The 141,731-nt window shown below is 39.4% G+C and overlaps 13 protein-coding genes and 1 long non-coding RNA gene across 19 annotated transcripts in view; 6 read left to right on the forward strand and 8 right to left on the reverse strand.

The window, feature by feature from the left end:
• The window catches only part of inhbab (inhibin subunit beta Ab), a 7,824-nt gene extending 7,076 nt beyond the window's left edge, over window positions 1-748 (reverse strand). Inside the window, exon 1 of the mRNA XM_062987603.1 lies at window positions 310-748. Coding sequence (XP_062843673.1) covers window positions 310-748 — 439 coding nt within the window. The remainder of the gene's footprint in view (window positions 1-309) is intronic.
• Window positions 749-5,071: 4,323 nt separating this feature from the next.
• Window positions 5,072-12,600, reverse strand: afg3l2 (AFG3-like AAA ATPase 2). Its single transcript, XM_062987208.1, has 17 exons — window positions 12,423-12,600; window positions 11,241-11,331; window positions 10,797-10,871; window positions 10,530-10,660; window positions 10,285-10,437; window positions 10,123-10,197; window positions 9,484-9,608; window positions 9,123-9,396; window positions 8,578-8,715; window positions 8,328-8,481; window positions 8,117-8,224; window positions 7,911-8,036; window positions 7,715-7,825; window positions 7,498-7,613; window positions 6,543-6,743; window positions 6,225-6,419; window positions 5,072-5,836 (listed from the first exon to the last, which is right to left on the reverse strand). The coding sequence occupies exons 1-17, from the start codon at window positions 12,516-12,518 to the stop codon at window positions 5,594-5,596; spliced, it is 2,412 nt and encodes an 803-aa protein (XP_062843278.1). The 5' UTR covers window positions 12,519-12,600; the 3' UTR covers window positions 5,072-5,593.
• Window positions 12,601-21,618: 9,018 nt separating this feature from the next.
• plcd1b (phospholipase C, delta 1b) lies at window positions 21,619-33,929 on the forward strand. Of its 2 annotated transcripts, none has more exons than XM_062987209.1 (14): window positions 21,619-21,775; window positions 22,986-23,214; window positions 23,698-23,827; window positions 24,003-24,231; window positions 24,886-25,087; window positions 26,032-26,176; window positions 28,557-28,709; window positions 29,659-29,811; window positions 30,330-30,489; window positions 30,575-30,694; window positions 31,202-31,380; window positions 31,513-31,645; window positions 32,224-32,373; window positions 33,238-33,929. In XM_062987209.1, the coding sequence occupies exons 1-14, from the start codon at window positions 21,619-21,621 to the stop codon at window positions 33,327-33,329; spliced, it is 2,232 nt and encodes a 743-aa protein (XP_062843279.1). In that variant the 3' UTR covers window positions 33,330-33,929. The 2 variants fall into 2 exon arrangements, with proteins under 2 accessions (XP_062843279.1, XP_062843280.1); XM_062987210.1 differs by having other exon boundaries at window positions 30,333-30,489.
• A 2,544-nt stretch (window positions 33,930-36,473) lies between these two features.
• ctdsplb (CTD (carboxy-terminal domain, RNA polymerase II, polypeptide A) small phosphatase-like b) lies at window positions 36,474-50,435 on the reverse strand. 2 transcript variants are annotated; one of them, XM_062987585.1, is made up of 8 exons: window positions 50,323-50,435; window positions 46,596-46,759; window positions 46,144-46,176; window positions 42,963-43,064; window positions 41,663-41,719; window positions 41,178-41,270; window positions 38,977-39,162; window positions 36,474-38,858 (listed from the first exon to the last, which is right to left on the reverse strand). In XM_062987585.1, exons 1-8 carry the CDS (start codon window positions 50,396-50,398, stop codon window positions 38,733-38,735), a joined length of 837 nt encoding a protein of 278 aa, XP_062843655.1. In that variant the 5' UTR covers window positions 50,399-50,435; the 3' UTR covers window positions 36,474-38,732. The 2 variants fall into 2 exon arrangements, with proteins under 2 accessions (XP_062843655.1, XP_062843656.1); XM_062987586.1 differs by lacking the exon at window positions 46,144-46,176.
• Window positions 50,436-50,547: 112 nt separating this feature from the next.
• LOC134302474 (uncharacterized) lies at window positions 50,548-52,857 on the forward strand. Its single transcript, XR_010007536.1, has 2 exons — window positions 50,548-50,645; window positions 52,721-52,857. It is a non-coding gene; the product is annotated as an uncharacterized LOC134302474 (long non-coding RNA).
• A 560-nt stretch (window positions 52,858-53,417) lies between these two features.
• hhatla (hedgehog acyltransferase like, a) lies at window positions 53,418-59,858 on the forward strand. Its single transcript, XM_062987571.1, has 12 exons — window positions 53,418-53,530; window positions 54,942-55,075; window positions 56,332-56,399; window positions 56,873-56,986; window positions 57,283-57,477; window positions 57,567-57,776; window positions 57,872-58,043; window positions 58,266-58,410; window positions 58,503-58,538; window positions 58,813-59,014; window positions 59,173-59,314; window positions 59,433-59,858. The coding sequence occupies exons 2-12, from the start codon at window positions 54,970-54,972 to the stop codon at window positions 59,555-59,557; spliced, it is 1,515 nt and encodes a 504-aa protein (XP_062843641.1). The 5' UTR covers window positions 53,418-53,530; window positions 54,942-54,969; the 3' UTR covers window positions 59,558-59,858.
• Window positions 59,859-60,633: 775 nt separating this feature from the next.
• On the forward strand, window positions 60,634-65,400 carry klhl40a (kelch-like family member 40a). Its single transcript, XM_062987570.1, has 6 exons — window positions 60,634-61,824; window positions 62,720-62,880; window positions 63,065-63,172; window positions 63,274-63,459; window positions 63,870-64,019; window positions 64,631-65,400. The coding sequence occupies exons 1-6, from the start codon at window positions 60,709-60,711 to the stop codon at window positions 64,740-64,742; spliced, it is 1,833 nt and encodes a 610-aa protein (XP_062843640.1). The 5' UTR covers window positions 60,634-60,708; the 3' UTR covers window positions 64,743-65,400.
• Window positions 65,401-65,470: 70 nt separating this feature from the next.
• Window positions 65,471-70,720, reverse strand: zbtb47a (zinc finger and BTB domain containing 47a). The gene is made up of 6 exons (XM_062987607.1): window positions 70,613-70,720; window positions 68,514-69,692; window positions 67,644-67,791; window positions 67,345-67,460; window positions 66,843-66,987; window positions 65,471-66,664 (listed from the first exon to the last, which is right to left on the reverse strand). Exons 1-6 carry the CDS (start codon window positions 70,619-70,621, stop codon window positions 66,372-66,374), a joined length of 1,890 nt encoding a protein of 629 aa, XP_062843677.1. The 5' UTR covers window positions 70,622-70,720; the 3' UTR covers window positions 65,471-66,371.
• Window positions 70,721-73,694: 2,974 nt separating this feature from the next.
• Window positions 73,695-98,966, reverse strand: vipr1a (vasoactive intestinal peptide receptor 1a). The gene is made up of 13 exons (XM_062987738.1): window positions 98,899-98,966; window positions 95,721-95,808; window positions 93,631-93,735; window positions 87,579-87,685; window positions 87,248-87,345; window positions 86,730-86,862; window positions 82,143-82,296; window positions 81,393-81,453; window positions 80,543-80,609; window positions 79,892-79,983; window positions 79,592-79,721; window positions 78,950-78,991; window positions 73,695-77,790 (listed from the first exon to the last, which is right to left on the reverse strand). The coding sequence occupies exons 1-13, from the start codon at window positions 98,950-98,952 to the stop codon at window positions 77,581-77,583; spliced, it is 1,341 nt and encodes a 446-aa protein (XP_062843808.1). The 5' UTR covers window positions 98,953-98,966; the 3' UTR covers window positions 73,695-77,580.
• Window positions 98,967-102,754: 3,788 nt separating this feature from the next.
• On the reverse strand, window positions 102,755-106,533 carry si:dkey-29d8.3 (uncharacterized protein LOC556220 homolog). The gene is made up of 7 exons (XM_062987860.1): window positions 106,347-106,533; window positions 105,462-105,606; window positions 105,161-105,274; window positions 104,912-105,056; window positions 104,678-104,823; window positions 104,386-104,525; window positions 102,755-104,068 (listed from the first exon to the last, which is right to left on the reverse strand). Exons 1-7 carry the CDS (start codon window positions 106,444-106,446, stop codon window positions 103,932-103,934), a joined length of 927 nt encoding a protein of 308 aa, XP_062843930.1. The 5' UTR covers window positions 106,447-106,533; the 3' UTR covers window positions 102,755-103,931.
• A 2,649-nt stretch (window positions 106,534-109,182) lies between these two features.
• Window positions 109,183-113,627, forward strand: riok1 (RIO kinase 1 (yeast)). The gene is made up of 16 exons (XM_062987634.1): window positions 109,183-109,279; window positions 109,386-109,473; window positions 109,632-109,701; window positions 109,784-109,826; window positions 110,390-110,482; window positions 110,577-110,689; window positions 110,766-110,846; window positions 110,943-111,029; window positions 111,126-111,263; window positions 111,366-111,469; window positions 111,835-111,941; window positions 112,336-112,401; window positions 112,583-112,696; window positions 112,796-112,849; window positions 112,975-113,118; window positions 113,418-113,627. The coding sequence occupies exons 2-16, from the start codon at window positions 109,419-109,421 to the stop codon at window positions 113,526-113,528; spliced, it is 1,380 nt and encodes a 459-aa protein (XP_062843704.1). The 5' UTR covers window positions 109,183-109,279; window positions 109,386-109,418; the 3' UTR covers window positions 113,529-113,627.
• A 1,273-nt stretch (window positions 113,628-114,900) lies between these two features.
• nebl (nebulette) lies at window positions 114,901-118,438 on the reverse strand. The gene is made up of 7 exons (XM_062987635.1): window positions 118,366-118,438; window positions 118,158-118,252; window positions 117,614-117,698; window positions 116,409-116,516; window positions 115,950-116,127; window positions 115,390-115,508; window positions 114,901-115,309 (listed from the first exon to the last, which is right to left on the reverse strand). The coding sequence occupies exons 1-7, from the start codon at window positions 118,432-118,434 to the stop codon at window positions 115,133-115,135; spliced, it is 831 nt and encodes a 276-aa protein (XP_062843705.1). The 5' UTR covers window positions 118,435-118,438; the 3' UTR covers window positions 114,901-115,132.
• A 3,028-nt stretch (window positions 118,439-121,466) lies between these two features.
• pip4k2ab (phosphatidylinositol-5-phosphate 4-kinase, type II, alpha b) lies at window positions 121,467-132,120 on the forward strand. 3 transcript variants are annotated; one of them, XM_062987443.1, is made up of 11 exons: window positions 121,467-121,641; window positions 125,029-125,126; window positions 125,332-125,428; window positions 125,680-125,832; window positions 126,104-126,250; window positions 126,375-126,413; window positions 128,651-128,749; window positions 129,734-129,847; window positions 129,965-130,220; window positions 130,371-130,474; window positions 131,392-132,120. In XM_062987443.1, exons 1-11 carry the CDS (start codon window positions 121,498-121,500, stop codon window positions 131,470-131,472), a joined length of 1,332 nt encoding a protein of 443 aa, XP_062843513.1. In that variant the 5' UTR covers window positions 121,467-121,497; the 3' UTR covers window positions 131,473-132,120. The 3 variants fall into 3 exon arrangements, with proteins under 3 accessions (XP_062843513.1, XP_062843512.1, XP_062843514.1); XM_062987442.1 differs by having other exon boundaries at window positions 121,468-121,641; window positions 128,648-128,749; XM_062987444.1 differs by lacking the exon at window positions 128,651-128,749 and having other exon boundaries at window positions 121,468-121,641.
• Window positions 132,121-137,365: 5,245 nt separating this feature from the next.
• The window catches only part of bmi1b (bmi1 polycomb ring finger oncogene 1b), an 11,779-nt gene continuing 7,413 nt past the window's right edge, over window positions 137,366-141,731 (reverse strand). The window contains exons 4-10 of one of the 2 annotated variants that reach the window (XM_062987537.1): window positions 141,541-141,596; window positions 141,232-141,279; window positions 141,008-141,113; window positions 140,810-140,852; window positions 140,331-140,429; window positions 139,844-139,924; window positions 137,366-139,658 (exon numbers count right to left, since the gene is read on the reverse strand). In XM_062987537.1, the coding sequence (XP_062843607.1) occupies window positions 139,332-139,658; window positions 139,844-139,924; window positions 140,331-140,429; window positions 140,810-140,852; window positions 141,008-141,113; window positions 141,232-141,279; window positions 141,541-141,596 (760 nt within the window). In that variant the 3' untranslated portion in view covers window positions 137,366-139,331. Of the gene's footprint in view, window positions 139,659-139,843; window positions 139,925-140,330; window positions 140,430-140,809; window positions 140,853-141,007; window positions 141,117-141,231; window positions 141,280-141,540; window positions 141,597-141,731 lie in introns of both variants that reach the window. The other variant, XM_062987536.1, reaches the window with a different exon arrangement.

The raw sequence follows: 141,731 nt of genomic DNA on the forward strand, positions 1-141,731 counted from the left end.
TTTAGACATTTTCAAAAAGCCAATTTACAGTAAATAAGGAAGGAAACTTTGCCTTATTAATAAAGGATTTACAGTCATTGGTGGTTGTTCTATTGTCTTGCTGTTTTCAAAGAAATCAAAATGCTGAAAAAACAGCAAATCAAACCTCAGTGCTGCTACACTATGAGCAAGTTTCATTATTTGATTAAGCTGTGCATTGTTTTGGGCGCCTGGCTTTAATCTTTATAATCAAAACTCTCTGGGCGCACACTTCTTCTGTTTAACCCCCCCAAAACAGACTAAGACCTCCGAACTGGTTCTGGCACTCACCTGGCTCTGCGAAGGTGATGATTTCCGACGGCTGCTCATCACCTGGCGCTGCGATCTCCTCTCCCTCCGCTTCGATCTCCACCGTGCCGTCCTGTGCTACTTGACCCATGTGCAGCTTGCGCAGGGCGTTAAGCAGGGCGGCGCGTGGAACCGGCTGGCTAATGTTGGGTGGCGCGCTCAAGTGCAGCATGTTCAGGATGTGCCTCTTTACCGCCTCCACCATGCCAGGCTGGGAGGACTCAGAGTCTTCGTTTAACTGTGCAAGAGCGCACGATGGGCACACTGCAGCGCCCTCCTCCTGCTGGTCAGCACCCTGAGACCTGGACTGGCTCTCTCCTTTAACAAAACCTTCGCTGCCTGCCGGCGTGGGCGAACACTGGCCGGTCAGGCAGCCGGAGAGGAGCAACACCACGGTTGTGAGAAGAGTTACAGAGGGCATCTTGTGGACAGATAAGATGCCAGATAGGTGGGGGGGATGCAAGTGCCTGGCCAGCCAGAAAAAAAGTGCTGAAAGAAAGGTGAGAAGGCTACAGTAATCCTTCAGGTGCAGGCATTCTGGGGAACATCAGAGTTGGCATCAGGTTCAGGAGCAGCTGATGTTGTCAGATCCTCCAGGTCAGGTCTGCTGCTTCTGGTCTTTCATTGTGGTCTCTATCCTGATGCCAGTCCCAGTCCGATCCAAACGATCCTGATTGTTGTCCAGAGACGGACTGCAGAGCAAAGGAGGAACCTGACAGAATGACTGGATACACCGGAGCTGAATGGTTTTGCGAAAAGTGGGCAGGGTTAGACAGTTCTGACTCTTTCTCTCTCTCTCTCACTCCAAGTCTTTCCCAGTGTTGCCACGGTGTGTACCCTCTCGCTTTCTCTCTCTGTAATTATACCTTCCTCCCCCTTCTTTCCTCCCTCTCAGTTTATTACTATCTTTCTCACTACTTCTGAGTCACTAACTTCTTCATTCCTTTTTTGCTCACAACTCCCCCAGTAATATGTGTAACAGTTTTTTTTTGTTGTTTGTTTTTTTTTTCCGCTGGCGATGAGATCCACGCACTCACGCGTACGTCCTCTCAGTCTCACTTTCCTCACTTTCCTCTCAGATCTCTTTTCTTTCGGCATGGGTCCATCTGCTGCTGTTCTGCTCGTATTTTTATGTCTCAATCAGGAACGGATCTGCACCGGCTGTACGTGTCTATCTCGATCCGTACCGCACCTACTGTAGACTCGGTCCATTTGTGCACTCTTATTTGCGTGTATGCACAGCTTGGACATTTCCTATGTTCGGGGGGGTGTTCTCTGTACCGAATTAACTACTCAGCATGACATGATCATAGGCCACATGGCTCGAACTGCCGGCTTGCTTCATATTTAACATTTAATCATTAATCCGACGACTGACCGCTCGCAGCAGTGATGCAAGCATATGTTATGTCACCTGTTGGACCCGGTTAAAAATAGTGCGTAGTGCAAATGTACCAACCCTAAAAGAATCTCTTAATCTGTGAACTAATATAAATATATAACAATACGATAGATAAACAAGCTTTGCAGTGCTTTTATCATGAAGCTTTCTGAGAGATGCTTGAAAAGGAACTTGACCCCTGTGACTCGTTCCACCTGTGCCAACTACAGCTCCTCTCTCAACGGGAGGTTGACAACTGGAAGTGAGGCATTACTCCCTCTTGTGGTACACATTTAACCACACATTATTTCACTTACGTCCTTACAGAGTGAGAAAATTTAACATAGAAATAATAAATACGCTATACATAATGAATAGAAGTATATACTGTATAAGGAAACCATTTTATTAGAACAGCGCCCACATCTAATGGGCAAAAGGTGGCACTAAATATTTAATGAGTATGAAAACAACATTGCCCTGTGATGGAGTGGTGAACTGTCCAGTTAGTTGCAACCACCGCAACCCTGACCAGGATAAACCGGTGGTAAAACAGACATAAATAAATAAATGAATGGATGAAACGCCATTGGGTCTGCACCATTACCAGTTCGTTTTTGCAGTATATTTTACAAGAATGGTAGAATTGATGCCAAGGTGTGTTGAAGCTGGCTTGCAGTGACCCCATTTCCCATTCTCATGTATCTGCATCAGCACTTGATTTCAGATTCTGCACATATTCATTAGCGTGCATCACTGTATGACGTGAGCAGAACTGCCTTTACCTCCAGCATCGTCATCTACTCAGGGCACTGGGCATCACATTTCTACCAGATCATACTTTCACAAGATTCATCCAAAAAAAGTATTCTTAGCATAGCCACATGCTAGCCTGGGCAGTGTGTATAAAACAAGTGCGTATGTGTGTGTGCGGTGGATAATCTATTTCTGCAAGCTGCCCAAAAGGTGCCATCACACATCCCACTGACTGCAGTAGCTCCTCTTTAAAGCTGACACACTCTGTGATGTGTGTGTGTGTGTGTGTGTGTGTGTGTGTGTGTAACAGAGTCCTTGTCATTTCCAATTCTCACGTTTCATTAATGTCAAACTGATGGGAAACTTTCTGTGCATCACGACACACAGTGAGTGGCACATCGGGTCTCACTGACATGGGCCCTGGATACCTTGGAGCCACCTGAGCACCCCAATACACTGATTTCTAAATCACACAGTTCTAAGTTACACGCAGCTTCCACCCGTAAATTGCAGCTTGCAGTTTTATTTAGCCCTCAACGCACAGAGAAGTGTGGCGTGGGTGGACACCCACTGTAAAGTGAGACACTATTAGTGAGAGCTTTCGTTTCAGTTCAGGCTCAATTTGGGATGCGTTAATGACGTCAAAAGCAGTCACATGGAAGCTGTGTTGGCAGCTCCTGCGTATTTACATACACAAAGCACAGATCTGGTGGACGGGTGGGGTACTCGTGTGAGGTGTAACGTCGGTAATGATGATGGTGATGATGTAAGAAGAAGTAACGAGGTGGCGTGTGAGTTTTGGCAGGATAGTCCTCACCCACTGCTGCTTTTCTGAGTCAGAGCCCGGGAGAAAGTTGGGTAGGCGGGATCCCTACATCTCCATCCATCTCCATCTCTCGCTCACTTTATCTCTACCTGTTTCTTTACTCAGAAGCTTCTTGGCGTCTCTGACTCACCCTAACTCACGTTCATGTCCTTCCTCCTCGGCCTGCCTCTGCATTTCTCGTGGGAACGCCGTCCTCGTGTTCTGTCGTCAACTGCACAGTGAGTAACAGCTTCAGCAAACTTAATCCATCCCCAACAACTTCAGCATCACAAAGTTTTTAATGAATCCGATCAGATCCTTCTAATCTAATGACTAACCTAATCCCACCTTGACTTCGCTTCCATAAATAAATGATTCAGACGATGAGTAATCACCCACTCAAAGTCCCGTCCGAACACATCGCTCGTTCCGCTCCTGGGGCGTCCGGTTCTACGTCTGGGACAAAATCTGCACATGATTTCACCGTCTGTTGGGAAAACACTTCCTCTCAGTATTGAATCAAACCAGTTAGTGAGGAAACCCTTTCCGTGCCTGGCATGACTAAACGTGGGCATCCTCCTCAGCCGCTGAATCAGATCGCACATGGATGGTAGCTATTTCTGATCACTGCGTGTTTTCATGACTCGGCTCTTATAAAAACGTGCTCTTAGCAACACGCACATGCTGCAGGCGCTCCGAGTTTGGAGAAGGATTCAGTCTTTTTATCTAGGGGAAAGTTCAGTATGGGTTTCCGAAGGAACTGCTGCTAAAAGGACACTTTTAAAAGCTGCTTGAAAAACCATCACTTTAATTTGATTACATGTGTTTATAGTGAATGTATTTTAGGTCTATAAAGAATAAGATGTGCATTAGATGGTCTGTTATAGTCTGCACTTACAACAAAATATCATGACAGATTCTTTACTGATATATTATTTACACTTCCACCTCCTTGTTTCTACATTCACTGTCCATTTTATCAGCTCCACTTATCATATAGAAGCACTTTTTAGTTCTACAATTACTGACTGTAATTCATCTGTTTCTCTGCATGCTTTTTAGACTGCTTTCACCCTGTCCTTCAATGGTCAGGACCACCACAGAGCAGGTATAATTTATTATCATTCTCAGCACTGCAGTGACACTGACATGGTGGTGGTGTGTTAGTGTGTGTTGTGCTGGTATGAGTGGATCAGACACAGCAGCGCTGCTGGAGTTTTTAAACACCGTGTCCACTCACTGTCCACTCTATTAGACACTCCTACCTAGTCGGTCCACCTTGTAGATGTAAAGTCAGAGACGATCGCTCATCTATTGCTGCTGTTTGAGTCGGTCATCTTCTAGACCTTCATCAGTGGTCACAGGACGCTGCCTACGGGGCGCTGTTGGCTGGATGTTTTTGGTTGGTGGACTATTTTCAGTCCAGCAGTGACAGAGAGGTGTTTAAAAACTCCAGCAGCGCTGCTGTGTCTGATCCACTCATACCAGCACAACACACACTAACACACCACCACCATGTCAGTGTCACTGCAGTGCTGAGAATCATCCACCACCTAAATACGTAATACCTGCTCTGTGGTGGTCCTGTGGGGGTCCTGACCATTGAAGAACAGGGTGAAAGGGGCTAACAAAGCATGCAGAGAAACAGATGGACTACAGTCAGTAATTGTAGAACTTCAAAGTGCTTCTATATGGTAAGTGGAGCTGATAAAATGGACAGTGAGTGTAGAAACAAGGAGGTGGTTTTAATGTTATGGTGGATCGGTGTAAGTGTAATAATACAATACACAACAGGACCAAAGTTCAAAAAAGAGTCACTAAGTGCTTTAATTAGCAGTGTGTAAATGAGAATGGTGTCATGCTCTTTTTACATTACACTGAAAATGCTTTACACATGTAATCATACCTAATAAACAGCACCGCAATATATTTTTCCCTTCCAGTGCATTTCAAAACCATAAAAATCTCGGCAGTGACCATCCCTACAGCTTCCATTTGATTTACAGAGCTAAGAAAAGCTGAATGAAACCTTCACAGAAGCAACATTTACTGCAGATGATCAAGATCACACACATAATTTTAATTTACAGATGTTTACAGTTCATACTTATCATACGAACGAACATTTGTCATTGTTCAGTCACAGAAACTAAACATTAGCAGATTCCTGGCAGGAAATTTCAGTCCGAGTCTTCACATAACGATGCTGACGGATCATCAAGCTCACACGCCCCACCCGCGTCCGCCGAATTCACCCAGCGCGGGGCCTAGTCGTCGTTCGCATCGCTGTTTTACCTAAACGTCGCCCTCTGCTGAAATTCAGTTCAGAACGGCATGCCACCTGAGATCTGGCGCGCCACCTGCTCCTCTGTGCTCTCCTCTTTGTCCGAGCCTCGTTCCTTGTTCCAGTCCTTCAGCCCCTCCGGGAGCGTGGTGTCCTCATCCAGCCCCCCTGTTCCCTCCACAAACTCTTCGTACGTCGACTTCTCGGCAAACGGCCGCCGGCCGAGCAGCTCCACCATGTCGTTCTTATCCAGCACTTCTTTCTCAAGCAGCCTCAGCGCCACCTAGTGGTTAACATAACTTGTGTGAGTATTCAGTTTGGCTCAGGAGTGTACATTAGATTCATGTCATGCATACAGCATTTACATTACATCCTAAACTACTTTCATTACTGTAACAGTGTACAGACTAAGCAATTGAGGGTTAAGGGCCTTGCTCAAGGGCCCAGCAGCAACCTGGCAATGGTGGGGCTTGAACCAGTGACCTTCTGATTACTGAGGTGCTCTACAGACACAATTGGTCATGTCTGATAGGAAATCCGACTGGGAATCACCTTCCTGACGCTGCAATAACCAATCCTACTGTTTGGTTAAGGTGCCAACAAGAATAATAAAAGGTATACAAGGGGATTGCATCTTCCTCCGTACCAAAAGAAAAAGAGTTTTCTGGTACCTTCTCGACCTCTTCCTTCTTGACCGTCAACAGCTGCTGTGTGCGCTGATACGCGGTGTTGATGAGGTTCCGCACCTCTGTGTCGATCAATCGTGCAGTGGCCTCACTGTAGGGTTTCTCCAGAACCAGATCTCCCTGCCGAGGGAGGTCGAACGAGACCTGACCCACCTTCTCGTTCATCCCGAACTGCACTATCTGTGAAGGAGAGCAAAGATGCGAGACCTGTGAGCAGTCTTGTGATTGCTGATAAACATGTCAAATCAAATCAAATCACTTTTATTGACACGTCACATTAAGACGGGTATCGGCTCGTCCTACCTGCGCGTACGCACTCTGTGTGACCTTCCTCAGGTCGTCCTGAGCTCCCGTGGTAATGCGGCTGAAAAAGATCTCCTCTGCGACTCGACCGCCCAGCGTCATGCACATCCGATCCAACAGCTGCTCTTTAGTGTAGAGGTACTGCTCTTTGGGGAGGTACTGTGCGTAACCCAGACCTTTACCACGTGGGATGATGGACACCTGAGGAACGACAAGTCACAGGAGTTACAACACATGTTAGAATTATATAACCGAGTCAAGTAACAGTGTTTTTTTCAGGATCATTTCTGCATGTAATGTCAGAACACCATCGTGGATTTGTGATGGTTGGCTGCACAGATGGGTCGGCTTTCTCCAATGCCCTCTGTCTCAGGTTGCTTGTAGCAAAACAGTCCCTAATAATGCAAACCACGTCAGATTTAAAGGACGCCTTTAACCAAAGCAACTCACAATTATGACTGATGCAGTTTGAGCAATAAAGGGGTTAAGGGTCTTGCTCAGGGGCCCAACAGTGGCAGCTTGGCAGTGATGGGGCTTGATCCGGCAACGTTCTGATTACTAGTCCAGTACCTTAACCACTGAGCTACTGCTGCCCCTTAATGTGGTTCAATAGCTCCTGTTCTGTTCTGGCCATCTCATAAACTTGCTCAGTGGTGATCATCCTCCTAAGCAAAGATTTTCAGCGTTTTTGATGCCCTTGTTCTTAAAAGCCTGCATGCTCTTCAGTGTCCAGGCTCCACATTCCTATGTGGCTACTGGCCAGAACAAGACTTTAATCAATCATAGCTTGGTGATGGTGTTAACTGTGCATCACTGTGACCATCACTGCCATGCCCATTTCCATTCTTGACTGGACTTCACTAGCACCTCTGCAGCATCGTCTACCTTCCACTTAAAGATATAAATAAATAAGAAAGGAAGGAATAATTATGGAGTAGAGAATGGAGGTTGGTACCTTAAGCAGAGGGTCTGCATGCTCCAGGAACCATCCAGCTACTGCATGTCCTGCTTCATGATACGCTACAGTCTTCTTCTCCTCAGGCTGCAGCACCTGTGTCTTCTTCTCCAGTCCTTCACACACCCGGACACACAAACACACACAGCGCTGTTCCAGTGTGTCTGTCTGTCACACTCAGTAAAGAGGTGAGAGTGGAATGTCTTTATTCACTCACCTCCGATCACTCGTTCGATGGCTTGCTCAAAATGTTTCTGGATGATGTTGTCGGACAGGTGTCGAGCTGCTATCAGTGCTGCCTCGTTACACACGTTAGCGATATCAGCACCTAGCGGCGGACAAAAGAGTGTTACGTTTAATCGTCTCTGAGCTGCTCTGTATAATGAGTCCGTCTATTTTGCTCATTTTCTCACCTGAAAATCCAGGAGTAAGTGCAGCCATTTTCCTGGCTAGAGTCTCTTTGTCCAGTTCTGGATCCAGCTTCAGGGGTCTCAGGTGCACTTTAAATATCGAGGCTCTACCTTTGATATCTGGAGGACCTGCAGCGTGGTTGAGAAATGCTCAGTGTGCTTATTCAGTGTGACTTCAGTGTTAAACTAAAAAAGCTAAAGCTGCATACCGATGTAGATCTGTCTGTCGAAGCGTCCTGGTCTCATCAGAGCTGGGTCCAGTATGTCCGGTCTGTTCGTACCAGCGAGAACCACCACGTTGGTGGCAGTGTTAAACCCTGAGGTAAACGACGAGCTCAATCGTTAACTATTTAAGAAATAAAATCAGTCTGTACATAATCGGTGGGTAAATTATCTAAATTATATGTGTTAGACACTCACCGTCCATCTCGACGAGCAGCTGATTGAGTGTGTTCTCCTGCTCACTCTGCCCTCCGAAACTACCCCTGCCCCTTTTCCTGCCCACAGCGTCGATTTCATCTATGAAGAGGATGCATGGCGCATTCTTCCGAGCCAAAACAAAAAGGTCTCGAACCTACAAACAAGCAGAGGTGAGCACTGATCAGCCTAATGGAAGTCACCACATAGCAAAAGGTACCAGATGAGGTTAATTGCCATAATGTAAACATACCCTTGCTGGGCCGACGCCCACAAACATCTCCAGGAACTCAGAGCCATTAACTGTGATGAAGGGGACGTTAGCTTCGCCTGCAGTAGCCTTCGCTAAGAGGGTCTTGCCCGTTCCAGGGGGTCCAGTCAGAATAGCCCCCTAAACAAGAAAAATACACAAAAACGTTAGCTACACGGCGGTATATAGGGGTCGTCACCGGAGGTTCACACACCAGACCTACACCGGATGCCCTTCCTAATTCCAGACCCTCATATTACTATCCGGGCTAGGGACTGGCACTGAGCACCCACTGACAAGTGCGCCTCCTAATGGCCAGGCTGTTTCGGCCAGCCAGCAGATTTGCAGCAGCAATGAGGGACCGTGTCAATCTACCACGGCCAGGTTGATAGCACAGCATAGATGCAAATTTAAACCTTAAGATCTCAAGATCAAGCTGGATTTATTTATTTCAATGATAGGCTATTTTAACAGTTTGTATGAGGGAATTTAAACCCTAATAGTGGAGGTACTAATTAATTTAATCCATTAATCCACCGCTGTGTTACCTTAGGAATTTTGGCCCCCAGGTCCTGGTACTGTTTTGGGTTCTTTAAGAAGTTGACAAACTCCATGATCTCCAGCTTAGCCTCCTCACAGCCGGCCACGTCCTTAAACTTGATGTCGATCTCATCACGCAGCACTTTGGCCGTGGTTTCGCTGACGCTAAACAGGCCGCCCATGCCCCTCCCGGGTCGCCCCGCGCCCGCTGGCCCCCGCCGCAGCATGAAGAGAAGGAAGCCGATGATCAGCACAGTAGGCAGCATGCTCAGGAGGAAAGACCTGAAAAGAGTGAACAGAAAACCTTTGTTTCTATCCAGTCAGGTATCGAAACTAAAATACAAGTACAACTAATTAACACCAAATTACCCATCACTCTCTGTGGAATAAACCACCGGCAGCCTGTTCTCTGCTTGAATATCCAGTTCCAGCTGAGCTGTCTCCAGGTTCCTCTCAAAGGTGTCCACACTGCCGATGTTGAACCAAACGTATTGCTGTTTGAGAGCAAAAACAAAACCTGCTTTTCGATCTATTTTTAAAGCTTCATACTGTATTTCCAAGACTGTGGCTGTCATGCCTTGCAAAATGTTGATTTGTTTTCTTTTTAATGTATCAAATAAGTCTCCAAACTCCTAAGACACAACTTTATCATACACGTTATATGGTGATCTTTGTTAATCCCAGTTGTTAACCTTGAAAAGCAGACATTGTTTACACAGCACAAGTGATTTACTAGCTGCTTCCCAAACCACAGCTCATGTATCACATAGCAACTATATTTGAAGAATGCCAAAAGCTTTCATTTCTATTTAGAATTAAAAATCTCCTGCAACCTTGTTTAAGCTTTTAGTCACATTTCAGGATGATTTAAAAATATTTTTTTCTATGCATGTTTAAAAAGATGCACCTGATAATGTTGTGATCTAATTAGGCTTTTAATTTCAAAATTCTTTATCATGGTACCAACGCATCATTTGTGATTTAACCAAGCTGAACTGTAGAACTCACCCCATCGACGGGTGTTTTCCCCGGAGGAAAGATAACTTTTACATAGCGCTTATTGACCACCTCCAGTCTGTCCACCTAAAACAACACAACAGGACTCCAGTTACACGGATCACTTACAATTAAAATCACTGTCAGACACTAAAGCTCTTATAAGAAACTCACGACTCCTTTAGCCAGGTAGCCATTCACAAAGTCCTTCCAGGTCACTTCTCTTCCTCCTTCCCGGATAAAGAAATAATACCCAGCTAATGCCCAAAATGCAGCCGCACCGACGAAATACATACGGAAGTCCTTGTCGTCCCATGGGATCTCACCCTACAGAGGAGGCAACAAATGTTGGTGCAATTGCGTCTCTCATTACAATTAAAAACGTCAAAGCAGTTTTCTGAGAAGTTGCCGTATCAAACCTTTTGGAGGCGGCTGTACCAGGTGGATTCATCCTTCCTTCCTCCCTTCTTGCCTCCACCACCACCACCACCAGCTCCCCCTCCACCTTCAGATCTCCCAGCAGCCCTTTGGTTATTGCTCGGCTTGGCCTCTAAATTTAAAAAGACACAAAATGTGATGCATTGGATGCATTTTCATGGCTAAACAAAATAAAGCTGACCATGATCCACATGGAATTGGAGGTGGTACAAGTGAAATTGTACAAAACGAAATGCATTTAACATTACCTTTGGCCTCTGCGCTGGGTGGATTGGGTTCACCGTTCTTTGGGCTGCCATTCTTTGGGAAGTACTTTTCAAATCCTTAAAAAGAAGTTAGAAAATGACCCATAAAATGTTAAGCAGATGTTTACATTTAGATTTAAACTTCAGTTAATAGTGCTAGGTCTCCACCACTGAGCTACCAATGTCACTTTTAACAGTGTACAAATACACATTTTTAAAAACGGCCAGCACGGTTGCCACAGCTGGAAGTTTGAAACTCACCTACAGTCAGTGTCTAGGTAATTTTGTGCGTTTATTTATGGCTTTAATTTTCAAAAACATGCACAAGGCAGACTGGCTGCTCTTAACTGTCATATGTGTTGCCCTAAGATGGATAAACACCCTGTTCAGGGTGTATTTATTTATGCAGGATGAACCAATATTTAAAAATGAAAGAATAATGCAAACCTTTTGGTGGCTTAGAGCAGAATCTTCTGTAAGTGCCTAAAACATGGGAAAGCAACGCTCTTTTCTGAAGGGCCTCGCTCTGTGTAGATACCTGAAACACAAAGTAACACAAAAACACATTCATACACGTCTGAAATAATGCTCCATCTTATCTCATTTCATGCTATTATACTATTGTTTGTAGTGAATAAGTAACAGTCATTACCAGTTTTGTATTTCATATACTGGACTAGTAAATTGGAAGATTGGAATTTATGGTCACATTCTGTGTTCATGCATGGATACCACAAAAAGAAAGTTAGACAGTAAGATGAATCTGTTTATAAATTGCAGGTATGAAATCACAGTAGAGGAAGATATTTTAATAATATTATAAATACTATTTTGAATTATGATTATGTGTCTTTAGACAAAACCAGGGTAAAAAAAATTACAACAGGTCAAACTAACACTATTATTGCAAGGTAAACACCTGTCATTTAGTTTTAACATATCCCAGTAATAAAAGTTGTTTGGAGTTTAGCATTCTAGAATGAAAATATATTACTAAATAATCAATTTCAAGCGATTATAAACAAGCTGAGCCTCATGTAACAATCGTTACAGTGTTATAACATAGCTGGTAAGCTTCTCCCTGCCTGTTTTCAGGGAAATCCCGCCTGCTGTTCTCCGATTGGTTATTCCATTGCCAATTAAAGAAATGATCCAATCACCGATTGACAATATTAGCAAACAACCAATCGTTGTGCAGGAGGTGGGACTTGTCGGAATAAGGGTGGGATAAATATGACAACATGGTTAGGTCAGACTTGCAGTACGCAGGCAATAGCAGTTAGCTAGCATTAGGCTAACGCACCGTTACTCAAATACCAATGTCATTCAGTCCAAACTATTCATTTAGCAACAGCACCAACCTTACAAAATATACAGTTTTGTCTTATGGTTACTACACAAGAATAACGCGATAGAAGGTTAAGCTAAATATATACAATAAAATTTCAATACAATCCAATGCAAATAAATGCTAGCAAGGGCTAAATACCAAATGGCAGGATATTCCCTACATTTACACACTAATTTAGGGACTGACGTAATACTGTATGCACACTATCTAGTGTACTACATGTACAAAACCAAGGCATTTTATACTCATCCCCTGTTTTGCTACCAGCAGTAACTTACCAGTCTCACAGCTGGGCTAGTTGATCTAAAATTAGGCAGTGTAAGGTTGTAAAAGTTCCTGCAGCCTCTGGAGAGAAGAAGATATCTGTGTGCCATGGTGACACGGAGTTTAAATCTAAATAAACAACTAAATCAGATTTTAAGGGCAATTCGAACAGGGAACAACTTCATGTGCCATCGTTCTATTTCTCTGAATGGAGATTGTTGATGCCAGACTGAGCTGTGCTGCTACTGCAGCCTGTTGGCAGGAATGGAGATACAATCACTAAATGTACAGTATGTTAAAGTCAGTAACCACTTTATCCTTGTCAGTCTTGGCTGGGCACAAGATATGAATAAACACTGGATTGGTGTCAATTTATTGCAGGCAACACACACTGATAGCCAATCCACCTCCTGCATGTGAATTAACAACAACTGTGTATAATAACTACTAAAATGGTTTGAAGTGCCAGTGATTCAAACTACTCTACACTACACGTATATTTAACTTCAAAACAAGTAGTAAAACACATTTAACAGATATGTGGCCTCTTACTGCCCTCCTTTAGATCTGTCTTTTATTTATCACCATATCTAGTGATGTTAAATAGAATCCTTGAGTTATTTAGAGTTTAAAATTCCTGCGTTACATATAAGTTTCACTGAATGTTTCCCCACATGTTCAGATGTAAACAAGTAAACACAGTGGTATGGTGTGAGCAACCTGAATGTGGCATGTTTGTGAAGTTGGTGCCATCTTTGTGTTGTTTAATAGCATTACGAGTTTTAAATGATCATGTTACATTTTTGGTTTACAGCCATGTGTGGATTTTGATTCATTTTAAATAGAAAAAACAGCTGATAAATTTAAATGTATCTCTTGTGCTTAGTGATATAAATTTTTATGTTGGGTACATGAATGGATTTAGGTGTTTTTATATTAGGTGAATGTTTGGATTTATGTGTTTTTATGTTGGGTAGTTGGTTGGATTTAGGTGTTTTTATGTTGGGTAGATGGATGAATTTAGGTGTTTTTTATGTTGGGTAGATGGATGGATTTAGGTGTTTACCTGGACTGCACCACCTTGTAACACAGTCCCTCAGGTGAGTCAGTCCACTGGGCGGCGCGGCTTTTTAATCAACCTGCAACCTGCAAACCCGCACTTCTTCTGTTCCCGAACTTCTCTCAGCTCACAGGCATGTAACTCTGCTTTCTTGTTTAAATATTTTATTAATAATTCGAGTTTTTGTCCTGGAAAAAAAGTGTTGCTCTTTATATCTGTAACTGCGTTATAATCCCACCGGCATTCAGGTGATAATGGAATCAAACGGTTCAGCAACCAAACCAGGTGAGTCAAACCCAAAAGTTTGGGAAAGTTTAAATGGGTGGGAAAATTGTTCTTGATTTATTGCTACCAGTTGATAATCAGGGTGTTTACTCGTTTATTTAGTTAGTTATCCATATTAAAGAAGATGTGTCTAAAAGTGTAATTTATAAGTATAATTTTTATGTCTACTAAAAGGGAATAGGTGCAAGTTTACGCAAAGGGACATGTGGTGCTTATTTAAACATTGTCTTTAAACATTTATTTGGATCTTTAAATATTCCTAAAATATTTCTGTTTTTATATGCAATTTATGGATTTTAATTGGCAAGTTATAATTTTGTGGGATAAAAACAGATTTTTTTTTAATTTGTTGAAGGAAATTTAAAAACCCCACATTAAAAATCTCAGCACATTTATGAAGTAGTAATGAGGTCTAATAAGTCAATAAGAGGTACATGAAACAGAAGTTTCAATGTACAGGTTGGGAAAGACTTTCTACGAACAATAAATTATTTATATATAATAAATACATTACAATAAAGGAGCTTCAGCTTTTTGTTCATTCAAACTTTAAGATGCCAGTGTCAAAGCTGGAACTACTTTCATTTATAGCTAATTTTAAGCCAATGAGAGTGTAAAGCCTGGTTGATTGTGGACATTTCTCCCTGTGCAACAGCTTTTAATACACAACAGAGAAGTTTATGGCAGGTATTCCTATTTATACAGGCACAGAGAAATCACCTATTGTAGTCCATCAATTGCTGTTTGTATTTGTTGACCCAGCATATTTTGAGAGCTCACAATAAATTGGTAAATTAATCCCAAACATTAGTGATCAATTATGTCAAGGTTTATTAGTTTATCTATTTAAGCACAACAGTTGCCAAATTTGGTTTGAGTTGGGTGTTTCTGACTTCTGAAATGTGCTAAGCAGGAGTGGTGTGGTGTGGTGTAACCTGAGCTATCTTTCAGGTTTCTGTTAATCTGTTGCTTGGTTCAGGGTTTTAAATCACATGCTTACCTGGATGACTACTACACTTTAGGGACTTTCATGGTGTGGTATGAATAATAACAGCCTAACACCGGCCATGCTGCTGTTACATCAGCCGCTCCTGTTTTGAACATAAACACTCTGGTCCACTGGAGTGGGTCGTCATGAGCAGGCGTGGAGCAAGTCATGCGGTTTCTTATTAAACACTTCAGTGTAAAGAGGCAATCATTCAGAACGGTTACACATTAGAAAGCATTCTACTACATGAAACATTGACAGCAGAGATTTATTTGCATTGAGTGATTAAAGATTTTGTAAGATTGGATGTTTGATAATCTGGTTCACATCCCAAAGGTGCTGGATGGGGTTAATATCAGCATTTTTTTCCAGGCTATTGAAATTCTTCCACACCCAGTTTGGCAAACTATTTCATTGTGGAGTTGTTTTTGTGCGTGGTGGTATTGTCATTATAAATCATTCTTTGAACTGCTTTTTCAAAGTAGGAAGCAAACATTTCTCTAAAATCGCATTGTATGTTACTGGGATTAAGGGGCTCCACCCATCAAAAACAGAATCTGCATCGTTATTTCTATTTTGCCTTACTTTACAGTTGGGAATAAAGAAGTAGGATTTACTATTCCAGAGTAATTCCATTTAAATGATTGCACATGTTTACTCTTGGCTTGTGTCTTGGGCAGGCGGTATTACTACATGCTTTATCTCTCTGTGGTGAGCTGTTGTTGCTCTTGGACTGTACCAGCTCTTGCAAAGCAAAATGACTTAAATTGGATGGAAATGTGATGTTTTGTAAAAGTGCCATGCTGAGAATAAAATCTTCATTATCGCTTCATTTTATTGCCAGTTTTAGCTAACAGGCGTAATGAATTTGCTCTGTTTCGTCATGTGATGGATCTCAGCAGTGGGTGTGACAAATAGCCCAGTAATTGGAAAAGGTGTATGTACTTTTGGCCATGTAGTGAATTTGCATATGTATCACTACCACAAAATCAACAGTGCTAAGCTAACAAATGCAAGGTTAAACTAGTTTCCAGAGTAAATGGTAAATATTTATCAGATCCAGCTCTCACATCACTTATTTACTTTAGTGGTGTCTAATTAAGGCAGTGCTGTCTTATTAATAAACGGTGTGTGTTGCTCAATGAATAAGAGCTTCTGCTAAATGCTGCAAAAATGAACTAAATGTTGCTGTTTTAAATCCTAAGACTGTGATTGTTGTGTGTCAAAGCAAGGTTGTTAAAAACCATTTGCTGGACATTTTCATTGTAGCTTCTTTTTCCTTTACCTTAAAGTACTTCTGAAATAAACATAATTTAAACTAAATTGTTAACTCTTGGATGCAAAATGCAATTTTGAGCCAGTTACATCTAACAGGCAAATCATTACTGTATAATAATGACACCCCCTAAGATTCTGATTTGAAACTGTTGCCTTAAATCTATCAGTGTTAAAGCACAACACTTATTTTCGCCTGATAGCTCTCATGAACCCTTAAGCTGTTTAATTTAAGCACTAACTTGGTATCATTCTCACAGTCAGACTTTTTATGGTAATTATGATGCACTACAGCTTCGTGTCCCATGGCAGTTCCTGGAAGAATGTGTTTAAATACCAAGCAAGCCTGATACAAAGACCTGTGTGAGATACAATATTAGCATCAGCAGTGTCTCACACAAGATTTCTGTGGGGTGTTATCATATGCATACAGTATCCACTGAATCATTCTCTTTATCCCTCCTGTACCAAGACCTTAAACCACAAAGTCCTAAATTACAGCCTGGAATGTGAGGCATTCTGGTTCTGATCCACCAGCGGTGAAAACATTCAGGTGCTTTTACAATGAGGAACATGCAGTATAATCATGTAAAGGTTGTCCCACTGTAATCTGAGACTAGGGTGGGACGTGCAGCATTGAGGAAGTTTTGTTGCCTCACAGTAGCAGAAAACAATAACTGATCTATCATCCGATCCCAACCTTAAACCACAAATTCCTCAGTTAACAAAGGTTGAGAGAGTTGATAAAAAGCAAATAAAACAGAAAACAGCAATTCCTTTTAATTAGATATTTCTAATTTTATGCTTAAACATTCCAGAAAACTTGGGACAGGGAGGATGTAAGACCGAGAAATTTGTGTGTTTCTCAATCTACAGTCCACAAGATTATTAAAATAGTCAAAGAATTTAGAGAACTCTCATTAAATGTGCTGCACCACTTGAAAATATCTAAGAAAACCCTTTTCAGTAAACATGGCCAAATATCAACAGCAACCAGAAATGCTGAAGATGATCTGAGAGTCACAGAGTGGAATTAATCTATGCAGAAATAAAGTTATGATTATTGTGTAATGTTTGAGGATGACTATGTGCCGTGTGTTTGTGCACCACTGATAAACTGTCCTGCATTACTAGTGTACAGTACAATCATTTACTCATCCCTTCTAAACCTGGCCCTCAAACCACAAATTTCTAAATTGCAGGCAGGAATGTGTGTCATCCTAATTGCCGCCTAGACTGATAGATAAAACTATTGCCTGAAAGTAACCACACCCTCCGCAGTGGACATGCTTTCTGTGTCTGTGGTGTTGGGTGAAACCTTTAAGTTCTTTTTATTTTCTTTAGTTGTCAGAGAGCACCTCAGAACTTTACATTTTTACTTTGTTGTTGTTTTTAAAGCATCTGACATGCAGCCTGTCAGAAATAGAAATCTGAAATAGATTGGTTTGAGAACATTGAACTAGCATTTTAATACATATTTGTGTAGCTTGTGTTCATTTTCCACCACTGCTTTATCCTGGTCAGGGTTGCGTTGGGTCCAGTTTTCCCAGAATCACTGGGCGCGATACAGTAACACACCCCCAGAAGGGACGCCAGTGCTTCCATCCTGCACATTATATATACTGTTATATATTCTATTTACTTTCTGATTAGGTAAAACACTGAGAGTGAGGCCTGTATGTCCTGGGAGGATTTTTGTTGTTGTTGTTTTTACCTGCAAGGTTTAAGCACTAGATGGCAGAATTGCATCAGCCAACAGTTCAGGTAACACAGGTGTGTACAAATATGAAAGGTAGCTAGAAATCTGCATTGGTAAATAGACTTGTTGGCTTTAAGGGTGCGGTTTGTTTGTGCTTTATAATTGTTAATTATTCAGCTTTTAATATACCTGTATAATAGATCTGTTCTGAAGTAGGGATGTTTTATTACCACTAACAATAGCCTGATAATAGAACTAACGAAAATAATAATTACCTTTATATGTTCAGCTGTCAGTTTATTGGTTGCTAAATGGGTTTTACGAGGAAGGGAAGAGACAGGTCTTTGAATTGCACCCAAGGCAGGTTTTTTCAGCCAATTAAGACCAGTTGCTTCCTAAATTTACTATATACACTAAATGGCCAAAAGTATTTTGACACCGGACCAGGAGCATGCCAGACTCCCCATTTCAAAAAGAACTCTTCTGAGAAGACTTTGAAGTATGTCTGTGGGAATTTGTGCCCATTCAGTACACTGCTGCTGGTCAAGAGAGACTCAGCTGATGTTCCAGTTCATTCCAAAGCTGTTCAGTAGGGCTGAGCTCAGGGTTCTGTGCAGGCCACTGAAATTTCTTTAAATTGATTATTTAAATTTTTGTCTTTATAGAGCCTGGGGCACAGTCATGCTGGAACAGGAAATGGCCTTTCCCTAAATTGTTGCTGCTAAGTTGGAGGCATATAATAGTTTTTTTCTCTAAAGTGGTGTGGCTGCAGGTTTTTTTATCCCATCAGATGGTCTGGTCCCAACATGGCACCTCATGGCAAAGAACTCTCTGAGGATCTTAAAAGACGAATTGTTGCGCTACATGAAGATGGCCAAGGCTACAAGAAGATTGCCAACACCCTGAAACTGAGCTGCAGCACAGTGGCCAAGATCATCCAGCGTTTTAAAAGAGCAGGGTCCACTCAGAACAGACCTTGCGTTGGTCGTCCAAAGAAGCTGAGTGCACGTGCTCAGCGTCACATCCAACTGCTGTCTTTGAAAGATAGGCGCAGGAGTGCTGTCAGCATTGCTGCAGAGATTGAAAAGGTGGGGGGTCAGCCTGTCAGTGCTCAGACCATACGCCGCACACTACATCAAATTGGTCTGCATGGCTGTCACCCCAGAAGGAAGCCTCTTCTGAAGTCTCTACACAAGAAAGCCCGCAAACAGTTTGCTGAAGACATGTCAACAAAGGACATGGATTACTGGAACCATGTCCTATGGTCTGATGAGACCAAGATTAATTTGTTTGGTTCAGATGGTCTCAAGCATGTGTGGCGGCAATCAGGTGAGGAGTACAAAGATAAGTGTGTCATGCCTACAGTCAAGCATGGTGGTGGGAATGCCATGGTCTGGGGCTGCATGAGTGCAGCAGGTGTTGGGGAGTTACATTTCATTGAGGGACACATGAACTCCAATATGTACTGTGAAATACTGAAGCAGAGCATGATCCCCTCCCTCCGGAAACTGGGTCGCAGGGCAGTGTTCCAGCATGATAATGACCCCAAACACACCTCTAAGACGACCACTGCTTTATTGAAGAGGCTGAGGGTAAAGGTGATGGACTGGCCAAGCATGTCTCCAGACCTAAACCCAATAGAACATCTTTGGGGCATCCTCAAGCGGAAGGTGGAGGAGCGCAAAGTCTCGAATATTCGCCAGCTCCGTGATGTCGTCATGGAGGAGTGGAAAAGCATTCCAGTGGCAACCTGTGAAGCTCTGGTAAACTCCATGCCCAGGAGAGTTAAGGCAGTTCTGGGAAATAATGGTGGCCACACAAAATATTGACACTTCAGGAACTTTCACTAAGGGGTGTACTCACTTTTGTTGCCGGTGGTTTAGACATTAATGGCTGTATATTGAGTTATTTTGAGGGAAGAATAAATTTACACTGTTATATAAGCTGCACACAGACTACTTTTCATTGTGTCAAAGTGTCATTTTGTCAGTGTTGTCCCATGAAAAGATATACTTAAATATCTGCAGAAATGTGAGGGGTGTACTCACTTTTGTGATACACTGTATATGCGCACTCCGATGGATGTGAAGCAGCGGTTCCAGCTACATTTCTAGTGCACTCGGTGTCTGTTGTTGATGGATTGGTGATTGGTGCAGGAGCTCGTTGCTCAGTAAACCTGTTGGTTCTTCAGGTAGTGGTGGTGGTGGTGGTGGTGTGTTGGGGTGTGATAGTAGGAGTGAACTGAACACGGTCTCCGCCCACCCTAACCCTGATCTCTGATCCGAGCTGTACACACACTTCCCTGCTTCTGTCTTAACTCTCCGGCTTCAGGAAAAGGAAAAGAAGCGACATGCAGTGCGTAAAGAAACCACCCAAACGGAGCAAATCCGTGGAATTAATGCACGATGAACAGAGCGAGAAAGTGACCAGCGTGAACCTGAAGATCCTGGGTAGGACCGAGATGTTTGTGTTTCCTCTGCTGACTGATGCATGTGTGTTATTGTAGGTTCTAGACTAGATGGGATGAAGGTATGAAGTTGAACCGGTTGCATTTCCTCGATTGCGGATGATGATTTTGTTAGAAGAATAAAAGCGAAACTCTTGCACTTGTAATCTGGGTTTAATTGTAGTGTTGGTGACGCACAGTTCCTTCTTTTCACTACATGATCACAGCTGCTTGTGTTTACATTTTCACATGTTAATGTTTGTAGTCTTTTTTGGAAATATGTGGATTATTTTGACTCGTGTTGCTTTCTGATTTCAAAAAGGACTAAATACATTCACTGCATGTAATCATACACAATCTAAGTATGACATTCTGCTATTTTGCTTCTGAAGTGTGTTTCAAATGAAACTGGTTTTGATGTTAATATTTCATAACATGATCATACAGCAAGTTTCACTTCTTCTTGCAGGCATGATTCACTCATTCATTCAACACTAAATGCTCCTCAATACATCGATTGTCAATCACCGTCATCGTAATATCGATTGCCATACTGATATCAGTAACACATTTTTTTTAATAAACGAAGTCAGTTAGATGAATATAAGTGAGTTTATTAAAACTAAAGATGTAAAAAGATGACAAAATAAATCAAGTCAGTTTGTACCTCAGACTAATGCTAGTGCAGGGATTTCTTTCTTTGTTTTGTTTAATTCACATTCACAGGTGTAGTTGTTTGTTTTCCAGGGATTTATTACAACAGTAATAGTAGTAAACACACTAGTAGATCTAGTGTGTTTAAATTCTACACTTTTACTCGGTAAAGGAAAGTAGTTTCTGCACTGCTGGCAGATGAAAGTGGGCGAGGCTGGTTGATAGCAAACAATTGAGCAGAACTGAACTTGCAAATGAGAAGCAAAACAGTGTATCAACTACTACTGAACATGAGGAATTTAGAATTCAGGATGCTTTTATTAGAAACGTCCCAGAATCCAGATCGAGTCCCAGAGACCCAGTTTGACTTGTGCATTAACAGTCTAAGACAAATTGTAAAGTAGACCACAGGGTGGACAAAATATCAGAAATGGGTTACAGTGTAATCATTTAATGATTCTGATACTGAATGTGGCCTGGGTGACCTGTCAGCTTTCAACATTGAACAACTTGGGTGACCTACAAGAGATAAGCATATGCTAGCATATACTTGGGCAGCATGCAACCAACCACATTATAGCAAACTGGGCAACATTTAAATGACCAGTGCATGGCAGCTTGTTATTGTGACCTAGGTGACCTACTACTGACCATTATGTAGGATACATAATGTATTTTTGTATGTATAGCAAGTTGAGTAACAAGTTAGTTTTTTTATTTTCGGTTAATTGTCAAGAATTTGCAGATCAGGTGTGGCCCTAGTTCTAACACACACCTTCTTCTAATTGTTCTGATTTTTAGGTATGGACAGTGACCCGGATTTGAGTTACCTGCTTAAAGGAGCAGAGCTGGTGAAGGTTCGTTCAGGCTCATGGAGAAAAGCGAGATATTACAAACTGCAGGAGGACTGCAAGACCGTATGGCATGAATCAAGAAAAACCCTGCGACCCAAACACACCTGTAAGTTCAACAAGTGTCCACTGCAGACCCCCCTGTGTTAAAATAACATCTATACTGTTTATACAAGTCTGGCTGCATCCATTCTTGATGTACTGATGGATTTGGAGGCGATGATTCCTTCAATGTGAGACCCTACATAATAGGGAAGAATTAAATTCTGCAGGAGAGCATTAGATAATAGAGCAGGAGTTCTAAACCTGCAGTGCATTGCTGCACGTGGACAGTGGACTGTCCACAATAATAATTAGCACATTATTCAGCCTCAAATTAAACTGTTTTTGGTGTGTGTTTTAAGTTGCACTATCCATGACTTTCTTGCTCATTTATTGTGGAGGCCACATATTATCATACAGCTGCACTGGACTTTTTATTACATTCTATCCATTCCAGTCAGGAACAGTATGAGATGCAAGCTGCAAATAACACGAGGGCACATCTGTGTTTTTGGAAAGCCGTACCCCTTGCCGACAATCCACACACAACCCCTGTGCGCAAAGCAAGCTCAATAACGAAATGAAAAAGCTCGGTTTAATAAACTCCAGTGGCCTGTACACTCTGACCTCAGCCCCATTCAGCAGTTTAGGAATGAAACAAAACATCAATTAGGGGTTTCTTGACCAGCATCAGTGCCCAGCTGTACAAATGCTGTCATCCTTTGACTGAATGGGCACAAATTCCCACAGACATACATCAATGTCTTGTGAAAAGCCTTCTTAGATGAGTGGCTGAAAAGATCACATTCTGTTTTAATAGCATTTGTTTTTTTTAAATGGGATGACATCTAAGCTCATGGTCAGGTGTCTGAATACTTTTGGCTATATAGTGTATAAATCATGGTGACACCAAATTAAGTAACACCCAAAGCAACAGGTCACAACAAATGAATACTAGTAGCTTTTTTTTACACGTTGATGCGTCAGTGTTGCTCTGTGTTTAATGTAAATCACCACTTAATTTGTGGTCACTGTGAGACCAGATGTTCCTAATGGGCTTTAAATCTGGACTTTGACCAGAACAAAACATCAGATTAATGGTCTCTTTGTTTGCTTGCATGTGTGTTCAGCGGCGTTATCTGTGCTATATGTGGCCAAAGATTTGTGGACACCTGTCCATGAGCTGATTAGAAATCCTATTTTAAATCCATATGGATTATTATAAATGGACGTTGTCATTATTTAGCTCTAACCACATAATATTTCATCTGTTTCAGTTTCTGTAGAGGATATCGAGTGTGTGCGGTCAGGCCGGCACACCGAGGGTCTCAGGAAGTACACGGAGGAGATGCTGGAGTCGAGAGCTTTCTCCATCCTGTTCAAGGGTCGACGCAAAAACCTCGACCTGATCGCCAACTCTGAGGAGGACGCCAAACACTGGATATCAGGCCTGGAGAAGATCATCTCCAACATGAGCAAGCTCAGCAAGCAGCAACAAACTGAGCAGTATCCTTAACAAAGTATTCAACCCGCCACATATTCTACCACTGCCCGGCTGAAATCAGACTCTCTAGTTTTTAGTTTTAAACTGTCTATAAATTAGTTTTAGTGGGTATGAGGGATCAGCTCCAAATTCTGCAGCTTGAGATTCATTTTAAAAGACGTTGCCTTGTTTAAGAAGACTTGAGTGTAGCCAGAACACGGTACACATAACTGTGCCCTAAATCCACACACAGATTATCTGCTTAAATACACATATTTATAAATATCAAACCATCTTTAAAACAATGTGCTCTCGTTAGATAAAAACTAAAAAAATCTCTGACTGTAATATAGACGTTGACATGTTTGGAGAAAGAAGGGTTGCATGCATGATCCAATGTACATCATTATGGTAAAAGCATCATGCCTGGCAAACCTGTAAACAGCGAGGAAAATGTTGTACAATCCTCTGTGTGTGATGCTATTGTCCCTAAATCAGAGCATCAGCTGGATCTTCAACTGTTTGCGCAAAGCCGATCTAAACTGTGACAAAAAGTTCAGTCCCAAAGAGCTGAAGAGCTTCCTGGACAGCATCAATATAGAGGTGGACGATGACTACGTCAAGCTGCTCTATGAGGTAATCTGTTACTATATTTTAAGAGGTACATCATTATCAGATTGTTTTCTTATACTTTTCTTCCCAGAAATGGCTTTAAAGTTCCATTAGCCAAAATGCCGCTCTACACATCTACACACTTCTCTGTACGACCGTGTGTCATGAAATCTATTCACGTCTCCTTCTTTCTTTCCAGAAATGTGATAAATCTAAGAGTGGCTATCTAGAGGGCGAGGAAATTAAATATTTCTACGAGATCTTGACTGATCGGGAGGAAATCGACGTGATCTACAGAGCATATGCAAAATCGAAGGGGCTGATGAGTGCTGCTAACCTGCTGGACTTCCTGCAGAAGGAGCAGAAAGAGCAAGTCGACCTCGATCACGCCGTCCAGCTCATCGAGAAATACGAGCTGGATGAAACAGGTGAATAAATGCAGTATGTTAAAGTGGGGTGAGCTCAGAGATGCAGGGGAGTTGCTGCCTGGAAATAAACAGGGACGATTTTTAACAAAACTTTGATTTATTTTAAAACATTTAAAATAATCTGGAGTTAAAATTCGTTTGTCTGCTGAGTTAAAAATCAATTTAAAGAATGCTGAGGTGGCGCAGCGGTCTAATGCACTAACACACCACCACCGAGTTTGAATCTCAGCTGTGCTATTGATCGGCTGGGTTCCTGCAGAGACATGACTGGCTGTGTCTGATGGGAGGAATGGTCAAAAGAGGTTTCTCATTTCATTCTCATAAACTCAGATTTACATTAAGGGAACGTTGAAAAAAGTTCAAGCTTTGTTTTCATCGACTTTTCTGCTTTTTAAACATTGCTTAACATCAAAACACATTTGAAAATAAAGAATGATGTGTATAGTGACGTTTAATGAAGGTCTAGAAGAAATGGGTCAAAAGTTCGTCAGTGTGCCTGTATTTACTTTCGTTATTGTGGGTTTCATTTTTTACAGGAACGTTGTTTTTAGTACAAACACAGCCTAAAATCTGCTGGCTGAAACACATTTGCTTTTCTGTCATGCTGCCTCGCATCTTTGCATAAATTTGCTTTTCTTGCCTCCACCTTAACAGCCAAAGCAAAGCAGCTGATGACGAAAGACGGATTTCTGATGTACCTGAACCAGCCTGAAGCTCTGATCATGAGCCCGGCTCGAAAGACGATTTACCAGGACATGAACCAACCACTAAACCACTACTTCATCTCCTCCTCTCATAACACCTACCTGATGAAAGACCAGCTCAAAGGCCCCAGCAGCACTGAGGGCTACATACGGTACGTACAGTACAAAAAAACAGTGTTAACAATCAAGCCCAGTGTCCTTCCTGGCATTAGATTTATGCCTGTATGTGATTTCCCCTGAACCCAAGCAGTCTCTGATTCTATCGTTTTAAAGCTATTTAATATATTTACACAACCTACGTTATCTTCATCTCTACTACTAGCAACAATCTTCATGCAAAACATCATGCAAATCCCCATCCCATGCTAATCAGAGGTGTGTATGTGTGTGCACAGTAGTGTAAACAAACAAAACAAGGAACGTCTGAGCTAAAATCTCTGCTTCTTCCAAACTACTGATTCTGTAACACCTAATCCAAACATAAACTGCATTACAAAAGTGTGTCAGCAACCAAACATCACGTCTGTATAGGAATAATCCAAAACATTAAGCGTCAACATGCTCAGTATGTTATGAACTTATGGTACTTTGATTTTTGCTCCACTGTAATCAGCGCCTGTCAAATCGATTTAAAAGATCTTAAACTGTCTACAAACGTCATTGATCTTTTAGGTGATGGTAAGAGATTAAGCACATTTTTCAAATTTGATACAGATATTGGTGTGATTTTGTACTGTGTAACTTTTCTGAGGGCTTTTTGCAAGCTTTTAAAACACGATTGCATGGATTCACCTCCATTCAATCACCAGGAAGGCCGCAGTCTAGCACACACGCCTCCTTTGCAAGGGGCAGAGTCTTACCAAGAGCTTCGGCTCAGCAGGAAGATCACAGACCACACTACTGTCCATGTATTTGTTTTTTTGCCACGACTAGACAGTAGGAGTCACTGTTACAGCGGCAAAGAGGCAATTCTATTGGAACCATACCCTAAAGGGACCTCTCGTTAGTGCTGGGCTAACATACTGAACTGCTGTGCCACCCTAAAATAATGACCTTTTTTTACCTAAAGTTGGTGATCGTGTACCTTTCCTAACAGAGCTCTGATGAAGGGCTGCCGCTGTTTGGAGCTGGACATCTGGGACGGTTCCGACGGAGAACCCGTCATCTACCACGGATACACACTGACCTCCAAGATCCTCTTCAAGGATGCCATCCAAGCCATCAAGGAGTATGCCTTCAAGGTGTGGTCCTGATTTTACTACGAGTTTAAATAGATAGAAGATGACATTTATTGATGGTTATTGTGTAGTCAGTCAGGTGATACTTGTGAGCAGGGGCGGAGCCAGGGGGTGGCCAGTGGTGGCCATGGCCACCATAAATGAATCTTCGGCCACCCCTCCGGCCCCCCATCACCGCTTTGCCGGCAGCTTTTTTTGCGGAAGCATTTCTGCACGCAGGTGTTCTCATAGGGACGCAATTCAACAGCGCACCTCAAAGAAGTAGTTCTCCACCAAAACAGTGCAGTAATACACTCGACATAAATGTCAACCACCAACACAATTACAGAAGTAGTACTACTTAGTGCTACTAGTACTACTATTACTATTAGTAGTATTTGTGGCGAGCTACGAGTAAAGGCGCCTGCTGGCTCTGCGCGTTCCAGTGTTGCCAGATTGGGCGGTTATCTGCCTAATTGGGCGGAGTTTGTTGAAAAACAATTTAATAGCAGTTAAATAACACTTCTATTTAAAATAATATATTCCGTTTTAAGAAGCTCCAGCATTGTAGAAGGCTATTTAAAGTAAAGTCTATTTTCAATGCTGATTTGGCTTAATAGTGTTGGTCAGTCTGTATCATTTTGTTGAAAGAAAATTAAAATTTGTTTTCCATTCATTCACACTAGCATGTTCTGGGGTTCAAATGAGTCTCATCATTACACACAAGTTGGCAGCCAAATGATAAAGTATTGCAAATGAATATCTTTGAAATTCTTCCTCATAATGTTAAGGTTATAGGCTGTATTTAGTTTTTTCACTTGTCAGAGAAAATGAAGAGAAAAAAAAGCTTATTATTTTCCGTGATGTAATTCTACATGGCACTTCCTGCCTGTATAGGTAAATGAGTGAGTGACCACATAAAAAAGGTATCAGTTTCTGTGCCACCCCTGTGTGAGCAATGGTCTCAGTCTGGCCACCCCTATGAAAATTGTCTGGCTGTTTTGTATAAAATAATCTGTAGTTTTGTACTGGAGTTACCGTGTTATAAAGATTTATAGCCACCATGTTAGCACTGTGCCAACAACAGTGTATTAGGGTCACTGGTAAAATATATATTTTTTGCTATTTAAGTTTCTAATTTGAGAATGAAGTTAATATGATTTTGAGATGAAGTCAAAATATTATGGCCAAAGGTTGTGCTACGATGGCTGTCATAGACAAGACTGCCACAAACTGCAAGTTCTGCTTTAACAGAAGTGTTGATTTTCCTTAAATCTGTCTGGTTCCTTCTTTTAAATAAATGCATTTTATTGCAGATCAGTTTCAGCATTTTTATACTAATAACAAACTGATGCTGCTGAAACAGATACAAAAGTAAAATTTTACCAAACCCTCACATCCCTCATTTTAACACCAGCAGGTTATGTCCCTAAAACTGACGTTACTCTCGACTTTATAAAAAATCGGCCCTAAAATAATTACTGTAGGCCTAATATGACGTTATGTTGTGCCAGTCTATAATCTAGACTTATTTTTGTCCACAGTTTCTCCTTACTGTCATTTTTTGAAATATTATTTTACGAGTTAATTTGGTTTCCTTGAAGCACAGACACTCAACATCTTTCATTTTTTACTTTGACTGTTGACGCATCAAAAGTGTATTCACTCGCTCACTCGATCAGTCCTGTATGTGGTTTCTTTTCATCTCGTGTATTCGATACTCGTCTGTTGGCTTAGTGACGGCTTCCTGTTTACCTGCGACATTGTGCAGCTCTTTTGTAGAACCGTGCATTGTACCGTACTCTATTCTTTAAATAAATAAATAAATATAATTGATTTATATATCATTCTATATTCTATTCTATATTTTGTAATAAAAATACCCAGTCCAGTCTGATTGATTGTCATGCAGTTCTTGACCGACTCTTTAAAAACTCTTTTAAAACATTTTTTGACACCTGACCATGAACTTGTCGGACGTCTCATTTAAAAAACAAATGCTATTACAACAGAGTGACGTCTATGTGATCTTTTCAGCTAGAACAACAGGCGCTCATCTGAGAAGGCTTCTCACAAGACTTATTACTTAAAGTGTGTCTGTGGGAATTTGTACCCATTCAGTCAAAAAATGACAGCATTTATAGCTGGTCACTGATGTTGATTTTCTGGTTCATTCCAAAGCTGTTGATTGGGGCTGATGTCAGGATGCTGGAGTTTCTTTAAACTGAGCTTTTCTTTATGTTTTTATAGAGCTGCTTTGTGCACAAGGGCACAGTCATGCTGGAACAGGAAAGGGCCTTCCCTAAACTGTATCCCGATTGATTAATGATCTCAAAACATTAATTATTGAAATCTTGTGTACATAACATTTGGAAACATTTCTCAACCCTCTGTTTCTTTTCAGACATCGGAGTTTCCAGTGATCCTGTCCTTAGAGAACCACTGCAGCATGGACCAGCAAAAGCTAATGGCCCAACACATGACCTCTATTCTGGGCAGTGCCCTGCTCACCAAGCCTCTCGGGGAGCAAATGCCTGCCGTGTTACCCTCTCCACAGGTGAGTTACGATCACAGAATCTGAACTTTAACCCTTTCAATCTTTTTTCATGTTCAATGTTTTTAAGATCCGGAAGGAGAATATGCCAACCTCCATACAGACAGTAACTTAGAACAGGGATTGAACCTGGGTCTCTGAAGCTGTGCTGGCAGAACTAAATAGTTTTGTTTATTTTTTCAAGCCTGATCTGTTTTTGTCCTGATCTCTGCCACACTGAATGTTTATGAATTGGAATGCTGATTGCAAATGAAGCCTTCTCATCCAGCATCAGTGTTTGACCTCTCAAATGCTGTTTTGAATAAATGGAGGCAAATGACCACAGATTGAAATATGCAGGGAGGGTCAATGCCATAATAATGCTCCTAAGCAGGTGTCCACATACTTTTGGCTATATAGTGGAGGGAAGAACACTGGGGGTGTGGGAGGTTTCTGTGGTTTGCTGAAACAAAGTGTGTTTTTCGTTGCTGATTTGACTGCAGTATGTGAGGAATGTGCACAGCTTCTCTCCATTCCTGCTCCTGATACACATGCATGAGAGTATTTCAGTACACTGAATGGAGGGGGGGGGTAAAGGAGTGCTGTTTGGGTTGATGTAAGGGTGCAAAATGAGCACAGGGGTGTGATAGCAGGTGGAAGACGTAATCGTAGCCTTTTTTATTGTTTGCTCTACTCACCTCGGTCAAGGTGTGGCTCCAGGGCTCAGAATTACAGATCCGAGTGGGAGGATTTCTGAAAAACACACGTCTCAAATTCCACTGCTGACTGTCTAAATGTAGTACAACAGAAAGATGCAAATGTTTGGACACCCCTGTTCTAAATGATAAGTCAAACTTAGATCAGGATGTTTTCTGCTCATTTGTGTATGTTTTTTTCCCCTGGTGCCTGGTGCCATTTGTTTTAACTACCAGTCTGGCTTCGAACTCCGCGTTGATCCTTGTGTGTCCCTCAGGAACTGAAGGGCAAGATCCTGATCAAAGGCAAGTGCCTGAAGAACCTGGAGGACTTTTATTCAGACCAGGCAGCCAGAGAGGAGGAAGAGTCACTGACTGAAGAAGAGGATAGCCGCGATGATGATGAGGAGGGGAGCGCTCAAAACAATAAGGTATGCTTAACGTTATTAGAAACTGACATCGTCTTGTCTTGTCATGTACATCATGTCAGGGCTTTCCAGTATTGCCAGATTAATAATAAGAAAGGAAGGGATAGAGAAAGCAGCTAGCAGTCATGCTGAGAGGGTTTCAGGACTGACAAAGCAGCAGGAACAACAGTTACATTACATCATAAGCATTTAGACAAGTCTGGTGAAACATAGGTCTGTCAGTTGTTTTGCTTCTATGGTGTTCTTGAGATCTTACATGCAGCCCTTCAATCTCCAGTGAAATATGGTGGTGGGAGCATCGCTTTATGAGATAACTTTAGGAAAATTCAGGTACCATCAGGGGTCCATTGCAACTTTGGGGAATATACTGGGATTTGGACAACCCAAAGCTGTAATGGCCAGTTATGGCCTATCATGAAAGGCTTTTCCGACCACACTTAGTAAATCAGTGTTTATAGTGAGTTTATAGTGATTATCCTACTTTAGAATTGTTACTCATTTGTATTATTTGTTGTTTTCAGAAGTCGAAGAAGCTGAAAGCAGCCAAAGAGCTCTCAGACCTCGTCATCTACTGCAAAAGCGTTGCATTCCATGGATTTGATCATGCACGGGACAATCAGAGCTTTTACGAAATGTCCTCATTTAAAGAGGGGGACGCAGTGAACTTTTCAGAGAAGTTCGGTAAGAACAAGAAATAATTTCATATACAGCGCTCTGATTTTATTATCTGGAGCTAATCTAGGGTTTTTTGGGGTATTTTGTGCAGCAAATGAGTTCATTCACCATAATGCGGACAAGCTGAGCAGAATTTACCCATCAGGAGCAATGAGGACCAACTCCTCCAACTTTGACCCAGTACCTCTGTGGAATGCAGGTTGCCAGATTGGTAAGACTGACATCTAACATAAATAATCATTTAAAAAATCTTTAATGTTTTGTAATTATATTTGTAAAATTTAAATGTCATGTAACAAAACAGCTTATTAGATTCTGGAGGTCTCCATTCAGTAAGAGCATGGCGTAATGTTGGAGGTAGGGTTGCCAGGTGTTTAAGCTGTGCTATGGCAGGGTGAGGCATCAGACCACAAGTCGTCCCCTGTTTTTTCTTTTTGGAGCCGCTTAATCGAGCTGCATTGCTTTCTTTATTGCCAGATTTCCGCATTGCTGAAATGATTTTTCTCTTGCGCTTTATTCTAAATCTTGCCACAGCACAATGGCAACACCTGGCAACCATACTTTAAGCATTAAACTATCTCTTGAGGCTGAATAGTGGTAAATCCCTGTAGTCATGTGTAGTCAAAAGCTAGAAATAATGAAGCTGGTGGAGGAAACACCACTCTGCTCCACATCTTCTGCTTGTTAATGTGATGTGTACGATTTCTTTCCTCTCTAGTCGCTCTTAACTTCCAGACGCCGAGCACAGAGATGGATCTGTACCAAGGTCTTTTCAACCAGAACGGAATGAGTGGATACGTCCTGAAACCGGCCTTCCTCAGAGAGCACCAGACTGAATTCGATCCCATCACCCTCACCAAAGGATCATGGCTCAAACACGTTGAACTCCATGTGATGGTCAGCAGCACTTCTTTTTGTTAGACCATTTATTCATTTGTGTATCTATATTTTTAATAATCTATTTTTCAATAACAACCCTGATCATACCCTCGCACTGATTTTACCATCTTGTGTGTTTTTTGGTGATAGGTGATCTCAGCGCAGCAATTACCCAAAATAAGCGAGCAGAAGTTGTCCATCGTTGATCCTCTGGTGCGAGTGGAGATCCATGGTGTGCCGGCGGACACAGCCAAAGGAGAGACGCAGCACATTCAGAACAACGGTACAGTTGCATGTTTTCAGTATCATTTAGGACATGAATCTGTACAGAATTTGGCAAAAATTAATTGTCTGATTATAATTTTAGTAAATTAGATTCAAAATATGGGAGTTGTCTTTGTTTATAATAGATACAGATGCAGTAAAGCAGGTGTGGCCTCTATATTTATCAGTACTAATGAGGGTGTGGCCTCTCTACCTGTCAGTACTAATGAGGGTGTGGTACTAATGAGTTTATGATGTCATTTGTCCCCATCAGCAATGCATCATAATCATATATGCAATCATAAATTTAGCTTTTGACCTAGTTTCAAACTATGCTTAGTCAGAAGGGTGTACCGTGAACTTAAACTGACCTAATCCTGTTCCTTGAGGAGCTCCACTAATACAACTGGGATCAGTTTTTAAATTTGGTCTTAAAATAAAAAAATCTGCTTTTACATAAATATGATTCTTCAAACCGCTGAACTGACTGTAGGATCTGATATCTGTAGCTTGTTCTAATCAGAATGTCCAGCTTTGTTTACCTGATCTATTATTCAGACAAAAGCATGAATAAAAGATTCCCTTTCTTTAACAAAGGCTTCAATCCGATGTGGAACGAGAATTTCAAGTTTGACATTAACGTGCCTGAACTTGTGTTGGTTCGCTTTGTTGTGGAGGACTACGACGCCGTATCCAGCAATGACTTCATCGGCCAGTGCACGCTCCCCTTCGCCAGCCTACAGAACGGTCAGTCATCACCTACACCGTGCTTCACAGCATGCAGAAAAACCTTAACATGTCTGATACTGTACTGTTTCTTCAGCGCTATATCATCAATGGAAATTAAGTGTATTTATAACAGAAAAAGTAATTACTACATTTTTGTAATTTCATGCATTGTTGCATTTTAGAATACATCAGGATGCATTTTGTTATGCAAAGAAGGGCACTGCAGCAGTTGTATGACTCTAATTCTCAGTGTGTCATGGCAGGCAAATTAACCTAGTTTAGCAATAAAAGCACATTAATGACAGTTTGTTACACCTTCATTCTGAAAAACGTCTATTAAAAACCTTTTGGGAATGGATGTGGCTTAAACACCTGAATTTATTTGGTAAAAAATATGTGGACACTTATATTTATTAACTTGGGGGTTTTAGTCTCTGTCAGGTGTCAAATCAATTTAATAACAGAGATAACAAAGGTTATATGCTTACCATGTTGTGGCAACAGTTTTGGGAAGGCCCTTTCTGTTTTAGCATAACTGTAGTCCTGTGCACAGGGCAATCTTTATAAAGATGTGAGCTTAGTATAAAAGAACTCCGGAGGGTTGCTACTGAAGACATTTGGAATAAATGTATTAGAGCATCAGTTGTAACCTTACAAAAGCTCTTTACATAATAAGCACATGTTCCCATAGACACACTCTAAATTCTGTGACGCTCGTGATGTATTTTAATTTTACTGGATCATTAATGGCTTCACGTACAGCCACAAAAACAATCACATAATAGTCAGTAAGCACTTCTATTCATTAAACCTGTAGCTTTTACTGGGCTTTGAGAAAGAGAGATGTTTTGCACGCTGACCTGTTCGTTTATTCCTCTGCAGGATATCGACATGTACCCTTGTACAACCAAAGCGGGGACCTTCTCTCCTCATCTGGACTTTTTATTCACCTCATGGCTGTGGAAGCTGAATAACTGAGCCATCTTAATCAAGCCTCTTATTGTGTAGCAGCACTTTTTCACCCTCAATGTGCATTTCAGAAAGCTGAATACTGGACTGAAACAGCAAAGAAACACTGGGAGGGCATTTGAATTTAAATGATGTGATTTTAATATGTGAAGTACACTTTTTAGCAGTAGATACTGTAGGTCATTGAACTCATTTAACACATGAGCATTAGTAGATTTGCCAGGGTAGAATTTTGGTTTAGAAAGTAAAAGTACTTACCTGGATTTTTTTCCAGCTACGTGGCCTTGCCAATTTGCTTACGGCATGTAGTAAAATGATCTGGGTGGTAGAACACGCTGGCAGGACTTTTACTTCTTAAAGCTGGAATTAAACACTTGATTTAACACTAAACTAAAATGTAGCGTAGTACACTGAGTAACAGGGATGAGTTAATTTATTAGACTGAATTCTTTTATTTTAGATGTTTTAATGTTTTGCCTAGTAGATACTTGAATACGTTTCAATATTTTAATAGTTTGACTGATCTGTATGCTGAACGCATCACAAAACTAAATAAAAAGCCAGTGGCTGTCAAGACGACAAGCTGCTGCAGATAAAATCTCTCACTTGGCTGTAAAACCTTCCATCTTCTTTTGTGTCTGGTGCCAGTTTCTTCAGTAACATGTAAACAAATCTCTTGCCAACTGCTTGGCATGCAGGAAGCCCACAACTACTTGTCAACACAAAGCAGCTCCTAAAATACAGTTTGATCAAAAGATTCTCACCGTTGAATCATCGCCAGACGTTTCCTGTTGGAGGATCACCGTTAGGGAAGAAAACCATTCGATTGTTCTTAATAATACTTTTTGGGAAACTCTTCAAGAATCATCAAAGCAAATGTGAAGTTAAAGTAAAAGGGTACAAACGTTTGTAGGGTATTTGTTTGTGTGGAGTTTAATTATTTCTACATCTGGTCTCTGTGACTGAATAAGTCAAATTCACTTAAATTTACTCAAGTTCTATTATGTCTTTGTGCCCATATAAATAGGGCTAGTTTTGGTTTTAAAATAATTAGCGGGACTTTGTACCTGCAGTCTTTTAACAGCCAAATAAACTATTTAAATCCACCAGAGCCTGAAAATGAGGTTTAAATGGTCGCTAATTTTCATTCAATCTTTGATAACTGCTTTGTCTTCTAAAGATGAGCTAAACTGATGATAAAATTTCCTTAAGCAACTACATGCTTAAATAAATAAAATACAAGAAACAATTAAGAGGTTAATTATTCATAAACAGCAAAATAATCAAGTTACATTAGAGGTTTATATAGTCAGTGTTGTTGCAAGCTGCTCCCGATAGGGGTCGCCACAGCGGATTATTCGTCCTGAACATTTTCCTGTTACACAAACCACCTGCATGAACTCCCTCACTGCACCCATAAACCTCCTCTGATCCTCCTGCCTTTCGGCTCCGTCCTCATCCCTCCTCTGCACATGTCCAAACCCTCACAATCTGGCCTCCCTAATGTCCAGTCCATCATATCAGCCAGCTCTCTCTGTTTACCAGTCACAGTGCCCTCGTTCTAACCCTCACCTCCACATTCCTACCCTTCTGCCTCAGAACATTCCTTCATATTCTCTTTCTCGGCCCAACAGGAGAATAGATTCCACCAGAACCCTTCTGGTCAACAGTACCAGTGTCAGTCTAATGAAAAGAAAATGAGCTGATGGAAATAATAGCAATATTAGGCCTACTGTATGTAGAGTTAATAGACTCACTTATCTCTAAGCATAAATTTACTCTAGTTGCACGTATGTTTTTGAACAAGCAGACTTTAAGAAAGCATATTAAGAAACTCAAATACATGAATTGTTTTGCACAACAACGTGCATTCCTATAATTCAGTTGCAGGAATGATTAAAGTCTCGAGTCTGCCCTGATGTACCAGTGCATGAAAGTGTAAATTCTATAGGAATTCTGTAGGCCAGTGGTTTATTGCTCGCTCTAGTAGCATATTCTCACACATTACTGTAATAAAGCACATACACCAGAGTGATAAAGTAATAAACCTAAATCAATTTCATGCACTGACTGAGTAAGAGGAGCTTTAAAGTAAATAAACTGTTTAAGCTAATGAAAGTGATTTGAGGATTGTTTTAAAACAGCTGGATTTATTCACCTAGAACCCTAAAGATTATCTGCATCTCAGGTAACCACAGAAGTAGGAGTAGCTCTTTACTTCTCAAACTTTGTTTCTACTTTAAATGTAATTATAAATAAAAGTAAAGTGATCCTGCTGGAACCCGTGACTGCATGTGAGTGCAGGAAATGAACCTCCATCAGAAATCGACAGGTAAGGCTTGTACAAAGTTGAACAGGGACACCACCCACACCGTGACGCACCGTCATATGAAACTACACTCGATTCCGTCACGTGAGACCTCATCGTGTTCCAGTTTTCAGCAGATGGTAAATGAATAACAAAGCCGTATTAAATCCTGCAGCAGATTTGTTTGTTCTTGCCGTAGGGCCTCTTTTTAAATTGAAAAAGGATATAAAGAAAAGCTATTTATATAAATTGATATCACTATAAAAATAGAAATGTTAATGCAAAAAAACTAAACCTTCCATAACTTGTAACAGTGGAATTATTTTGCCATTTTTACAAAGATCTGCTTGTTTTCCCTCTTTCGGATACTTCCTCATTACGGGTCACCACAGCAGATCTGGTACGCGTAACAGACTTGGCATAGTTTTGCCCTTTCTAATGCAACCCTTCTATTTCTATCTGGGTTTGGGACTGGCACTGAGAGTGCACTGAAATGTGCAACTACTATCGGCTAGGCTGTTCCAGATAAAGGACATTAGCCAGTCAAGTCCATGCAGACACCCAACTGGTTGATAGAACTGGTGAGATATGAACCCTGGATCTGCAGATATCAGTGTACTACAGAGCTTTGCTTTAACATTTCATAAATAATACATTTCCCTACAATAAAACTGACATATGTAATTGGGTGTTGAAAATGCTTACTGAACAGACCAAGCATTCACAATCTAGAGGCGAGACGAAACACAGAGAGAACATGACAGCGAGCTAAAAGAGAAACAATTAACATCACATTTTTAATGAGTTCCTTTGTGAATGTTGAATCAAAAGTAGGAGTCAGTTTTTCATAAAAAGGTGCTTTAATATAATGTCAAAGTCTGAAAGAGAACTTGCAACAAACCATCGATCATATACTGCAAACGTGGCACAGCACAACCCCTCGTCACTGGTTTCAAGCTGCAGTGACTACATGGCTTTCCAAAAATAATAAACAGATCCAAAAAATTAAAAGACAAAACCCCAAGTGCATGTAATGCTTTGTGATTATACATGTAATGACACCATTACTAGGTAGTGCCTTTAAGTAAAAGTGAAAGAACAAAATAAAATCAAGCTGGGAGAACAAAAACTAAACAACCTCGACCGACAGAGAGCGGTCCACCTCGGGCGGACGGGTTCATCGACGAGACGGAAGGAAGAAGAAAAAAAAAATCAGTGAAAAGCACCTTAAACTTAACAGAAGCAGCACGAGGAGCCGATCAGAGCAGAAACGGGAAGAGCGAGCAGCAGAAAAATAAAGGTGTTTAAACATTTCAAACCAAATACTGACGGGATAGCTTAACGAAAGGACGAAACACTCTCTCGAGCGGCTGCGGAGACGAAGCCTTGAACAGAGGTAGTGCAAAGGGATCGAATCGAAAACAATCAAAAGGAAAACCAAGACTGACAGGACGTAGTGTCGTTCATAGATTCATAGAGAGAAATTCGATCAGAGCTTATTGCGAGCCTGGCTGTGACGAGCCAGCGCTCCTGTCTTAGGCACCGTGGTGAGAGAGGCTCCACGCTGCAGCGCTGCCACACAGCACCCAGAGCCCAAAAGCACCTCTCGGAACCGTCTGGATCGACCCTCGTCTCACCAAAGACGAGCACGTGCTAAGGTGAGGGTTTGGGTGTCTGCGCGCTCATGACGCAGACTTCTGGACTCGATCAGGTGTGTGAGGTAAGGGAGTCGGCTGTGTAGTAGCAGCGGCAGGGTGCAGCTCAAAACAAGTCCAAACACCAAACCGAAAAGGTTCTTTACTAATAAAATATGCAGGACAACATTTTTAAAAAAAGAAAAAAAAAAGAATAAAAGACACCAGGCATGTGTCAATAATCTGTCGTAAAGCAATCTGACATGCAAACGATGTGTTTTGGAAGACGCCACCCGGGTTAGATGGCATTTGTGCTCTAAATGAATGAAGCCCTATTAGGAAAGCAGCTTACAAACATCAGTCTGATCAATTTAATGAATTAAAAACATTTAGAGCCCTAAAAAGAACTGCAGATACAGTATTATTGTATTGTGAATCGATATTATCAGCACACGCCTGACGGACACATTCGCAACCGCGCATCCCAGGGGTCAGGATCACGTCCAGCTAAATTAAAAGGACGGCGGTGGCGCCAATGTCGCGCCGTCCGAATCTTTATAGTCGCGCTAAAATCTTTAACGTCTACCAACTAAAACTCTCGTCTATCTGAACTAACTGATCGCTGGGCGGGTTCTGAAATGGTCAGACGAACTAATAACCCAGTATATCCCCACACGCTGCTTGGCTTCAGCAAGTGAACAGATTTAAAAGGAGCCGAACAACGAAGCAATGTGCGCTCTCAGATTGTCGCTCGTCTTAAAAACCCAAACAAGACGCAGAAGTTTAAACCCCTTAAATGCAAACGCGAGCCTTTGCTCTTACGAGACAAGCATACACACGTCTATGAAGCCTGAACGCTAAGGAACATGTCTACGATGGCACAAAAAAGTGAAAGCAAAAGGAAACAGGAACACTGATGGAGACATTTACCCCATAATGCTAAAAATAAAATAAAAATACCATCTGGTATCTTACAGTGCCCTTACAAAACCTGCCTCTGTTTGTGTGTAAGAGTAGAATTGTGGAAAAGATTTGTCTGGAAATATTCTGCATACAAAAACGATGTCGACCCCCCCAAACCCTAAAAATGACATTCAAAAAAGGCACTTGGTTGGGTACGTAAAGAAAAATCCCCACACAGTCCTTTATCGCCTGCTTAGCAACAACCCAAAGATCTGCTTTTGCATTCTCTTGTGTTAGGAGGGGGTAAAACAGGGGGTTTTTGGTTTCTCGTGAAGCACTTTAGAGAAGAGCCGGACGTGGGTCAGTCTCAGAGCAGTAAAGGTCTGTCCGTATGGAGCGTCGTCACTGTGAGGGTCTCCCTAGCTGGTTGCAGACGGAAGGTCTGCAGTTCCTGTGTAGTGAGCAGTGTAGGCTGCTGGGAAAGTGAGGTCTGGGGGAGCAGGAGTACCCTCCGTCCTCCGACCTCTATGCTGTGCCTGCTTATAGAAACGCGGTGCGCCTTGCTACCTGCCCCTGAGGTTTTGCAAAACGCAGTAGACGTCCTCTTCCTTGCTCAGTCCTTCGAAGAACGGAAGCAGATCCAGCAGCTCTGTGTCGGCCATGTCGTCAAACCATGACTGCACTGGAACCTGTAAAGAAATCGTCATAATTTAACCCAGGTAACAGATTTGAAGCTTGTTTTTTTTTTCTTTAAAATGAATGAGCCTTTATTGACACCCAATGTTTTCCGTAGCGACGGGGACTCACAGCGTTCTCAGGGTGGAAGATGTAGGAAGCTGGTGAGTTGTCCACTATTATGACGTTGTGCAGCTCTCTGCCAAGCCGGCTCAGGTCTTTGACATAATTTCCTCTATGGAAAACACAGGATTCCCGGAAAAGGCGCGCCTGGAATACTCCCCACTGGTCCAGCAGGTTAGCCACGGGATCGGCATACTGCAACACAGAGATCAGAGGTCAGAAATTAGGCTCTGTCCGATAAAATGTTTAGTACTGTAAATAAAGTTGTCATATTTCTAACTGCTACACAGAAAGAAGAAAAGAGCAACAGCCTTGGTGTTATCTGTTTTTTATATAAATTAAAAACAAAAAAAAAACACAAAACATGCAAATCTTCTCCAAGGGTTTCAGCCTCACCTTTAGACTTACCTGCTTAATTCAAATGGGCAAAAATGCAGTCAAATGAGAGCTTCAGATTAGAAAAACCTGCTATTAAGCATTCAGCCCTTCAGGTTCTTAGCTTTAACACTAAAAAACAAACAAAGCAACCAGGACACACACTCATCTAGACTAAGCAGCCTTGACTCCTAACCGCTACTGTGCCATGTTCAACTACTGGGACAAAAAAAAAGACAGAGTCAGACATCAAGCAAAAAAGGAAACTTCACAATACGCCTGCGTAGCATCCGGACAGAAAATGAAAATCACAAGCTAGGCCCTGTGGGCTAACGCTACCGAAGCGTGTGGCACATATTCTGTAGGAGTCGTGGAGGCTGTAGGGACACTTACCCATGCATTAGCCGCTAAAACACAGGCTGACCACACAGAAATAGAAAAAGGAGGGGCAGATATTAGGAGGAAAGCAGGAAGAGAGATGCTGTAGTCAAACGTCACATCAACAAGCCCTGTCATATCATGAGAAATGCATCAGTCGCACTGGCTGGATCAAATAATAGTGTAATGGTTAATGGTTTGTGGAAAATATTAATAATCTGGTGTTAGTTAGTTGCTCCTTAGAAGTAAACAGACCTACAAACAGAATAGAATAGAACTGAATGCCTTTATTGGTCATATGTGAATATACTGGTGTATGATACAATGAAATGCTTTTTCCACATATCTCAGTTCATTTGAATGCTGGGATCAGAGCATGTGAAGCTAAGAGCCAAGGGTTAAGGGCTTTGCTCAGGGGCCCAACAGTGGCTGCATGGCAGAACCAGGATTTGAATCTGTATCTAACCCGTTATTTCCTGTATTAGTAAGTTTACAGCCGCTCAAATGTTCTTTTTTTTTTTTTTTACCCCTTTTAGCGCATCCAATTGTTCAATTAGCATCGTGCTTCCTCTCTGTCTATGCCGAACCCTGCCCTGACGGAGGTGATTGAAGCTAACCCGTATCCCCTCCGAAACACGAGCAGCAACCAGATGCATCTTTGCCACCCACACATTGACGAGTTTGGCGCCACCTAGCGTTGCATGCGGAGAGACACACCCTAAGGGCACCCTCTCCCATCTCTGTGTAAGCGCCTCCAATCAGCCGGCAGAGAACGCGATCGCATTCTGACAGAGAGAGACCCACATCCGGTTCTTTGTCCCACCCCCCACATGAGCGACCGGCCAATCGTTGCTCATATAGCCACTCGGCTTCGAACCGGTAAAGCAAGGCTGGATTCGATACCACGCTTCTCAGAATCCAGCCCTGGTTGCAGCGCGTTTCTTTTTACCGCTGCGCCACCTGAGCGGCATGTTCTTGTTTTTTGCAATTAATTTAGGCTCTAAAAATTAGTCTGAAGTTTGAAAAAGCTTTTTCTATATTATACCAATGAGCCAAAACATTAGGACTACCCTCTTAACACTGTCAAAACAGCCCTGACTGTTAATTCACTGGCCTGACAGTTCATGACTGTTTGAATGGATTAGGATGCTTCATGAGAAAATGTAAACATCGCTTTTTGTTTCATGACTTAAAATGATGTACTCTGGTAAACATCTAAAAACAGAATCTAAACTGCATAGTAAATAATTCACATAATAAAAAATCCAATGACTTTAAAACAGCAAAGTAAACAGCTCCCCCAGTGGCTGCATGTCCTGTCTGTCTTTACATTAAGCAAAAGGGGTTCAGGGTTTGTTTTAAAACGCTTTAAAAGAAGCAAACTTCACCCATCACACGTCTCGGTAAAACATTTACTGTACATTTCATTAGTATTAGAGGTTGTAAGATGGTCAAACCTTGGCAAGGCTGGCTGTGAAAAGCACACACTCGAACAGCTCTCCCATCTTCTGCAAGAACTCGTCCACGTGCGGTCTCTTCAGTACGTACACCTGAAAGCCAGACATTCAGAAACGCACTTTATCACTCTATCACAAATTTAATCAATCTATTAAGAATCCAGATGCTTGCCTGAGACCAACAGCTACTTAAATATTCACACACGACTAATCGAGACGAGTCTCCGCGCTGTAGAGGCTGAGCTGCCACCCAGTGCAAGTAATCGTGAATAGGCCAACCAGAACAGACACAGCCTATCCTGGATTACTTGAACAAGGTAACAGTCGTCATTTAGTCAACACAGACTGATAAAGAGCAGCTCTCATAACTGGGATATTATTTCAGAGTATAAAAACTGGTGGTATTTCAATAAAGCTTATATAACTTATATATTAAATATAACCTATATTTTAAAATACCTTTTCCCCCATGTGTGTTACGTTACCTGATGCACAACGCCGTCAATCTCCACTGGGACAATAAAATCAGCATTGCTTATGGGCTATATGGAAAAAAAATAAAAAAACAAAACACTGATTAATGTTACTGATTTAACTAAACAAGATTTATTGTGTTATTTCTTTGTGGAATTCTAAACAATTTCCAGCATTATAAAGCAAGAATGAGCAAAAAAGCATGTATACGCATTTGCGTATGTTGCAGTATCGTTCTCATTCTACGTAAAATAGTTTTAAAACACAGCAGTCACATTATTACCAGTTTATTTTATGACTATTTGTATCCCCGCTGATGTCCGAGTAGTGGCTGTTGTTGGTTCTTGGTAATCAACAGTTTAAAATACTTCACCTCTTGATAATAAACCATGATTATGAATCTGATTCAAAGGCACTAATCCTATAAATCATGTTCCTTTACAGCAGACTATGCAGCCCTCCTAGACAAAACACTTTCCCCACTTAGAAAACAACTAATCCAAAGAATCTGAAAGTCATACCTAAAATAAACAGCAGGGGGCGTCTGCGACCCTCACAAATCACAACAACAACAACACAGCAGCTTTAATAGACCGACTGAGCAGCTTCAATAACTTGAGATTTCTGCATGCCAAGGGATTTCCCAGACAAATAGATCATTAGCAGCAAAATTCAAGCCCGTACATGCCATTCCATTTGCCTCTTGGAGAGTTTCTTTTCAAAGTATCTGCTGGGTTAAGGAATCTGCGGTCTTAATACACCCGTGAATAAATACTACATCAGCCTGTCATTTTTAAACAGGATTACGTTGGAGACTTGGCTCGATTTGCTTAGATTAAATCCGTCTGGGGTTTTAATCCTCCTAGGGTCAGTGATTTATTCAATAGTTTTTCTGACCTCTCCTGCACAGTAACAAAGATTTCTGAGTTACATGTTTAACTAAAGTTTGGACAAGGCTACCAATCAGAACATTGTGGGCTCAAATACTGGCTCTGCCACTGCCATCATACTACTGCTGGGCCCTTGAGCGAGGCCCTTAACACTCTCAGCTACAGGGGTTCCGTACAACGACCGACCTATTCAAACAAGCTGAGATACGTGGAAAAAAGTCATTGCACTGTACACTTATATCTGACAAATAAAAGCATTCTGCTACAGATTATCATCAGATAACCTTAGCACCATTCAGAAGTTATCAGTCATAAGTATGTGCACACCTATCTTATTCCCTAGTACAGGCGTTTCAGCCACACCCACAACTAACAGCTGTAGTGAGATCTGGAATCAGTGCCAGATCATGACTGAACGTACCTTAAACGAACTGTGCACCAGGGTCTCGTCCAGGTCGATCACCACACACTTCTTGCCGTAGTCGTTGATGTTAACCTCAGGTAGCAGGTATTTCTCTGGGGGCTGTAGGGGAGAAAGTAGGAGGAAGAGTGAGCTGGAAATAGAGATTACATTGAGGAGGCTGATACACTATATGGCCAAAAGTATTTGGACAGCTGACCATGTGCTTGCTGGATGTCCCATTTTAAAAACTAATGATATTATTTATTTGTTAGGATTTTAACAGCATGTTTTACACATTTTGGTTACATTCATGACATGATCGGTTTATGTCTTTAATGTCAAACAGAGTCATGGACAATTTTCTACCTCCAATTAACCTCATTTGCATGTCTTTAAACTGTGGAAGAAAACCGGGGCTCCAGAAGGAAACCCACACAGACATGAGGAGAACATGCAATTGAACCCAGGACCTTCTTGCTGTGAGGCAACAGTGCTACCCACCGAGCCACCGTGCGAGCCAGACGGCTTCTCGCGATTTTGAAGTGCGTCTGTGGGAATTTATGCCCGTTCTGTCGAAAAGCATGCGTATGAGTGGGTACTGATGATGGTCCAGTTCATACAAGAGCTGCTGAGTGGGGCTGAGGGTCAGGGCTCTGTGCAGGCCACTGGAGTCTTCAAACCAAGCTTTCCTTCATGTCTTCATTAATCTTGATTTGTGCACGGGGAACAGTCATGCTGGAACAGGAACGGGCCTTCCCTAAACTATTGTCAGAAGCATATAGTTTTAATTTGTATAATTGATTTTTTTACACACATATCCAAAAATTAAAAGGGGTGTCCTAATACTTTTGTCCATACAGTGTCTCTTACTGCAAGAAGTGAGTCGCAGCAGCTTAAGGTGGTTGTTAAAATGCTGAAAGGAATGCACTCGGCCGGCAGCATTTCAGCGGCACACCACAGATTCCTGGAGAGGGTTAAGAAGGAAAAGATTCTGCGCCCACGCACACTCATTATTTGACGGTGGGTCAAAAAGACACCCACTGGCTGCCTGAACAACCGTGAGTCTTTTTACCATAGTGATCTACACGTTACTCTTTTTTAAAAGGATCCAATAAGCATCAAGCACAAGCACAAAGTTCTGTCCTGCCGATTGAGGTCAAATCCCACAATCTTAACTTCGGCTTGGACAGAATCCTGGAATCCAAGCGTACATGCTGGTGATAAGCACAGCAAACACAAACGTCCTGTGCACACTGCAGCATGTTAAAAAAAATAAACTGCTCTGCTGTTTCATCCTGTTGATTATTACCCTGCGCTCACACAGACGACCGGTTGTTTACGAGCAAATACTGTGCAGGCTGAGAAACAAAACCTATGACTCTTAAATACAAAGTGCAGTCTGCATGACTGATATTCAGTCTGATTAAACGTTGCAAACAAAAATCTCACATAAGCGATCTTAGATGGTAAGTCAAGGCTGGTGGACTTAAATATAGCAGTCTTTTCTTTTGTAATGCAGTGATATACACTAACAGTGTTATAATAGTGCTTTGTGACCATTCATATGCAATCTGGGGACAGAAACCATAAAAACAACAAAGACGATGGGACAAAAGTAGCCTGTACGGCTGAATATTAGGTCTGAACACTCTGCTTTGTAGTTACTTCTTGGTTATTTCCCGACTGCAGTAGGCAGTTGTGTGATGGATTGCAGGACCCAGTAAAAAAAAGCTTCAGTTTCACTTTCCTCATCAATACCGTGGTACTCGATCGGTACTCGACCAGCTTATTTAATTGTCTGCAGCTCATTAAATCTGCCTCTCAAGATAAACCTGATTCTTCCTGTCTGGTTCATTCTGAGGTTCCACGTTGACTGCTTAGTCAGAATTGTCATTCGCTTAGTCAAAACACTTCAGACTGACAAGATAATACAGTGGACCCTTGACTTACGAATGTAATTGGTTACGAAGAGCGAAGTCAAAATGTTCGTTAGTTAAACCTATTTTTCCCATAAGAAATAATGTAAACAGAATTAATCCGAGCCAGACCTCCTAAACCCCACCTTACCTAACCTCTCTAATGTCTTAAATGCTCTTTTTTGTTATAAATGCAAGTATATTTGCCCCTAAATCTTAAATTATTATTATTATTTCCTTTGTTGTATTTTGTAGGTGTAATTTCACGAAAAAATAACTTCCTTCTTCTCTGTCTGATGCACAGTGACAGCTACTGGCAGGAGTAATAATACAACAACAACAAAAACTTTCTCTGCACCTTCTCTGGGGACATTTTAATATTGAATTTTACAAAATATAAAGAAAACACCGAAAAAACACCATCCACTGTCCGAATGTTCGCTCACTGTGTGTGTGTGTGTGTATATATATAGATAGATAGATAGATAGATAGATAGATAGATAGATAGATAGGTAGATAGATAGATAGATAGATAGATAGGTAGATAGATAGATAGATAGATAGATAGATAGATAGATAGATAGATAGATAGATAGATAGACGCTCGGAGTCAACTTGTTCGTGACGTCACGTGTTTCACGAATTTCGGTTCATAATCCGAAATTTGTTCATACGTTAAGTTGAAAAAGATCGTTCGTAACCCAAAATGTTCGTATGGTAAACCGTTCGTAACCCAAGGGTAAACTGTACAAGACTTCACACATTAGTACTGCAAAGGTCACAAAGCCATAAAGATACAAGACAACTGAATGATCTAATACTGAGATGAGGATTCAAACAACTGTGCTCATCCCTAATTATTATGTCAGTAACAAAACCTGTACCGAGTCCACACGCCAAACACACACAAAAGCAAAACGCCGTTCCAGCTGCGTAACCCGTCATCATCCTGCAAGCCTGTGGTATGCAAAAGCATAAAAGCTGTGAAAAAAAAAGAGCTCACGCCTGTCCTGTGTTTCTAAAAAGCCTCAAATGACAAGGCTTTGTCAGAAACATTCCAGTCAGCGCACCAAACATGGGAACGTAACAGCACGTGCATCCAAAATAAACAGGAAGAGAATGGTGAGAAGGCCTCAAGACCAGATCCTGCTCAGAAACGGTGCTTGCGAAGCGGCTCTGCTCAGTCGCCATGCAAAAAAAATAAGTTAATATAAAAAAAAAAATAAAAAATAAAAAAAACACACTCATACAAGCTGGAGGAACAGAAAGGGGTAATACATACACCGGGCACAGGGATGATCTCAGCCTGCTCACACTGGGCCACCATACCAGAAAGGATGAAGACAGAGAGAAGACAAAAGGACAGGGTGAGGTGATAACAATGACTGACAATGAATAACAGTGTTACATCACACTGAGGGAAAACCTGAACACACAAAGTAAATGAAAACAGGACTACGTGATAAAGTTCAGCCCGGAAAAGCCCTGGGACTAAAGATTGGGGTGTTTCCAGCTTCTCGCATAAAGTCTATATGTCGATCTAATACAGTTCAGATGTCGGCAAACTCAAAGCCACTTCTAAGCAAGCTTAATTGCCCGAACCACTCACAGAGTTGACACAGCCTCTGTTAGGCAAATCCTGTCCCACTTTCTGACAGTTCGGGGGAAAAAAACAATCCAACAACTTGAGGGCAACTGACTCGTGATGAAACAGGTTGTGTCGGTTCCTCTTACCTTCGGCGGTGCTCCGTTCTCCTCGACCGGTGGAGGAAGAGGGCTGCTGGTGTTGTTGTTGGTGCTGGCGGGAGGATCAGCATCATAGCTCCGCAGGCAGCAGAGAAATGAGCTGAACAGACTACGGCGACTCTTCTTCTTCTGGCTGCTGTTGGACAGAGAGACTGACCCAAGAAAACAGAACACGACTGTTAAATTGACACTCCAAAGTGGCAGCATGAATATCAGAATCAGAATCTTTATTGTTCGCCAAGTACCAGATGTACAAGGAATTTCTCTGGGTGCAGGTGTCAACACACATACATACAATAATAAAATAGAAATAATACAAAAGGAATACTATATATAAGCATAGAATAAAATAAAAAATGTGTTAAGTGACATATAATACCAAAAGTGACATAATTTTTGTAGTTGTGCAATGTTTTATGGTGCGATCTGCGTGAAGGTATAGTCTTTGAAAGAAACCAGTAAGTGTAGTTATAGCATCCCTACAGTTTACAGGCTAGCAGCACTGTGCTGTGAATAAGTGTAGGTATGAATGCTACAACATTCAGTTTATTCACACTAATGTATGATTCTACATACTTGCAGCACCTTGCAGTCATGTGTAGGTTATTTAAGACTAGTTAAAAGAACAACAGAGACACTAACTAAAATCAGTGTTTTTCTTCTCTACATGCATTATTTTAATTCAAGTGAAAGTCACAACTTCAGCATAAAAACTCTGAATAAAATAAATGAATGCTTTCACGTTTTTAAACGTCCTGCTACAGCGATACATTAGTGCGCTTTACTTTTCTGGGTGCACCACGAACGAGCTGAAAGCAAATGTACACTGCAGTGGGTTGGGATGCCATCGAAGCCACTCGCAGCTCTCTCCCTCACTAATAATAATCTCTCGCATACCAGAGCCACAGCGAGTGGCTCCAAACGCCGCCACTGAGGTCACCAGCAAGAGAATGCCCTTTTAAAAATAGAGACGCTAGAGGGGTCGAAAAAAGAAAAAGAAAATGAAATGAGAGCCCGACCCCACCCAGTCCGAGCTGGGCCTGCTGCTCCATTTTAGGGGCATGTTGGTACTTTTTTTTTGCCTGGAGCTGGAACAGCTTGTGTGGTGGCACTCAGAATGAGAGAAGGGAACAGAGTAAAAGTGGGCGTAGAGAAAAAAAAAAGAGAAGGATTGTGTCGCTAAAGGAGGGAACAGATGTACCTAGGAGCCAATAGAAAGAACCGATTCGTCTCCTGCCCCTTTGGTCAGAGTTCTTCAGACCAAAACATCACTTTTCAGAGCAAAATGTTTACGAATGCTGGTGGACACTGGATACAGATTTCATAAAAATCATAGACTACCAAAAAACTGTACCGATAATAAACAGCAATCAGAAAATCCCTGCTGCACATTTGATTAAACAAAATAGTTTTAAGTTCTTTATCATGAACATTAAATATACCACTAAAACTAAAATGCAGCACATAACCTCCGTCTCACTGAGCAAATGTTTAAACAAAAGTTAAAGCAACAGTTCTGTTAACAATGTTTTTCAAACTTTGACAGAACTTCATCCTGTGGACGTGAGATTGACTTAAATACAGACACATGCTAGGCCGCTTCCGATTCGCCCGATAAGGAACCCTAGAGAACAGCTGCCTTGATGTCCTTTTGAATGGAACAGCCTTAACCCCAGGAACACGAGCACCAGCCAAAATGCCACTTTCAACGAGAGCCTCCGAACAAACGTGGCCAGTGTTGATGATTTCACATGTTTTAATAGTGTGTTTCTTGAAAAACCTATTCATGGCCTGAAGTCGTCTTATTTAAAGAGACATATAAGTGTAGGATCATGATTACAGCAGGAGTCAGAGCTCTCCGCTCGGTGTCTAAATAAAAAAGCAGCTGTTAACAGGGTCAGAGGTGAAAGCCTTAAAGTTCTTGTTGCTCAAATTGTCACCAAAAACTAAACTCTGATGCAACTGAGGCATAACAACAACAAAAAAACATCGATTACTTTTCTCAAAGGGTAGCTGAGCATACACATCCAGTTTTGTGTAAGGTGCAGACACACAGACCTCACATGAAATTATACTTCAGCATAAAACAAACACTAGTACACAAGGTTTTTAACCGGCAAACTAGAGATGTTGATAATTAAGTAATAAACCGATTATCGACAGATCAGTCATTTTCCGCTTAATACGATCAGTTTAAAATGACATTTAACAGTGTTAGGATGGTGCAACGGTCTAGCACACTAGTACAGTTAAAATCTCAGGCGTCCACATGAACGTAACTGGCCATGTTTGAGGAAGGAAAGGTCAGATGGGGGTGCAAGTGGCGGTGGAGACTAGTGTGGCTCTCCAAACATACCCAAAACTGGCAGGTGATAAGAAGTGGCCGCAGATTTGACACGTTTCGGAGGGGGCATATGGTGATTTGTTAATTCTCTTAATTCTCCTTCCTTTATTTAGCTGACAAAAGTAGAAAGAAATGATTTGAACTGGCCAACTCCACTGTATTGTGTAAATATAAACCGACTGAGTCTGATGCCTGAAACAAACTCAAGAAAAGTTGAAACGGGGCAAAATAACAGTGAAGTTTCTTGAATATTCAAGTCACCACATTCTGAAACGTTCCACAATGAGGTGAACTGGTAACACAGGAGGTATCATGATTGGGATTAAAAGAAGGATCCACCAAAGACAGTATTTAAAGCAAACCAAATATGGGTCAAAGCTCAGGAGGAAAATATTAGCACAGTTCTACTTTGCATTTCTTCCAGCTTCAATACAAATGCTGTTATAATACTTTACAACTACTAACAGCTGGGTATTTTAAATCCTGAACCTTTTATCTCTACATTTAAAGTTTAAAGGGCACTAAATTTAAACATTTAAAGGGCAGTGATAGCTCAGTGGTTAAGGTACTGGACTAGTAATCAAAAGGTTGCCGGTTCAAACCCCACCACCGCCAAGTTGCCACTGTTGGGTCCCTAAGCAAGGCCCTTAACCCTCAATTGCTCAAAATTGTGTTCAGTCAGACCTGTAAGTCGCTTTGGATAAAAGCGTCTGCTAAATGCTGAAAATGTAAATGTAAAGTTATGGCAAGGAACAGGATTGTAACTAATCAAGTTATTTAGGCAGTGAGGTTTTTAAACCTAAAAAATATATATATAAAAGATTTTGTAATGGTGAAATAATTAAGTCGATCAGTGCACAAACATGATACACATAAATTACATTCTTACTAGTTTGCAGTTTTAGATATTTCTCAGTGTTTGCCATGTTGGCACATAACATTTCACATTCATTCTGGTTTAAAAAGCCTTTCTTAACACTTTTATATCAGATCACAGATCCAGTATGAGAAGTTCTAAATCTTAACCTGTTGCAGAAACTGTGAATGTCACTTACGCATGAGAACTACTGTATATCTGTATTGTTATACTGTAGTGTGGGTATCGGAACTCCCATTACACGCACTATACTTTATTAGTAGCAAGTATTGGAATGATTTGGCTCACTATGATTAATGTAGAAGTAATTTTACACCGTATTAAATATAAACTGCAAAGCAGCTCCGGTGCGGTGAGAAATCCGACTCTTCCAGCGGGCTGCATTAGCGCGCGCGCGTCCGCTAGCATTGCAGCTGTTAGCTTAGCATAGCCTAGCTTCGAAAAACACAAACACGGTACATTTACAAACTTAACAAAAAAAATACATCTCTTACCTTTTTCGGGATTTGACGATAATATCTCCTCCTCCTTTGGATTAGTAACTTGCGTTATAATGGACGTGTTGTCCATGGAAACGGGAGCTTAGTCCGTGTTTCCTCGGCGGAGCTAACCAGCGTTATTCTAACTACAAGTGCGCAGACTAGCTACAGCTAAACCGGACTGGCTAAGCAAGTCCTGATTAGATTTTATAACATGTAATAAAACATTTCTGGGCTGAACTAACCTCGTTGGCACCGAATAAGTTCTCACGAACTGGGTTTAGCTGCGAATATGTGCTGCACTGATCTAGCAAGCTAGGCGACGTTTTGGAGTGCAGGTAGGCTGAGTGAATATCGGCTCCTCATTCGGCTCTGTGGACTGACGCTTTATATATAAGTGTGAATATTTATATGTGCGAGTCTGGTCCAAAATAAAGCAGAATCCGGAAATCAAGTCAAAAAACAAATATAAGATCAGATTATTGTCCAAATCCCGTCTTGCAGCCTCCGTGTTTTGGCAATTTTCTGTCCAATATGGTGGCGGCGAGTGTTTAAAATTCAGAACATACATTTGAGGCTCCCTTGCAGGAGGTGGCAGTTTCCAGGAACCCCCTCCCCTCCATTTAAAAATAAAAGCATCCAGAGTCCTTCAGGACTTTTACGACGCTTAGATGCTGCAACCCAAACCCCAAACCTAATCTTTAACTGACAGACAACACAAAAGAAAATAGTTTTTCGATCTGTTATGAGTCCTTACACTTAAGAGTGCTGCACATGCACCCTAAAACACACCATCACAACTTTGACTTGTTGTGTAACTTGATTAAAGTGTGTTGGCTCTGTTAGTGGAACAATGTAGATTTGTTTGTTTGTTTATTAGGATTTTAACGTCATGTTTTACACTTTGGTTACATTCATGACAGGAACGGTAGTTACTCATCATACAAGATTCATCAGGTCACAAGGTTATATCGAACACAGTCATGGACAATTTAGTGTCTCCAATTTACCTCACTTGCACGTCTTTGGACTGTGGGAGGAAACCGGAGCACCCGGAGGAAACCCACACGGACACAGGGAGAACATGCAAACTCTACACAGAAAGAACCCGGACTGCCCCACCTGGGGATCGAACCCAGGACCTTCTTGCTGTGAGGTGACAGTGACTGACCCAAGACTGCCATTCTCATACATGTTCCTTACTAGTATATATAAACTTTTGACCTTATTTGTATCTTGACTTATCTATATTATGTGCCAACTAATAATACCAACTAAAATCTGATTGCCAACGACAGCCATGTTTTTAAAACAAAAAAAGCCACTTCTGTAGAGATTCAGCAAACAAAATCTCAGCTCGTTTGAGTAGGAGTTACTGAGACAGATATTCTAATGTTATAGCGCCCCCTATTGACAGTTTTATTACATGACTTGGTAGAGCTCCTCGGAATCATCCTAACCATATATCACTTAAATCCAATAAAGTAGTCATGACTAAAAATCGTTTATATATGATTGAACTAAATACCGTAAAATGGGTATAAAAAATCAGCTCCTAATTCACAGAATAAAAATAATATATTCTTGATAAAGACATTGCCATGGAACATTAAATCAATTAGACTATACCATTATGTTTTTATCAGGGAGATGCAAAAATAAATATTTATTAAATTAATTGCATCTATTATATTTACAATTACAAGAAAGCATTAGGGCTTGTCTGTGCTTAAGTGTCTGAAAATTGACTATTCTCGCTCAATTACAAACTAAGAAGTTTAGACTCAACATTTGATAGTAAAAAAGGACAGACACACTGCTGTATTACTTTTTCTATAGGTGGATGATGGTTTTTAAACATTGGGATCTGTAAGCACAATATGTAAGCTGTGAAACAACTTCCAAAATCTTTGTTAGTGTGTATTAGGAATTATTTAATAGATACCATGTAAATTACACTTACTAACACAAGGAATACAAACCACTGGGGGATTAAGCATTAATTAAGACTTTATTACAAACTAAATCCTACTATGCGCATGTGCAACACTAGTAGCCCGGTTCCATAGTAGGCCTACTGCGCATGAGCAATAGTGGTGCAGTAGCTCCATGCAAATCAGCTGAGGAACCGTGGACAGGTTAGACACAGGGCAAATGTTATTTGAGTGCTACACACACTACACACTACTAAAATACAGTGCATATTACAAATCACACTAGTATACATACAATACTACATATTACATGTATGTCCAAGTCTAGGTTATGACACCCTAATAAGAATCTTCAATAAGCATAGACTGACCAATACCAATCACATCAATGGTAAACCCAAAAATAAACCCTAAACTGATAAACAAACAGGTACTTATGCAATGTATTCTTTAATGTATATGTATGTTTGTGTTTACAGCATCATTTGCACTGGCGCCGCCGAGGGTCAGGCAAGGGTTCCAGGATCAACGTCAACTCAAACCTGCACTGAGGAGTTCTCCAGCCAGAGCAAAACTTACATTAAAAATAATTCAATAAACAATTTGTTTGAAATTAGTTTGAGTTCTTACTGTGTTTCTGTTAGTAACTAGTATTACTTGTCTTTTAAATATGCTTTAATTTAAGACAAACGTTCATTGACTGGGCACAAGGCAGGGATACCCTGGACAGGGCGCCAATCCATCACAGAGCTTCTGCTCCCCCCCAGCCAGTAAATATCTGGGATTGAATTTCAGCAAGTGCCATAGATCTCTTTGCATCACCAAATTAATAATTTATTTAACTTATGGAGAAACATAAATTTGCTATTTTCTTTGGCAAAGTATGTGTTCCAAAAAGAACAGTTGCAGAAATAATTAAAATATGTAAACATTTGACTTTTGCTGAACAATCTACTCATTCTACTCTTAAACATACACAAAAACCTGGGTGTAAAATGCCAGGCCAGGCTCAGCTCATGCTGTACAGCAGCTTATCTTACACAGCAGAGCCAACCGTTCACTGCAGTGTTGGAGTGAGTGAGTGAGTGCTAAATATACTCCACTCCCCCTCCTGCCTCAACATCCAGCACCAGCCGCACTGCCCGCACATCGGCACTCTCTAAGCAGGACGGATGCATTAAGATAAACCACACTCTCCCCTTCCCGTTTTCTTTCTTTTCTTTTTTTTCTTGTGGGAGGTTGATATCTGCTCTCCTAATAGCTGGGCTTCCCAGAACAGTGGACCTCAGGTTAGTGCTCAACATCTTAAGTATTCACACATAGTTGTTGTGGTGCTTGTGATATATTTCTAAACATTTCTGGTTCATTTAATCACCCCTAAATTGTAAATAGACTTTAATGTGTATTCTATATGTTATATTTTATTTCTTAAACATTCTAATTAGCTGTTACTTTAAATCATTTGCTTCATTAATAATCAATTACGCCTGTAGGAAGGGTGATTGTGTATTATTTGTTATGGTTGGGTGTATTAGAGAGCCCTGTAGCAATGAGCAACTGCTCGGGCTATAATAGGAAGGGGTTTCTGAGCAGCTGACAGGGCGGTTTTCTGAGGAGCTGTGAATTTGGCACTCCCATTTTAAGTTACTTACTCTGCAGCCTTCAAGTCCTTTTAAGATTTGACAGGCAAATGATTGCAGTGCTTTTGAATGGGTTTGTCTCTTCCTTTGCATCCTATTAGAATGGATTCTGGGCCTAAAAGAGGACACTGACAAACCCATGTTTGGTACAATTTCAGTCAATGTTTTCTATTGTACATTAGATATATTTTAGGCTGCTCGGATCATTTCTGTGTATTACTGCAATACATTTAATAAAAAAAGACTTTTTTCACACTTGCCATGATAATTTAAATTTCGAGTAAAAATAAGTGTTATTGTCACCCATTAATCTACATTTATTCATCCAAAATGATGACGTGAAACATTTTTAAGGTTTTTTTTAATGATTTAAAATGAAAAACTAAACACCTTATATTCACAAGTATTCAGACCCCTTGCTGTGGCACTCTAGTCCGCGGTCAGGCGCATCATGTTGCTTTAATTATCCTTGAGAAGTGTCTATCTAAACATAGTTTGGAACGCCACACACCTGGGTCTAAAAGGCTCATAGGCTTGTCATGGCATTTTAATGTAAAAATGACCCAACGCATACATCCAAAACAACACTGGAGTGGCTTCAGGGAAAGTCTTTAAAAGCCCAGACTTAAACCCCATCAGACATCTGTTGAGAGACCTGAAGATGACACCTTGTCCCAGGGGTATCTCTGCATCTGACCTGCCACAACACCAATCAGGATGAAGCAGTTCCTATTAATTAATATATAAATTAATTAATTTTTTAATTGACAAAATGATCATGCTATTAAAAGTGCTAAGCTACTTTATAAAACTGTATTATAGAATATAAAGCTCAATACAAATACATATAATACATAAATCATATTATTATAAATACATTTTTAATCATTCATAGCTCATATATAACATAAGATTGTACTACAGAGTCTTTCCATTGAACATTACTGGGCTTGGTAGCATTTAGAGACATCAGCACAGGTACACACACATGAATGTGGCCTGGCTAGTTTGAATAACTCGTTTCATCTCTATGGTTGTTCATTTCTCTGTTGCGTTGTAGTGTCGGCTTTTGGTGCTAGATTCGGATCATGGGGATCAAAGCGGCACTGCCCAAGAGCGAGCTCTACCTCTACACAGCCGTCCTCGGCTTGGCTTTTCTGTGGGCTGGTAGTTGGATCATTGAAGCATCCAGTGGTGAGTTATTTCTTTTAGAAAGAGATAACAAAATGACTGTTCTAATGAATGTACTAAACTGTAGTTTGATTATTCACTCGGGTGGCGCAGTGGTCTGTTATGAAAGTCTACACAGACGTGACTGACTATGTCCGAATGCCCTGTGATTGATTGGTGCCCTGTACAGGGTATAACTGCCTTGCTCACTTGCTCACTTATGAAAATGGTTTCATTTCAGCACACATGGATAACTCTAAAATGTGCAACTTGTTACATTTAAAAACACTAACAACATAGCCAGCTAAACTGTGAGGTAATGCAATATACATTTAGAGCTCCAAAGAGCTTATTCTCAATTTACATTATGTAAATTCATGGACAACTGGGACGTAAACATTTGAATACTGAAAACACAGACAGAAACCTGCTGGTTGGTTTTATCAGGTTCTATCTCGCTGTGTTTTTCCTGATTGCAATAAATATTTAATTAATTATATCTTGTTTATCTCAGAAAAGACGCCGTACTTTGCACAGTGGAAGCCGTACGTCAACAACGTCCAGAAACTCGACATAAAATGAACAGATGCACAAATGCACAGTGAAAACGTACTGTAGTCTGACAAAATAAGGCTTACCACATTACCAATTTTGGCTTTGTAGGCCACCTAAATGTAAAGTTCAGAAAAGCAATTAAGAAATGCCTCATCAGAATCAGAAAACACACACACTCAATAATCTGCCTCGTACAAAAATGATTTATGATTCATTTCAGGCTTGATATTATATCTGAATGACAAACATCACAAGGGCTTTTAACACCCACCATCCACCTACAGGCTCATGTCATCATCACTACACAGTAACTTCTGTTTCTTCTGGTTATTTATATTCCATCAAGTACAGCAGATCTTGATCTAACACAGTAGCACTGCAGCCAACACTGAATAATCAGTTTACTGGGATGGAAGGAATATTAGATTTTTATAATTACCTTTATTTTTTATTGAAATATAAAGGATACAAGGACAAAATATTAACAATTACAATAAGGTTCATATTATAATACAGAAAATATTAGGTTTTATTACACTGTTATTAAAATGTTTAGTAAAACTTGCTGCTAAGCATGGTGCATAAAGGGTTAAAAAAAAAAAGGGTTATAAATATATGAACGTTAGATATTTTTTTTAATTATTACAATTGTTAAAAAATGTGTTTAGTTTTGACCTCAGCCCTGTTTTGTGTAATATTATGTTTGATTTTTTTCATATTTTCAGAGAATGTAAACAGAAGGAGCTTTAAACAGAGTGTGAAACCAGGATGGCACTACTTTGGCAGGAAAATGGTAAATCGTCTGCACTTTTCATGCACATTTTGCTTACAACCAGTCAAACCATGTCTTTATAGAGTTTGCTTTATGCTCAGGAGTGTAATCATGCTAAAAGAGAAATGGAACTTTCCAAATGTGTCAGTAAAAAAAACAAAATTCAATAATTAAGAGGGGTGCCCACATCCTTTACACCATATAGTGTATGCAGAATATGGATTAATGCAAATGCAGCATGTGTAACAGGGAGAAATTGGAGTTGTAAAGTTTCTAATTTACGTTTCCTGATGAGGGTAAATGTATAATGTCCTATGCCTTATCAAAAAACCGAAAACCTAATTGTGATTATTTTATAACCTCTACTAAGTCATTACAGTCTGCATTAAATGCTCTGCTTTTAGTCAAAATGTTATCATGTACATTAAATACTTCCAATCTTGTAAACTCTACCACTTAATAAACACACAAGTGTAATCGTTTTCTCTCTTTAGGATGTGGCTGATTTTGAGTGGGCGATGTGGTTCACCACCTTCCGCAACCACATTCTCTTTGCCCTCTCTGGTCATGTCATCTTCGCCAAAATCTGCTCCATGATTTCTCCCAAGGTGGGTTTAATTTCTGTATGAATCTTACTTCCTGGTTCTGCTGTAACAACAACAATGTATGAACTATGTATGCATGAACTAAAACACATTGATACCAGTCCAGTGATTAAATAACTTAATCAGAAGCTTCTAAATTAGTGCCGATGCAAAGCTTGGGAGGTATCCCAAATGGTACATTACCAGCAGAACAGGCAATATCTATAGGCTCTCAGTTCATGAGCCACATTTAGTTGTAGTTCTGTAGGTCCTTCAATGGATGTTTTGATTTTCTTATTCTGTCTCATCATGATCCACAGCACAGGTCTCTGATCTACATGCTGTATGGCTGCATGACCGTGCTCATCATCATGGGCTGGACGTACGTCTCTCTTATCCTGTCCCACTGCATCCTGCTCTACAGCGTGGCCCTCTTAAAGAAAAAGTGGATGTGCTTCCTGGCTGGACTCACCAGCCTGGCCACTTTTAAGATGGAGCCGTTCAGCACATGGCAGGTGGGATTCTGAAGTCATCGTTTATTTTATCGGTTCATGTTTTGTTGCCATGTAATTCATATATTATGATTTTTTTTCTGGTTTCATAGGCTGGCTTTGTGACCGGCACCTTTGACCTCCAGGACATTCTGTTCTATGGAGGCTGTGGTTTCTCCATGATGCGCTGTATGAGTTTCGCCTTGGAGAACTGTGAGAAAAAGGATGGCCACTACAGCTTCATGGATTTAGTCAAGTACAACTTCTACCTCCCTTTCTTTTTCTTCGGACCTGTTATGACTTTCGATCGATTCCACGAGCAGGTAAGTGCCTCGTCACAATGCTGCACAGAATACAAGATTTTTTCCTGATACAAATTATGATAATAAATACACAATTGTTGTTGTATCGTCTTCAGGCCAACAACCCCAGCTTGATACGTAAAGACAGAGAAATGTGGAACATCACCATCCATGCTTTGGTGCATCTTGGAGCCATCCTGGTGGTGGACGTGTTCTTCCATTTCCTGTACATCTTGACGATCCCAAATGACATGAAGATGGTGAAAGATCTGTCGGACTGGGCCTTAGGTTTGTTTAGATTTTTACCAGCAGTTACTGTCAGAATATACAGCAGTAATCAGATGGAACCCAAGACTAAATTAGAAGAAGTGAAGAAGTAATTGTCCACCCTGTTTGCTTTAAATTAGACAGACTACAGGTTTCACAGCAACTCTATTGGGTTTAAGGTCAGGCCTAATCCTCACAGCTTATGTTGATCTCTAGAGTGAATGTTTTCTTTTCTTCATTCAGCTGGACTGGCGTACTCAAACCTGGTGTATGACTGGGTTAAAGCAGCGGTCATGTTTGGTGTTATCAACACAGTATCTCGACTAGACCACCTAGACCCTCCCCAGCCTCCTAAATGTATCACCATGCTGTATGTCTTTGCTGAAACGTAAGTATAAGCTTCTTACCTTTACCTACATTTGTAATAAAAAGTGAAATTCTAATGCATTTACCAGTTGCACTTGTTTTCTTGTTTTCCAGGCACTTTGACAGAGGAATCAATGACTGGCTATGCAAGTAAGCAATATGTACTTATGGACTGTTTCCCTTCATAGAGGAAATATCTATCAAACGGTCCAAACTTGCTTTATGCAGATGATTCATTTAGATTGTAAAACTGTGCTTACAAGAAAAGTTACCTAACCGACAACTGTACTTTGTACAAATTAATTGCTATTTTGTTTACATGACTTTAAGGCATTTTTTTAAGCAAGCGTGCTCGTAAAGCATCAACAGGAGGTCATATTAAAATTACTAACCTCTACAATTCGAACTTTCTTCCTACTAACAGGTACGTTTATGACTACATTGGAGGTGATCACACTGGCATCTTCAAGGAGCTGATTGCTACAATCAGTACATTTGCCATCACGACTCTGTGGCTCGGACCCTGTGAGCTGGTGTACATTTGGTCTTTTTTTAACTGCTTCGGCCTGAACTTTGAGCTGTGGGTGGCTAAGCTCTTTTCAATTCCTCCTCTGTCCACTATTGAGGTACGATACAGTAACACCTACCAATAAAATACAGTTCATGCAGTTCATGACCTGGGATCTGTTATCACAGCCTGATACAATCGTTCAGTTGTACTGTTTTACAGCAATAAAGGTCAGAAAGGGTGCGTGACAATATTATGTTCTTGTTTCTATCAAAGGGTGTTATGTCCGAGGCGACGTCACGCCGTATCAGGGGACTATTCAATGCCGTGAACTTCTGGCAGATCATCCTCTATAACGTCCTGGCACTAAATAGTTTGGATTTCGCAAAGCTGGTGGCCAAGAGACTGTTGTTTAAGGGTGGGTATCTTAAAAGAGTACTGTAAAAATACAAACTTACAAACTAACAATATTTCTAAACTCAATACACAATAAGCTCTTTGTAAAATCCTTAAGTTTGTGATTGTTTCTTTCCCAGGTTTCCCCTTATCGACCTTCTCCGTGCTGATAGTGACCTACTGCGGTATACAGCTGATAAAGGAACGCGAGAGAAAACAGGCTCTGCTGGAGGAACCAGAGTCGAGCAAACCCAAAACCGATTAAACTGTCCGAGAGCAGAGAGTCCGAGCAGCCATACCAAAGCGGGCAGCGGCAGTCACCATGGCCACAGCTCAGCATGGGCCTGTTTGTTAAGCACAAGCCGTCCTTTACTGTGAATAGTCCTCAAGTGCACTTGCTGTATAAATTTCACCTGTCCTTCATGAGAGACTCTCTCATTCATAAACCAAGTGCATTTTTATATTTTAATGGTGTCTTTTAAATTATGGATTACGTGGAGAATGGGCATGCCAAATATTTTATGCAAATCTAATATATTAAAGGATTAAAGACATGAATGCTTTTACATTTCTGTGTCAAAGACCATTTTTAAAGTTGTATTCTCGTTTGACTGTATGAATTACATTTACATTTGTAGGTTTGTTTTGCACAGTTTGACACATTGGTTCATGAGTGGTTCATGAGTCAATCCTGGGAACACTGGGCGCACATCAGAATACGCATGGTCATTATCTAAATATAGAAAATCCAGTCAGAATTTCTGGTAGTAAAACCAATCCCACCTCCAAATGTAATATGTAATTGTATAAATATATATATGTTAAGCTGGTTTATAAATATCTCCCAGCTCAAAATATTGAATATATACCCAAGCTTCTGTCAGTTAAGGATTAATAAAGCCTTTAACATGTGCTATCAGGAAATCCGCCAAAGTAACATACAAGTGGAGTACAAAAATACACACTTCAACTGGTCATCTGGTCAACAGAATCACCTTCCAATCTTAAGCTTACATTTTTCTCCATTGACAGTTAACAGCACTTGTGAACAATGTCAACATCTGCCAACATTACAGTAAATGTATTTCTTCTTCGGGTCCTGAGATGGGTTGGTCAACTTTGGCACCATGTCACCTGTTGTTCGGCACTGCCTGGTCAAAATGGTGAAAATGAAGGGGGAGGGAGGACGTAAGGGGTCTCAAATTTCAGCCTCTCCAAATGTGAATCCTGCAGCTTTACTCAGTTCTAAAATTAAACTCAGCTGATAGCCGGTGACAGCTGAGGGGTGAAGCCACGCCACTCCAGCCTTCATTTCTTTTAGTCACACTGTTAATCCAAACAGTCCAGCAGCGGGAAAGGAGCTGGACGTCCTACCTCTTAATATCACAATAGCGTTGCCCACGAAGCTTTGACAAGATGGCCGCTGCGCCAGTTGACCCAGTGACAGAGCCAAGAATGTACCAGCAGAGTCTTCTTCAGGGAGGCCTCTGTGAACTTCTGGAGGGTGACAAGTTTGTGGACTGCGTGTTGAAAATCAAAGACCTGGAGTTTCCTTGCCACAGGTTGGTGCTCGCCGCCAGCAGCCCGTACTTCAAAGCCATGTTCCTGTCAGACATGGAGGAGAGCAAAAAACGAGAAGTCGTCTTGAAAGATGTCGAACCAGGAATCATGGGGTTGATCTTAAAATACATTTATACCTGTGAAATCGACCTAACAGAGCAGAACGTCCAGGATATCTTCATGGCGGCCAACATGTACCAGATCCCGTCCATCTTTAGCGTGTGCATGTCCTACCTGGAGCAGAAGATGATGCTGAACAATTGTCTTGCCATCTTTAGGCTTGGATTACTTCTGGAGTGCCCAAAGTTGGCAGCAAAGGCCAGGGATTACATCTGCGACCGCTTCGAACAAATCAGCCGTGACCAGGACTTTAACCAGCTCGGTTCTGGTGAGCTGGCTGCCATTATCACGTGTGACACTCTCAACGTGGAAAATGAGGAGAAGGTCTTCGAGGCTCTGATGGACTGGGTTCAGTATGAGCCACAGGAAAGACTACAGGATCTGCCCAAACTTCTGCACTGTGTCCGGTTTCGACTGATCCCACCTGCTTATTTTAAGGAAAAAGTGGAAGGACACAGGTTAATCAAACCCAACCAGGAGATAAAGAAAGAGCTGCAGCTTGTTAAGGATGCCCAAAAAGGACTTTTTCCTGAAGTCAAAGGGTCACCTGACAAGAGGGCAGGATCATCTGAAGGTGAGGAGAGTGAAGATGAGGAGGACCAGCTCCCTGGTATCTTGAACGATAACCCACGATTTGGGATGTTCGTAACGGATCTCATAGTGATGATTAGCGACACAGGGACGGTAGCCTACGACCCTGCTGGAAACGAATGCTACTTAGCATCTTCATCAACTGAGATCCCAAAAACTCATTGCAGTTTAGTGACCAAACAGAATCAGATCTTTGTAGCTGGAGGACTTTTATATAACGAGCAAAACACAGAGGAACCTTTCAGCTCCTATTTTCTACAGGTAAGGAATTGATATTGTTATTACTTTTTACATATTACATATTTTTAATAACATGGATGTGACACCATGTTTTGGGAGGACAGAGTATCTCATTTTCATACCATGTACAATATTTGGATAATATAAACATTTCCTAAGCTGGTATCTATTGTTTATAGACTACATGTCAAACCAGGAACATAAACTTTGGTCAGTTTATTCTTTTCTTCAAGATTCTCCTCAAACTACCATCTTTAGTTCTCTCCATGGATGTCCAGTGAGGTTCAAGGAAATTCAGAAACTTGTTTCAAAGCCATTCCAGTGTTGGGTTTGACTGTAAGCTTCAGATCATTGTCTGTGAATTCTGAACTGTTGACCTAGTCTGAGCTTGTGTGACTCTGGAGTAGGTTTTCTTTAAGAACGTTCCATTAATTTTTTTACCAGTCGGCCTGTTTCTAACACTAAAAAGCATAAATAGAGCTGCCACCACCATGTTTCACTATATGGATGGTATTATGTAGGTAATTAAGTGTTTACATATTTCAGGGATTATAGTGTACATCATTTAACAGTAGACCTCAAGTAAGAGTCCTTGCTCTAAAAACAGCTCCCTTTGTAAAGTGTTACTTCATTTTGTTCGCTTGCATTGAAGCATCCCTAAATTTACCAACATTACAAATCCGTGCAGTATGTCATGCATCATAATCCATACGCATGTCAGTGATTCATCTAAGTGCTCATCAGGGATCAGTGAGCTGATCAAACCAGCTGTTTGGACCATCATGCTCATGAATCACTCCAACAATCTTTGATTCCATCATCATGTCTGAATCCTCATGAGCTGAAATGTAAGCCTGTACATTTTGTCACTAAGCTCATTAGTTTGTTTGTGTTTGTTCTCTTCCCTCTTTGCCAGTTTGACCCCACGAGCGGAGAATGGCTCGGGATGCCCTCCCTGCCGACCCCCCGCTGTCTGTTCGGACTCTCTGAGGCAGAGAACTCCGTCTACGTGGTGGGTGGAAAAGAGCTGAAGGAGGGAGAGCACGCACTAGACTCAGTCATGATTTACGACAGACAGTGAGTACAGCCAAGGAATTATTCTGCTGATACAAAATTAGCTAATAATTTTAATTTACAGTGTGCTGATAGTGTTCTTTACATTTTGTATAGGAAAACCGCCTACATGAATGTGATGCTGTTTTGAACACACAAAAAGAATTTAAAAGAAAAATCGATTAATATGTTTTTGTTCTGCACATAGATCATTTAAATGGGGAGAATCTGATTCTCTTCCATACTCAGTCTATGGACATGGGACGGTCTCACATAAAGGACTCATCTATGTACTGGGTGGAAAAACCGAGAGCAAGTATGAACTATTTAAACAAATTCAGTACCCATAATACATTAATAGTCTGCATTCAAAGTGTAATTTTCACTCATGATGTGTTTATCCCATATAAATAAAAGGATGTGCTTGAGGAGAGTGTGTGTCTACGACCCCAAGAAGTTCGAGTGGAGGGATCTGGCACCTATGAAAACGGCCCGTTCCCTGTTTGGTGTCGCTGTCCACAAGAACAAAATCTATGTGCTAACAGGAGTCACTGATGATGGCCTGACCAGCAAAGCAGAAGTATATGACATCGCAACCAACACGTGAGTCACACGTTCATTTCACACCAATAACAGAAACGACGCTCAACCAACTTCCTCCTCTTAATTCTGAATGTTTATGCTTAAGCCAACTGAATGCCTTTAACTGAAATGTTCCCACTCTGATCCATCCAGAATAACAGTATCGATAGAGTAATTTACATAGACGTGTCCATACAAATACATTTCTAATCACTAAATACAGTTTACAGAAGAGTGTACAGTTTATAGAAGAACATTAAATACACTATCGGATGCATTGCCAAATACTGATTGACCTCTTTAGCCTAATGTCAACTTAGGATCAACGTGACCCACCAAAAATACACTTCAGTTCACAAGTTACAAAGAAAACAACTCCTACTATTTCTATTCTATAAGAAAATATAAAAAAGTTTTACTTTATGTTGCAGTTGGTCGGAGTTCGTCGAGTTTCCTCAGAAGAGAAGTTCTCTAAACCTGATCGAGCTGGGCGGCTGTCTCTACGCTATTGGAGGCTTCGCCATGATGCCCAATGAAACCACGGAGAAGCTGGAACCAACTGAGATGACCGATATCTGGAAGTGAGTCATGATGTGATGCAAATTAGAAAAAATTGATCAAGTTATTGGTTCATATTGAACGATTCCTTTCAGCTGCTCCCGTTAGGGGCTTGGGACCAACCCTAACGGTGCAATATGTGCCCCAAAATGGCAAGGTTCACATAAGGCTATGCCTTTTGTATTTGAGAGCCCAGCCCAGGATTCAAACCCCAGGAACTTAGGCACTGCTTGTGTCTCATTTTGCCACACAAGCTCATGTAGAAATTGTACAACATAACATAAAAACACAACAAAATGTACAAAGATCAAGACCAAATAAAGTGTGGCAAGAGAAGAACTTAAACATGAGAAAGGAATGACGTGAGGAAACGAGGAACTCTGTTTATAAGAGTATTTGCAAAAATAACAGTGGATATATAGGAGACCAAAGTCTTGCTTATACTCTTACTATCTTGTAAAATTCTCCTCAGAAGAAATCAGTAGATGTTAAAAAACATATAATTTAAGGATCCTACAGTTCTATAGAAGAAATACCATCTGCAAAATTAGTTGGAGAAGATTATGTAATTTCATTTCTTTAATGGAAACTATATTGTATAGTATCTCTTTTCTATTTTTTTAACCCCTGACAGGTTTGATGAGGAGGAGAACTGCTGGTCTGGGATGCTGCGGGAGATTCAGTACGCTTCAGGCGCTACAGTGTTAGGAGTGCGTCTGAATGTTTTACGCCTCACCAAGATGTGATCGCACCATACAACACACTATATATACTACACCTAGTGCACATGAATTACAGTGTGAGGAGCACTGAAACCAATATAGATTTCCACAGTTGAGTATGATCTATGTGTATGTTTTGTAAAAAAAGAACTGTCAGTGGAAGACGTGTGAGTGAAAAGCTGGACTGCAGATGGAAACAAAGACTGGACCAGTAATGTGTTGATGTGACAAAATGGACTGTAATGCAGTATGTCGTGATTTATGTGTCTGTACTTTGTGTGTGTGTATTTAGATGAATTACATTTGTTTCAGTTTTGTTAGATTGGAATTTATGATTTGTGTCACACATTCACATTCATGTACCTTCATCACATAAATCTGATTTACAGAGTGGCTGAAAACACTAAAATCACCATGTTTATCATAAAACACTATACGACATCTGTTGTTCTTTTTTCAGTGTGCTTTTAATTACACAGCAAATGTCAGTGAACAAATTAATAAAAATGTGGACTCACCCAATCCAATCCAGATCAATTAGGGCCAAGGGTGTCACATGCCCCCATCCGACAGACACAGTTGTTTAACTTCTTCGAGTCAAATACAAAATAAAAGCCAGAACTATTTATAGGAACATTCTTATTAAACGTATTTTACCACTTTGTTTACTCCTTATGTATGTTCTCTAACACAGACTGCAATACGATTCCCATTTCAGTGCTAAAGAACAGAAACACAGTTTGTAGTGATTGAATTGTTTTATTGATTATAATATAATTAATATAAAGGTAAGTATGGAACACTTACTTTGGAGCACTGTATAAAATGTTAACTCAAAGTGCAATTTTATATTTATATATGTTTATTTACCTTATATATACATGTCTGTATGTATGTATGTATGTATGTATGAGTCCTACAGCCCTACATCCCACCCAGGAAATAAAGGAAATAAACACAGTATGACACCATCAAAAACATACATCACAATTCAGGCTTTAACCTTACCGACTGCACCTGAAATCTTTGGAATTGCTGGTATGCTAAAATGACTTTAATGCTATCAGACAAATTCATCCCAGAAGGGGTGGCATGGGGTACACGGGTTACCCCAACATAAAAATGTCATTGCAAGAATTTCACATTAGAACACTATCACACATATGTGTATACTGGGTATTATATTTAATAGATATTGCACCTACTGTGCAGATGAACCATAAAGATGTTTAAAAGTCCCAACAACACTGCTGCACCTGATGCCAGAACACACACACTAATTGCCATGTGAGTGTCCTTGCAGTGTTATGAATGGTTCCCCACCAACATCATCTGATTAGTAAGGGCCCTATGGGAGTTCCTTGTAATTGATAAAATGTATAGCCATTAAGTTTATTTATAATGTAGCTAAAATAGTTAAAGTGCTTGGTGAGTGGATAGTATTAATCATAGCTAGATTTAATAGCAGTGGCTACATGTATATGCAATATACTTAAATACTAATTTGGCACCAACGTTTCGCTACAATAAATGAAATAAAAACACTGATAGCTGTTCAGATTACGCAAGTTGACTATTACATAGGACTTATATATAAAGTCATAAAGGCTACACAGTAAATACCTCTAGCTGGGCAGGAACACACATCAGTGGTTATACGTTACCCAAGTCAACCTGTCTGGTTTGGAACAGAGAAGGCAGCCCAAAGTCTTTCGGCTCTGAAGAGATCTGATTGCTCACAAACTGTCTTGCGTCACTGTCAGGAGCGTTTCTGACCTGACAGCATTTTTCTCTGTGAGCTTTCAGCATGTTGGAGAAGCGGAAGCGCTGGCCGCACGTCTCACACGGGTACGGCTTCTCGCCCGTGTGAGTGCGCCGGTGCCGCTTCATGTTGGGGCGACTGGTGAAGCTCTTCCCGCAGATCTCACATATGTAAGGCTTTTCACCTAAAAAACAGAAAAGTAAACTGAGTCAAAGGTAACCTGGTGCACCAGGAAGAAAACCACTGCTAACCAGGAGAAACATCAGTGTCATTTTATACTAAATAACATTATCCCAACGATGAATGACGAGTGTAATCGCTGGTAAAGGAGCTGTTGGGATGAATTGTGTGCAAATTTTTACCTGTGTGAGTTTTCATGTGTTCGTCGAAGTACTGCTTCATGTTGAAGTCCTTGCCACACCACTGGCACATGAACTGCTTGTGGCCAATGTGGATGCTCATATGAGATCTCAGCTGGTACTTATACTGGAAACGTTCATTACAATTCTGAAATACATAGCCATAGAAAAAAAGCAGAATGTAATGTTTAATAACTCTCAATATAAGATGCTAACATTATACAAACTGGACTTGCTTTTATGCTTTTTATTCCCCCTTTTCCCTTTTAAGGATCCAAATTCCCATACCGTACCTCCACTACTCATGCCAGTGCTTCAACCAGACACAAGAGGTCAATTTTGCAGCAGCATTAAGAAGAAACCCTATCTGACCATCCCTTTCAGACATGTTGTACATAAACATTGTCTTGTAGCTGCAAGACGTCACATTTTAAACGGCTTGTGGATGCAGCATCATCAGTGCATTAATGCATGTAAACTGTATATATGGAGAGTTATTTTTTACCTCACATGTAAAAGGTCTCTCTCCTGAATGCTGAAGAAAGTGCACTTTGAGAGACATGCTCCTTTTGAAAGACTTTCCACACGTCTCACAGGTGAACGGCATCTCTTTCGTATGAGCTACAAACACAGTCGTTTATAAGATTAATAAGGTTATTAAAGGAACAGGATTTAACTCTAGTGATTACATGTTGACCTACAGCACAAACAATCGTGCTTGCCAAACAAATCCTAGTCATTTACTGGTTATTAAACCATTAAATTACGACCACAAAAACTTAAAGGGTCGTTAGTGTAACTTACCAACCATGTGCTTGCGAACATGAGCCATGGTAAAGAATTTCTTCCCACATATCTCACAGGTGAACTTCTTCTCAGCGTAACCGTGGACAATTTTGTTGTGCTCGTGCAGAGACCAAAGCTTCTTGAAGTCTTTGCCACAAGTTTGACACTGGAGACAAACAAACAAAAAGCAAAATGTCAATATCAAGATGCATTGAAGCTCTTCAGAGAGCTCACTTAGAAAACATTCTAATCCAAGACCAACCAGAAACAGGTCTGCTTTAGTAAACAGCTCTAAATTAGATACTGCTGAAACCCAGGGACACTGTTTACAGTCAAGCAAGCTTTTCATCTCAATGAGCTACCATTCAAGAACGAAGCAGCTGCTCCTGCTTTCACTTTGTGATCAGCAACAAAGATCGGTCTAGCGTTAAGACAAGGATTTAGATTGGTGTTTTTTTCTAGTAGCATATTCACACAAAGCTGGCTTGACTGTGGACAGTGACACCTAAGTTCTAGCATTTATTGATTACCAGCAGACCTGGTTCTCGGTTTACATCCTACCACCCGGACAAATTTCCTCTCAGCAAAAAGTGACATTAGGTTTGGACAAGAGACCACCGCTTAATGGACATTTCAGTTGGTGCAATCAAACTAGTCCTAGTTATGTGGGCACCAAGCAAAATCACCTTGGGGCACAGTCATGCCAGACTAGGAAATGGCCTTCCTCAAACTCTTACAACAAAGTTAAAAGCTTGTCACTTGTTTTATATACAGTAATTGGTTTTAGACCCATTGACAGTGGGTGTGAAGCTGAACACAATCTAAAGTGCTCGTCCACATACTTTTGATTATATAGTGCACTTTTGGCCTTGTAGTGTACGCGTGTACCTGTATGTTCTTCTCACAGTCGGTTTGCTGATGCAGCAGCAGTTCGCTATCGAGAAGAAAGCGTGTGCCACACTTATCACATCCCAGCATGCAGTTGTGATCAACATTAGCGTGCAATTCAGTGTCCCAGCTGTTGGTAAAAACCCGAGGGCATCGTCCACATGGAAAGCTTCTCCTCTCCTCCAGTCTTGCATTCCCTTCAAGATCCTCCTCTACCTGCCCACTCCTGACCCCACTCCGTCTGATCCTCATCGTAACAGTAGCCATGGCATCCAGTGAGGCTCTGGTCTGTCTACGAGACTGTTGAGGGTGAAATTTTGGAAAGTCCTGAGGAGCTGCATGTCCCACCTCGTCATCAGTGGTGGCTCCGGGCGCCTCGTCCTCACTCTCGCTTTGCTCTGCATTCTCCTTCGAGTCAGGATTGTCCTGTTCTGTGTCTGAGTTTGCAGTATTGAAGCTGTTCTCCATCCTTTTAGACACATTTAAGGTCTGGTTGTTAAGATTCAGCTCTACAATGATCTGCTTCCTGTTGAAGGAATCTTCAGTGTCCACCTTGACTGGTCCCAAATGTGCATTCATCGCCTGTCTTTCTGCAACATGAACAGCGTACGGGTTCTTCTCACTTTTCCCACCAAAGATCGTAGCTCTGGACGCTTCCTCCTCCTGCTTGATCTCCATGCAGAGGATGGAAGGTGAAGTATCGCTTCCTCTATTGATGTTGCAGCCGGTCTGGGTCGCTGTTGGCTTTTCGTCCTGCAATGAGCCACGTGCGAGCAACTCGTGGCATGACGAGGCCACGTCGGCCATCTGCAGCACCGTTGCGGTTCGCAGCACGTCTCGAGCATTGCTGCTGTTCACCAGCAGCCTGGACGTGTAGATAAAATCCAGGATCTGGATGAAGCCCTGTGGGCGCAGAGCATCCAGGGACAGCTCCACACGTTGTAGTTCCTTGCTGGAGGCAAACAGTGAGTGGAAGAAGGGGCTGTAGGCGGCCAGAACGCCTTTGTGTGCCTGGAACGTGGCCTTGTGGCGCAGCAACACAATATCCACATCGCACAGATCCGGATGCAAGAGGCGCTGCTCATTTAGGCGCTCCATGAGGAAGGTGCAGTGCAGTGCCACATCCTCCACCATGGTGTACTCACCCGACGTGTGGTCAGCAGTCCTCTCGATGATCAGCTAGAAGAGGACACAACAATATATTAAGAAAGCTTTTTTTAGGAAATAATACCTATACATTGACATGAGCAATAACTGAGCCATGCAATAAATTTCGCCAACCATATTGCACATTTTGCACATGCAACTTCTAGTCAGGGATTTAGTCATGATCAATTCCCCACTGCACTTGCAACCTCCATAGCATGCACACCAGAGCACAAAACATGGTATAAAAAGACATGGTTTCATGAGTATAGTGTGGGGGAACCCTAGAGACCTACAAAGAGCCCCTACTTTATCACCACTGCACATCTTGACACTGCACAATTGACAATTTTTATAGACACAGACCACAATCTTATAAAAGACTTTCTTAGAAGAGCATTCGAGCCTCATTGGGTTTCTTGGCTAATTTTACAATGAGGATCAGACAGGGTGGGGTAAGGAGTGGGCAGGTAGAGGAGGGTCTCGGGCAGAATGCAAGACTGTAGGAGAGGAGAAGTTTTCCGTATGGAAGATATTTGCATATTTGTCCTTGTAGTTTTGGAGTGGGATGTCTAACAAGCTCATGCATTTTGATGTTGTTGTATATCTCTGTGGTGTGCATGACATTTCTTGATAGCTTAAGCTTCATAAAAAAGTTGCAGACTAAAGGTGTGAAATTTGTGAAACATAAATAAAGAGCAGAAACAGGAGAAACAATGCTGACTTAAATAGGAAGAGTTTGTACACACGCGTGCACGAACCATGCACGTGCACGCGCACCGATTCACCCTGTAGCTAAATGCTATAGAAGTTATAAACAGATTAGGCTGTTCTAATGTAATACACGTTACATTACAGATGTACAACGTTTAAAGTGCATGCACAGGCCTGCAGTGTCTCATGCAGTAGATCAGATCAGATCAGATCAGACATATAAGAGAAGATCAGATCACCATGGTCATCCGGTGCTCGGTGGTCCTAATGAGCTCGGATTTTCCAGGCTGGGGTCCGGACTGTCTTCCTCCATGTAAAGCACGGGTTCTGTTCTACATGAGAACCGCGTTCCCTCGTCCGTTCTGCTGTTCCTCTTTCGCCATGTTAAAGTGAGCAATGCAGGAACTGGTGATTGGAGCTCCAAAATCATATGGACTCTTCAACCGGAGCCGCTATTAAAGAGACAGAGATCCGGTTATAGAGGGGAAGGGGAGAGCTGTGGAACCTGCTGTGGAACCTGCTGTGGAACCTGGACTGGTATTGGAGTGTGTTGCATGCATTCAATTCTAAAGTTAATGAAGTAGATTAGTGAAAACATTAGAAAGATTTATAAGTTATATTACCAAATCACAGATTCTTCTTTATTTGCCTTCTACAAATTGTCCCAACTTTTCTGGAACTGGGGTTTTATAGAACAGGTTTCATCTCACACATCCCATTATATTATCAAATCATGTCCCAAAAATAAGCAGATACAAATAGTGTGAGTAAGCAAGGATGGGAGGTGAGAATGGGGTTATATCTTTACATTTTGACTGAACAGAATTAAAATTTGAATAATCTATCAATATAATTTAAATAAAATTGTCCTAATGATTGTTCATGAACTGATTTTATTGAAATGTGAAGTATTTTAATGTGCTTGTGCGGTCAAATATTATAAAACATTTAAGACATTACAATAATAGAACAAAATAAACTGGATTGAAATCAGAATCAGAATCAGATTTATTGGCCAAGTATGTGGATACACACAAGGAACTTGGTTCCGGCTGATGGTCTCTCTCTAGTATTAATACAGTATACAAGCAATGTATGCATTAAACATTAAACACAAAAATATACAAACTATAATACTATAATATTAATATAATATATTAATATAAGAAATGTAATGAAGCAGAATGGAAAAGTAATAAAATATTTAATAAGATGTTATGCATGTCAGGCTTTCTCATGTTTGGGTATTTTTGTTAGTATGAATTAACTCATAGATGTTTCGGCTGCTCCAAATGTGACTTTGGGTCAGTTTTCCTAATTCTTACGAGCTACGATGGTGATTTTGTTGGACAAGACAGTGTCCAGAGTTGCTAAGTTGATGCTTTACTGCAGATAATTGCATTAGGGTAGACTCATGGAGCATGATTTGGCTCCCTGTTTATGGAACCTAGATTACAACAGTTTAGTACACTTTCTATCAGAAGCAGCATGAACTTCTTCAGCAGTTTGAGCTACAGCAGCTCGTCTGTTGGATCGGACCACATGGACCAGCCTTCGCTCCCCACTTGCATATGAGCCTTGGCCGCCCATGACCCTGTCGCAGGTTTACCACTGTTCCTTCCTTGGACCACTGTTGATAGATACTGACCACTGCAGACCGGGAACACCCCACAAGAGCTGCAGTTTTGAAGATGCTCTGACCCAGTCGTCTAGCCATCACAATTTGGCCCTTGTCAGACTCGCTCAAACCCTCACGCTCGCCCATTTTTCCTGCTTCTAAAATCAACTTTGAGGATAAAATGTTGGCTTGAGATAATCAGTGTTATTCACTTATTCACCTGTCAGTGGTCATAATGTTATGCCTAGTCTGTGTATATTACATATTTTCATCTGATATTTACTGCAATGACACTTTATACTACATACTACATTTATTATTATTCTATTTATTTATTAATGATTTGTAAAATACTTTTAATACAAGCTGAACAAAAGCCGTACTCGCGGACAGCGCGCCCCCGCGGCCGTCGTCGCAGTGCGTGCACGCGCGCGACTTCAAGGTTCACCGAGTTTACGGCGAAGTTTACCGAGTTCAACAAGACCGGCTGAACCGAGTGCAGTTTATACATGCAGTACACTGATCTGTCCACACGGGGGCAGCAATGCACCACTATCACTGCCGCTCAGCCTTATACTGCACACAGCGCTCGCTATTGAGGCGAACTGGTCAAGGGTTCACAGTATGAGACACTCCACCAATAGCCCCTCACGTAGCTATAGGCCACTGTAAACTGTTCACAAGTGTAAACACAGCGGACTCCCTTCCTAAATGGCTAGCATGGCAAATCAGGTCGTCCGTTTGTCTGACCATAACAATGTGATCCTTATATAAGTCACTCAGGTTTGATGCCTGGCCATGACATGCATCATTGTTAAGTGAGAATGGGGTTATATTTTTACATTTTTACATATTAATATAATTTAAATAAATATATAATTAGCATCAGTATGTCATATTAATAATTTCAGTTATTTGTCCTAATGATTGTTCATGAACTGATTTTATTTAATTGTGAAGTATTGTAATGTGCTTGTGCGGTCAAATATTATAGAACAAATGTAAACACAGCGGACTCCCTTCCTAAATGGCTAGCATGGCAAATCAGGTCGTCCGTTTGTCTGACCATAAAAATGTGGCCCTTATATAAGTCACTCAGGTTTGCATCACTGTTAAGAAATACGTTTTGCCATGGTCCTAATGTTTTGACTCATTGGTGTATAGTCAGACTTGGACTAGTGATCTTGGATTAGTCTTGGACTCAACAAACAGATCACAGGGCATCACACATTTACACTTTCACTCAATCATAGGGGTGATGAATGAGCGAATCTGGAAACATTTACATTTACATTTTCGGCATACATCTTTATCCAAAGCGACTTACAGTACAGTTACAGTATACAATCTGTATACTGTATGAGCAGTTGAGGGCTAAGGGCCTTGCTCAAGGGCCCACCAGCAGCAACCTGGCAGTGGTGGAGGCTTGAACCAGCAACCTTCTCATTACTATATTGTGTCATGTACATATATTATATATTATACATTATATACTAATAAAAAAACTAGATGTTTGATTTGAGGTACTTTCAGCAATGGGTGGATGTGAAATAGTATAACAGTGGTTAGAAAGAGTGTTTACATAGTTTTAGTCATGAAGTTTGAATATAATTTATGCAACTTGCACATTGCTGTACATGTTTATTGATATGAAACTTTTGGAAATTCAGTGAGATGCAGGAATGTTTTTTATTCACCCTCTCATTCATACACAGTAGTTATTATCACACAGTAACGTACATAGTCAAAGGTTGTACACCATCATGGTATTACACTGGTATCAGGTGTGTGTGAAATGCCCAATGATTATTTTGTTTTATTCTGTAATCTATTACTGGGGTTCGGAGACAGCAGCCTATTATTTTGTATTTTGTGTGTGGTGCCCAGGGACACCGTCCAGGAAATTTATATTATGAAAACCACAAATAGTGACTCAGTGAACACAAATAATTCTCAAATGCCAAGACCGTTCAACTGGAAGTTCATTAAAAACCCAAATTCAAATAGTGACCGGGTTCAGTCAGGTCAGAAAAATCATAGCGCATGTTTAGTCTTTTCCAGAAAATGCAATTATTCAATTTTGTGAAAGCTTTTTTGGACTAATAAGTACATAGTTTAGATATTCCATCTCAATCATTAAAACACATGTAAACAAGTGTATGTAAACTTTTGACTTAATCTGCAGTTCATTAACCACTGAGATCAAGAGCTCTCGAGTTCTTATATAACAGTGCTATCGACCTGGTGTTCACAACTGGCTGTGCCTGAGCGGAGGAACGATCGATGGGGTTTCACTGCTGTTGCGCTAGTGCAACCTCTGGTATCTGTTTGAGGCACCTGCACAAGTGGTGGAGGCTCTGTACGTGATGTGGTGGGTGAAAAAGGCGGCGTGTGATAGACTGTGAGTCACCTTGGTCAGGGGTGTAAGCAGCGAGGGAATTACAATCGAGACCTGAAAAAAAAATCGATGGGACGTTCATGTTCTCTTATCAAATTGAAAATCAAGCCAATTTCAGTTCGGTTCAGCTCCTGTGTCTGATGAGGTTGGTAGTCGGACATCGCTGCATCTAGCAAAACGTCGCTAGGGAAGAAAGACTAATGAAAATACTTTAAGGGATTTAGAAAATAAATAACAAATGTAATGCATTTCAGAGGACGGGTAAACAAAGATACTATCACTTTATTAGACTAAACCAAAGCCTTTTATTCTCATTTACTCTCTGCCTTTGGAAGAACTGAATGTTATTAAGTTAAAAGTTGTGACTCAGTTTAATGTGTGCTATAAAATTTTCTGTATTTATATGGACACAGAGAATTCACCAGCTGCTAGCAATTACTAAGTGATTTTTTTTTTAAAGGCAGAAATCTTTGAAATCTTAAGACTGGAATGTTATAATGTGAATCTGATTAATCAAATAATTGTTTATGACACATTTCAAGAGTTTAACAAATAATGTATTTGAAATACACTTTATGCTTGTTTGCTGTTGGCATAAAGAAAGGGAGTGAAGATAATGATAATCATAAAAAAATACTAATAATTGTTATAAAACAATTCCCTATATAGCATTTTGCAGATGCTTTGATCCTAAGCTAACCAAACACCAAGCAAGCAGTTGAGGGTTAAAAGTCTAGTAACCTTCTGATTTCTAGTCCAGTACTTTAACCACTGAGCTACCACTGCCTTATGTCCTGTACATTACAAATACTCTATACATTACAAAAGTGTTCAATAAACATTTAGTACCAATTCACAGAAAGTGCGGTTTGATCAGTCACAGACCTTCTGGTCCAAAAATATTACGTATTTACAAATGCTGCTGGCACATAGTACACTACATTATACTATATATACAAATCCTATTATAATGTAATCATTACAAACATACACTGGCAGCACTTACAGAGAACTATAGAACAGAATCACATGAATAAACAACCATAATTGTGCATACTGATAAATATACAATATACTGCTTTACAGTCATGGATTTTGGTAACACTTTACCGAGGCTAGCTGTTTTAAAGCTTAAAAACCTTAATCAACACACCCCTGCCTTTACTGTTCTCTTAAAACATAAGGAGAACATTTATAATAAATATGGTTCTTCCATGAAAATGAAACACTGTTGACGGTCCAAACTGGAGGACAAATGGTACCTTTCAGGATGCAAAAGTTTGTCACTGGCACGCCCGTCCATCTTTTGTAGCCTTATTATTATAAAGCTTTTACCTGACAGCATAAAAGTGAAAAAAGAGTATCATTTTAAGATCTTAGGTTTGGACCGCTGTTGCATCACTGTGTGGGTACATTTATATGGTTTGTACCTTGAAATTACCTGTACCGTTAGTCTGACTAGGTGGGTACATCAACAGACGTGCAAGAAAAGTCACTTATATTAGGATTTGCACTAATATATGATGTTTAGCAAATATTTATATACTATTTTTGCCGACTTACTGAGATATTCTAACTTGCATTCATACATCTTAACCCGCCAAGGTTGTCAGGTTTTTCTCAAATAGTGCTCTTACTAATGCAAGTCGGTTCTCACTTTAAAGGAATTTGTATTCTTGTTCATCATGTGTTCAGAATGCACAGTGATCTAATGAGTGAGGCCACTGGCCTGGCTGGACACTCAACAGACACCAGTAGTCATGTCCAAAAGAAAAAAAAAATCATACTTGAATTTAGAATCCTTTCATTTTTATCATCTTGGTCAGAGCTGCGGTGGGTCTGGCTTTACTGGTAAACACTGGGTGCACCAATGCTTCGGCCATCCCACCGGAACATAGCCATTAAAGAAATATTTATTTAATATTATTACTATTATTTTTCAAAACAGTCACAGCATGTACTGTTCTGCTCATGCAGGCACCCTGACCAGACAGTAGGAGCGGTTGTTTTTTATGCTTTTTGTTTACATGACTTGGCTTTTCATCTGAGATCCTGTGTGTAACAGTCAGTGAAGCTGGGATTAATATTAATTATTGCTGGAGGGATATCAGGCCAAGAAAAATCATTTATGTGTCTTTTATGAATCAAATTTTAAGTAATGGATTAAAAAATCCACCCCATACTGAACGGCCCGAGCAGTAGTTGAGTTTTGAAGTCTGTATACGGGCGTCTGTAAGTTTGGAACTACCCACTATACACATACAACAAATCTATAAAATGTTTGAGGGATATAAGAACAGCAAAGTAAAAACTGTAGAACATAATAGAGCATTAACAACCTCTGCTGTGACACTGAGAGGATATTTACATCGTTCCTACCTTATATCAAGAATATACATATTTTCAACCTGCAATCTGTTATTATTATAAAGCACCTATCCTGCCTGTTTTACCGTCTTGTGGTCCATAATTGCAGCCCAGTTATTTAAAAGGTTGGAAACCACTGTTGTACACATACAGCACCTTTAATCTGACTTAGAAAGAGTTTGGAAATGAAGACTGTGCTGAAGAACATATTGTAACGTCATTAATCACATTCAAAAGTCTACAAGTAATAAATTAAGTAATAAAGTTCTTATACACACCCCTCAGGTTCCTATAAAAATAATGAAGGGTTTGAAAAGTTACACCTTATTCCAGCTGGAGCAGATTAATGAGACCAGGCTGAAGAAAGATGACAGAAGTAAATGTCAGCCCCTCACACCAAAAATCTAACCACAATTAGTGTGTGTGTGTGTGTGTGTGTGTGTGTGTGCGAGGGCAAGGGATGATTCAGACTTGAACTTCCACACTCCTGTTCTCATCTGACTTTGTCCTTGACTCCAGGCGCTGATTGTGTCGAAACCAGTTGCCAAAAAACATTCAGCATGTCAGAAAGTCTCCTGATAACAGGACTTCCCGAAATAAGAAAGGGAGAAACGCTCCCCTCAGTACGACTGATCGATGTGCAACACTGAATAACACCAACGTTCACATCATGGCGGCACGTTTGATCACATGTATATCTAACACCACCCATCCTGACCGACTCGGAGACACTGTGTTTCACACTCACGCTATTACAAACTACTGGAAACCAGTTTAGAATGAAGCTCATCCCAGGACTGTGTTAGAGCTCTGGATTGTGGCTCTCAGTCCATCCTGTCAGCTAAAGTGGAGGAGAAATCATCCACGCCTCCGAAGGCTCTGAAGGTCGTGGGGCTGCACTTGGTCAGCACGGTGATCTGAGTGTTGGAGGTGTGGCCGTTGCTGGCCAGAGACGGTTGATGGTATTTGGTGTCGCTGTCCAGGAACCTCTGCATGTGCCACCGTCGCCACTTCCGCTTCATTTCGGACTGCACCTGGACCAGAAAAAGAGAGATGCATACAGCAGAATGAAAAACAGAAAGCATGTGAGGTGATGAAAGTCAACATAACAAAAACAAATGTTTATTTTATCTATTGCTGTAAACAACAAAAACTAAGTGCTGGTGCAGAAACACTGGGTAACACCAGGACAATGTTTAGTTAAACCTGTTTACTATTAATGAGACCTTGAAGCAAAACAATCACACTGTATGCGTGATAATTTACCTACTAACTTACCAACTATTTTTACTTGTTTGAATGTGTTTAAAGTGCTTCAGAGAAGGATTTGTCAGCAATAAACTGAATAATTTTGGTATGTTTGTGGATTTTCTTGGTGGGATGTAATAGACACCTGTAGAGCTACATTGGAAAACCCAAGCTGAGGTAAGACTACAGAAATGTAAATCTACTTTAGCATGTACTGTATGTCGATAACATCGTATTCACTAATAATGTAACATCACTACTGTTCTGTACTACTGCTGAGACCTTTCTACAGCTGCATTGTTTTCATTTCATTCTGGGATTGATTATTACATTTTCCATGACTGTCTGTATCAACACACAGACGCTTTAATGCTCCATGCCAGGCTTTATAAATGTTAGAAATCTCCAGTACTTCAGGCATTAATAAACAGTACATTGGACAGGATTGCATGGGGGTGGGCAAGTCGACTATTTACGCTACTGCAAAGGCATGCTGAGAAAATGAGGCTAGACAGGCAGTGAAGCTAAAAACCATCACGTAGTCAGTTTGCATTTATCTTGGGTATTTTCCCCAGAAATAGCTTTGATAGTAAATAATGACATTTTTTCACTATTAAACACAGTCAAACACGACGATTTCCTTTTAACATGATTTGCCTATTTAAGGGAAATAACACTATGTTTAGTTCCTCTCGGAGCAAAAAATATCCAAACAACTTTCAACCCTGAACTAAATTTATCTAAACTAAACAAAAAATAAAAACAAACAACTTAGTTTTTTCTAAAGTTTTGATCAAAGTAAATAACTCACAGCATTGCATCAGATCAAAAATGAAACTAAATATGCAATAAGCAATATTTAAAATAATAAAATACTCCGAATTTGTAACCCCTATAACTTGTAGTAATGTATTAGACTAAAATTAGAAGTGCTGTTTATGTTACCTCCGCATTTAGGAAACAGTACAGAACAGCAACACAAAAGCCCTGTGGGAAAAAAACAAGAAGCTGTGATTATGACCGCTGGACACAGTGGGTCAAACTTTATTGGACACAGTAAATAATTATAATTAGTTAATAAACCTTATAAAATGATTACTTTAAATATAAAGATTCTTAGATCTTAGACCCAGATCATTAAAATATACAAAGTGAAAAGGTCATCAAATGGCTAGAAGGGCTGGAACAGTGATCATTCATAATGTCACAATGATTTGGAAAATTAGATTAACTTTTGCAATTGTAAAATATGTAATAAATCTATTTTTCCTATTAAAGGCAGAACAATATTTTACTCTAAATTACTTTTACTGGACTCTCGACTCCTGAAAAGGAATGATGAGTCGGGGGGTGGTGCGCGCCCATGCTTCTATCCTTAAATAGCCATTTTTGGCTAAAAACAAACATACACAGAAGTCCAGATAAAGGGAGGTGGGCTGCAGATCCCAGCATGCATTCATCACCTAGTGCTGCTGCTTTCAAAAAAATACTTGGCATTGGAGAATCCAGACCAAACAAACAGCAATAAGCCAAAAATGAAAACTGATTCTGAGTGTTAGAAAAATGTTAACATTTAGGGATGCGTACCTGAAAAGAGCCCAGGATCAGATCAAAGACCAGACGCACGTAGGACTGTATGTGATGAGGCATGAAGGCAAAGATAATGTAGTTTATTCCGAACAAGGGAATCAGAAGTAGAGTTGATTTGGCTAACCTCCTACAGAGCACATATGAATTAGAGAATATGTATTGAAACAAAGAAGACTTACAAATTGAACAATTTCTCAAAATATAATAATAATATAGCATAAATCAACAGGGAATCTATTCTAATTCATATACCGATTATAAACAATCTGATTACTGCCTGTAGCAGCACAAACTCACGAGTACTGGTTTGATTCACTTCTGCCGATGTCTCTGCAATTGATTTTCTGTCGAAGAATTCGGATGATGCACACAAACAGGATGAAATTCAACTGCAAGCAGGGACATTGTAGTTATTAGTTATTATAGTTAACATTTAGATTCAGTAAGATAAGGAAATTATGGAGGAAACTGTCATTTTTTAAGTAAACAACAGAAATACTGACTTCAAAACTAAATAACATTCTTTCTTCTTAGAATCCATAACGTATTGACTTTATGGACAGCTGAGATTCAACCCACATTTAGTCATTTTATAAAGCATTTTAAAAACATAATTCTGTGAATTTAAGGAAGCAAATTATGTAATACCCATACCACCCTTGTAAAAACAATCATCTTGAACCTCAAATCTTCTACAGGAACACCATGCCACATTTAAAAATATACTTAAAACTCCACTTCCAAATAGAGGAAACAACAGAGAATATAAAACGTCTCTGGCCTTTCTCTGGATTTCTTTAAGGTCTTAGTGACAACCAGCAAAATTGGGATTATTAGAAGTGTAGCCACAAGAATCATTTACAGCTAACCTATTACAATTACAATAACAGTCACAAAAAAACCCTACAATTATAAACTTTAATGATCAGTAAGAATGTTCAAACCTACCATAATTATTGTTAAAATTGGGGTTTTAATAATCCACCACAGATTGTCATCAATAAAATCCCAGCATCTATAACAGAAACAGTTGCAAAAAAGACAATACCATGAGTTTAATAAAATTAGTCTTAAGAGGAAACTAAAAGAAGACTCTTTATTTGTACAGCAGATATAAATGAATCGTTCAGGACAGGTCAGGTATCTTCTTCATTTTGCACTGAATCTATTAAATGATTCAAGTATGTAGCATCATAGATTTGCTCTTAAAATATAGTTTGTACTAGTGATTTTACTTCAAAAATAATCAGTAATCAATTTTGTACTCAGTGTTTCCAGGTTTTGTCCATCCACTGGGACACTGGGTTATGAGAAAAAGTACAAACTGATGTGATGTTTGTAAGTCCATAAACATCTGGACATGTGCATATTTCTAACTTGTAAAATGATTAAATGCGCTTATTTATATGCAGCGTGATAGAAAACTCCCATCTTAATTACGAAATGGATCATTTATATTAAAAACGAATGAATTCTGATTTCCATGACTTCAGCTGTACTTGTATCTCACAGATGTGCAGATTTTATATATATTGCGTGACCGGAGTCTCTGATTTGTTGTAAAGTTGAATCGGCCAAAAATGTGAGTAGAAATCTGAAGAGGAATGTTTTGACGCGACGTTTCTTGTGTGTACACCAAACTCTTATTAAACCCCTCATGTACTGGCTGACGATGGAGTAAATTCTCTGCACGCAACTGTCTTCAAGAATAAATGTTTGTACACAGTAAAGCTGTGTTGGTTTAAAGTATTTTGGGGGTGGGGGGTCAGGGGGTGAAAAGCACTAGAGAAGTACTTACCCGACATTATGTAAGTAGGCTTTTGTAATGCTCCATGAGGTGATGAAGACTGCCGGGACTCCTGTTAACATTTTAGATCCAAATACACAAATGGGACGATTGTTAGAAATGTAAACAGACTGATTTACAAAGCAAAATCATTTTTTAAAAGCTTATTGCATTTTTAATTATAAGTGCAACATAAGCAAACAATGCAAAACACATAGATTAATATATTAATCCGTTACACTAGCCCATCATTAGTGCTATCGGCCAGCTGGGCATTTATACATACATGACTGACAGGCCTGTGGAGGGAAGTGGGGAGTACAAACAGCATTGGGACCTACACATTACACCTACAGGAGCTTCCATGACATGCCATTCTAAATCCATAGACATTAATATGTATCTGGTCCCGCTTTTGCAGCTGTAAAGGAAGCCCTGCTACAAGATTTTGGAGCATATCTGTAGGAATTTGTGAACCACCAACGTTAGACGAGGGGAATCTGGCTCTCAAAGTCACACTGCTTGCTGCTTCATCATGTTATTATTATCATCAAGACCATCTTGACATTTTCATTAGTTGGATCATAAAAATCTGTTTATGTTTATGGTCAGAGAAAATTTATACTGAGGGTCTGGACGGAGGTTTCGGAGCTAGCCTCCTGAACTCTGAACTTCCTGAACTTGGACGACCAGCTGCTGCTAAATGTGCTGCCGAAGTGGACATCACACAAACGTAAATCAGGCTTTTAGTGCTGCACTCACCCCAGCCAATTAGAATGTACCACCAGAAGTACTTCCTGTGAGAGAAGAAGGAGACGGCAAGGAGCGCGTGTAAGTAGAGACCTTCCACCAGCAGCCAAAAGAAACTGGCCATGATGCCATACTGGAAGAACACCACCGCAGCCTTGCACCCAACCTGTAACAAAAAGCACTCATGTTTACTGCCCTTCATTCATTCATTGTCATTCACTGCTTATCCCGGTCAGGGTCGTGGTGAGTCTGATTCATTGGGCAAAAGTCAGGAAGCACCACAAACACACACATTTAAACACACACATTTCAGGGAGAACATGCCAACCACACAGAAAGGACCTTGGATACGACTCACTGCACCACTGTGCCACCCTATATACAATATTACATCTCCAAAACATTTGCTCCATCCCTGCAACACTTGCTTTTCTGTGACTGAATGATTACTGTGTTTACTGAACCTTTTTGACTCACATGAACTGTTATTGCTGTATAACAGCGACAGTAAATCTTGGCTCATATTTCTTTAGCATCTAAACTGATCTGGGATCTGCTGCCTGCTTCACCGTTTATTTAACGCTGTAGGTTTGCATATCAAAGACTATAAAGCTACAAAGCCGAGGCACATGAAACATTTGTGGAGCCCGTTATTCAGGCCTGCCGTGACCGGTGCTGAATGAGTGGGTGAGCACCAGGAACTGGAGTGTTTGCACACTGCCACTGTGACAGACGTATCCTTTTGGGCAGCAGCTGTGTCTAAGCGCACAGTGTTTATACAGCAGATTAACAACTTAAAGCACTTCATGCACCACACACGCACACAGACAAACATGCACACACAGACACATGCACAAAAACACACAAGAACACACACACACACAAACATGAGCACGGACACACAGGAATAAACGTGCATGCAGATACACACACACAAAGACGTGCACACACAAACGTGCACACAGACACACACACATACAATCATACACACACAGGAACAAACACACACACATTTATACACACAAAGACGTACACACACACGTGCACACAATCATACACACACAGGAACAAACGCACACACATATACACACACAAACATGAGCACGGACACAGGAATAAACGTGCATGCAGATATACACACACAAAGACGTGCACACAGACACACACACACACAATCATACACACACAGGAACAAACGCACACACATATACACACACAAAGACGTGCACACACAAACGTGCACACAGACACACACACATACAATCATACACACACAGGAACAAACGCACACACATTTATACACACAAAGACGTACACACACACGTGCACACACACAATCATACACACACAGGAACAAACGCACACACATATACACACACAAAGACGTGCACACACAGAAACAAATTTGAGCACACATACACAAACATGCACACACAATCACACACAAACACAAACATACACACACAGAGAGACGTGCACACACAAACATGCACACACACGGGCAAACATGCACACACACAAAAACAAACATGAACACACACACACACTCACACTCACAGTGGTCTTATCTTGTTTAGCCAAAAAAAGCTTGCTTTTCCAATTAAACTATGGCATATAATGCCCCATTACTGCCAGACAGCCACTGTTGGGCCCTTGAGCAAGGCCCTTAACCCTTTATTGCTTTCCTCTTGAATAAAAGCATCTGCTAAATGCTGTAAATGTGAATTATAGGACTGTTACCACTATTTTTTAAACAAACAGAAAAAAGCAGAGCAAACCTACAAAGAAGCACATTAACATGATGTTAGATGTGGCAGGCATGCCAGACTAGACTAAAAGCTATAATCAAAGGTCTGGGGCTGTACTATCATCAGCACCCCAGAGACCAGAGCTGTGACAGGAGAGCATATATCTCAGCAATGATTGGGAGTCCTTTGACGTTAAAGTCAATATGTAAAGAAACTCCTCTTTTATCTCCCTAAGGCAACATGTTTGCTTGTGAAACAAATTATATAGATACCACAGAGGAATCTATAGGCAGGAATATATTTCCTGTACAGAATTGTGTAGGGGTGTAGCGACGTATATATTTCTATGTAGAGACTACAGAACACACTTCATATTTAACCATGCACAATATCACTATGCACTGAGCTGAAGGTTACGTCGTTTAAAATAATTTGCCCGTATGCTATATGAAGTACCTATCTGCCTATAAAATACAAACAACCGTGATATATTTTCATCATCATGCAGTGAAAACGTCGCTACATGCAAGTAGCTTTAATCCATGACACCAAAATCAAACAGAACCAGATACGGCTGGGTAGCAAAAGGGCAAACATGGGCTGGTTACACAGAGATCAGCCATGTCCACCTTTGATGGATTTAACAAACACAGAAACCTGGATCGAGCACAATGAATCAAGTAACACTCCAAAAGTAAAGAAAGCAAAAGCTTGATGTCAGAAAGTAAATACTGTTTGTTTCCAATGTGAAAAAAGCACATTTAGGCTGCATAGTTGTTGGCATTGACCTCAAAGAGAACAAATACAGATGATGTGGGATTAAATTCACTGACTAAATACTTTATTCAATATTTTGACATGTTAAATGCATTTAAGTAAATATAAGATCAATAAACAAAACCAGTTGCACTCTTTTTTTGATGTCTTTATATGTCATAACACAGAATCATAATGCTCCAATACACCAAAACAAGTTAAACGCTGTTCTTAATAGCTGTTCTAAAATTAAACAGTGGCCATTGTCCATTATTTATTTATTCACCTTTTATTACTGATTTATCACGGTCAGGAATGTGGTGGCTCTGGCATCTCCTGTAAAAAGATTGGGCACAAGGCACCGTAGACAGAAAATCAATCCATCGCAGGGCAACGCACATTAACATTCACTCGCTCACTTACACAAGGGCAGTTTGGAGTGGACACAGAGAGAAAATACAAAACTGCTCACAGACTAAAAGTGAGGATTTTGTACGTGACTTTACTCACACCAATCTGGGAACCTGATTACAGGGAGAAAATCCATTGCGGACACTAAGAGAACAAGCCCGACTGCTCATCAAGCACTACTGCAAACCTGCTTTTTAACCCCCCATAAGCATATGAATGATAAACCACGTATCATGAACCCTCCTGGTTTATACCACTGCACTGATTCTTGGGAGCTGACTTCTTCCACTGCATGATACAGACACAATTATGTCACTGGTATAGTTTGCTTTGGCTATTTTAAGTAAATGCTTTTTAAACTGTGTCATTTTGTCAAAGCTCAAGAATTAAAATATTAAAAACAAGCAAATACAGTTGCATGAATATATTTACTGAGTTTATTGAACTGCCACAGTTCAAACTTTTCCTCAACATTTGCACATTAATGGCACACCATTCTAAAGCGGCCTTAAAAGTCAGTACGAGGATTAAGGACAGAGAAAAGCACGGCGGGTCTCCCCACGGCTGGAGTCTGTCACCCGATTTTCTTTCACAAGGCGAGAGATTTGTTTCTAGTCTTCTAAAAGGGGGTTTCAGAGAATATACTAGGGAATAAAAGCTCTAAAAGCCTCCCCTTATTGATTCCAGATGAGAAATGAGACCACAAAGGTATAAATAGGAACCCTAAAGGCTTCTGAAGAAATGAAGCTGCCTGACATTCTGGAAATTTAAACACAGTGGTGAGGAACAACGTCATTAACAAAGAAAAAATAAGAATGGCTTTAAAATAACAAAAAGTGATGAAATATTAATTTCTTAAGATAATTTGGGATTTATTCATGTATTTTATTTTGTATGTCCATAAAATATAAAAAATCTATAAAAGACAACTATAAATATAGCATTACAGTTACATTATGAACAAATGCTTTTACCCAAAGCAACTTACAATAGTGGCTAATACTATACAAGCAAATAAGGGTTAAAGACCTTGCTCAGGGATTCAACCAACAACCCTCTGATCACTAGTCCAGTACCTCAACCATTAAGCTACCACTTGCCTGGGGCTTTAAATTAATTTAATGTGGAGTAAGTGGAAGTGGAGTAAGTAGAATTTACTAAATAATGCATATAAATAAATAATGACACTTACATATAACATCAGAACAGACTGGACCGTCAGCTATAGTGTTAAAGTAGTAACAAGCAGCACTAACACACTTGGTGTAAAATACTGGTCTAAGTACGCAGGTTATAGTGTTGTGTGAAGCACGTAGCATTTCCACTCGATATAAAACCACAATACTGCTGTCCTTGTATTTTCTAGACGTATTATCGAACATTTTGCTATGAACTGCACAAACAAGCAAATTACAGTACTGTGACAGCATACAATTTGAGCAATTGAGGGTTAAGGGCCTTGCTCAAGGGCCCAACAGCAGCAACCTTGCAGTGGTGGAACTTGAACCAGCAACCTTTTGATTACTAGTCCAGTACCTTAACCACTAGGCTACAACTGCCATATTTTCTGCTGCTGGGATGCTTTAATAGACACTATCTCTGACTTATAAATCAGTGTTCCGTTCATCTCTTAGTTTTATCTAAATCATGAAGAAGAAGAGGTAAGAAAAGCAGAAGCACTTACGGAACCAGAATTGCACTCATCCGGCTCCTCCACCTCGTAGAGCACCACATCCTTCATAATAACCGCTACTGCCTTCAGGATGAATGACAGGAACAGGTGAATGTGGATGTAGTTTCTTGTGCAGTGAAGCTTCCTACATATAAAATATATGAATATACGAACATTTGAATATATAAAATTTCTTCTCTATTATTGTCTAAGGGCAAAATTAAATATTTAGTTCAATTGCTGCACATTTTTGGTTAACTGTAAAAATGAGGTACATGTTGTTTCCTCAAAGAAGGCCTGCAAGGGATCTGTTTTCCTCTTTAATTTTGTGTGTGTTACTTTAAAAGACATGAAAGCGAGCTACTTAAGAAGTGGACATCAAACTTAATGCATTATCAGGTCGTAGCTGTTTCAGTGAGAGATAACACAAAACACCACAGTGCACTTTTGATGGGATAATGTGCTTTAAGCCACAGCCAAATGTAGCTCAAATTTCTTTATATATAATAAATAAGGATATTGTGGCTTACCTAAAAAAACACAAGATGGAGATGGCAGCGACGAGGGAAGTCAGAGATACAGCATGACCGATGGTGTACCCAATCCTCACAGATCCCAGAAATTCACCCTAAAATCAGCAAACAGACAGTTAGTGTACAGACACACTGCCATGCTTTAACAGGATAGAGCCTTCCTCAAACTGTTAGCACAAATTTAAACGTGCACAACTCTTTAGAATGTTGCTGTGTGATATCGATTTCCCCGGTTCAATCGAAACTATGGAAGCCAAACAATAGTTTACGGTCTACAGCACCAGAAAATCCATTACAGCCGTTACAAGCCTCAAACGGATAAACGTACCATGTCTTCACCTTCTGTGAAATTGAGACTATAGCCACAGTTCTGTGCAATCACAGCCGGGTCGATGTTTGTCCAGCCGTCCCCGGTGCACATCTTTGATATATTTCCTACAGTGAGAAAGCACAACAACATATTGTGATCCTGATCACAGAACAGGCGGCTGCTGCTGCTGTATTCCAAAAATAACTATAAATAATTATTACTTCGATTAAAATAATGACAGTAATTATTAGTACTATTTATATTACAGATTTAGAAAATAGGGGAATTAATTTGGGGTGATGGGAAACAAAGTTAATGAAGTTTAAATAAATAAAACCTGCTTTTCAAAATACTGGATTAGGGAAAATTATGGGTTTTATTTCTGTGTAATGACAGAGCTTTAAGAACTTGCAAAATGTGTCTTCGAAACTATTTATGCAAAAATCCATGGCATATTTCAATGTGGCAGCATAAATGAACATGCAAATGATTAATTAGTCAAAAGGCAGGCTGTGAAATTCACTTCTTTCCCTTTTTAATACAAACACAATGACATGGTTGGTCAAGAATTTGGCATTTTATTAAATTACATGGACCTATTTTTATTGAATAAGAGCCAAATCTGTTACTCTTTAATTAAAAAAATACAAAACGGTGAACATAATGAAAAGACAACGCACTGTGCAGCCCTTTTCACATTTGCTCATCGTGTGGTGATAAAACCAGAGAGAAAGCCCCACCAAAAAATCCCTCATATGTCAACATAACAATAGACTTGGCCCTGTGTGTCAGAATAATTGTCTGTGACAATGTGAGACGCTGTAAATAGAGATAAGATTGAAAAAACTCTACAATACGTTTAACCAAGCCAAGAACTGAGATTGAGCCAGTTGTTGATGGAGTCATTTCTCATTCAGCCTCCACACTGGAAGCCAGGAAAAAGCAATAGATAACTTTTACATAATTCACCGTGTGTTCAAACAGTTCTACTTTAATTTGTCTTCTGGTAGGCTGGAAAAGATCTGTAGAGCTTTTTTAACCTTTGTCTTTTCCAACCAAATTGAGTCATGTATTCTAGGAAGATCAGAGGAGTGTGTAAGTGATGAGAGTTGTACAGAGGGAGAATCGAAAGTTCTAGACTTGAGTCTTACCAAATGTACTTGGCAATCAAGCACAGATTGAAAATACTCAGAAAGACAGAAAGGGAAAAAAGTTCCTAAATGAATCGGGTCTCATTTCCCAGCACAGTCTGTGAGGACGTAAAAAATATGAGAGACTCTCCAGAGTCTGGACTCATAAAAAAGGCTTTGCCTTTCATTTTTACCTGCTGTGAAGTGAGTCAGGAAGACTGTAGGGTTCATTATGCTACTTTCAGAGTGAGAAGATGACCATTAGCCCTGGACACTTCAGTCTCCTTGTTCTTTTTTGCCTTTACATAGATGTAGCTTTAGAAAATTAGAGAGACGGAAGCCATCCTGAACGAACCTGACAATGGTCATTACAATGTAATTTAAAGCTTAATTTGACGTTATACTTCCGTTTTTACTATTTCTTTGTTTTTCTTTCTTTTTTTAAGACACCCATTAAAGCAGACTACAAAAATGACAAATGCAATCTGGAGTTGAATGTCCAATTAAAGTCACACTAGAGTGTTGCTTAGCATTTGGACTTTAGTCAGTCTCATTAGTTGCTGCAATTAGAGAGTAGAGAGATGAATCCAAAATCATCTGCACAGCCAAAACACCCTTCTAATTACATCTACCAGTGAGGAACACCGGAGAAAATCTACAGTTGAATGTCACAGAACTATTGACTAATCAAAACCTCGAGCTTACATTCTGCACTTCCTGATCCGCAAATAAGCGTTTGCATGAACGCAATCTGCATAAAATTTACATTTTTCATCGCTTTCAACCAAAGCAAGTGTTGAAAATTGAGTAGAGCAGTTGATGGTTGGGGGGCAGTGAAAATAGCAACCATAAAGCATCATCAATACAAACAATGAAAGGAAATGTTCCCTTAAACTATACAACCACAGATCAACACTAGTCTGTGGGACCACACGAGTAGACTGCATTATAAAAACAATATCAATCTGGAATTTTTAAATCAGAGCGTAATGTGTAACATAAGCTGTACACATAATAAAAGGACCAGCATATTTGTATCAGCAGGGGTTTCGACTGTAATTAAATTACAAAATCTCTTAACACATCTTTAGGTCATCTGTTAGTGGCAGCTTATTTCATTAGCGCATGTTGAAGCTGGTGATTAGCTCCGTAGAGTCCATGCCAAGGCTAGCCTGGAAAAATGTGCTTTCTTTAGTGAACCGTTGAACAGCCTTTCCTCTGCTGCGTGTGTAATTGATGACGGTCTCATTTCGACCTGGAGTTCAACTTTTGTTTAATTAAAGTGAGGAGTGATGTGAGCTTAAACAGAATTCAGCTCAGAGACAGCGAACGGGTTTTTCGAATTCCGAGAGTTGGTTCATTTATTTATTCATTTTCGGTCATTCCAAAAGCCTCCGTTATGCTGAGATCAGTGTTTTGGTGAAGGTCACGATGGGTCTGAAACCTCCCAAAAAACACAGGACAGTGATCCATCGAGAGCAACGCACAATTACATATTCGTTCACTTACAGCGATGGGCAATTTCAGGTAGCCAATTTACCTGCTGCTGTGTCAGACCTGAGGTGAGCCCACCATGCTACCTCGTCATAAAAATGCACTTTCCTGAAAAAAGTGTAAAAATATATAATATGTATTAATTATCTTTACATAAGAGTAAATATTTTTGTCACAAAAGATCTTTTTTTCCACAAAAGTGTCTAATCTCTGTGGATGAAATCAAAAGCTATCATTTGGACGTTTGTTCTATGGATGCTCAGCACATTATCAGACCGGTCTCTGACAGCAGAAAGCAGACGCTGTAGACGCTGTAGATCTTCTCCGAACGGTGGCCGTGCCAGGGGAATGCTTTCATCTGGCCAAACAACAAGGAGATGCAGATTTTTGATGTCGTGCACGAAAATGGTGCAGAAAATGGTGACGCTAATCTCCCTGGCACAGTGTTGTTTCAGTGCAGCGCAGAAGAGATGGAGGGCGAAACGGAGAGAGCCGCAGCTAACCGCAAGGCTGAGACGTGCTCATGTAGAAGTTCGTGTGATTGTGACCCGAAACAATCGGAAAAGCCCCGAGATTTCATTGTTTATCGGAACAGTAGGAGTTCCTTAGCCGTCCATTAAACAAGGAGGTTTGGAGGTCCTTTTTGAAAAATGTCTTGAGTTATTTTGGGGGTTTTCGTCCATTTTTCACCCAAGTTTAGTCTCCTGGCTGATGAGATTAAATCTATAATTGCACTAAAGAGAACTTCAGTAGTACCAGCACTGTTGGTTGGTGTACTAATCTGATATACTATTAATGCTATTCTGTGGTTTGGAATGCTAACACTGTCAGCTCGTCTCAGCAGAGCAGCAGATCTGAAGATTTACTTACAATCTATCGAACATTTTTACTAACCAATCACATAGACGTGGGTGGCGGTTTTTAGGCACTTCTGGTGCGGAGAGTGACTTTTCCGAGCTGCCTCACCCTCTCTCTTATATAAAGCACCTACCCGTCCATTTAGAGGCATCGGGCGCCTGTTCAAACATTAGCATAATGCAGGCATTAGTGCCACATGCACATGAAGACAACTGACTCATACGGCACAGTTTTCAACAAAAGGTAACATTCATAGTTTGTGCCAAATGACAACCGTGAAGATCGTTCCAGATAACGTGAATTAGGAATTTAAATGAAAATTTTAATTATATGGACACCTGACCATGAGCTTAACCATGACAATTCCATTCCAAAACCATAACGTGAAGTTCTTCACAAATATATCAGCCATCACACTACTGCAAAGGCTTTTCTTAAGTTGCTCTAGTGTGGATGTGGGAACTGATGCCCAGTCAATAAAAAAAAAAAAAAAACATTCGTGAGGTCAAAGCACAATAATGACGCACGTGTATTTTGTCACCACACTGTCACAGTCCCACCTGCTATATAGCTAATGCTATCTCACAACTCAAAACAGAGCAGATTGCCAGGAATAACACATAATTGCAAGCCATAAGTGTCATCAATCATAAATAAAAGGTCATTACAGTGGCGCATGATATAGAGGTCAGGTCGACTACATGAGTTTATTATGGAGTCCAGGTTTTCTGGCCTCGTCACCGAGATCGTTGTGTAACCACCAGTGATTAAACTTGACTGTTTCAGGAACGATTTCTCGTTCCTATTTTATCTTAATTGTTCCAAATGCAGAACGCATTGGCAGGAATTCTAATCTCAAAAACAAACACTCGGCACTCGTTGGCTACCACTGAAACGAACTAAATCCTGGTTGTTAATCAAAGCTTGTGAGTGTGCCTGATGTAAGACATCTTGTTTTTCCAGCAAAATATAAAGTTCCTCTAGGATGATATATTTAGAAATCTAATGCGTAATAGATAAATCCCCCGAGCAGCTTTTTTTTCCTCATGACGCGATAACACGGACATCTCACGGTGGTGTGAGAAAGCACACGCAATTTTACAACCTGAGTTATGGGCAAACCACTCTAAAAAATGAACGGCTGTTTGTCTGCCGTAAAAGCTTCTGGGTAAAAAGTTCAAATGTGTCGGGACGTGAGAGGCCTCGCCTTTATAAAATTTATGACATGTTCCTGGATTTGAGTGACTGTGTTTCGTAATACTTGTTTTTCTCTTCATTCAGTTACGTAGCGCTGATTAAACTTGGTTAGTGTTTATTTTTAAATGAGCTGATTCGACACTGTAGGGTTTTAGTGCTAATATTTAATGCTTTGCTGCACAAGACGTTCGGAAAATGGTCTAGAAACAAAGAATGATTTATTTAATACCTGTTTCGCCTCCTTCTTAATCTTTTATGTGTAATCTTTTTCGAAATTTTTAAGCGGGGCATTTTTCTTTCATTTGACTGTGGATAGTGGACAGTATCACACGTGTCCATGAATCCCATCTGACCTTCCTGAAACATTTCTTCTCAGCATAAATGTGAAAATTTGGGGACTTTAAATCTTGACAAACTTCTGTTTCATCTGCCTTTTGATGGGTACTGTCAAACAAGCCATGTGTATATGGGCACAGATACGTTTCCGGCTGTAGTTACCAGCAGGGTTACTGCAGGGTCACAAAGCTTCAGCATCAACATAAGAGTGATTTTACTTAGCAGATACCACCCTATAAATAAATAAAGCTTGCATGTCAAAACGGATTACAACCTAAGGTAGATTTTCCTTAAAACATTCCTGGCAGGACAACATAACTATCAACATTCCCATTATAAAGACTCTCAACCTGTTTGTTGTAAATTTTCCTGAACATGTGCTTCCCACTGACGACAACATGAGGCCAGGCAGTAATATACGGCCTCAGATTAAACACTTTGCAACATGGCATTCCTTCAGCTCTTTTATCTGCACTTCCCATCATAAGACTGTTTCATCGGCTTGATCTGCCCACACATCCACACCACGCTCCTCCAATCACATCTGGCTGGAAAAACTGATCTCAAGAGTTTTTTTGACAAGTGGAAGATAAATCCTCACTACTTCAGCCTCGAGAACCTAAATCCTTCAAGCCCTGTCTGGAAAGTCTTCTCTCAAAGACAGGTTTACAACCCAACTTTTTGAATCTGAGCAGGTCCTGGAAGCTATTAGATAAATGTATGCAGGGTTCATAGAGCTGTTAGCAAAGATGTAGATCATGGCTAAAAGCTGTTCATTCTGGCAGAGAACCAAATGAGGAAAGATTACATACTCGTACATTAGAACTAAAAAGCAAATGTTGAAATGTCAGGCATCATATCTTGGCAGGTTGCTTTTATTTCTGTAAGTGTACATTTATTTACATTGTTATCAATAATTCTTAGCTACAATCATTATTTTATGTCTATTATTTCATCAAATCATGACAACATGTTTATCATACCTAATATTGTTCACCATTAGCACTGGTTAGTTAGATTGGTAAACATTTTATTAATAGGAATAAGAGAATTACCTTTCTTATCACTGACATGGCTAAAGTACTTAGGACAGGGGATGGTGATGAGCTGTCCGACAGCCGCCGACGGCCAGCAAGCGACGTCCCACTCGCCACTGCAACCTGGAGAAAAGGAGATCAGACTTTGTAGCATGAATCTGACCACTGTGCACTTTTTTATAAGCACATCTTGTGGGGTGTTTTGCTTATTTATTTGGATTTGAAATTATTCGATTGGCTTCTATCTGGCACAGTAACGTCCACAGATTGTCGTAACATGTTTTGAGGGGTCATGACCTAATTTACCACCTTGTTACAGATACTTGTTCAGCGTTATCATATCATAACATGATAACGCTGAACAACCTATTAGTTATTAGTTATTAGTTGCCTGTTTTCCTTCAGAAACTTGTGACAAGGCAAAAGCAATAAAGGATGTTATCACTAAGCAGAGCTTATATAATAAAAAAGGAAAATAGAAAATCTGTAGATCACTTTACCACAAATCACACTAGGGAGGGCAATGTCACATTAGTAAAACTCTGCTTTTTTAACTCTAGACCGCTGCCACCTGCCATCACTTCATCTAGTAAGAATCCAATCAGTAGTAGATTAGTGATGTTTGGACGAGGGAATGGACGCCACTTCAGTCTGATTAACTACATGCAAGGAACTGAGGCACCACATCTATTAAAATTAACAACCCCAGATGTTCATCCAATTTATGATCCACTGCTAATGTTGATCTTTACATCTACCTCAGACCACACAAAGCTTCATATACGTTACATAATATTACTCACGGTAGCCATGACTAGCCATCATTTTTTAATGTATATATTTTCATTGCAGGTCCAGTTTAAATCTGGAACGGGTGCAAGGCAGGAATTCCCTGGACAGGGCGCCAAACCATTCCTGGGTTTTAACCCCTCCCCACTTTCTTAGATATATCTAATCATGTCTGTAAAGACACCCTGCCAGCCCACAGTGCCACGAACATCCAGGTTGCCCAAACATGACTGCTTTCCTTTCATTCAAGCTTCTGTAAAATTAATGCTCTGTTTATATTTGCTATGTTTGTTAGGTTTTACTACAATACATAGTGATACTGGGTTGCATGAGTAGTATACTGTAACATCTAATCTCGTGCATTTAAGATACAGAAGAAAGTGAAGGTGACCGTGTTTGGAGCACTCATGCTATCACATCCCAAAGGTCAAAACACCCAAACACAAATCATCCACTTATAAAAGTGTCTAATAAATCTACTTTTTATGAGATAGGTGAAGTGAACGCTGCTCAAGCTGCTCCTTTTGACAAAAATAAGTTAAAATAAATGCCAACTGCAATCTCTAGTCTCTGGACTTTAGTTAGAAAGGTTCAAATAAGACAGGGTGTGTGAGGGACCTGGGTTCAATCCTAGCAGACCCAGAGCAACCCTGACCGGGATAAAGTGTTTGGGGATTATAAATGAATTACGTTTAATAGTGTCACAACCAAACATTTACCCGGAATAACCAGCGGTTTGGGATATACTTTTATTTGTTAATCATCAGTAACTACTTCTTCCTGATCGGAGGGACGGGCAAAGATATGGACAGGGCACCGTTTCAACACAGGGCACTGCACACTTATTCCTTCACTGACTCACTCAGCATACACAGGAAGAACATGCTAAACACCCAGACAGTGACCGTAAGCAAGGATTTAATGTGGTTTATCACATTTCCATATTTATATTTCTATATCTCTAAACCGTAAGCAAAATGGACACCTGGGTTCGATCGTTTCCATTAAAAGTAAACGTCAACGTATTTAAGTTTAATCTGAGTATTTTAGCTTCCCTTGCTTAGAACCACAGCGTTTGTTAGTACACACTGCTGGCTTAGTAATATAGTCCTTTCAGGCCTTATAAATATTCTGTTGACACTCTGCAGTCAAACCTACATGTCATGCCGTATACTGTATACAGTGAAAACCAATAATCCACGTCACCCATTCCAATACATCTCCACAGAAAGCTTATTAACAAGCACTGTCAAACAATCCACAGGTTTCACACTGGCTATTATCATGAATTCATTAAAATGCAAAGGCGGCAAACCAACCTGATGTGACATTTTCCAACTTGGCAAAGCACTCGTCTCTCTCCATCTCCAGGTCGATCACGATGTCGCACGTCTGCACCGATAACATCTGATGAAACAGATAAAATACGCCCAGATGCTTTCACATCGACAGCTTACTGACATTCACTCAAAAGGTTACAGACGACTTGAGAAACACAATGTGTCCCTGCTTGATCTTTTACTGCCACTTATTTGCAGAAGAAATAGGTCTAAGTAAATAAGCTGCCTAAGAAATACCACTTTTGTCCCTCTTAAGCAACATCAAGCAGAATATTCCAGCCTGGCATCCAGTGTTTTCCAGTGAAACCGGCCCTGCAGCAACCAGCGTTGTACGTCAAGTCAAATTTATCTTTACAGTGCTCTTTGCAATTGTTTTTAAGCAGCTTTACAAAATCCAGGACCAAAAATACATTTTCACGCACTGATTATTCTAGTCAAGATCGCAGCAGGTCTGGTTTTACAAAGAAACACTAGCCACCAGGCCGGAATACCCTGGACAGGGCCCCAACGTAACGCTTCAACCAACCAACTAACCCCCCAAACCCCCTCAGACATAGTTCAGACTGTAGGATAATGAACTGGCCAGCAGTCATAATAACTATCATCTTACAGAGTTTAGCCATTTGGAAGTTATGTTCTCTATTGCTTCTGGACAGTTTTAAACTGCACCATTATACTGTAACTGGAACCAGCACAAGAAAGGGTATAAAAACCATCTTTGTAATTAAAACAGTAATAATGTTGGAAGGGCTAAATGAAAGGATATGGGCACTCTGGGGCCAATCTGATTTATGCTAATGCCAGTGCCACTCTGGCCCCATTCCTGATTACATACCTGTGAAGAACTGAATGAATGAATTGAAATGAATTAAGACATAATGCTATCCTGGGAGCTATCGGCTTCCATTACTTCCTAGCTACATCCGCCTACGAGCTACAGTCTTGGAGTTCACTATACTTCCTGCGCCCGTCAGCAGATCTCTATATAACTTAATCTTCATAACTTCATTATTTGCTCTCTTGGATTCCTTCACAAACCACCAGAGGATGGCGAGATTTATTCGGAGTTACTCGGCAGATGAATCCTCTCCGCAGTGGCATAAATCACTGCCCTGAAAGCCATTGTTCATCTCAGACGATATATCCCATACGGATTCTCCTCCTGATCTAAACCTTTGATACGGGGTATGCAGCTTCACCATTTACAGCCTTTTACACCGATGATGAATCACTGTTTAATACAGTCTATAGATGAAGTAGATGAATACACTTTCCGTCTGTGTGCAATGCCTGTGGTCGTCGGGGCAAATGCAAAAGCGGTAGATGTAGTTCTGCCATTGTACCCACCTCATCAAACAGTGATGAAAGTGGTTGCCCTGTGGCGTCATCCAGCAAGTGAAACAATGCATTACTAATTATAAACAGCTAATGTATCAGTAAAGCATCAGACATTTACATGTCTATGGTGCATAGCCCCCATGGTAACACCACAACTACGGTAAAAAACCAATATATAGGTATAAAACCAATGATGAATGAACCAATGATGAAAAAAGATGCTCAGTAAGTAACACCTTTAAAGGAACAATCCAGTGTTTTTTTTTTACCAATTCTCTATCTGCTGTATTTGTGGTATCTGTAAAACACCAGGAACATTAAGTTAAAGACATTGCTTGAGTCATCATGCATGATTATGAGGCAACCGTTATTTACACCTTAAAACATCTCAACTCGTGTAGGAAGTCACCTGCTCACATTATTTACTCATCAAAATGCAACACAGATCGGCTTAAAAACGATTATATATTTAATCTAACTGGTCATGCAGCACTAATATATGTTCTTCACTTCAGAGACGGGACTGGAAATCTGTAGCATCGTTGATGTACTTGCACGGGCCTCTCGATGGAATCTTACAGCACAGCCCAATTTATCTGAGAAATTACCAGCTGTGGTCATTCATAATCACTGATGAGGAACTCGAAGGTCATGTTTAATTCAGCAGAGCTAAAACTGCACCACAGACTCGAGTTCGAGTCTCAGCAGTGCCATCGGCTTCAGACACGATCATCTGCGTCTAAATTAGGGAAGGCCGGATCGGATGGGGAATAGCCTCCTTATCTGTGACCGGTCAAAGTGTTGGCGTGAGAGGCAGCGGTGCACAAGGGCATCGCGAGATCCTCTGTACGTACACATAAGGGCATCTGTAGGAATACTCTGTTAAGAAGTGGCTGGCATATTTTCACATGTAAGAGGATTAGAGTGTGCTGTTGAAGTGTCAAGAGGTGCCGAAGGACGTGGGGGAATTGGACATATCCAAATGAAATGAGAAATCATTTTCTACACATCCAGAGTGTTCCAAGGACAGTTACAGTTGCTGTTTGACTGAAATTGTATCAGTAGTGAACTGAATTCCAATAGTAATAATAATAAATGATCGCCATCACCTTTATTGCTTTTTGTTATTACATGTTATCTAATGTATTATCTAAATTGTATTAAAGAAAACTTAACCTATGTTACATAAGTTGTAGGAGAATGAAATAGCTTTTATCCCACCGCAGTACGAACCTTGAATAACCTTTATTTAAGGGACTGTGCAATTTCAGCTTATATCGTTTTACAAACAGGGCAATGTGCAATTTCCACTGAGAGAAGTGATATTTGTGTGTTATTGTTATTGTTGTTATTATAAATGACAACATGTTTGTGTTCTATTGTATTGCTGTCTTTGTAAATTCTGTAAATGTTGGTCATTTTTGTAAATTCAAATTTTTTTAAATTTATTGTTTATTGTTCATAACACTAGAGAGTATTGCACCTTAATTTCGTTATTCCTGGTATAATGACAATAAAGATATTCTGATTCTGATATGATTTTACAGATTATTACATTTACATAAATGATGATAAAGTGTTTTCCTACATTTCTTATTATTAATAGTATGACAGTCCATGCAAGTACAGTATTTATACTTATAACTTATCAACATTTCCTTCAAAAGCAAACTCGTATCACTTCATTATTTCATTTCATTTTAATTCCACGTTTCATCGCTGCTTTATCCTGGCCGTGGTCGCGGTGGGTCCGGTTTCCCTGGCACCGCCAGCCTAAGTACAGTCGAAAGCGATTTAAACGCAAGAATCGTGAACTCACCGGTCCGACACAACATGTCAAACACAGCACCAGTGTTCTCTTGAGTAATTCCATTATAAATGTTGAAGTCTGTCGTGTTTATGTCGCTGTTTCTGTGTTTTTGATGTAAATAAATAAGTTGAGGTAAAAAAATCCGTTACTTCCTCTCGGCTGACGTCAACCAAAGCGCGCGCTCTGTTAAACTGCAGCACGAGCGCTGAGCACGCGATATTTAACCGATCCAGACTCAGTCAGAAAACACGCCCCCTAATCACCGACCAACCAATCAGAGCTCAGATTGTCCATTGATCGTCGATGGTGTAAATTGTGCTACCTTCATTGTTTTATTACTGCTGTCTTATTATTATTATTATTGTTGTTGTTGATGTTGTTGAAGTTAAATATAAAAAGATAAAAGTGTTTAATAAATCCACTTCTTTATGAGATAGGTGAGGTGAACCTGCTCCATCTGACAGAAATAAGATGATATAAATGCATAAACTGCAAACTCTGGTCTCTGGACTTTAGTTCAGATTCAAATAAGACAGGGTGTGTGAGACCTGGGTTCAATCCTAGCACACCCTAGCAGGGTCCCTGAGCAACCCTGACCAGGATAAAGTGTTTGGGAATTTATAAACAAATTATGTTAAATAGAATAGAACGCCTTTATTTATCATATACTGTATACATATACAGACGTACAGTACAACAAAAATCTTTCTTTGCATAAAAGGATTTAAGAATCTGTGACTTGTTTATGATGTTAACTGTTATTTAACAAGTTTTTTTGTATTTTTTTGTATTTTGACAAAGATTTTTAATGCTTGTATTTTGTAAATATAAACAAATTTAGAATTGACCAACTCATGAAAAGTTAGGACAGAGCCATATTTATAACTGTGTTCCATCACCTTTCCAATTATTAACACTTTTTAATGGTTTGGCAAATGAGGATGCTAATTGCTGCGTTATTTTTGTGGAATTTTCCCCAGATTTTTCTTCTTTTACCTGCCTGAAAACATTTGCATTTGTTGTGTTTTTCTTATCACTGATTTACGGGTTGACTGTTGATAGACGGATGACATGTTGAACCTCAGGTGTCACATAAGGTGGAAACTGGAGTCCAGTGGAATGTATTGACACTGGAGCTGTGTGTACACATCCTCTCTGTACTGACGCCCACATGTCGTAAATGACTATCCTTTCATTGTCCTTCAGTCTGAACTGTGCTACTTCAACCATTACTCTTACCCTTAACCAAACATACTGTAGATCTCCTATACAGTAAAAAGAATCCATAACAGTTCAATTAAAGAGTGCCATTCAGTTAAAGAGTGAGCAATATCTGAAGTTAAAAAATAACCACCTCTTAACTTTATAAATCCCTTTACATTAAGTGTATTGTTAACTGACTCACAGTACTGGTTAAAATAAAGACCAATGGTAATGGTATATAAGTAATATTTATGTATTTTACAAATGTTAAAGATGCTACAAACTATATTTATGGTTTATGGTTTATGCTTGGCAACAGCACCTTGATTTTGGGGAAGAAAACTATTTTAGTGAGAAATTTTCCACATCATCAAAGCTTAGGTTTATCCACAAGGTACACAAGGCATTTTTTAAATCATATGTTAAAACAACACCAGTTTTACTTCTTTTTGTTTTATTCTTTGCCTGCCAACTGTTAGAATCTTACATTTATAAAATTGTACTTTAAAAAAAAACACCCAAAATGCTATGACAAATCTAATACCAGAACTTTCTTAATTTGCATAAAACCAAACATCAAGTAATCAGGTTATCAAAGCAAAAAAAAAAAAACATTGAAAGGCCCTTTGTGTAGAGTGATCATTAGATGGAACCCATTTATTCCGAATGTCTAATTGAATGAATAGGTGACGCGCTTGAGCACTGAGAAATTTACTGAAGGTCAGCGGTTTACAAAAGCTTGGCCTAATCAGCAGGGTCACTTATTCGCCTAGAACAACTGAGCCGTTTACACAACTGACCCTTCTAAGCATGGTCAAGTGAACATCAGATCTGGTTAAAACTCAATTCTGATATTACCGAAGGCTAGGTCAGAGACAATGTTCATGGCCTAGGGTTACAGAATGTCGTAGGCAAGGCTAATAAGTAAACAAATCTTTTCTCTCATTCTGAAAAGAAGCTAAGCTTTGCAATTAGATCTGTTCAACCAAAAGAAATGGTCAGACAAAGACACGGACATAAACCAGTTCCCAGGGTCTGCAGGTGAATAGTAGTATAGAGAAATGGTGCTACAACCAAGGACAGATCAAAATAAGCATTTCAGCATGATGGCTTCGTTTTGTGGCATTGCTGTCATAATCCTATGATAGCACCACTTGAAAGTCTCTGAGCTCTTCATTATGACCCATTCTATTATTAAACCATCCAAAAATGTGTCTACAGAGATGACATGGCTGTAGACTTGATTGTATGCAGCCTAGTAATTATAACGGGTGCTAGCATGTGTCCACTCAGTTCTACATTCCTAACCCTCTCTTTAGGCATAAAAAGGAAGTGAGGCCTGTTGAACTTGCTAAACTTCTCAAATTTTGTGCTGAAAGCTAGAACATTGGGTCATGACCAAGTTCTGTACACAAAATAGGCAGTGTCAGTTATTTTTCTCTAAACTATTATGTTCCCTGTAAGAGGTCTGACGACACTGTTGATCCAGGACATACACACCGAATGAAGCCACTTAAATTAAGCACTTGAGGAACAACTTTACATTCACCATTAGTAAATGGCATTTTTGCAGCTTGTTATTTCAGACTGAAGACTTTTTGACTGAAAAATATTTTTTGCAAACAACTAACCAGCACAACACATGCCAGGTTTGATGCCAAATTTACATCTTACATTTTTACTAAGTGTGCCAAAAAATCTGGAACTAATTAAATTGTAATTGCCATCATCACTATTTCCACTGCTTGTTCCGGATTACATGTCTGGTTCTTCCTACTTCTGTGATTACTGGGTTTTTCTTGACTGGGGATTTTGGCTACGTCTTGCCTGTCTGTATAATATGACGCACCATGACCATGTCATCCAAAAATCCACTGTTCTGTCTCATCTGTGTGATCTGGTGAGCTGTAGTAACCACTTCATTGCATTACGAACCCTAACAGCTAACAAAAGCAGCATGTTTGCTCAGAATAAAACAACCATCCACACATTACGTATTCCGTCGACAGCAGAGCTCCTAAATGAACCCTCAGTTGTTGACTCTGATACAGGTGCTGATTTCTCCAGGATGACATGTCATCTCATCTGTTTTAATAACAGGACTGAATCAACACACCCACGGCTATCAGATACTGAATTAGACTTGCATAGATATTGCAAAATTGAAACCAACTAAAACCATAATAAATATATAAATAAAAAAACAGCTCTGGGGTTTTACCAGCACAGGAAAATGAAGTAATGTTAAAATAATCTATGCGAATAGAGTACACTAATTAATACGAAAAATATTTATTAATAAATATTGAGTGGGCAGCATGTTGGTGCGGCAGCTGTGTGGTTGTCCTACACAGACCAGAGTTTCTTTGGACCTGGATTTGGCTCCTCATCTTGGCTTGGCAACTTTAAATTATGAGTCAATAAATGGGTTTGTGTTGCTCAGCCCAGTGTTTTATGGTTGTATTGGACCCACACCGATCCTAATCGAGCCGCTACTGATGATGAATGGATGCAATTAATTGCAATGCGAGTCATGAGGGGGTATTTAGTGCTGCCAATCCACGTACTGTACGATAAGCTATAAAACACTGACATGAATGTGCCACTGTGTGTTAAAGTTGACCATAAGAAAAAATACTTAAGAAGAAATAAACAGCATGTATGATGTTCAGTTACTTTATTACAATGTATAAGAAATATCACAGTTGTATCAAACATCGATCGAAATATGAAAACACATTAATATGACAGCAACAACATTAGTACTATTTATATGAAAAAAAATCATATTCCAACGGTATTTTATCTTCATAACAAGTAATGTAAACAAATAAACAATAAACATTTTAATATTGAACTAAAGAACTGATATAAATGTAAACTGTTCATATTTACAGTAAATATAATGAGCTTTAGTCAGTTTAGTGTATTTTATATAAACCAAAAGAAACATTCACCCACGTTCAGTTTGGTTATATATCCTTCAAATCTGCTGTAAATTTACGTACATTTGTTAGCACACACAAAACATGCACTTATAAGCATAAACTAACGTGTATTAAAAACAAAATTGTTAAGTAAAAAAGTATTCAGTTATTATAGTAACATTTATACTATGTGAACAAAACTATGAAAACAAAAGGTTCTCAATGATTTGTTCCGTTTACTTTTGTTCCCTAATCGACTGAAAAATCACAACTTCAATATTCAGCAGACTGACTGATCATTATTTAGCCATTATTGTGCAGCCCAACCTCTTCTGCTCAGATCTGAATATGGATTGATTTCTGGGACATTTCTAAGCCCTGCCAAGCATCTGCCAAATGCATGAAAAATGTAAATGTTTTAGCTTGTGCTAAAGGCCACAGTCATTCTGATGCCGTACTTTAAATACACCACATATACCAGCATGAATAAACAGTGTTTTTCCTAATTCAGTTCATTAGTCTATTAGTTCTACCCTACCTGGTTCTATGTCTAATAATTGAACATCCCAAAATTTTGTGTTTAGTTTTTACACTTTACAACATCCAATAAAATATTGCAACCAACTCAGTGTGGGAAACAAGTAAAGAAAACAGACTGATCAAATACTTTCTCATGGCACTGCATGGCACTGAGTAATTTGATGACTATTTTTTGGCAGTTATATTAGTGTTGTTTTTGGTTAATAGAGAAACTGCATATAAACAGTTAGTATAGTGCATGCATGATTATGTAGGTATTATGGTTTTCAGGTTCTTCTGTAGCATTACCGGGATAAGACTGTGTCATGTCAACAGTGACTGAAATTGACTTTGGTGTGTTGTTTAATCAACCATAAAGCAAAAGCAGTGCTGCTACTTTTCCGTGGCACTTACAGGAGTCATCAGCCCCTCAAATTTCCCATCTTGGAAGAGAGGACGGGTCTGGTGCCTCCAAATTACCAGCAGCAGCCGAATCCCAAGCAAAATGCAGGCCAGTGCCAGGAGAACAGCTGTGGATCACACACACAATAAGTATCAATATGAAAGTGCACTCAGTGTTTAAATCAAACTAGAATAGTGCAGATGGTTTGGTCAGTGAAGAAGACATGCCATCTGTATTTGTCAGTTCATGTAAAGGAGACAAGGTCTGTGTGCCCATCAGTCCGAGTAAATGGCCTCTGAGCTCATCGTTCTTAGAGATGGAGACATGGCTTCTATGCCTGTAAGTAAGGGTTAAACCTGGCAATCTTTGCTTTCCTTGTTATTCTGTGTGCAAGTCTGAAGCAGTTTAATCTCTCATATGCTATAAATTGGGTCAGTGACTCACCTGTAAAAACGGCGTTCCTGCTTGGTGCTGCTGGATCGTAGTGCTTGCTCAAGCTTCCAGTGAGAGCATAGATGATGACGGGGTAGATGGTCAGAATGTAGCGCACATGCTGCTCTATTACAAAGTTCTCAACAACAAACCTGTTCACAAAACATGATCAACAACACCTTAATGTGACACCATTTAAAACCAATAAATATAATTTACATAGAACAATAGTTTAGTATGTTTTATGACATGCTACTATACTATTTATGCTATTCAAGAACATTAGAAAATAACAATGACCTACCACACAATCACTTCTAAAAGCAGAATGGACAAAGACACCGTGGCTGCATTTGTCAGTGACACTGATGCAGTATTTAACACGACCGCCAGGTTGAGGAGCGTGGCGATTGTCGTCCATGTTGCATAGGCAGCAATACCATTTTGAACCTGTAATATACACATGATCATCCATTACCCCCAATATTTCCAACACAAAAAGTTTTGATTTAACTTTTATGAGGTTAAAATCACACACCAGAATGTTGATGCAGTAGAGATCTTTGGGATGGTTGTGTTTAAGCCATGCTCCATGCTTTTTCAAGCCCACACATGAGAAGAAGATCGTGAGGTAGTTGGTAAATGCAATCAGAGCTAAAATGATCAGCGCTGCAATCATCAACCTGTCAAAACAAATAACCGCAACAAATCAGATCACCAATATCAGACAAACAACAATGTGAGTATTAAACAATGTGGGTATGTTTGCTGGATCCAAAACACTTACTGTCTGTCCCATAAAAGAAGCCATGTGCTATTTAGAACCATGTTAACCACCCAGAAGAGGAAAAAGCCATTCGGGAGAACAGCAAGGCTGGAGAGCGTCCTTCCAGTGGGATCCCTTTATTAAACAAAGTATAGAAATGTTTACATTATATTTTATGTTTACATTATATTATATTTACATACTTGCATAATTACATACGTGTCCCTTACAAATGGTAACTTTTAACACAGACGGTAAATTTAGTCAACATGTTATTCTCATCAAAATCAATGGCTTTAGTGTGTTTTTGATGAATGAGTACCTTCTGCAGAGCCAGCTAAGAAGATATAAAATCATCAGGAGAAGCCAGGTGTAAATCAGTCCCCATATGGAAAAGGTCCATCCAGCAGGAGTGATTTCTGTCTCATACATCCCTGACACGTTGCCTGTTTTGTGCAAAAATGGTCCTGCAAAGTAAACATAACAACAAGTAAAAAGTAATCCATTTCATAAGTATTTAAACAATAATCACTGTAATGAACAATAATACATTGTGATCCTTATCTAGAATGAACAGCTATTGATTGCGAACAAGCAACACCCAGACAAATGAAATGTTATTAAGATTTATTATTAGTGGTAAATTTGCTAACCCACTAGTGCTGGGATCCAGGGTTATACCCAAGAGTGCTATTGACCGGTTGGGCGTCTACATACAAACATGACTGGCTCTATCACGGGATAAATAACTGCGATGGATAACTGCACTGCACCCAGTGATTCTTGGTAAACACTAGGTCCCACTGTAACCCTGAACATGACAATGCAGTGGTAATACATGACAAATCAATGAATAAAGTTTAAGGACAAAGTTCTGATCCTTATTACCTATTACCTGTACTTTTGCTCATATTAATAATAAAAATGGTCTGATGGGTTTGAAATGGCACTAAAACCTTTTATACCAATGTCCAGTTAATGTCACACTAACGTGGATAGAGTAAACTTTAACGTATTAACGGATATATTTTTTCCCACCCGTATTACAACAAACCCCGCCTCTTACGCTGTGATTGGCTAAAAATTCACAGTCACGCTCTCCAATTGGTGTCGTGTTAAAGGGTTTGTCCAACTAACCAATCATCACTTTGAAGCGTGCCTGTCAGAAAACGGGCAGGGAAAAAACACTCCAAAACACATTTCTTACCTTTTCCAGATCCAGCCAGGGCGTTGATTGTTAAAGTCACAATATAAACTAATAGAGAAAAAATAACGAGTATAACACGAGCGATATTATTAGTCTCCATTTCTTCAATAATCCAGTAGAATACAGTATATAGTATTAAGTGAATACAAATTGTGTATAGAATGTTTCAAATTTGTTTCCTTTTTTGCTTTGCAGTATATATTGGTGATATAATCATATATTTTATGTATAATTTGTTACATAGCCGATTAAGAAACAAAAACAGACTGTAATTGTACTTTCCAAAAGTTAAATGAATATCTTTTGACTTGCACAATGCACATACTGTATCTTCCACTATTTGTCCAAGCCCACTGACGAGCGAGTATCTGGGCTGTGTCCCAAAACAGTACCCCATTCCCTACTCCCTACAAAGTGCATTCTATATCAAGGGTATTCTGCACACACTGGTGCAATTATTTGAACACAACTACGTCGTATACTTTGGTAGATTTATAGAAAATAACAAGCATTCTTCATTAACCTTAAGGGTGTCTCTGAAAGTACTGCACTATCTAGTGGACATGGAGTGATTTTGGACAGAAGACCACAGTTTCGTAACAGCTTGTGTAAGGAGTGATTTGCATGTGCTTACTGCCACCTGTCGTGCAAAGAATCATTTCATTCAGATGGATAACAAATACAACACAGATTGTCAGGAGGAAAGTAAGACTCAATAAATTTTGCTATTTATTTTATTACATGTTTTTAATACAGTGTAGGCTATAATTTTTCAGAATATTTTAGTTTAGAATTGGCAGTGTTATAAAAATGTACTTTTCCTCTGTTCTTAACTGCCAAATAGTAAAAAATTGCAAGATAAAACAAACAAAAAAAGCAATAATAAATATTCAAGTTTTTACAATGTTGTGCTAAAAAACGAACTGAAACCTTGTTGTTTTTGTATGGCTACTATATACCGTTGCATACATTGAACAGACAGTTACATTAATTATGTTTAACCAATTTTATAGCTTTTAACTCACCTAAATTAAAACAAAAACTGTGCAACAGCTGAAATTTGTTTTACTACCTCCTGCTAAAAGCCCTAGTAGGCTATATGAACTGGAAATGTATTTGTTGTAATACTAATGTTATTACTGCATTATTAACCAAATGTGAGAGATTTTATTTAAATTATTCCATGATATTTAAATTTATATTTATTTTAAAAAGTGGCATGTGTTTTCTGTAATGTTGAGACTGAAATTATGACTCATTTATTTGTCATTGTATTTATACTTAAGTATGTTGGTAAAGGAAACTTTAAGATAATTATTGGAACACCTTACATTATATTTAAATTAGCATTGATAAATAAATATACGATTTGATTTTTTTATGATACTTGTTTGTTCATTATAGAAAAAGATAGGCTACATTAATAACTGCAAATAATCAACGATTACCCATTTTAAATAAATGTCAAACTTAAAATATTCACATAAACATTGAGTCCTTTTTTTCTCTTTTTCTGTCTATGTTACTCTTAGAGTTTTTGTGGATTTGTGGTTTATGTAAATTGCTTTCTATGTTGTTAATAAATAAATGAACCAATGCATATACAAATAAATAAATAAATAAACAATCTTGGTCGAGAGCAGTGTCATTTTCGTCTCGCGTTCTTCTGTGAAGTGAGCCTTCTCGGCATCCGTACCCACGTTGTACTAAGTGAGTGTGAGTCAGGGAGTCACGAGTAGATTTAACTTCGTTTCTGTTTTTGTTTTGAATTTCGTATTTCCAAAGTTTTATAAATTGTATAATATAATTAAATATTGAATAAGAAGAAGACGTGTGTCAGGATGTCTCAGATCGTAAAGGGTCAGTTTGATGACGCAGAGGAAACAAGCAGGTAAAAAAAAACAAGCTACGCTCACTGCTAACAGTGTTAAGATTTAACTAAAGAATTACAAATAGATATAAGCGGATATAATAGTGCACTAGAAAGGGTGCCTAAGTCTGTTTTGTACGCTGTTTAGAGCACATATGTAAGACATAATGAGGTATTTGGAAACTACCCTGAAAGAATGGTTGATTTGTAAAAACGTTAAGAAACAAACCTTGACAGGCAGCTACATTGGGGATCATTATATAGATTAAACTGGTGTTGTTGGGCACTTGGTATCTGTTTCATGGCCTTTTTTTTTTTTTGTTAGGTTTACTGCGTGGATACTACGTCTGACGTATTTGTTTTAGTATAAACATGGCTGATTTGACAGCTTCTAATGTTCATGGAACAGTGGTTTATGTGCTGTGGTCAGAAAAAAAACCCAAACTGTCATCTCATGCTAATAAGAACTTTGTCTTGTTGAATTATTTCTATTACTTTTTATAGGATTGTAACATCATGTTTTACACACTTTGTTTACATTAATGACAGAAACGGTAGTTACTCATAACACAAGATCAGTTCACAAGTTTAATACCAAACACAGTCATGGACAATATTGTATGTCCAATTCACCTCACTTGCACGTCTTTGGACTGTGGGAGGAACCCGGAGCTCCCGGGGGAAACCCACACAGACACGAGGGGAATATGGAAACTCCAAGCTGAATGGACCCGGACTGCCCCACCTGGGGCATACAGAAAGAGCATTTATATTTAAAGTAAGTGAATAGATCGATCTTTTTGAACACAAAATTCTTGGGATGTTTTCCAGTGGCTTGGAATCCAGCCATGTTACGGAGAAGCCTCCAGTGCTGGTGACTTTAGAGCCATTATCTCTCAAATCTGGCAAGCAAGAAGATAATGAGGAGGAGGAAAAATATGATGATGATGAGGAGGAGGAGGAGGAGGAGGATGATGATGATGATGATTGGGACTGGAATGAGACAAGTGGTGGAAACTTTACTAAACGCTTTACTGCACTGCGGACTGGAAACAATCAGCAGGTTTTCTTACTTTAAAAACAGAAGCTTAAAAAAAAAAGATAAACGATTCTTAGATGATGAATATTAAGTATCTAACAATGTTACTGTTTGTTTGTTCTGTTTCCAGGCAAATCGGCAGAACACGCAAAAATCAGATAAGATGTCCACCCCATCAGACAAGGTTCTGAGGAAGTTTGAACACAAAATAAACCTGGGTACGTTTACCCTTTTACCTGGCCTAATGCCACACCGGTTCGCACACAGAAAGTGTCGTGTGTTATTGTTGTAAACAATTTATTGGAAGCTCTACGCAGACAATAATTTGCTGATCACGTCACCTAATATCGATTTTCTGTTTGCTTGACCCCCCCAGATAAGCTGAATTATGCTGACTCAGTCATTAACAAAGTCACTGTGATGCAAAGACAGCGAGAAGCAGACACGTCAGTATGATTATGTCCTATTCTGAATTTGTTGGGTTTTTTAGTCTCCTGGACTGAACTGAAATATCTTTTTCTGTTGCAGGTATCGAGTGAAAGATAAGTCAGATCGAGCTACAGTGGAACAGGTACGTGTCCTCTAGTATGTAGCTGTTCTGTGTTGAAATCATTGGGGCAAATTAAAAGTGTACTAAATTCTTAGCATACTCCAAATCTAGTCAGTCTGCCAGAATGTGTCTGCTGTCTGAAGTGTGTTTCTTTACATTTACACTTACATAACAAACCACTGGTCAACATTAAATTCTATAGAAATATCTGTAGACAAAACTGGAACGTTGATACAATGTGAACAAAGAAATCTGTCATAGGACTGAATGGGACCACCAAGACCAGGCACTCAACAGTCACAACTGGCAGTGTCTGAGGGAGGTCCTTGCTGCTGCACAGTCATAGGAACAGAGAAAGTAGCGTGATGCTCAGTACATGCTGAGACTCTTTGTAAGAATCCACCGCTGGCCAGTGTGAAGATGCAGTCTATTTAGCTTTAAAGAGCGACCAGTTTTAAACTGTGCAGACACTTTCATCCAAATCCATCAAGTAACTATCAAAGTTCTGGTATGTGGTGGCAAGGGGTCTTGTCAAAAAGGGCTCTTCCTGAACATATTTAAAGATATATTGCTAACCATTTCAGGTACTGGATCCTAGGACTCGCATGATTCTCTTCAAAATGCTCAGCAGAGGCGTCATTTCAGAGATCAACGGCTGCATCAGCACAGGCAAAGAGGTAGTACATACGATACAAATGTTCTTTAATCCACATCCCATGTATAGAAGTTTTCTCCTAACTACATTTGTGTTCTTTCACTGTATTTCTTCAGGCCAACGTCTACCACGCAACCACGGCCAGTGGAGAAAGCAGAGCAATTAAGATCTACAAGACCTCCATTCTGCTGTTCAAGGACAGAGATAAATACGTCAGTGGAGAGTTTAGGTGAGGCTTGATGGCCTGTACAGGATTTATAGTTGATGCAGCATATCGTACTGATTACTGATTAATTGCTTTACAGGTTTCGGCATGGCTACTGTAAAGGAAACCCAAGGAAAATGGTTCGAACCTGGGCTGAGAAGGAGATGAGGAATCTGATCAGGTTTGTTAACATACTGCGCACTGTACTATATACACCTACTTTGTGTATATCCAATCCAATGGCCCTTTATTTTATTGTGAATCTTTCTGCTTTAAGACTGCAGACAGCGGGGATTCCCAGTCCAGAACCCATCATGCTCCGGAGTCATGTCTTAGTCATGGGTTTTGTCGGGAAAGATGAAATGTACGTACGCTGTCACACAGTTAAACATTATTTATATTTTGTTAGAACATGAAAGATTAGACTGCTTATGTGCCTGTGTGTGTGTTTTTATCTCAGGCCTGCTCCTTTACTAAAGAATGCTGCACTGTCTGAATCCAAAGCACGTGAGCTTTACCTGCAGGTCATCCAGAACATGAGGCTGATGTACCAGGAGGCTCGACTCGTCCATGCCGATCTCAGTGAATTTAACATGCTGTGAGTCCTGATGTAATGTTCATGCATGGCCAAACAATATATTTGGGGGGAAAGTGATATGATTGGGTTGGTAATTATGCCGATTTGTGTTTTGGTTTGCAGGTACCATGAAGGAGATGCTTACATCATTGACGTTTCTCAGTCTGTGGAGCATGACCATCCTCATGCACTGGAGTTTCTTCGGAAAGACTGCAGCAACGTAAATGGTGTGTGGACTGGGATTTGGCATAGAAATGTACAGTGCTGTGAGAAAGAAATCGGCCTTTTTTCTATTTATCCTGTTTGTCATACTGAATGAATTTTGATCATCAAAACCTGGGCAGATTAAACAAGACATTAAATTACTATTAAAGGAAATCATTGGCACATAGTTAGAAGCATAGAGTTTCCTTTATGTAATTGATTTTTACCTGTTAGCAATAGCAGTCGGTGTGGCCGAAACACTATAACTATTATGCAAATTGTTTGGTCATAGAGTCCATGTATAATTGCAGTATTTACATTTCAGCATTCAATGTTAATGATCACTTAATTTTGTATTGATTACTTATTATACTTTTGTTTTCTTTAGACTTCTTTTGGAAACATAATGTAGCAGTGATGACAGTTCGGGAGCTGTTCGAGTTTATTACAGATCCATCCATCACAAGTGACAACATAAACCAGTACCTGGAAAAGGTCTGTGGGTATTTTTTAAACAATAACTGATGTGTCTTTGTAAAGCATGTATAATATTAGCTGCCAATTTAGTGTAATATAGAATTTATATATAAAAATAAATATTAAGATGTGTAATATATCCACAGTTAGGTAAATGGGTTTTTATGTTTTGCTATGAATTATTTAAACGTGTAAGTTCTGGGATAAAAGACTCTTAAGTAATTAAGTGTATTTTTAAATGTAAACACAGTCAGGTAAAAACATCACATTGATGTAACGTGTGTTACTTATTGTGGCCTCAATAACATATTATTGTTTAAATTACTTAATTAAACCAAACTCGTGATTTTAATTTAAACATCAACATCTGGTCACTCTGTTCATATACTGTAACGTATTTGTGTAACTGCAGGCGATGGAGATTGCCTCATCAAGGACTGTGGAGGAGAGATCCAACCAAGACAAAGTGGATGATGAGGTGAATATTAAATAATTTAGATTTATATTCCCACGGACCAGTCAGGTTTTCTTTTCACCTGTTTTTAAATAGTCACCTCTTTTGCACTTCCACAGCAATGTGAACCCTTTTTGTATATTAAAGAGCGATCTTGGTCTATTAGTGGTAAACGTAACTACTTTATTTTTGTTGTCTGTTCCAGGTTTTTAAAAAAGCTTACATTCCCCGTACTCTTAACGAAGTAAGTCATTATGAACGAGACGTGGACTCCATGGTAAAGGAGCAGGAATCATCAACAAACTTGCAAAATGACAGCGTGAGTAACACGTCCTTTGTTGCCGTGTGTGTTGGTTACAGTGGTAACTTTTTCTCTCTCTTTTTCTTTAATTTATTTATGTATTTGATTAACTTACAGATTCTATACCAGACAGTAACAGGCATGAAAAAGGATCTTTCCGGAGTGCAAACGGTATGATTTAAATAAATAATCTCAATCTTGCTCTAACTGATTGCCCAGCCAGGTTGTTTTGAATTTCACAGTTAACATATGTAGGTTATTACTAGGCTGTCCACTAAATGTTCATTGTATTTTAGGTTCCTGCTTTACTGGAGGGCGGTGCTGAGGATGAAAGCTCCAGCAGTGATGAAAATGATGATGATGACGACGACGATGAGGATTCTGAAGAACAGGACACACAAGAACACAACCAGGACAAAACACAACCGCTGGATAAAAAGGTAAGACTGTTTTCTAACCTGTGATTGATTATTCTCTGTTGTTTATGGGGCACTGGCACTGCCAACATGACCTGGCACTATATATCCACCATTTTCCCATGTGTCAATCAGTAAAAGACAGTAGTAGCTCAGGGGTTAAGGTCCTGGATACATGTCTTTCCATGACTCTGCTCTAGTCTAGTTTAAACTTAATCTCCTTTTTCCAAGCCTGTCCAGCACAAGCAGTGCTAAACTCATTAATATAAACATCTCTCAGATCATTTTCTATTTTATTAACTTTATACTTTCTTATTCTTCAGGAAAGAAAAAAGCTGGTTAAAGAAGCTCAGAGAGAGAAACGGAAAAACAAAGTACCCAAGCATATGAAGAAACGCAAGGAGAAAGTTGCCAAAATGAAAAAAGGAAAATGAGACAAACATTCAGAGAAACTGACTAAATGATGCAATATATGGAAAATGTGTTGCTGTGCCTTTCAAACCATTTAAACATCTTTATTATAACAGCCCAAACTAGTAAACAGTTTATTTTTCATAAAAATCCATTTATACTAAAGTCAGTAAATGTTTTTACCTAGTTTGGATAAAAACATCAGCTGCATGCTATAACTATGTGTAAACATTTTTGGCAAAACTCCAACAGCTTCTATTTTATTTGCAATTTATTCAGATTTGATTCCTGTTAGCAAGCTCAAAAGACATAATCTGTGACTTGGAAGGTTGGTGGCTGGCACAAGCACGTATTTTTTTGACTGACAGTCCCAGTGAAGAACGCTTGGCTTTTGTGTTTCTGATCCACAAGGTCGTTCACCGGGACTGACAAGTTCAGAGCCTCCACCTCTACTGACATTGATGAGGATGAGTATAGAGACAGGTGTGTATCAGTGGTTAAGGGACAGGACAACTGATGTAAGGGTTGAGTGTTCAACTCCCATGACAAGATCTTTTTAGTATAGAAACGTTTTAATGTAATGTGTGCATGAAGATTTGCAAATACATGCTGCAAAGACACATTCTTAAAAGCAGCACAGTTGATTACAACAAAAGGTTGTTTACAGAGGCATGAACTAATTTCTTTTAATAATTTGCTACATAAAATTATGGCTTGAAATAAATCAGGATGTTATAAACAGCAGACAGTGGTTTGTTTTTGTTACTTAAATCTATACTGAATATAGGATATGATATAAGGGACACAACTCTTTGCTATGTGCAGCTTATACAGCTAGCTATGAAAAATGTTAAATGCAGTAAATTAATGGCATGCACCCTGTGATTTGCTATTCATGTTTAAAATAGTGTGTTCCCACAATATTTATTAGTTTTATTTTGCTTTTTTCTTGGCTGTTTCTTGTGTGTGCTAGACATGAGCAAATAAATGAAGTACATGCAAATCCGATGCTTTAGCAGCAGATGGCACAGGAAACAAGTATAGTAAAGTTATTAAAAACTGTAAATTTGTATATCTGTATATTTTAGCAAGCTGGGTTTAGTTGTACATTCACCCCAGAAACATCAGTTTGCATATGAGTTGCAATTGACTTGAATTACCATGCTAGAAATGCTAACTGGCTGATGACACTATATGAATGTCTATTCAAAACAAACTTTCAGAGCCTAAAGTGTTACTTGAATAAATGTCAGACAGTGCAGCTGATTTTGAAAGTTATTCTACTGTATAAGAAAAATAAACTAATTGGCATCACAATTTTTAAAAAATAATTGTCGTAAATAGCTTCTAATGTACCGTAGAAATATCTGCTACCATCTGCTGCGAAAATATGGAATTACATGTCCTTTAGAATTCTCGATTTTGCACCAAAATGGTTGATTTCGATTTCGATTAGCATGAATTTGTGTACTAGTCTGGAATCACAGCAAACCAAATGCTTTAAGTGTTTTCAGACGCAGAATATGAAAATGAGACATATATAAAGATTCTGACTGTACTACCAAAATAAATCTGTTAACAATAAATGTAGAACGGCAAAACGTTGGTCAATGCTGGTTAATTCAGTTTAGCGGATGCCTTCCACATAGTTGGCGGGCAGCATCCCGGAACGACCCGTCCTCTGTACCGTCCCAAACATCCAACCTTCATCAATGGGCTGCACATTGTGGATCAGATCACCATCACGGAATGACACCTCATCACAGTCCTGAGCCGTGTAATCATACAGAGCTCTGTACACCCTCTGAGGAAAGCAAAGAGGACACCAATGTAACAGGTCATCCCGAAAACCTAATGTAATGTTCAGTTAAGAGGACGGCTCACCATCATTGGGGAATGAGACTGCAAATGCATGGATCTGAGGGAGTGCATGCTAGTCTGATGCATGTAGCTGTGTCCCTGGTTATAACCACGGGTGTAATATGCTCCAGGAAGCACAGGAGCTAAACAGAGGAACACATAACTTAATACATTTAAAAAAATTAAGAAATACATTTACTGTAATGCAACAACAAAACAGGATCGAATCAACATACTAATCAATACTCCTTTAGCTTAACCACTGAGTCAACAATGACCTCAAGACTCCCAAATGAGGAAACCCCAAGAGAATGGCAGACCAAATGCTCAAACCAAATCCTAATCCATAGCGGGGTGGCACACTCCTTTCCTCAATAATGTACATATTAGCACCACTAAAAGTAGCAAATCTACCTATTGGCATATTCTTGGGAGGTGGGAGAAAACCCATATGAAACTAAGGAAAGTCAAGTTATTATTTTGGAATCAATTTCCATGTTGTGCATATATACAAATATGGGATGAAACCATGTAGTTCATGCTTTTATACTTTAATCTGATCAGCTATGCCCATTTGGACTTACCCACGATGACTCCTGGTCTCCGATCCATCTCCACTGAGTACTGATTCACACCTCTGTGGGCAACACAGCTCCCCATGGTCTGAAGGTCGGGTCTCGCCTGTGCCTGTACCAGATACGTTCCTCTAATGCCCTGAGTGATACCATGCAAGCCTGGCATCTCAAAATCCTTATAATTGGCCTTCAAGAAATAGGAGAATACACACACTTGTTTTATTTATACTCAAGAAAGAACCAGAAGTAAAAATAAAGATTGTTTTAGGAATTGTGTCTCTTTAGTTGTTACAGGAGGTTAAGGTGTCGGATTCCAAAAGGAAATACCACTAATTTTCACATCTACATTGAGAGAGATTCTGCTCTCTAAGTCAGTGCTGGCAAGCTAAGCTAACTCATCCTTGGGCCTCCTTAAAATGACAAGAGGGCAAGAGAACTGTATGGATAACATTAATACTCAAGTCTCACATTACTAATATGATCCTGGGTTCTCTTCAGTCTTTGCACCTCTGGTGTGTCGATGAGAAATCTGAGACCACGGCCCTTACTCTCCTCAAAATCCTTTCTGTACTTCACCTGCAGGTACAGACAGAATCACGTTGTTTTAAGACTTTACCATAGAACATGGGTAGTACACAGTTTACATTACACTTACCTGGATGGGGAAATGTATGGAAATACATTTAATTCTGGTCAAAATATGGTGTTGTGGCAAATAAAACAATGATGCATCCTTCACTATATGAAAGCAAGTGGACAATTGTATGTTTCATGTACACCAAGAGAATGGCACAGGCCTGAATGCCTGATCTTTACAGTGATAACTAATAACTGTTATGCTATGCAGGAGAATTTAGTGGGATAGTATGGGTGCAAACACAGATCAAGACAGGTATTATTATTAAACACTTAATCAATAATGAAACATCCATCCACAGTAATACTTTAAGTAAGATTTTGGACCAACATGTTATGCAGCACTCCCCAATTTCATCATCAAAACACCAACTGAGAAAATAATTTTTAAAAATTCTGTACCTTGTGGGGTCAATAAACAACTCAGTACTTCAGTATACTTGCTAGTTCCTGGCATGGCTATGAAGTGCATGTTGAAAGGCCGGGACAGCAGGAACCTGGCAGCGTGTTCTTAGTTGCCAGGTGGAGAATCAAAGGGGATGCGTGAACACACCACTGAGCCGACAGCTGCCCTGCTTTCCCCCATACTGACCACAGTGCATCACACCCAGATAAACACAGGACAAACAAAGCAAACGTTTCCTTTTCTTTCCTGATCTGCCAGGTTTGATTATTGTTTTATAGCTGTGTTTACCACAAGAAATTCTCACTATCAAGGACCATGCATTAAGCCAGCTCCAGAATTATTGGCATCCTTCGTCAAGATAAAAAAGGTCATGAAAATTTGTCTTTATTGGTAATTAGCTTTATATTTTATTGACAATTTATTTATTTTGATTTATTTAGCAATCCCTGCATTTACCAACACAAGAGCACTGACTTTTCTCCTACAATGCTTGATCAGATTAAGGATACCAAAACAAGGAATCTGAGCATAGACACTCCAGGACCGTCTCTCTTTTTTACCAAGGGTGGCAGTAATTTTGGGACTGACCACGTATGGCAAATTGCAGTTTCTGGCTGAAATTAGTGTGTACCTGACTCTGCAGTTCACTTTGCTGCCTCAGTCGCAGGTTCTCTGGTGTGTCTGCCACAATCGTGAATGTTTGCTTTGGGTAGTGCCTTCACAGAAGAAGAAAAGCTGGTTAAAGATCTTTAAAGTTGAAACACATGCTGACACAACTGACACCTCATTGGTAGAACTAAACATGCATAAATGATGAATGTATATAAAGATGGGTGATAAAGTAATCCTAATATAAAATGTTTAAGCAACTTGTCTCTAAAAAGATCTTTCATTAGTTGATGATGATGTTGAAGAACGCAGTCCAACACACTGGTCCAAAATCTCCCCAAGGATTTTCAACTGGCTTTGGATCTGGTGATAACTAAGGCCACGTCATATGTTTTTAATGCTGAAATTTAGTAACTCTTCTCCTGTGAATCAGTGAAGCTGGAGCTGGACAGTTAGACTGAAACTACAGCATATTTTGCCAAAAGTATTTCGTAACCTAACTATGAGCTTGTTGACCCTGACTAACACAAGTGGTGGACATGAAATATGAAAATAAAAGAACATACGAGTTGCAGTAGGGCTTCTTCTCGTATCCCTTGTAGTTGTTCATGTTGAGGGTCATTTTGCACACCTCACAGTGGAAGCAGCCCTTATGCCAGTACTAAAATATACACAAATACACAGAGATGACCTTCAGCCAATACAACACACAATGTCTGAACCAAGCTGGATTAATTAAGGGTGATTATGAGCGTTAATAAAGAAAGCACTTACCTTATCCAGACAGGTGACTTTCTCTGTTGCATACACGATTTTCCCGCAGCGTGCGCAGTGGGGGTTCATTATTAAAGTGCGAGCTCAGGTGTGCATCAATTTTTGGTAGTGAAAAATTTCTGCAAAATTCAGATCAGACCGAATCCGTGCAACAGTGGAGATACAACTGTGCTGAAATCTGTGTGGGAACGAAAACAAGTGAGATGAGAGAGAGAGGAAGGGTGGGGTGCTGCGTTAAAGGAGGTGTCAGGGATTTTCAAAAAAGTATGGCTATTTTATTTATTTATTAGTGAACAGGCAGGGTGGCACGGTGGCTCAGTGGGTAGCACTGTCGCTTCACAGCAAGAAGGTCCTGGGTTCGATTCCCAAGGTGGAGCGCTCCAGGTCCTTTCTGTGTGGAGTTTGCATGCTCGCCCCGTGTCTGCGTGGGTTTCCTCTGGGAGCTCCGGTTACCTCCCACAGTCCAAAGACTTGTTTGACGCTGAACTAGTGAACTGATGAACCTTGTGTAGCGAATAACTACCTCTCCTGTTATAAATGTAACCAAAATGTGTAAAACATGACGTTAAATTCCTAATAAATAAATAAGTGAACAGTCAGAGAAAAAACCCGGTGCCATCTTTTGTGATTGTAATTAATAGGTAAATTGTACATGCCAACCCTAGATTTCCACGTCTTTTACTTACTGGACTAGTGATCAGAAGATTGATGGTTCTACCACAAATTAACCTGCCACTGTTGGTCCCCTGAGCAAGGCTTTTAACCTTTTAACCCTCAATCGCTTGCATTGTATTCAGTAACAAGTCTAAGTTGCTTTGTTTAAGTGTCTGCTAAAATACTATAAGTGTAAACATTTCAAATCCCTTCCACATTCAGGTAAACCTGGATTATGCAAAGATTTTATTCGAAATGTCTGGGACATGTTTATAAATGCAGGGTTTCTGTGTGTGTGTGTGTGTGTGTGTGTGTGTGTGTGTGTGTGTGTGTGTGTGTGTGTGTGTGTGTGTGTGTGTGTGTGTGTGTGTGTGTAAAAACAGCAGAATAAATGGATGATCTACTGTATATGAAACCACAGGTTTCTACTCCTAATCTGCAGGCAATGCTTATAAACTGTTGGTAACCTAGGCACACACAATATTTTGTTTTCCATCCTCGGCTACGTTATTTATGTTCACACCTACAGGTGCACATAGTGTGTAGTACTGTACTTGGTTATTGCTTCACCAGCAGAACTGCAGGACACAAGCGTCTACAACCGCTTTATCCTGGTCAGTAGGCTTGGGTGCCACCTGAAATCACTGGGTGCATAGCAAGGAACACTCCCTGGACAAGGTGTCCATCTATTGCAGGGCTCAGGCCTTATTTGTGGGGCACTCTGTTGTCCTCCACCTCCCAAAAACATGAAGAAGGGGAATTGGCTTCTTAAAATATCCTCTAGCTGTTTATTTACAAATAAATTTGTTTTAATTAGTCAGAAGAGTTACAGAAATAATTAAAAGATTTGTATGATATGTAGACTTTTGCCCTAATTGTTAGTCTGACGGGACTAGAATTGGTCCAGTGATGTAAAGGTAAATGCGCAAAAAGACTCATTACTTAGAAAGAAACTTAGTTTGAATTGTATAAACCAATAAAATGTTCCTTAAGGTGGCTCTTAAAATTTAGGATGGCCTTCAGAATGGCTGTGCTCCAAATTGCACATTACAGTACTAAAAAGTATATCTAAATAGAGCACTTGGATGGTGCAGTGGTCAAACACTATTAAGACACTATTAGGATGTAGTATGGGATGCAATCACTGGACACTGGAATGGAAATCCCTTAGAAGCAGTGCCCACATGATAAAATCATTTTAATATGCTACTTAAGTGTGCAGTCGGTTTAGCAAGTAATAACAATTATTTTATTTAATTTTGTGTATGTATGGTTTGTGTAAATCCTGTTCATTTAGATTATTCTCCAGGCCACTCGAGGGGGAGGACGGAGGTCCCTGCTGAGTCTGGTTCCTCTCAAGGTTTCTTCCAGTAATTTTAAGGGAGTTTTTCCTCGCCACTGTCGCCCTCGGCTTGCTCAACAGGGTTTTTCGGTCTGTTGGTCCTGAATCCTGTAGTTCAAAGTTGCTTTGAGACCATGTCCACTGTAAAAAGCGCTATACAGATAAATTTGACTTGACTTGAATAAGACATAAGATGTAAAAATGCAAACGTTATACGAGTAGTGTAACTACAAGCCAAACAGGAAATATATAGCAAACACTGATATTTATGGAATAAAACTGATATATAAAGTAAATGAAGGTACGTTGTATGTAAACATTGTGCTGATGCAATAAAAAGTAAAACAGTGCATCAAAACACCCGCAAAAGAACCGAATCAAATGGTAAGTCGATTCTTGGAAACGTTCACTTTCAGGATTTAAAAAACTGATTTCTTGCCTACCGCATACGTGCAGTAGTACACGGCAATGACGTGAACCGTAAGATCAAGAAGCTACAGCAGAAGCTGCGGAGGGCTGCGGGACTGATGCGCTGCGTCTCCATCCTCCATCCAGCGGATGCGTCCCAAAGAGCAGAGAGGATGGCGGAGGATGCGGAGCTTCACCTCAGTTCTACCTGCACAATGATTTTCTCAGTTTGATGCGTTGATGAACGGCTGCGGTGTTCAGGCTGAGTGTGAACGGAACCAGTGCGTTCTTCGACAAAATATATTTCTGGGATTAAAACGCGATTTATTTTGTATTATATTTAATAATGAAATGAAGGGGATTAATTCTCAGCATTTTGGGAAGGTGAGGTTGGTACACTCAGGATTATCTCCGCGGTGAGGTGCTTATTTCCAGCCTTCAAACGTTCTAACCTTCAGGTTACAGTCAATGACAGCTAGTAGTGTTTAGCGTTTGCTTAGTGTTTAAACGAGCGAACATCTTTAATAATCTTTATTATTATTTCATATTTACGGAGGGATGACAGAAGAGAAACGCAGCAAAGGGGTAAAATACTTGTTAACGTTCAGCAGGACGCGTTTGACTCGCTGCAGCTTCAGGCGTCGAGCCGTCGCTGGTTCGATATTGTAGTACAGGCTCCGCCGTTTAATTCATTCATTCGACCATTTTTCTGGCAGCCTCGCTAAAACATGGCTTCTGGAGCCGCCAGCCTGGTCTCCGCCATCGCCAGCAAAACTAAAACGAAGAAAAAGCACTTCGTGTCGCAGAAGGTGAAGCTGTTCCGCTCCAGCGACCCGCTGCTCAGTGTGCTGATGTGGGGAGTGAACCACTCGGTAAGGCTCGTCATGTTTTCCACTGCTGCTGCTGCTGCTGCTGCTGATTGATCTGTGACTGAATCTTACATTATACTAATATACGAGTATGTTCATTCTAAGCTCTATAGCTTTGTTTGTTTGTTTGTTTATTAGGATTTTAACGTTATTCATGACAGGAACGCTAGTTACTCATTACACAAGATTCATCATTTCACACAAGGTTATATCGAACACAGTCATGGACGATTTTTGTATCTCCAATTCACCTCACTTGCGAATGTCTTTGGACTGTGGGAGTAAACCCACGCAGACACGGGGAGAACATGCAAACTCCACACAGAAAGGACCCGGACCGCCCCACCTGGGGATCGTACCCAGGACCTTCTTGCTGTGAGGCGACAGTGCTACCCACTAAGCCACCGTGCCCCCAAATCTCTATAGGTTAAATCACTGATAGTTATGGTATTTTATATACCTCAATTGCATATATCAAGTATTGCATTATGTATTTATAAGTCAGGCCATGGAAGCTCCTTTACACCCTTGAGGGACAGTGGTGGCCTAGTGGGTAGAGCTTTGGGCTATCAACCGGAAGATTGGCGGTTCAAATCCAGCCTCTGCTATGCAGCCCCTGTTGGGTCCTTGAGCAAGACCCTTGCTCCAGGGGTGCCGTAAGGTGGCTGACCCCAGCTCCCAAAACAAGCTGGGATATGCGAAGAAAGAATTTAATTGTACTGTGCACATGTATATGTATATTTGACAAATAAAGTATATCTTCTTCTTCTGGTCTTTAACCGTTTTGACTTCATGTTCGTGGCTGTTGTCTTGTTGAAACGTTCAGCTTTACTCCAGATTCTTGACCAGCAACATATTTATGAGTTCCATTTGTATTGTGTCTGACTGGAGTGCATTGTTTCAAAAGTATTTGGAAGGACTGTTTTAAATGCACACAAATTGCTTTTTATCAGACATGACCGTCGTCCAGTTCATTGCTTTTTGTTTTCTGTGTAACAGTTGTTCCTGTTGTTTTCGGGTCATTCTGTAACTCCTTTTGACTGACTGCTGGCCCTGCAGCCACACAAATGTCAAATGCGAGTAAACTATTTGCTATACACACCACACACAGAGCAATTTTCGTAGCTCCAACTGGCCTGACTGCATGTCTTTGGACCCTGGAATTGCATTTTCTGATCGTGGCTGATCAACCCCCTTGCCAAATATGTATAGCAAATACTAATATGTACATATGTAAATCAAACACTAATTTGCCGGGGCTATTAATGACTTTTCTCAAGATTATCCTTTTGCAACTGCATATGACTTTGCAGTAACGTTTCTATCTATTATCCATAACAAAAGCCTAACATGGCCACAAGGTTTGACTAAAAGGATGGGTAGCCAGCATTACTAAGGTCTAATATAGGATGAATGGCTTGTGGGTATACGACTGTCTGGTGGAAAGTGAACTGAGGGCTGTTAGACATGACACACGTAGGCGTATGCAGGCTTTTCATTTGTTTACTAACATAAACGGGCTCAGCGGTATTCACTTTGCAAGCATTGCCTTTCAAATCCACATCCTCGTGTGGAGGGAAATTGCTGTTTTTGCCAAGCAGGATTAAATTCTCATTTGCACTAGCAGCTCTAGTCTTCCTGTGTTATTTTTTGAGTGGGCTTCGAGTCTGTCTTTCATTCTCTGTTTGATATATGCAGAAACGCCTGAGGAGTGTTAGCCAGCAGAAGAGGCTGACTAATCCTCTCTCCGACCCTGGAGACTAAGATTTTTCTTACTTATTAACAGGCAGTCTGCTTTGTTTGTGTTTTGAATACGTAAGAAATCTGAAGTAAAACGGGTGAGAATGATGACTAAAATGTATCCCTACAAGAGGCAGTGGTTACATGATTGGAAATTTTAATTTATCTTTTAAATTCCTTAATTCTGTTTGGATTGAGGGTACATTGGGATGCATGCATACATGAACGTGTACTTTTGGTCCACTAGCTGCTTTTTTAAATGACAAATGCAGCTTCTTTGGTGGGTGTTTAATAGGCCAGTAGATGTTTTCTTTTTTACTTACACTCAGTTGTTCAGTTTATTGACTGATTAGCGATACAGTGTCAGTATTGCTGACTGTCCCTTGGGCTATGACATACTGGCACACATTTAGAAAAAAAATGTTCTTCCCCTCTAGTGAATATGAATTAATGTATTGGCTTCTGGTAGCTGTAAGAAATCTGTTTCTCTCCAGACTGTTTAGCCTGGCATATGAGGCACATTTGCTGGCAGCAGCAGAGCATGAAGCAATATCAGAGTTTATGTGTCAGTCTGTTTCTCCTCCACCATGAAAGTCTGTACATAGAATTATCTAGGTGTACTAAAGAATTTCACCAGTCAAAATGTATATCAGTCTGTAGTTTATGTTAAATAAGTGTGGGTGTTGCAAATGACAACAGCTCCCAATGTAATGAGAACAGATGGAGACACACAGGACGGCATACAGAAAATAATCTTCTAAATCAGTGAGTGTGCAAGTGTAGCGTGGGGGAAATAAGTACTTAACCACTTCAGTTCTAAGATACATCCAGTACTTGTATGTAGTGTAAATGAGGATTCATTCATAAAACTCAATAGAAAAAAAAAGTTGGCAAATGCAGCATTATGGTGGTTAATTTGTGGCCTATTTCTCCTGGTAAGCCAGCTTTAATTAAACAAGCTTACAAGCGTCCTTCCTTTGGTCAGTTTCAATAGGATTCCAGTCAGAAGATTTGCTTGAGTGTTGTGAACAAAAACCTTTTGATTATAATTGTAAGTACAAAGCGAAAATACATTATTTTTCCACCTGCACAGTGGAATGTAGCTACTAAAACAAAATTGATTATTTAAGAGTGATTAATCATTTTTATCATCCACTGAGTAACTATGTGTTTAGATGATAGATGTAGAAGTCCATTAGGGCAGAAAAATATGCTCACCAGTGTAAGTACCTTCAGAATAGAAACACTATGGTCTTTATTTTTCTTTTGACATCATTTTAATATGATAACCATGGTACAAAAATTCTGGTTAATGATTATAAATGTGAATTTAATCAGGACTAAATGGTAAACAACACAATGCTGCTGACATCCTCAGTTCTTTCCTGCTGCATGGAGAGGTGGAAAATGCAATTTGGCTCTAAGCCACCAGTGCAGCACAGATCTCTGTAAAGTAAGTGGTCAGGGGTTCTGTTCATGTGGAGCTTGTAAAAGCATCTTACTCATTTCAATTACACATCTGGTTGTATAGCTGACGACTTTTTACTCTTATGGTAAAAAAGAGTGTTTTGTTGGACTTGCTGTAAAACTGATAATGCTGTGTCTATATTGACTAAATCCTTAAAACTGTTTGTGGTTGTGTGTTTCCAGATAAATGAGCTCATTCACATTCAGATCCCTGTTATGCTGATGCCTGATGACTTCAAAGCCAGCTCCAAGATTAAAGTGGACAATCACCTCTTTAACAAGTATGACTGACCTTTACATTGATCAGAAATTCAAATTTGCTTGATTTTTCTGGACTTGTTAAATGCAGTCTTTGCAATGTTTTACCAAAATATATTTCAACAGACAATTCATGGGTATTCCACCTCACATAAACAAGTGCAAGGTGGATTGCTATATTAGTATATTGGATTCATTCAGTTTTTCTTTCTTTTTTACCCTTTACAGAGAGAATATGCCAAGCCATTTCAAGTTTAAGGAGTACTGTCCTCTTGTCTTCCGAAACCTTAGGGAGAAGTTTGCCATTGATGATCAGGAATATCAGGTACCCTTCCACACACACACACAGGTCTACTACGCTAGGTCCAGGTTGAAAACTCAGCTGTGCTCTTGGCCAGATAAGCATCTACACAGACATTAATGGCCATGTCTAAGGGGGAGGGGTGGCTTAATCACTTGTGATGCATTTACCACTCAGTGTTAGAAAGAACGCCAGTGCTGGATGTTAAATCTTTTAAAATTTGATTCTAGTGTGATGTTTTTTAGTATGAAACTAAACCCGCTGTTTTGTGACAGAACTCTCTGACGCGCAGTGCACCAATCCCCAGTGACTCTCAAGGTCGCAGCGGTGCCCGCTTTCACACCTCCTACAACAAGAAATACGTCATCAAGATCATTACCAGTGAAGATGTGGCTGAGATGCACAACATCCTGAAAAAGTACCACCAGGTAAGAGCAAGTTAAATTCCAAATCTTGCATAATAACATCGATTTAATAAGGTAAAAGGACATGGGCATGGTGTTACATAATTACACACCGAATAATATAATAAATCATGAATACACCCAGTTAATAATAACAATAATAATAATGATATAAAGTGGTACAATATAGGATGTTTAGAACCTGAAACAAAATGTCGACCCTTTTGTTTACAAAGTTTCTAACACTGTGTGAGTATATGTGTGTGTGTGTGTGTGTGTGTGTGTGTGTTTGCAGTATATAGTTGAGTGCCATGGCAACACGCTGCTCCCTCAGTTCCTGGGCATGTACCGTCTCACGGTGGACGGAGATGAGACCTACATGATCGTCACACGCAACGTGTTCAGCCCCCGACTGCCTGTTCACAAAAAGTATGATCTAAAGGTCAGTGCAGATATGAAACCCAGTGTTTTTCTAGATTTGATGTGTAGTAAATAATCTAATGCATATTGTATCATTTACATGCTTGAAATACTATTAAGTATGGTTTAAAATATTTTTTTCCCAGGGCTCCACAGTGTCTAGAGAGGCTACTGATAAAGAAAAGGTAATTTTATAATAATAAAGTAGAAGCCATTTGAAATTTTACATTTTTAAAAATGATAAATAAATACAGTTTGTTTGTCATCTATACTAAACATGATTAAAAGCCAATACAATCTTAACCATAGTTCAAATAATGCTAATACGTCTATCATTACATTAAACATACAGTATACATTTAATGCTATGTAATAAATGGTAAAATGCATTGAATACTATGTAATAATATGGTAAAAATTTAACAGCATTATAAAATAAAATAAAAAAAGCAAATAAAAAGAAAATCAATATACAGTAGTATAAAATAATACAATTAAAACTTTACTTGATTCAAGAGATGCTACTTTGGTGTTTTTCAATATTTATTTCAGTGTTTTTATTTAGTTGCCTGTTGATTTTGTGCTAAAATAATTTACTGATGTACTAGATCATCTGTGTAAACACATCCATTCTACACCACCAGCATAAACAGAGCACAGCAGCAGATTAACACTGCATAAAATATCAAAAATAGCTCAGATGCAATATAGCTGATACAAATCCAGCACAGTTTACTCTGACCTTTTAGGATCTGGTTGGTACTTTCCTTTTTTTGTAATCCTCAAATCTGTGAATTGCATGTGTTTTAGGTTTAGTTTAGGTTTCAGAATAAGCATGAACCTGCACGTTCAGTACATTGCATGTGTAAGTTGGGTACTGTCTAAATCTGAAATATATGGTGCTGAAATATTACATTGGCTTCCAATTTATTTATTTATCCTGTATCATTTACCTCCTAAAATAAATCATGCCTGAAGACCCTGTTTGCTTCTCTCTTCATTCCTTTTCTACAGCACTAAATGTGTGCCTTATTTTGGTCAAGTGATGTCATAATTTCCTTTGTTTTATCTCTGCCCTTGCTTGACTGTGGAATTTTAGTGCAATAGTGCTGTTTTTGTTTTCTCGGAGTGTTATCCTATTTTGTAAATGAATGAAATAGAGCTGTTTATATCTTTTACTGAAAAAGTCAAAATTAAGTGTGACTGACCACTTGTCTGCATCACTTAATACAAATATTTCATCAGATTACATTTCTTGCTTTGAGAATATTAAGATGTGTTTATCATACAATGAGCTCCACAAATATTTGTGTAAACGTGGTTGTTAATTTGCAGACTGTTGGTACTGGGTTAATAATTAGAGATGCTCATTTGTATGAGCCAATGTAGCTGTCCATTTAAATTCATAATATATTATTTTCAGATTAACAAGACTATCAAATGCATTTGCTGTACTAAAATAGTGTATTTTGGAAATCCAGCAAAGGTTTGATGACTGCTTTCTGATATCCCATGCATAGTGTAAATTCAAAGGGATTCAAAGTATCTGCATGCAAATCTTTCTTCTCTAATCCTAATGTGCATGTACTCCTTGTTGGCATGGTGGAATGTCCTTGTCATGCTGATTTTATTTCGTATTGTCATGCCTGCAGATGATGCTCCTGTGCAAATATAATTATCTAAACATTTGTAAATGTACAGTATCATATGTATGAATGTCTTGTTAATAAATTAATAATCTTTGAATCATCATTAACCTAAATATTAATCACAACTGTAAATAGTGACAATATATATTAGGGTTAGGCGGTATGGCCAAATAGTTATACTTCAGTAACAGTATACATCACAATAGAGAATTTCTTGTAGAAAAGATTTCTTGTGTTATATTTTTCTGCTCAGTATCGGATTTTTAAACATGACAGATCTGGTGCATCTCTTAATAACACATTTTGATTGTGAATTGTCCTGTATACTGTGGATTCAAAAAGTATTCGAACCCCTTGACTTTTTGCACACTTCCCAGTATTGCGGAATGGATATAATTACTATTTTACTAATTCATCTGGGCTTAATTACCCAAAATGACAACGTGGAAATGTGGTATTAAAGTTCTGGGAAAATAAAAAATAATAATAAAAAAAATAAACAATTTGGACAATTTTCACTGAACTCCAATTCTGACAGGTGTATGTAAACTTTTGCCCTCAACTACACCTGCTGTATTAAGCGTATTTCGGTGTCAGATGGTATTTATCATGATGGTATTTATCACCCAGCTCTAATATATACTGTCATTAAGTCGTTTTCAATAATTGCATGTATTTTTTTTCATGTTCATATTTACTCAGGATATGAAAATTGTCTAAAGCTGTAATGGTTCATGAGTGAAGTTGCTTGCCTCTCACCCTGTTTCTAGCAGCCACGCTCATCTGAAGACAGCGCTCCGCCCAAGTCTCGCATGAGCCAAAAACTTCAAACCATCAGGATCGCCACACGCTTTTACTGCGCCATCAGACATGTAAGGGCACATCAGCAAAGACGTGATACACATTTGCTCTGTCTCTCCTTAGCATGTGCCATGGCCTCGTCAGATGTCACAGAAGAGGGTTGACTCATGCACGCTTTCAGGTTTACCTCAACCAAAAATAACGTCTTCTTCCACAGTAAAGTCAGACACAAGAGTTGTGTATCTGGAGAAATGAATACTTCCCTTGGGTATAGACTAAGCCATGGAGAAGAAAACTAATCATCATTATATACTACCACTAATTGCAGTGATATATTAACTTAGTACCTAGTAAATGTAAAAACTATATGGGACTAGATTTCATGATCTCGGTTGTCACCTCCTTCAGCATAATTAATATTTGTAATAATTAACAGATGACATGGTTAACCAATATTTTTAAAGAACTTCTTATACCTGCAGCCTGTTAAAATCAGAGGTTTTTAACCTGCGGAGCCTGCTACCTGCATATTACAGGGGGATAAGGGTTATTAAGGTTTATTTGAATTCACCAGAGAAAAAAGATGGGAACAGCATTGAAACTACCCATCTTGATGTCATGCTTAATCCACTATTCTGCAAATTGTTTTCTTGTATTTTGTCTCATTGTTTTTTGCCTTTTTTGTTCCTGCTAATGTTTGGACCATGGAGTCACTGGTTTCTATATTTTGTTTATTTGTTTTCTCAGTGATACTGTCACTTGTCAGTGATCTTTAACATGAAGATATGTTGCTGATATCAGATCACTTAAGTGCATGTTAGCCCAGGTTTTATTTTGCATCAACTTTATTGGCTTTGGTGCCTAAGTGCAGAACAAAAAGAATCAAAGTTCAAACACTAAACCTGCTTTATTGATCTACATTTGGTTTGATGATGTGAAGAAGTAAACTGAAAATATGATGAATATAATGAAGCATTTTCTCTTACTGTTACTCTTAATATTGATCAGTGGTTTTAAAATCTTCTAAAATGATTTTTCTTTTTCTTGCATTTCAGACTAAAGAGCTCCCTACATACAAAGACAATGATTTTATCAATGACGGCCAAAAGATCTACATAGATGAGGAGAACAAGAAGATGTTCCTGGAGAAGCTAAAGAGTGATGTGGAGGTTTGTGAGTGAATAAGCTTGCTTTGTGTAACAAGGTGCATATCCAAATTGATGTTGATATATGCACATTTTCTTTAATTACATTGACAGTTCCAAACGTGTTTGCTTTTTGAACAGTTCCTTGCCCAATTAAAGCTGATGGACTACAGCCTGCTTGTGGGGATCCATGATGTGGAACGTGGTGAGCAAGAGCAACCAGAAGAGGAGATTGAGGAGAACGAAGGAGGAGGGGACGAGGAAGGGGCCGAGAGTGATGGAGGAGTGACTGGGTCGCCACCTGAGAGTCCCAGTAACACACTTGACAGCACCAAGCCTCTGGGACCTGGAGAATTTGACCCCAGTGTGGATGTTTATGCCATTCGAAGCCATGAGAGTGAGTCTTTTGCTTAAAAGAAATTACATTCACAAATGTTGAACCAAATAAGACATTGGCGTATGATGGTGTTCAGTTAAGCAGTTTATTAATGAATGCAGTCATGTTTGGTAAGGAACATTTGATAAATACATTGATGTCAATTTTTAGATGCCCCCAAAAAAGAGGTTTACTTCATGGCTGTAATTGACATCCTCACACCTTACGATGCTAAGAAGAAAGCAGCACACGCGGCCAAGACGGTGAAGCATGGGGTAAGATCTAACAGCTTTTAAAGCTTTTATACACTGATTTACAAAAATAAACCTTTATTTAAACGTTATCATTAAATGCCACACTTTCAGGTTTATTATGGTTTTAAAATAATACAGTTGTATCCACATACTTTTTAAGTACACCAATCTGGCTTGTAGCCTACATGCATTGCTTATTTTATTTTATAACATACAGATGAACTTTGTGGTTAAACAATTACTGGCTGTAGCCTATCTGTTGCTCTGTACACTTTATCACTTCACCTGCACCCTATTATCAATCAAAGGAGCCCCACATAGGACTCCCATCGACCAGATTATGTTTGGGTGGTTGGATATTTTAACTAACAGGACACCAGTGTAAATTTGAGAACTAATTTCACTCCCCAGCGGCTTCTCAACACTAATTAGCACTCATTGCATTCAGCTGCGAGGACGCTTTAAAGGCAAACCGATACCGAAGCTCCCTGCTGAGTCGCTGCACGTTGCACGACGAAGGTTAAAATAATAATAAAAATAAAATGAAATAAAATAAGGTAAAGAAAAAGTATAAAGTGATATTGCAGAGGAAATAATCGATGTGTCGGACATTCTGGGGGATAATTTCCTCTCCTGCTCGCTAATCAATAATACAGTAGATCAGTGTTGCCGGGTTACCGAGGACTGATCGAGGTTGCGGGTAGATGAGGCTTGTTGAATCATGTTTCCCTCAATTATTAGCTTCGCTGGATTTCTGAGGTTTCAGCGCTGGTTAGATAGGAATAAGAAATGTCCAAAAAATTAAAAGTACTTTTTCCATTGTATTCAAGTATACATATTTTACCTCTGTATATATTTATCCAGACAAATGATTACTGTAACCTCATTGTTTAGTTCTCTTACGATTCCTGTTTTTATGTTTCATATCTGTTTCATAGGCTGGAGCTGAGATCTCAACAGTAAACCCAGAACAATATTCCAAGAGGATTTATGACTTCATCACCACTATTCTGTCCTAACCATTGCATGTGGTTGGACCTCAAACCTCAAAGTAACCATGCCACAAGAAGCTTCTAATTGGAGATGAACCCAGATCTGGATGTTTACAGTTAAATACTTTTATTTCCTTACAATGCAACTGGTCTATGGTACCCGCTATGGACCGACAGATGTCATGTAGTTGTGCGTTACACTGTGCTCTTCCTCTATTAGATATTGTTAAGTGACATTGTATGTTAAATGTGAAATCAGAAATGCTTTTGTCCTTATTTCGTCTTTTTAATTAGACCGGGCCAATGTTCTGGTCCTGTGTTAAAATAATGGAATAGTCTGGGATCCCCACTGATTTGTTAGTTCATATTACTGGATTAGTACACCAGCCCTTTAAATTAAGAACACAGTGGGTTGTTTTAACTCTTTAACTGAGCATGTGCACTTTTAAAACCAAGAAACAAATGTTCAGACTATGCTGCAAAGTGGACAGTTAAGTTCCACAGGTGAATTTCTTATATAGATTTAGTGCTTGTGTGGTGACCATGACATCACTCTATACCAACTGGGATCTGTGGCTTCTTAAGGATACCACACAGTGCTAAAGAGAGAAGCTGAATTTGTTTGGTTTGACATTCTCTTTCAAAAATAAGTATTAAAGAATGATAAGCCAGCAATTATTCTATTGTCGTAATTCCTAATTTCAGTTTTTGCTGTAATTTTTCTTATTTATGGTGCTTTAATATAGCCAGTATTTGTTAATATACTCCTTTGGCAGCACCTTGTTGCAATTGTATTTTATTCTGGCCCTTGTGATGCCACATGACCTTTATTATGCAACACATGGTATCCACATGGATTGTTTTCAGCCAGCATAAAAAATCTATGGTCAGGACAGCTTAGTAAGAGGGTTAGGATGGATGGCATGGTCATCACACTCTTCACAGCATATTGCATATAGTATCAGCATGTGAAATCCTACAAATGTTTGCACATTATCTAAAAGGGATTCTCAATCCTGCTTCTGAGGACCCTTGACTGCACATTTGTTCTTTTTAACCATTTGATCGAACTGATCAATTAATTTTTGAATCCTTTATGATCTGAATCAAGTGAGGGATGCAGGAAAACTATAAACCATGAGAGTTTGCACTTTCTTAGAAAAAAGAAGACTTGAGAACCACTGATGTAATGCACCAGAATATGCAAATTATACCATTTATACTACTGACTCAGAGGGTCTTACAATAGTAGTGAGATTGTTCAAAGTTAGTGAATGAGACAAGAAAAGTATTGCAGTTAAACTCAAAGGTTTACATACACTTGTAAAGAACATACAGTATATGCATGACACTCATGGATTTTCTGCAACCGCTGGAGAAAACCTTACTCAAGGAAACACATTTGAGTTTTTTTCATGGGAGTTCCTAAAAGTATGATCAAATCTATGAGCAACTTTGATTAATTTGGTTGTGTGTATAATGTTGTGGCATGGCTTAATAACACATTGTTAGCAATTTACAATTGACTGCCACTGGTAAATTCTGTGTTCCCATATAAATAGGACTAGTTTGATTGCACTGATTTGACTTGGTTACCCACATTACAGTGAGAAGGTTTAAAAGTTCCAGACAGATTTCAGAATGCATTCATGAGCAACTTCAGGTCTGAGAACCATCTGCACAACTGCCTGTACATACATACACCAGAAATCCCAAGTGTATGTACATTTTTTTGCCTGTAGAAATGCTCACATTTGTTACTTATCAGAAAAGTTGTTCATGCATTAGTGAGCTAATAATTACCAAAAGTTCTATAGAAACCTATATGTACATTTGACATCCCTTTATTTGCAAATGCATTTCAAATATATATGAACTGTTCTTCCAGTGTGGATGCTTTTCAGAATGGTTCCTACAACGTTATGGTGTTGCTGTTTTCTTCCTTCCTTTAAGCCTGTAACTCGGTGTGGTCCCTAAGACCTCTAGTATTATATTTACATAGTATAGCTGTTTGATTTCTTCTAAATACTGCTCAAAATAATCCAAAACATCTAACGGTATGTTTCATATAATCAATTTACACTGTGCAATAGTGTGCCTTTTTACTCTGAATTATTTAATTTTGTATCTTTTTTTAAACAAATGTGTGCAATGTTGTTTTGTAAAAAGGGACGTGTGTGTGTGTGTGTGTAGGACGAAGGCTGAGGTGGTTGTGCGCTTCCTGTGATGTGTACATTTAGTGGTGTAAAATCTATTTGTGAATGAATTACTATTTGTAAGAAAGTTCTCTAACTTTGAAGTTCGATGTGTGTAATGTTTGACTAAGGTGAGATATTTTGTGCCACAGCTTTTAAGTCTCTGCAGTTTTTCGCTGAGATCTTTATTGTGTATTAATGGTAATTAATCTGCTTTACTGTCTGCTGAAGAAAGAAGAAACTATAAACTATGTTGTTCATTTTACGAAAAAGGCAGATAATTTCAGCTGGACTCCTATGATTCAGTCTGATTGGGCTAAATGACAGTATAGACTTTACTGATCCTGTAATGCAGGCAAAGACATTTTCATCCATATTTCCAAAACAACCATTTTTATCTAAAAATGTTTGGTTTTTGTTTGTCTTAATCTGTATAATCTTACAAAGTCAAGTGTAAAAAAGGACCTAAAATTCTTGATTATGAATCTGTTACTGAAGAAAGAAAGAAATAAAGAATGAACCCTTTAATTGAACCCTGTAGAAGAAACCTATGATGTAAACTCTGTCTGCTTTTCATCATTGTTTATCCCATCATGGCTGTGTACTGTTTTTGTGTGTGTGATAATGTTTCCAGCCACACTTTCATCAGATTAATAAAATGATTTGCACATCCTGACTCATTTCTGCACAACTGTACGTGTGTCTACAGGAAAGGAAAGACAAACATTTGTCTGGAGCTCTGAGTATTAAAGGGCACTTATACTAAAACCCTATGTACTCAAAATTTAAACAAAATATATGAACCCATGTAAAAACGTTTAAAAGCACAGTGTACATTGACATGAAAAAAATTAAAATTAGTGTATTAAAGGAGACTGAGCAGATAATGGGTTAAAGAAAAATATTTACTGGAGAATATTTCCAAATGCCATCAATTAGTATTAAGATTATAATAAATGTAGTCGTCTCATTGTAGCGGAGTACCAGCAGAGGGCGCCTCCATCAGGACAGTGTAGAAGCTTACGGGCTTTCTTTCTTACATAGTTAATAAAATAATATCGTAATTTCAACATAGTTTACTTACCAGGGTAATTTCGTCTGTTTAACTCTAATTTTTACATTTTAACCAACTTGGATCTAAAGATACATTTGTTTTGGGACTAAATATTGTTTTAATTAACGTGAATTTTATTTAACAATTAATTCCTTAGCTACATCTGTTTAAAAGCTCTAATTCTATCAGGTAGAGATTTGAAAAATAAAATCCATAAAGATTTGCTACGTGGGTTTGGGTGGAACAACTTCTTAATTTGTGTTTTATTGACTTTGGTGTTCTGGCGTTTCCCAAAGTATCATAAACAGCAGAAATAATAAATAACAGAAATTATAAATAGCAGAAATGTTTAATAATGAGACTAGGGGTCAAAAGTTATGACTGAACTTTTTATTATAAAGATTGTACATGGAACTGTTTAATAGTGTACACAGAGTAATATTCTAGAAATGTAATATAATAATATAAGAAATGTAAACATGTAAACTAAAAGTAACTTTATACAACCTTTAATGCTTTATTTTAACCTTCTAGCACAAACAAGCATAAATTAATTTGTTAGTAGAATTCACGTAATTATCATCTACATGTGTTAAGAAAGCCGATAAACACTTGAATTACTTGTGCTGGTTTGTAAAAGCTGAATTATCTGGTTATTTGTGCGTCTGGTAGCTCAGCTGGTGCTGAACTGATGATGGTTTAAATCACCAAAGTGCTGCTGTTGGACCCTGAGCAAAACCCTTAAACTGCTAATGACTGGATTGTATTTGGTTCCAATTATAAGACGCGTTTGGATTATTTAAAGGTTTTTTGTTAGTGCCAATTATTTATGAAAATGATTTAGGTTTACATAACGTGCTTGGTAGTACATCAAATTAGACTACTGGTTATATTGTTATTTAAAATTTTATATTAAGGACCGTTTTGTCATCAAAAATAAAAAATCACAGTATTATTAGTGACATCACTGTTCTTTATTTATTAATTTATTTTTCGCCTTCTTTCCTACTGTAATTTATTGTGTTTACTGTTCATTCATACTGTTCAAAAAACTCATTCTTATGGAAAGTTTTCTATTTTTAGTAAAGACACATGAAACACTGAATGTTTAACACGCCTTTTGTGTTAAACGAACTTTGAGCAATTTTATATAATTATCTGACTTATTATACCTTCGTCTAATTGTCATGTTAAATAGAAAACGGCTTTTAAGGTATTAAAACATTACAAAACTTTACATGCCTGTAATTTAAAACATACATAGTCTTAACATACAAACTAACCATAGTGTAGTGAAGTGTATTTTCATACTCCATGCAGATGCCAAAGTAAAAAAAAAAAAATATATATATATCACTAATCAGTCTGTGATGTGAGAGAAATTTGGAAGTTCAACAAAACAGCAAAACAAATAAATATAAAGTTCATATAATAAAGTTTATATATTTTCAAATCGATCAACTTCTTTTTCACATGAATACTGATTTGGCACTGAAGGCACTATAATGCCTTTCCTGAGGTTTTTTAAACAACATTAAAAAAATAAACATAACTCGCTTCAAAAGATCCTTTTAATAAATTTATAGACACGTCCATGTTAGTGGTGGAAACTGAAAACCCTAAAATTTTGAAGAATTGCACTTTCGTGTTGCCAGATTTCATCCATGGTTACACACATGGTCATCCACTTTCGCAAACAAAATTCGTTTGAAGATAATAAGGGTTTGAAATCACATTATACTAAGATAAATGACCCTCCGCCCCCCAAAAAATTAGCCCCAATTGAAATATCATAAGGTATTATACTCAGTGGACAATAAATATTTTATTGGTACACAACAAAAATAATAAATTATCCTGTGATTGTCATCATAGACTGGTATGACGTGGTGGAGGAGTTATAAAGTCTTATAGCAGTAGTTATGAATCCTTCTGTACAGCTTCTTGTTACATGGTGGATGTATGAGCCGGGAGTTGGAGATGCTCTGTTTAATTAGGCTGTGATGAAGGGGTAGATAAGCATCCAGCATCCTTCCCTGAGATACCAGCTCCAGTGAGACCACATTGCTCCCAGTGACCTGTCCTGTCTTTATAATTAATTACATTTGTTAAGAATTTCTGTTCTAAAACCAGTCGTTTCAACACTAAACTAAGATGGTATGAATTCGCTTTATTCTACATTATTAGGGTTATAAACAGTGCCTCCTCTAAGCACTAGATAGAGAACGAATGGATCAGGACGAGGTGACTTTCACTGGCCTCTCTGGACGCAACCAAATGGATAAATAGGGGGCGTTGTGGAATCTTCCATGACACAAAAAGGGGCGTCTTAGTTTGGTACGGAAGCCTCTCTGAACCTGGGGTGACCGGAAGCACCAATTTACCGAAAATTGTCCGAATTAAATGTAAACATTTCATGTTATTGTACGTTGGAAACGGGAACGTACTGTTTATTGCAGTACTGAGTTGTAACCCCCCTAATAATATGAATAGAAGCTTCCATGTCATGGCTTAGAAACATGCTTGACACTTAAAGGACTTCGTTTAGTGTCTATACGTTGTAAATAAAGTGATTAAAGTCCATAAATCAGGTTTACTGGCCACTAATTTGTACCACAGTCAACATTAACCAAAAGATAAGAAACATGTTTATAAAACTCAATTCACTGAGTAATAAAAACGTAAAATGTTTATTTAGATAAAGGTTTTTATATTGTACAACAGAAAATAATATACACTGGCCTAAAACAGGCGGCCAAAACTAAGAGTCATGAAAGTTATTAAGCACAAAAGACATTAAATACTTCACCCACAGCATGAGCAATTACCACAAACATTAATTTAAACACTCATTCCTGCATTAGGAGTTTGTTTGGCTACGAGCTGACTGTTGGGGTGGGGACCGAGGGTTCAGACTGAGCATCATTTTACCAACCACCAGCACATTTCACGTGTAATCCTGAAAAACAACCCGGGCAACATTCTGTCCATTATCTTCAGTCGGTTTCAAAAGTACAGTTCAAACTTTAAAGAAAAGCATCTAGACAGGGCACTCAGGTGGTGCAGCAGTCTAATACTGTATCTCACAACCATGTAGTTTGTGTCTTCGAGTCTGAAGAGGGTTTTTTCATTGCAAATGCAAAGGGAAAATGTGAAAAACAGAAAAGCACTTAGTGACTCCAAGCACATGTTTATTTCACAACCAGTTAAAATTATTAAATTAGCAAAAATCAAAGAAGGTGGAGACCAGACTGCTGAGAAGTTACTGTAAGTGTAATTAAATTGGATGAATCAGTGACACACTAGAAGCAATTTAGGATAGATTTGGATAATAACTCAGCACAACTAAAGTTAGCTTACTAAAGGAACATTATTAGTGTTGTTAGTTTAGTTTGGATCTGTGATTTTTTTCTGTATAAAAAGCATGAGATCTGAATATATCCCAACAGTCCCATCTCCTTATAGATGCCACTCACACCAGGTTTCTAAATGAGCATTCATGTTAGTGGAATTTTAGTGCTAAGCAATTCTACATCAAAAAATTCAGAGGGAAATATAATTTGCAAGAAAAATGCAGGCAAAATTCTGCACCATGATCAAACTTGTACAATTTTAACCTGTGAATGTATGTTTGCAACCAGTAGCACAACTGCTCTGCTGTGCTAATAGCTACTTGGACAGACAAGGCAACAAACTTCCAATGTGTTTGAGGTCCCTTGTACACATCGTACCTGCATTCATAAAGGTAACAATATCAGATGGAATTCCCAAATTGCAAGCTGGACATGACTAAAATGGCAAGTAGTGTCTAAATTGCCAAGTGTACCACAGTGAAAGGCCATATCAGGGCTCATCCAGTTTTAGCCTTACCATGTCCGGAGACTGATGCTCCCCTTGTTTCACCAAATTTCCAAAAACAGATGCTTTGTTTATATGTGCAAATGATTGTGGTAATTTACCATGTGTTGAGCAAAGATTAGATTTGGAAATACTTTGGAATATGTTTAACTGGCATGTTCCTTTACACAAAATACATTCAAAAGACAAATTTTAATAAAGAAGAAATAAATCTGGTTACATCCACTGTTGATAAAAGAGGAAAAAGGCCCTGTTTAAAGACTGTTATTTGTATTGGCTATGTATTACTAATTTTATTAGGCCACAAAGCTTGATGCAAAACTAAAGATTGAGAAAAACATAACAGTCCTTAATGACGGAATCCGTAACCAAACAGTGGATGTGTATAAGGCAAACACTGTATGAGACATAAGTCTTAATGTTGCTATCTTGTCTACATAAAAAAACAATATCTACACACTGCTGTCCGCTACATGAGTGATTTGGAGTTTATACAATGTATAAATGTTTATTATCCGTGAACTTGCTTCAGCTAATGTACACATCTTGATGTCATGTTCCACACATTGTGTCAAAAACAGGTATACGTCTAAACATATATAATAAAAAGAAACAAGGTGGTTTGAAAATAAACTTCAGTCTCATGCAGTCTCACAATCGCAGATATGTAAAAAAAACTGCACAGTACTTCCTTACATCTTCATTCATAGGAAAGTTCAAAGTTTGCATGAGCTTCTCTGAAGTGGGATGTTTGATTTTTGCGTCCATAAGTCCTTGTGTTACCCCAGAGAGCTGGAGCCGTTGAGTGCGCCCTTGCTGGATTTGTTGCCGAACGAGACTTGGCCGTTGGGGCCGGCTTTGGTAGAGACTCCGTTGACTGGTGAGAGATGAGGGAAGTGTGAGGATTTGATTGGAGCATTTGGACTTGACAGACTGGAAGATGTAGAAGGAGCTGGAGAACGAAAGGAGGGACTGTTGGGCTTTTCACTGCCTGAGTCACTCTCTGTATCAGGCTTTTGGCCTATAATCCCACAGCCTGGCATGCCACCCAACTTCAGCTTCTTACAGCTGGGACGAACTCTGTACTTCAGAGGCAGTGGCCCATTCTGTAAAAGCAGTAAGCAAAATGTGTGAGTCAGGTATAACTTTTTTGGGATGCAAATATACAGCATTTTAGTCGCTAACACACATTCCTGTAAATAATGTTCTTGGTTTTCTAGTCCAAGAATAAATGTAGTAGCACTGTAGCAGCAGTGAGAGAGCTCAGAGCATGAAGTAAAGCATTTCTTACCCTCCTCCAGGTGTAGATGTAAGCAATATCCATTAGTGTGTAGTAATCTTTTAGAGGCTCGTCTTCGTACATGACTTCAATCTAAAAGAGCAATAGATCATCTCATTTACAAACTGCATTTACTCAAGTTGAGAAACAGAGACTTGGAGACCCCTAAATTTTGCCTCCTTATCAATTCCTCCCACTGTGTGTGGGGTTGAAATGACACATTTGCTTTTTAGACAGTGAATATGGAGATCTTCAGGTTTAGTTATTTTGCAGCCATTGCCTGATTCATGTAGGTGTTATTGTGTGTTCTCAAAGTGCTTTTTAGATTTCTTTGCCAAGGCTGCCAGTAATTTCCAGCTTGACTGTTTACTCTAAAATGTAAACACTAACCGTTTCATGTTCATTACAAATGGCACCAGGACTTTTGAATGTTTTCCTGCATTTAATGATAGTCATAAAGAGCAGAAGCACTGTTTAGAATGCTGTTTTAAAAACGTACCTGGAAGGTGCAGGGAATATCCATTTTACTTCGAAGAAACTTCCTGATATGCATCACTGTCATGGCAGCAGGGCACTGCAAATATCGCTTTACATTCATCTGCCAAAATATAATGATTATAAATTCAAACCTTCATTCAATTAAAGTATATTTAATAAGCATGTGTGTGTTTGTTTCGTTCCGTCTCTAACAGATGCAGTCAAGCTATTCCTATTAATGTGGGTACAAAGAATTGTAATCAGCTGTAATCAATTAATCACTAACAGCAATTGGGAGGTCATGGCACAGCTGGGTCTAAAGCCCATCTGGGAACACTTGTCACAAGACAGGAATAAAGCCTGGACAGGATCCCAGTTCATCAAAAGGCATCACACATTGTGTGAGGAACATGTTAAAGTCCACAAAACTGGATTTCTTATTTCATTTATTTCAAATAACTTTATGGAATTAACATTAAGAAGCTAACAGGATGCAGTTACCTCTTTTGTGCTTTCTTTGTCTTTGCCGTCACCACTTTCACATCTATAAAAAATGAGAATAGAAAAAAACAGAACAATGAAAATCCACCTTAGATAAATCAAATGCGGTAATTTACAGAATCATCGGCATCATTTATACAGATGGATGGAAAAAATCCATCTTACAATTCAGTTATTTGTTCAGATGTGAAAACCCACCTGTTCCGATCAAAAAACTCAATAGAAAGGCTGATGATCTCGTCATCAGCTATAATTCTTTTGTCCTCATCAGCCACTTCACCCCGATCTTCATTTGAGCCATTAGCTGCTGGAAAAAAACAATACAGCTACTTCATTTGCGTGCAATTTTTCATGGTGCTGACTCATAACAGAAAATACTGTGATTCACACAGGACGTTCATTATTCACTGAAACTGTTTTACCGTCAACTGGATGTGCTGCATAAAAGTCCCTTCTTCGTTTCATTTCATCTGAACAACAACATTCAGATAAGCATATCAGTGCTTTGATAAATGGCAAACAGTATACAGCAAAGGGGGAAGCTGCTCTTCCTCTATGGAACTCATTATTTCAAATCATTATTAACAGATACATCAGCAACAACTGCAAAATATTGGCAAAATAATTTGAGGTAGATCTTTAAATGATGAAAACATATAAAAATGCAGTTAAAAACTTTCTATGGGGGATATCTAGAAAGGTAGCCTTTAGATTAAAGACTAGACACTTACTTTTGAACAGACCAGGCACCAGCTTATACACAATATCCTGGAGGGTTTTATCTGATCTGGAATATACAAAGTAATTTATGGTACTATATTACTTTAAAGTTTCATCTCAACTGTTATCACCATATAACAAACACATAACTCCAAACATCCAGTATAAATTCACTTATTCACTAACATTTACAGCTTACTTG

The sequence above is a fragment of the Trichomycterus rosablanca genome, chromosome 25 (genome assembly GCF_030014385.1).
Source record: "Trichomycterus rosablanca isolate fTriRos1 chromosome 25, fTriRos1.hap1, whole genome shotgun sequence".
Classification (NCBI taxonomy): domain Eukaryota; kingdom Metazoa; phylum Chordata; class Actinopteri; order Siluriformes; family Trichomycteridae; genus Trichomycterus; species Trichomycterus rosablanca.

Bases quoted from the DNA above. Each gene is read 5' to 3' on its own strand.
- afg3l2 (XM_062987208.1), bottom strand. From the start codon at position 12,518: ATGGCACACAGATATCTTCTTCTCTCCAGAGGCTGCAGGAACTTTTAC. The intron at 10,438-10,529 runs GTTTGATACGGC...CCTCCTCTGTAG, and splicing joins GGTACAGCCGCCTCCAAAAG to GGTGAGATCCCATGGGACGA. The intron at 5,837-6,224 runs GTACCAGAAAAC...GTTAACCACTAG, and splicing joins AGAAGGAAGAGGTCGAGAAG to GTGGCGCTGAGGCTGCTTGA.
- hhatla (XM_062987571.1), top strand. From the start codon at position 54,970: ATGGGGATCAAAGCGGCACTGCCCAAGAGCGAGCTCTACCTCTACACA. The intron at 57,777-57,871 runs GTAAGTGCCTCG...TATCGTCTTCAG, and splicing joins TCGATCGATTCCACGAGCAG to GCCAACAACCCCAGCTTGAT. The intron at 59,015-59,172 runs GTACGATACAGT...TTTCTATCAAAG, and splicing joins CTCCTCTGTCCACTATTGAG to GGTGTTATGTCCGAGGCGAC.
- si:dkey-29d8.3 (XM_062987860.1), bottom strand. From the start codon at position 106,446: ATGGAGACTAATAATATCGCTCGTGTTATACTCGTTATTTTTTCTCTA. The intron at 105,275-105,461 runs GTACTCATTCAT...TGTTTAATAAAG, and splicing joins CTTAGCTGGCTCTGCAGAAG to GGATCCCACTGGAAGGACGC. The intron at 104,824-104,911 runs GTGTGTGATTTT...TGTATATTACAG, and splicing joins TCTACTGCATCAACATTCTG to GTTCAAAATGGTATTGCTGC.
- zbtb47a (XM_062987607.1), bottom strand. The intron at 67,792-68,513 runs GTACACGCGTAC...GTTTGTCTCCAG, and splicing joins ACTGTGAGAAGAACATACAG to TGTCAAACTTGTGGCAAAGA. The intron at 67,461-67,643 runs GTAAGTTACACT...CTGTGTTTGTAG, and splicing joins TGTTCGCAAGCACATGGTTG to CTCATACGAAAGAGATGCCG.
- nebl (XM_062987635.1), bottom strand. From the start codon at position 118,434: ATGAACCCCCACTGCGCACGCTGCGGGAAAATCGTGTATGCAACAGAG. The intron at 117,699-118,157 runs GTATGTTCTTTT...TCTTCTGTGAAG, and splicing joins AAGAAGCCCTACTGCAACTC to GCACTACCCAAAGCAAACAT. The intron at 115,310-115,389 runs GTGAGCCGTCCT...TGCTTTCCTCAG, and splicing joins AGTCTCATTCCCCAATGATG to AGGGTGTACAGAGCTCTGTA.
- klhl40a (XM_062987570.1), top strand. From the start codon at position 60,709: ATGGCCGCTGCGCCAGTTGACCCAGTGACAGAGCCAAGAATGTACCAG. The intron at 63,173-63,273 runs GTATGAACTATT...TATAAATAAAAG, and splicing joins GGTGGAAAAACCGAGAGCAA to GATGTGCTTGAGGAGAGTGT. The intron at 63,460-63,869 runs GTGAGTCACACG...TTTATGTTGCAG, and splicing joins TATGACATCGCAACCAACAC to TTGGTCGGAGTTCGTCGAGT.
- ctdsplb (XM_062987585.1), bottom strand. From the start codon at position 50,398: ATGGACAACACGTCCATTATAACGCAAGTTACTAATCCAAAGGAGGAG. The intron at 46,760-50,322 runs GTAAGAGATGTA...TTCTTGGGTCAG, and splicing joins ATCGTCAAATCCCGAAAAAG to TCTCTCTGTCCAACAGCAGC. The intron at 43,065-46,143 runs GTATGTATTACC...TCTCCCCTACAG, and splicing joins AGATCATCCCTGTGCCCGGT to CCCCCAGAGAAATACCTGCT.
- vipr1a (XM_062987738.1), bottom strand. From the start codon at position 98,952: ATGGAATTACTCAAGAGAACACTGGTGCTGTGTTTGACATGTTGTGTC. The intron at 78,992-79,591 runs GTACGCATCCCT...TTTTTCCCACAG, and splicing joins TGATCCTGGGCTCTTTTCAG to GGCTTTTGTGTTGCTGTTCT. The intron at 77,791-78,949 runs GTAACATAAACA...TTTCTGGTCCAG, and splicing joins ACTGTTTCCTAAATGCGGAG to GTGCAGTCCGAAATGAAGCG.
- plcd1b (XM_062987209.1), top strand. From the start codon at position 21,619: ATGGACAGTGACCCGGATTTGAGTTACCTGCTTAAAGGAGCAGAGCTG. The intron at 23,828-24,002 runs GTAATCTGTTAC...CTTTCTTTCCAG, and splicing joins ACGTCAAGCTGCTCTATGAG to AAATGTGATAAATCTAAGAG. The intron at 31,381-31,512 runs GTCAGCAGCACT...TTTTGGTGATAG, and splicing joins ACGTTGAACTCCATGTGATG to GTGATCTCAGCGCAGCAATT.
- riok1 (XM_062987634.1), top strand. From the start codon at position 109,419: ATGTCCACCCCATCAGACAAGGTTCTGAGGAAGTTTGAACACAAAATA. The intron at 109,702-109,783 runs GTCAGTATGATT...TTTCTGTTGCAG, and splicing joins AGACAGCGAGAAGCAGACAC to GTATCGAGTGAAAGATAAGT. The intron at 112,402-112,582 runs GTGAATATTAAA...TGTCTGTTCCAG, and splicing joins AAGACAAAGTGGATGATGAG to GTTTTTAAAAAAGCTTACAT.
- pip4k2ab (XM_062987442.1), top strand. From the start codon at position 121,498: ATGGCTTCTGGAGCCGCCAGCCTGGTCTCCGCCATCGCCAGCAAAACT. The intron at 125,429-125,679 runs GTACCCTTCCAC...GTTTTGTGACAG, and splicing joins TTGATGATCAGGAATATCAG to AACTCTCTGACGCGCAGTGC. The intron at 126,414-128,647 runs GTAATTTTATAA...CCCTGTTTCTAG, and splicing joins AGGCTACTGATAAAGAAAAG to CAGCCACGCTCATCTGAAGA.